We start from the raw sequence: 144,179 nt of genomic DNA on the forward strand, positions 1-144,179 counted from the left end.
ACCTGTAGCCCCAGATACTCAAGAGGCTGAGGCTAGAGGATTGCTTGAGCCTGGGAGTCTGAGGCTGTAGTGAGCTATGATCACACTACTGCACTCCAACCTGGGTGACAGAGACAGATTCTATCTCTAACAACAACAACAACAACAAAATGGTAACAAATTCATGAGTAAAATATGGAAAAAAAATAAGCCTGTGGAATTGGGTGAACTTCAAAATACCTGGCTAACCCTGAACCCAAATGTCTGCAATAGTCAGAGGTGCCCTTTGGTTCATGCATACGTTTATAATAAGACCTGAAAAAGGTTTTCTTAACTTGGAGCTTTCTGAAGACAACAAGAGGTTTTGTTGAGAATGACAACATCCCCACATCGGGAATGAGAAGTCCTGGGCAAGATTGTACGTGACAACTACAAATGGCAGTGCTCCTCACCGTGGAGCTGGAGAAGTTCTTTGGGAGGCAGAACTCTACAAAATGAGCTCTTTTCTGATGCAGGTAAGTTGGCCCTTCGCTCTTTGGTCCCTAGTGGGTCAAAACTGCATTGCACATTCCCCTCTGTGCTCATCCATTGACAGTCTCTACCAACATCTTCAGGGCCGAGGTCCCTTTTTCTAAGGGCAGAAAAGTCTCATTGTCTGTTGTGTGCCCTTGCAGAGATCCTTCAAGCACCAAATCATGATGCAACATACAATATAAGTATTTATAGCACTCTTTAAACTTTAAATGAGTACATTAGAAAAATATTATATGTAATATAATATCTACGACCCAGTTGGGTATTTTTACGAGGTTACCTTTTTGTCTCCGGCTGCTTTGTCTATCTGCTGCTGCTTCCTGCTGCAGGACAAGCCATACAACTCTACCCCATGCTACTTGTGAGAGGCGTACTTCTTGCCTGGGTCCAGGCTGGAAATAGATCTCCCATTAAACAGATTAATGTCCTTGCCATATTTCCTTCACAATGCTGCTAAGTCCCCTGTCTGGCCCCAACTGCTCAGGATATCACCCTTTTAGCCATTCATAGCCACTGTCACACGGGCTACATTGCATTTGCATATCACTTCATATGTGGCAAGTACTACAGAAGCAATTTTGCCTGCTCTCTAAGACACTTCCCTGTCTTAAGTCAGGAGATGCCCTTCAGTCCTTTTGTTTGGATTCTTGCGGACTTCATAAGCACACACTTTCCTAGGTGTGTGGTAGCCAGCCTCCAAGGTGGTCCTCAGTGACTCCTGCCTCCTGGTATTCGTGTCTTCGTGTAATGTTTTTCCACGCTGAATGGGGCTGACCTGTGTAACTGATAGGATATTGCAAAAACAACAGTGTGTGACTTTCGAGGCTCGGCCAAAAAAGACATGGTGGCTTTCACCTTGCCCTTATTGGCTCACTCACTTTGGGAGAGTTCGGGTGCCATGTTGTGAGGACACTAAGCAGCCCTATAGAGAAGGGCACCTGGAGAGGAACCGAGGTCTCCTGCCAACAGCCAGCAGTATCTTGCCAGTCTCATGCGAGCCATTTTGGAAGTGGGTCCCCTGTAGAGCCTCCAGATGATGGCAGCCCTGGCAGACCTCTTTACTGCAACTCACGAGAGCACCTGAGCCAGAACCACCCAGCCAAACAGCTCCCAATTTCCTGACCCACAGAAACTGTGAGACATAAAGAATGTTCACTGTTGTTTTAAGCCTATATGTATAGTTAGGCAGCAACAGATAACCAATACATTGGGAGAGTATTTAGTCTGCAGTGTTTACGGTCAAACTGAGGTAAATAACAAAATCATAGGGAAGCTCGTGATTTAAGAAAGGTAAGTCATGCTTACCAAGGCCTGTTCTGTAAATGCTCATCAAAATCAGTGAGAGTGCCCAGGGAGTGGGCAGTTGTCTCTGCAGGTGTTTCCCAGTCTGCCAGGCAGGAGACTCAGCACTGACTCACCTTCTGCCTATTAACCTTTGGCTCCAGGCCCGGAGACCCCAGGCCCTGGACTGAGACCACACTGTGGCTGGACTCACCAATGTTCAGGACGATAGCCCAGAGGCTCCTCGTCATCAGGGGAGAAATGTGCGGGAGATCCAGATGAGCACAAAAATAGAAAACCACTCCAAATATATGCCCTGACAACCCGCTTTAGGACGGCTTTGATATGGAAAACAAGAATCTTTCAAGGGACACTCTTCAATAAGTTTTCTCTGTGTTATCACCTGTAAAAGGGAGATCATAATATTTAGCTACTGTGAGTCATATCCAATGACAAAATAAAATCTTAAATGAGCACAGAGTTTTCCCAGATGGAATCTAACCAGGACCAACACCCTGCTTTCCAGTCTCTGTCTGTTCTGAGCACCAAAACTATGACTGCAGTGGTGAGGTAAGAGCCGGTGTGAAACGTTCCCATTATAGCTGCACTGGAGAGAGTCCTAATCTCCAGGATTTATGAAGACAGTGAACTTGCGTGGTTGAGAATTCCTGAATCCTCTTGATGGGGTAAGAATCTTAGGTAGTGTGCTACACAGTGGATTTACAAGTAATAATATTCCTCAGACAAATGCCCTACAATGAGGTTCCAAGATTACTTTCCAGCTCATTCTGTCCCCGAACACTTGTAAACCCTAAGTCAGGTGTGGCTCGTAGAAGGTTTTCTGCTGGGATTCCTTCTGATTTATTTTCTTCTAGATGCTTGGCAGCCATGAGATCACTCGTCTGCCCCTTCCTTTTAGCACTATTTGTGGATTGAATGTGCACCGTAGTCAGCACTCATTCTCCTAGAGCCAGACTCAGGAGTACCCCTACCTCCACCGTCCACTTTCCCTTCTTAAACTAAATAGTGGCTACACTGACAGAGCAGTCCCATGGCTTGGCAGCCCCAAGTGCGTCGTGCAGGGATGTGATCATCGACCTGCTGGAGAAGCCAATGAATTATTATCCTTGGTATCTGAAGAGTGGCACAAATGTTGTTTCTGATGCTCACATCCATTTCATGAGACAATGATATTTTGTTGTCAGTTTTAGGGTCATGCTAAAATAAAAACAGAATCCAAATTAGGAGACCCAGCCATGACACTGTCAAGAAGAATGAAATTAGAAATTGGAAGCACCAACTACTGTACGATGGGGGACTGTGGCAACTTTTCTTCCAAGATCAGGATTGTGCCCTCGGTCCTAGGTCTCAAGAACGAGGTGCCTTTTCCCTCACTCCTGCCCTTCCCCACCTCACCCACAGACCTTTTCCTCACTCCTCCCTCTCCCTAAACCATTACCCTCCAGCTCCACAGGAGAAATCTCACCGTCCGTTTCTGAATGCAAACTCACCAACCAACTTGATGTTTAAATTCAACAGTGTTGTTGAATTAGCATTAATTGGTGCTTTTTGGAAGGATATTTGACAACATCATACAAAATTTGAAATAAACATACCTTTCAATCTAGGAATTTCACTTCTAGAAATTTATCTTAGAAAAAACTTACAAGAGTATACAAAAAAGTGAATTGAAGCATTTGTTGTTATAGCAAAAAAAGAAAAATGACACCATCAACAACCTAAAATACCTATCAATAAAAAAGTAGGTAAAGTACAATGAATTTCCATGGAATCACTATGGGATGTATATGTAGAACACTCACATTTTGAAAGAAGTAAATACATTTTAAAATAGCATCTGTAAACATGTCTATAATATGGATGCATGGGCCCACCTGTAACGCACAGAAAAAAATCTAAGGTACAGACCACATTATTCCACTGGTTATCACTGAGGAGTAAGAAAGCTAGGAGGAGATAAGAGAGCTCATTTTTTTACATCACTTGCTGTTGTATTGGTTTATTTTTTACAGTAAGCACACATTCTTTTGGTAACAGGAAATTATTACGAGTGTTTCAAAATACAGTTGCTCTGGCTAAGTGTTGCTGTTGCCCAAGCCACAGGATCTGAGGAACAGAACCCAGGGCAGGAAGGAGGTGCAGGCCAGAGCAAGCTCCTCAGACTTCCTGGGTATAAAATGGGGATCATCGTGGTACCCACATCCTAGGGTTTCTGTGCAGATAAAATGAAGTCATGCCCACGAAGCCCCCAGAACAGTGCCTGACACGCAGTAAGCACATAATATAATAAGTAGTAGCTGTTATAGCTGGGGCTGTTGGTACCCAGAGACAGCCACGGCCATCATGAGCCTGCATTACAGTAGTCTGTTGTCAAGTCTTGGTCCTGTACTAAACATAAGAAGATCAAAGGTGAAACAAAGTTCATCTCAACATCCCCAGTGCCTGGGACACTGAAGGATACACTAACATTTGATGAACAAACCTATGGACTGTCAGGAAATATGTGATGGTAACTGAACTGGAATAAATTGGTCTCCACCAATAAGCAAACAGGCAGTTCCTATGACCTACCTGTGCCCAAGCAGAAAAGCAGAGAGCACAGTCCCACCCTCCTCACCCTCAAGGTGTAGAGATCAACACATCTGATAAAAAGCTAATGAGGAGTGAATGATACACAGAATTACTTAACCACTTCCTCCTCATGGCGCCTCAGCTTCTTATATACACCACTATCACAGCTCTTAGGACTCCCAGGGGCTTCTATCTCTTGAGATAGAAATAACATTAGACCCATAGTGAGTACTAGCTACAAAACAGGCCCTGTGCCAAGCTGTTCATACACATTAGTTCATTCAATGCTCATAGCAAACCTACCATCATTGTCCCTGCTTTGCAGCTGAAGAAACTGGAACACAGCAAGGTTCAGTAATTTACCTAAGATCACACAGTAAATGACAGGCCAGGATTTGAACTTGGAAGAGCATGGTTTCAGAGCCCAGGACCTCCAATATTACATATTATTGTAGCCATTTAGATAGCAAGTGCCTTGGGGGCTAGGTCATGTCTTAGTGACCTTTGTATCATCAGAACCTGGATCAGAACTTGGCATATAGTAGGTTCTGAATAAATATTTGTTGATGAAACAGGCTCAGACTATACTCACCTTTGGCTTAAAATTGAGTCAGTTTTCCCCACTGCCCTGTCCATCTACTGCCCAGAGCACCAGCCTTGGGTTCATGTGAGCAAGCCAGCCTCCCAGGCCCCAAAGCTGCCCTGGTACCCTCCAAAACAATTTGTTTCTCCAAAAACAATTTTCTCCAATTTTCTCCAGCAAGTTTCTCCAAAAACAATTCAGCTCAATAGCCAGCCAGCCCACGTTGGTGAGAGATTCTAGGCATAGCTGTCACTGATGAAAAGATTATATTTATGTCTTGAACAAAATCTATTCATTCATTCATTTAAGTACCCAGAGTCCTCCAGAGAGTGTCACAAATCCACCCAACGTGCCCTGGCTCTTGACTTTGTATCTGCATCTTTGGTTTAATCGATGGATGTGTAAAATCACGGGTGGTACACACAGCCAGACAAATCCCAGGTGGCCCATTCAAAGCACCAAGAGCAAAAGTTATTCCAGTTGAGATCAGTGGAACCTGGATTCACAAAATCCCCCTGGAGATCCTCTCTCTGGCCGATGATGATGATGATGATGATGATGATGATGATGATGATGATGCAGAAACATGGGGGCTTCCAAGGCTGTACCTCCTGGGCATCTTGGGGAAAGGAGCCCATCAGAACGTCTTCTAGGCAGCATAGCCACTGCCCCCAAGGCCAGCACAGTTCCCACATTCCACGTGCAGGCTTCCCTCCATACTCTGTCTGCTGCTCACTCACTTAGAAGGTTCTTTCTTCTCTCCTCTCTCTTTCCTGTGGTTGTTTTATGGTAGCACCTTTCCCAGACATCTATTCAGACCAGAAGTCTAAGGTCACCTCCCCTGAGAGGCCTTCCTTGATTTCCAGGAACCTTACTGTAGTTACTTCTCAGAGCACTGAATCTGTACCTCTATTCAAGTATTGATCAGTGTGTTCTGTAATTATTTACTTCCCGGCCTCTTCTCTCAGCTGTGAGTCCAGCACCAGATCCCTGGAGCCCAGCATTGAGCCTGGTACATGAGGGGCATTCAACAAATATGTGCTGAGTGAAGTAACATTCACAGCCTCCCTGAACTTCATTTACAGGGAGCTCCTTTATAAGCGCTTGCCACTCTCTTAAATAGCAGATGCTTATGTGTGTTGCCTCTTGGACTAGACCACAAGTTCCCTTGAGAAAATATTATGTCTTATTAAATTAAATCTGCTGCCCCTAGTACTGTTGGCACATAGTATGTGCTCAGTAAATAGGTAACTATCCAATTTATAGTCTTGAGAGTCTTTTTTTTTTTTTTTTAATAGAGTTTCGCTCTTATCTTCCAGGCTGGGATCTCGGCTCACTACAATCTCCGCCTCAAGGGTTCAAGTGATTCTCCTGCCTCAGCCTCCTGAGTAGCTGGGATTGCAAGTGTCTGCCACCATGCCCGGCTAATTTTTTGTATATTTAGTAGAGACAGGGTTTCGCCATGTTGGGCAGGCTGGTCTCGAACTCCTGACCTCAGGTGATCCACCTGTCTCAGCCTCCCAAGGGTGTCTTGAGAGTGTTTAAACCAAGATTTCAAATTATTTTAGCAAATAAGCTGAATTTATTAAATAATTTATTAGTTAAACATGTTTTAGGTGATAAGTTTGCCCCTTGAAGTGTTTAATTAATATCCTTTCTGTTAACTCCCTTTGTTTCTGCTCAAGGTGCACATCCCCGAGGATGGTAAAGTGTTTACTCTAAATTAAAATGAATGGAAATATATCTCCTTTGGAAAACTGGACCACGCTAATGGTAATTGGAATGGAATGCACCAACAGATAAAATTCCACCATAGGGAACACCAAAAGACCCCAGACTGTTAGAATATAATATTTTCTCAGAAATGGCTTCCAGGTCTTCAGAATCTGGAGGAAGAAAATGCCAGCTTTTAGCTTCTGTGTGGTAAACTAGCAGGGAAAGAGGAGGGTGGCATGCCCACATCATCCTGAACTCCTGCATCATACTATAGGTCAAGCACTGTGTAGAGACTGGGGGCAGAGGGTGGATGGGCTACTGAGGCTGCCCCCGAATGTCTTAGTTAGAGAGGGATGTGGGAAAATTAACAGGCAATTATGCCCACTGGCATGCTGGTAAACTGCCTCTCTGGGAAAAACCAGATCAACAAACAAAAACACCCTGATCTGTAGCATTTGCAGATTTTGGTGGTATAAATATTCCACCATTCTGATTTTGAGCTATCAAGGTGAGATCACTGAACTTGGAGCTGGAAAGAGATGCCCAGTATTGGCTCTCACATACCACTATAAGCCAGTCTGAGCTGATATCAGCTGGTATGGGTTTGAAGCAGGGATCTGTAGATGCCTCCAGAAGAAAGTAGCCCCCTAACCTGAGTCCTGAAGGTCAAACAGAAGACACCCAAGAAGATAAAAGGAAAGGAGGTGAGGGAGGACATTTCAGGAAAAGGGCACAGCACATGCAAAGACCCAGGTGCAGATGTCACGGAGAGCAGGGATGACTTATAACACTGTGAATTGTAAGTAGAGCCAGGATATGGGAGGAAAAGTGGGAAAGAAACCCTGAGCTGGGTCTGGGCCACATTATGAGGAGCACTGCTGATTCTCTGGATGGTAAAGAGTCACTAAAGATTTTAAGCAAAGGAGGGACCTTATTTTGGAAGGATCCCTCTGGCTCTTGAGTGGATGGGCAAGATTAGAGATAGGGGTGTTGACAGGGTTCATATTGGTATGGTGGTGCTATGACTAGAGCAATAGCAGTGACCGTGGATAATGGTAGATCCTTTTGAGAGTTAGTTAGGGGGAAAGTATTAACCAGAATGAGTGAATAAGTTGATGGGCGGGGGGAGAAGTGAGAGAGAAAGAGAGGACAAGAACTTGCCTGGGCTTTAGCTAGGGAAACCAGGATGATGGCAATGCCAATCAACAAACAAAAGAGAGAAGACAAGAGGAAAAGCAGCTTATAAGGTGAAGATGAGTTCTGCTCATCTTGGTACATATTAGGATTGTGGTGCTACCCAGATATCCAAGTGGAAATGTCCAGCAGGCATCCAGTTCTACAGATAGAGAATGTAAGAGAGATGCATCAGCTGGAGACATACAAAGGAAAATTAAGTCATAGAAGAAAACCAAAGTGCCCATGGCAAGTATGGAAGTGAGAAGAAAAGAGCCAAAGATAACCCTCTGCAGAGCAGCAACCCCCAAGGGATGGGAAGAAAATGTGTGTCAGTAAGGACGCTTTTGGTTGCAAGTAACACAATAGTCAACCCACACAATAAAATAAATTTATGAAATTGGAAAGTCTGGAGATAATCTCTGACTGGGCCAAGAATTGATCAAGGATGTAGCCATGTCTGCAGTAACTCATTTTTGCTCCATTTCTCTGCTTAGCTTTCCTGAGTGTAGTCTTCATCTTTTTCTCTATTTCTGTGAGACAAAGTCTCACTATGTTGCCCAGGCTGGTCTCAAACAAGTGGCCTCAAGCGATCCTCCCACTTCAGCCTCCCAAGTGTCTGGGATTACAAGCACACACCACCATGCCCATGTAGTCTTCATCTTAAACATGGCTCCCAGAGCTACATCCTTCCTCAAAAAAGGGAGGATCTCTGGCCCAGCACAAGTCCAGAGCTTCCTTTCATTTGAATGGACTTAATGGATGCCCACCTATGAAGCAGTTACCCTGGCCAGGGGCATGAAATGTGCTGATTGGCCTAACCCAGGCCACAGACTTCACCCTCAGAACATGGGGTGGTATCAGCTTCTCCTGAACCACAAGAATCCTTCTAGGAAATTAAAGCTGATGAGGGGAGAAAGGATAATTGATGCTTAGGAGTCCACCAACAAATGCCAATTGACAGTGGACACTCTTCCTGAGACAATGAGGCTGAGATGGATGACCAAAGACCTAGGAAGAAAACCAGCAGAGAACAATGATTCAGAAACAAGGGAGGAGTAAGATGGCTGATTAGAGATGCCTGATGCTTTTCCCACCCCTGAAACCCCCACAAGAAAAAACCAAGGCAATGAATAAAAGCTAAGATTTGACTGGAGTGTCAAAGGGAGAGTGCTGAAGTGCAGCAGGGAAGTAAAGAGACGCTGCGGTGATTGAAAGCCCAGGAGGGCAGCATGGAGGCACCCGGCCTCTGCAACTCCATCTTCACTGCACCTCTCACCCCAAGAGGGCAGCATGAAAGAACTTGGCCTCTGCAGCCCCATTTTCCCAACAGCACCTGGATCAGATCAGCCAGGAGACAGGAGGGACTTCCTTTGCAGGGAAAAGGTAAGTAGAAGGACCCCACCAGCCCCCGTTGCCACCACAAATACCCGCAGTCCTTACTATAGGAGAATCCCACAGTCCTTGCAAGCCCTGAGTACGGTTTGGACCATTGCCAAGAATTAATGCAGCTGCATTGCTCCAGATTAGGAGCACAAAGTGTGCACTCCCCACCTCACACTCACTCACTGTGAGCCAAGCTGCTGCAGCACAGCACTCTCTTAAGTCCACAACCACTCTGAAGTGTGCCCTCCCCTGGGGATAAGTAGCCACTGCACCTATCCAGCACTGGGGCTCCATCTTCATTCATAGAAGCCCACACAAGTGGCTGAATGCCACTACCTCAACTGCATGGTGCCTGAGCCCAGGATCGGCTATGACTCTGGTCTTGTTCAGCAGGGAAACCAAACCCCCACTGCCTGGACTTACAGCTGGAATAACAGTCTGGCACTCCTGGCCAGGGTGAACCCATCCTTGAGCCAGCCAAACCCTCCCCTGAGAGGAAGAGGTCCTTGAGCCACCAAGAAGCTAACATGCCACCAGGCTGGCAAAGCAGCTACACACCCATGCTCAGGGCCTGAGAAACAGCCCCATAGGCCACCCCCAGCAAACACACCCCAGGCTGGCATAGCAACTACACACCCACCCATGTCCCAGCCAGAGTAACAGTTCCATGTCCCCAATCTCAGCAAGCCAGACACCTAATTGACCTACCCACTGTGTGCATGCACACGCCCCCAATCTGAGCAACAGCCTGGTGATTCCACCCCCAGAAAAGCTGCACCATGATCACCATAAACTCTCAGCCTAGGCCCCTGAGATACTCACAAATGTCACTAGCATGGATCACAGCTTAAGAAGCCATATGGAGACTACACTACTGCATCCACCTAGAACCAAGGCCTATGAATAACCAACACACCCTACCATACTGATATCCCAAGGTCTATGAATAAATCTTTCCCTACCCTATAAAATTAGAAGAGGTGACTGTCCCACCAGATATGTAGAAATCATGTGGGAACATATCAAACAGGAAAAAGTAAGAAAATATGACACCTCCAAAAGAACACAATAATTCTCCAGTAACAGACCCCAATCATGAGGAAATATACAAATGCCAGAAAAGGAACTCAAAATAATAATCTTAAGGAAACTCAGTGAGATACAAGAGAGTACAGACAGATAAATCAACAAAATCAGGAAAACAACTTATGATTTGAATGAGAAATTCAACAAAGAGACAGATATCACTAAAAAAAAAACCCTGAAATCCTAGAGCTGAAGAATTTAATGAACAAGATGAAAAACACAATTGAGGGCTCCAACGACAGATTAGATCAAGCAAAAGAAAGAATTTCTGAACTTGGGCTGGGCGCAGTGGTTCACACCTGTAATCCCAGCACTTTGGGAGGCCAAGGCGGGCTGATCCCGAGGTCAGGAGATTGAGACCATCCTGGCCCACTCTACGCTCTTTAGTAGAGTGCAGTGAAACCCTGTCTCTACTAAAAAATACAAAAAATTAGCCGGGTGTGGTGGCGGGCGCCCATAGTCCCAGCTACTTGGGAGGCTGAGGCAGGAAAATGGCGTGAACCCAGGAGGCAGAGCTTGCAGTGAGCTGAGATCGCACCACTGCACTCCAACCTCAGCTACTCTGTCTCAAAAAAAAAAAAAAAGAATTTCTGAACTTGAAGACAGGTCTTTTAAAACAACACAGGCAGACATTCAGCAGGGACACTTAACACAGACCTGAGGGCTCAGGGGAAGTTTGCCAGAGAGAGTAACACATAACCTGACATTTGAAGGACAATCAGGAGTTGGGCAAGTGGAAGGCACATAGATGAGTGGGGTGCAAGTCATGGTACAGGCAGGGGAAAGAACATGCAAAACTCTGAGATGAAAGGAGCTTTGTATCCTCAAGGAGCTGTGTGAAGCTAGGTATGGCTGGGGCACATTGCTCTTATCCAATACCCTAGATGAAATGGGTCAGAGCCCTTGGCACACCTCCAGAGGCCTCACCCACCCAGTCCATGAATCATCTCTCCTCCAATATGGTCATAAATCGATTTGTGGTATCTCCATCTTGTTCCAGGGATTCCAAGGGAGGCCTGGTCTAACACCTTATTGAAGTGAGGTATGCAATACTTAAGTCCTTCATTTGACTGCAACCTCCCAAAGGACATAGGGTGTTACCTGTTTTGTTTACTGCCATATCTCTGGCACCTGGTACAGTGCCTGGCAGTAGTAGGCACTCAATAAGTAATTGTCGAAAAAATTTAAAAAGCAAGCAAGGAAAGAAGGATACAATTGACCTTCCTGCCTGATTCACCTCTGTAGCCATCCTATCAAAAATAACAACAAGTTGATGGGTGCAGCACACCAACAAGGCACAAGTATACATATGTAACAAACCTGCATGTTATGCACATGTACCCTACAACTTAAAGTATAATAATAATAAATAAATTTAAAAAAAAAAAAAAAAAAAAACAACAACAACAACAAATGCAGTAACCTGTGCACATGCCTGTGCCTGGTGGTCACATGATTCCTAAAAGCTCACAAGTTACCCTTGAAACCATTTATTGAGAATGAATATCAAATCTGTAGATGTCTCCTTCATTTTGTTGAACTTGTGGGTTTCATTTCCCTGTCTCCATTCATTCTGACACCTCGGAGAAGGCAGATTAATGGGGGTATGGGAGGCCAGAGATCTCATCTCTAAATTCTATCTGATTCCTACTCTTTCCACATGCTTTTTTTCTACCCTATAGGTATATTGTATCTTGAAATGGAACTGATCAGGATTTTCTACCTCCCATTTTAATAAGGCCGTAGTTTAATTAAAAGTAGAATAACATTTATGTACATAATCATCACACCTCAACAAGAGGCAACTAAGAGCCTCTTATGAATGCACATCCTGCCACCTTGGCATGGGTTTTATGAAACATACCTGAAGGGCCAGTGTGGGGCTCACACCTGGAATCCTAGCACTTTGGTAGTACAAGGTGGGAGGATTGCTTGAGGCAAGCAGTTTTGAGACCAGACTAGGCAACATAGAGAGACACTGTCAAAAAAAAAAAAAGAAAGAAAGAGAGAGAGAGAAAGAGAGAAAGAAAGAAAGGAAGGAAGAAAGAAAGAAAGGAAGGAAGAAAGAAAGAAAGAGAGAAAGAGAAAGAAAGAAAAGAAAGAAAGAACGAAAGAAAGAAAGAAAGAAAGAAAGAAAGAAAGAAAGAAAGAAAGAAAGAAAGAAAGAAAGAAAGAAAGAAAGAAAGAAAGAAAGAGAGAGAGAGAAAGAAAGAGAGAAGGAAGGGAAGGGAAGGGAGCTGAAGATCCACAAATTTTCTGTTTGAGTGATAGTGACAGGCTATTATCAATGAAAACATTTATTGAATTAAAGTGTGTGTCTGAGGCTTAAAAGAGGCCCTTTAGGTGTCAGGTTCTTCAAGATCATGTCCTTTGCAGGGACATGGATAGAGCTGGAGGCCATCAATCTTAACAAACTAACACAGGAACAGAAAACTAAATAGCATATGTTCTCACTTATAAGTGGGAGCTAAATAATGAGAACACATGGACACATAGAGGGGAGCAACAGACACTGAGCCTATCGGAGGGTGGAGGGTGGGAGGAAGGAGAGAATTTGAAAAAAATAACTAATGGATACTAGACTTAATACCTGGGTAATGAAATAATCTGTACAACAAACCCCCATGACACAAGTTTACCTATGTAACAGACCTGCACTTGTACCCCTGAACTTAAAATAAAAGTTAAACACACACACACATATATATGTATACATTTAACTTTTAAGTTCAGGGGTACAAGTATATATATAGAGACAGAGACAGTATATGTACATACACACACACACATAGAGAGAGAGAGAGTCTATACAGAGAAAAAAAAGAAAGAAAATTTAACAAATTCAACAAATTCAAAAAAAGTGTTATGTTCTCATATTTGGAACAAAATAGATCACAATCCTATGTACAGTGATAACAATTTATGTGCCCATAAACGTTTAGTGCTTTTCAGGTTCTTCAAACCGCACTGTCTTGCTTGACCCCTAGAACCACACAGCCAGGTATGTAAGGGGAGTCATCACCCTTCATTTGCCAGTGAGGAAAACAAAGGCTCTAGGAGGTAAGAAATGTGTCCAAGGTTAACAGGGGACCAAGTCTTAGTTCTTAATCCAGTGCCCTTACTAGAAGGTCAGAGAATCTAGAAGGTCAGAGAAAGGGCTCTTGAGTAAGACTACCTGGCTTCAAATTCAGTCTCTGTCACCGATTACCTGTGTGAATAATGGACCAGTTACTTAATGCCCCTGTCCCCAGTGAACATCTGGGGTTGTCCCCAGCTACCATTCCCTGGGCTTCCATTTGGGATCCTCATGGATTGTACTACTTACAATCATGGAGGAAGGCAAAGAGGAAGCAACGCGTGTCTTACATGGCAGCAGGAAAGAGCGAGAGAGGGGAGGTGCCACACTTTTAAGACCACCAGATCTTTTGAGAACAGCGTGGGAGAAACCACCACCATGATCCAATCACCAACTATCAGGTCTCTCCCTCAACACGTGAGATTTACAATTTGAGATGAGATTTGGGTGGGAACACAGAGCCAAACCATATCAAATACTGACTCTAACATCAGCTCCAGGGGGTAGCACAAGTGATCTAAACTAAGCCAATCAACTCATTCCATCACCCAGACCATGTCACTGATTCCACCATAACCATGTGACCTAAGCTAATCCAATCAGAAGGACTCAAAGAAAATGTTGGGACAGAGACATCTCTCTGGATGTGAACAGGGAAGCATGGTGTCCTTGGAGCTTCTGGCAGCCATCTTGGAACCATGAAAGGATGAAGTGGCACTTCTAGAAAGCAGAGACATAAAAAGAAACTATGACATCACTGTTGAATTTCTGACTCAAGCCCACCATTCACTTTGAATCTTTGAGTTACTTGAAATAATACATTCTTGTTTAAGCCAACTGGCGTTGTTTCCTGTTATCTACAACCAAAAACATTCTGATTCTCACAGACTCCTCAACCGTAGAATAGCAATAAATAGCAATATTCACCTTTATTAGTTTACTGTAAGACCCAAATAACACACGTGAATACTTGGCACAGTGCTGTACATGACATGGACACTTGGAAACATGTCATCTTTTTTCTCATTATAACATCTGGTTCTTTATGCCAAAAAAGTCAAGTCTTTCAAAGATAAATATCACATTTAGCCTGGAGGTACCAGATAAACTAAATTTACCCACACTTTTATGCATGGGCTCATTGAGGATGTGCTATTTTTAAATTGTATTATATTAGAAACTGCTGTAGCAGGAGGGCAGAGCTATTTTGTCATAATCATATTGCTCGTCATTTCCCGGGGTTTAGTGATTTTACTACCTTTTTCCCAGTATCCCCTGGGTTGGTGTCCTTAACCTATTATGTAATGATGTTTCAGGGTCTGGGAGATGAATTGCTCTGTACGTAAAATATGGCAGCAGATCTATACCCCTAAGCTCTGATAATTACTTTTTAATGCAACTACAATTCTTTCGAGGAGATGTTTTCGTGCTCTAAAATCTTCTTAAAAGCATCCCTTAGGCTGAAATTAAGTTGGAAGGAATGTCATGGAGGTCTGTGGCAAGGGGTGAGATGGGCTCAGGTTACCAACCCGCCTGACATGATTCATGAGCCTTGAGCGATGAGAAGCCCAGCCTCCCTCTCACCTCTGTGGCCATGCCTGTTCCTGCACACAGCTGCCAAGGCAAAGGGTGAGAATGCACTTCATCACCGAACATGACACCCACATAATGGTGACAAATGAGTCTTCGAGGAGGGGGAGAGTGAACAGGGTGGGGGCTTCAGGGGCTGGGACTGAGCTGGATGGGGGGCACCTACCAAGGCTACCCTTTGCACTGCATCAAAGAGTTTTTCTCTGTCAAAATAATTGTGGATTTCTGATATAGTTTTGCTGTGTCCCCACCCAAATCTCATCTTGAATTGTAACGCCCATAATTCCCACATCCCAGTGGGAGGTAATTATGTTATGGGGGTGGGTGTTTCCCGTCCTGTTCTCATGATAGTGAATAAGTCTTATGAGATCTCATGGTTTTAAAAACGGAAGTTTCCCACACAAGCTCTCTGTCTGCCTCCATCTATGTAAGATGTGACTTTCTCCTCCTCGCCTTCTGCCGTGATTGTGAGGCCTCCCCAGCCACGTGGAACTGTAAGTCCATTAAACCTCCTTATTTTGTAAATTGTCCAGTCTCAGGTATGTCTTTATTGCAGCGTGAAAATGAACTAATACTTCTTTTCTATAATATTAATAAATATTTCAGTTAAGGTATTTAGAATTCCTAACTACAATTCTTTTGAGATGTTTTCATGGTCTAAAATCTTCTTAAAAGCATCCCTTCAGCTGAAATTAAGTTGGAAGGAATGTCATGGAGGTCTGTGGCAAGGGGTAAGGTGGGCTCAGGTTACCAACCCGCCTGACATTTGTTACAGCCAATGGGTTCCTTAGGAAGAAATGTCAGAGTCCTTCTGGAAATCCTTTGGCTACTGGACTTGGCTATGGATTGCCAGAGTCTTCCACTCTTTTCTCACTGTGTGTGCAAAACTGTCTTCCATTTCATTTTGGTATTCTCAAAATTAAGATTGTTTGGTCTCTGCAAAAACAAACAGGCTATCTTGTCTAGAGGGGGCTCTACATACAGGTGCCATAGCTGAGACATCATCTGTCCTAATATTGTTATTAACCTCTATGAAATTAATGCATGAAGTGCTTAATTAGCTACACAGAGGAAAGCAAATGGGAACCGGCATAATACAAAGATCCCCAAAGGGGATGGGATACCACAAAATGCTAAGGTCTCTGAATTCCAAAGAAATTCAAAATCCCCAAATGTTCAGCAGATCTATGAAAACGTTTCCTTTCCCTCTGCCTGACGCTACCCTTAGAAAAACTTTAAAGAGTTTAAAAACTAAGACAAACTAGAGTTCTTTACTTTGATCATCGGACACACAGAGAAGGATGGGCAGCCCCTAACAGCTCTCTGTCAAGGTGCTCTCTGATGGTCAGGTGAGGGAGCCTAACTGGTGCATAGGCCAAGGGGGCATAGTCCCTTCTCATGGTGTGAGGTCTCCGTGGTCACAGACAGATTCCCAGGGGAACTGTATGGACAAAGAGAAGAGAGAGTTGGCACAAATGGCTTTAGAAAAAGAGCAAACAAGATTTGATAGCACTGCTTTCATATGAAAAGAATGAGAAATGGATTTTCAACATAACTCAGAAAAAACATCCTGTAAGAGCATATGCTCACGTGATTTGGGCATGTTGCTCTCTAATGACCTGTAAAAAAATGATAGAAAGAGTAGACTTTAGAATTCCCAGAGGATTAGATGGGCTGTGTGTCCATTACATCATATTCTAAAATTGACACATTGTCCTTCTTTGGTACGGAGAGGCTGATGTATTCTATCGGCAGCTGAAGATAGATCAATAAGTTTTAAATTCAAAAGGAATGAGTGGCAGGGTGTTGTTCTGACCAATGTTATACTCAAACCAAAAACCAAGGCTCTCAAAACCATGCATTTGAGGAATGATGGCAGGAAACAGAGAGTTATACCTACAGAATATATTTCATGGGGACATAGTAGCCACCTGTCTTAGTCTGTTCAGGCTGCTATAACAAAAATACCATAAATTTGGTGGTTTATAAATAACACACATTTATTTCTCACAGTTCTGGAGGATGGGAAGTCTAAGATTAACAAGCTAGCAGATTCCGTGTTATGTAAGGGCCTATTTCTTACCGATAGCACCTTCCCACTGTGTCCTTACATGGTAGAACGGGGTAAAAAAGCTCCCCTAGGTCTCGTTTATAAGGGCATTGCACCCATGCATGACCTAATCACCTCCCAAAGGCCCCTCCTCTTAATACAAGCACAATGGATATTAGGTTTCAGCATATAAATTTTAGGAGGACACAAACATTCATACCATAGCACTACCTTCAATATTTGAGAAACCATCTTACAGAGAAGAGATTTTCCTGACTCTTGTGTCATTTCAGAGGACAAAACAAGGACCAATGACTTTGGGGTAGAAACAGACAAATTGCAGCTCCATAAATGAAGAACTTTCTAAGACTTCAGGCTACCAAACTAAGCAATGAGCATCCGTGAAAACCGAGATAGCCATCTCTCAAGCAGAGGCGGGAGGTAGGTAACAATGGGATGAACACAGTGACCTGCCCTCAAGTGTTTACTTTTTTCCAAGCTCTTTGCTACCTGCTTGACAGGTGTAGACTCATTTCATCTTCTAAGTATGTACTGATATCATCACCAATTTCAGAAGAGGAAAACCAAGGCTAATGACTAATAACTAACAAAGCTAAGACTCAACCCTGCTAGTTCAACTCTGCAACTCACAAGTTTCACAACTGGATAACCCATCCACTTCTGTCACAGAAGGGATTCTTACAGACCCAGTTATCCCTGCTAAATTCCTTTGAACACTCAAAGTGAATATATAGTCATAATTTACTTAACCATGGAGATACATTCTGAGAAATACGTCACTGTGCAAACATCGTAGAGTGAACTTACACAAACATAGATGTGCTACTACACACCTAGGCTATATGGAATAGACTAGTGCTTAGTGCTTCTAGGTTACAAACCTGTAGAGCATGTTACTGTACTGAATACTGTGGGCAATTATAGCACAACAGTGAGTATTTGTGCATATAAGTATATCCAAACATAGAAAAGGTGCAGTAAAAATACCATATAAAAGATATTTAAAAGGTACACACGTATAGATCACTGACCAATATTGGAGCTTGCAGGACAGGAAGTTGCTCTGAGTGAGTGTCAGTGAGTGAGTGGAGAGTGAATGTGAAGGCCTAGGACCTTACGGTACACTACTGTAGACATTTAAACATCATACACTTAGGCTACACTAAATTTTTAAAAATGTATTCTTATTTTATTTCTTCAATAATAAATTAATCTTAGCTTATGTAACTTTTTTATGTTTTAATTCTATTTTAAGAACTTTGATACTTTTGTAATAACATAGCTTTAAACACAAACATATTGTACAGCTGTATAAAAATATTTCCTTTCTTTATATTATTACTCTATAAGCTTTTTTCTACTTTAATTTTTTTTCTTTTTTTCTTGTTTTTGTTTTTGTTTTGAGATAGGATCTCACTCTGTCACCCAGGCTGGAATTCAGTGGCACAATCACAGCTCACTGCAGCTTCAGCCTCACAGGCTCAGTTAATCCTCACTACCTCAGCCTCCCAAATAGCTGGAAATACAGGTGTACACCACCATGCCTTGCTAATTTTTTGTATTTTTGGTAGAGACAGAGTTTTATCATGTCGCCCAGGCTGGTCTTGAACTCCAGGACTCAAGCAATCTACCTGCCTTGGTCTCCAAAAGTGCTGGGATTACAGGTATGAGCCACCACATCTGGCTTTTGTTTTTTTGTTGTTGTTTTCTGTTTTTTTACTTTTTAAAATAATGTTATTAAAAGCTAAGACAGAGCAGCGTGCAGTGGCTCACACCTGTAATCCCAATTACTTGGGAGGCTGAGGTGGAAGGATTACTTGAGGCCATTTCAAGATCAGCCTGGGCAACAAAACCCCCATCTCTAAAAAAATTTTGTTTTAATTAGTTGGGCTTAGTGGCATAGGCCTCTAGTCCCAGCTACTCAGGAGGCTGAGGCAGGAGGATCCCTTGAACCCAGGAGTTCACGGCTATCGTGAGCTGTGATCATGCTGCTGCTCTCCAGCCTGGGTGACAGTGAGAAATGTCTCATTCTCTCTTTTCTGCCATCATGTAAGACATGCCTTTTGCCTTCCACCACAATTGTGAGGCCTCACCAGCCATGTGGAACTGTGAGTCCATTAAACTTCTTTTTCTTTATAAATTATCCATTCTTGCTTATATCTTTATCAGCAGTGTGAAAACAGACTAATACAGTAAAACTGGTAAGGTGGGTGCTGTTGTAAAGATACCCGAAAACGTGGAAGCGACTTTGGAACTGGGGAATAGGCAGAGGTTGGAATGGTTTGGAGGGCTCAGAAGAAGACGGGAAAATGTGGGAAGGTTTGGAACTTCCTAGAAACTTAAAAGGCTTTGACCAAAATGCTGATAATGATACTGACAATGAAATCCAGGCTGAGGTGGTCTCAGATGGAGATGAGGAACTTATGAACTGGAGTAAAGGTGACTGTTGCTATGTTTTAGTGAAGAGACTGGTGGCATTTTGCCCATGCCCTAGAGATTTGTGGAACTTTGAACTTGAGGGAGATGATTTAGAATATCTGGTGGAAGAAATTACTAAGAAGCAAAGCATTCAGGAAGTGACTTGGGTACTCTTAAAAGCTTTCAGTTTTAAAAGGAAAACAGAGCATAAAAGTTTGAAAAATTAACAGCCTGATGATGAAATGGAAAAGAAAAAACCATTTTCTGAGGAGAATTTCAAGCTGGCTGCAGAAATTTGCATAAGTAACTATTATCACCAAATGTTAATCACCAAAATACTGCAGAAAATGTGTCCAGGGCGTGTCAGAGACCTTTGTAGCAGTCCCTCCCATCACAGGCCTGGAGGCCTAGGAGGAAAATATGGCTTCATGGGCCAGGCCCACGGTCCCCCTGTTGTGTGTAGCCTAGGGACTTGGTGTCATCCATCCCAGCCACTCTAGCCATGGCTAAAAGGGGCCAAGATACAGCTCGGGCCATAGCCTCAGAGGGCGCAAGCCCCAAGCCTTGGCAGCTTCCACATGGTGTTGAGCCTGCAGGTGCACAGAGGTCAAGAATTGAGGTTAGGGAACCTCTGCCTAGATTTCAGAGGGTATATGGAAACAACGGATGTCCTGGAAGTCCAGGCCGAAGTTTGCAGCAGGGGTGGGGCTCTCATGGAGAACCTCTGCTAGGGCAGTGCAGAAGGGAAATGTGGCCTCTAACCAAGCCCCCACACAGAGTCCCTACTGGGGCACCACCTAGTGGAGCTGTGAGAAGAGGGTCACAGTCCTCCAGACCCCAAAATGGTAGATCCACCAAAAGCTTGTACTGTGCACCTTGAAAAGCTGCAGACACTCAATGGCAGCCTGTGAAAGCAGCCAGGAGAGAGGCTGTACCCTGCAAAGCCACAGAGACAGAGCTCTCCAAGACTGTGGGAGCCCATCTCTTGCATCAGCATGATATGGATATGAGACATGGAGTCAAAAGAGATCATTTTGGAGCTTTAAGATTTGACTGCCCTGCTGGATTTTGGACTTGCATGGGACCAGTAGCCCCTTTGTCTTGGCCAATTTATCCCATTTGGAAGAGCTGTATTTACCCAATGCCTGTACCCCCATTGTATCTAGAAAGTAACTAACTTGCTTTTGATTTTACAGGCTCATAGGCGGAAAGGACTTCCCTTGTCTTATGAGAATGAGACAAAGGACTTCCCTTGTCAAATGAGACTTTGAACTATAGACTTCTGAGTTAATGCTAAAATGAGTTAAGACTTTGGGGTACTGTTGGGAAGGCATGATTGGTTTTGAAATGTGAGGACATGTGATTTGGGAGGGGCCAGGGATGGAATGATATGGTTTGGCTGTGTCCCTACGCAACTCTCATCTGGAATTGCAGCTCCCGTAATTCCCATGTGTTGTGAGAGGGACCTGGTGGGAGATAATTGAATCATGGGAGCGGTTTCCCCCATACTGTTCTCATGATAGTAAACAAGTCTCATGATACCTGATGGTTTTATAAGGGGAAACTCCTTTCACTTGGATCTCATTCTCTCTTGTCTGCCACCATGGAAGATGAACCTTTTGCCTTCCGCCATGATTTTGAGGCCTCCCCAGCCACGTGGAACTGTGAGTCCACTAAAATTCTTTTTCTTTATAAATTGCCCAGTCTTGGGTATGTCTTTGTCAGTTGTGTGAAAACGGACTGATACACCATCTCTTAAAAAAAATAAAAACAAAAACTAAGACACTAACACACACATTAGCCTAGGCCAATACAGGGACAGGATCATCAACATCACTGTCTTCCACCCTCCACATCTTGTCCCACTGGAAGGTTTTCAGGTGCAATAACACACATGGAACTGTCGTCTCTACGATGACAATGCCTTTTTTTGAAATACCTTCTGAAAGACTTGCCTGAGGCAATTTTACAATTAACTCCTTTTTTTAATAAGTAGAAGGAATACACTCTAAAATAACAATAAAAAGTATAATATAGTAAATAAGTAAACCAGTAACAATGCCATTTATTATCATTATCAAGTACTATGTCCTATACGTAATTGTGTATGTTAGACTTTTATATAACTGGCAGTGCAGTAGGTTTGTTTATACCAGCATGACCATAAACACCTTAGTAATGCGTTGTGCTAGACATTTACAACAACTACAATGTCACTAGGTCATAGCTGAATTTTTCAGCTCCATTAAAATCATCTTATGAGAAGCTGGTCAGTCATTGATGCATGACTATAATTATGCTAAAATCCAGAGTCCTCTTGAGGGGGATTGTAAAATGTGAGATCCTTGTGGTCAGGACTGGCAGGGAAAACAAGGACCTTTAAGCCTTGTGAGAGGGGCTAATAAGGGTGCAGCTGAGAAAGGAAGGACATTCCAGGTAAGGGGACCAGGGAGAGCAAAGGGGTAGAGCCAGAACAAGGACCAGAGAGAAAATTGCGGTGGCTGGAAGACTGATTTTGAGTCTAAGCACAATGGGCCATAACTTTGGAATGGTTGGCCAGAGCCAGACTACAGAAAGCATAGAAAGCCAGGTTAAGATTTTAGATTTCAGCCAGGCGTGGTGGCTCACGCCTGTAATCCCAGCACTTTGGGAGGCCAAGGCGGGCGGATCACAAGGTCGGGAGATCGAGACCATCCTGGCTAACACAGTGAAACCCCATCTCTACTAATAAATAAAAAATTAGCTGGGAGTGGTGCCAGGTGCCTGCAGTCCCAGCTACTCAGGAAGCTGAGGTCGGAGAATGGCGTGAACCCAGGAGGAGGAGCTTGCAGCAGCGAGCCGAGATCATGACACTGCACTCCAGCCTGGGCAACAGAGCAAGACTCAGTCTCAAAAAAAAAAAAAAAGAAGAAGATTTTAGATTTCATTGGTACATACAAGGAAATCATTGAAAGTTTTAGGGCAGGAGAATGACACAATAAAAATACCATTCTAGAAAGATTAGCCTGGAAGCAGGGTAGAGGACAGATTACAACAAATAAATGCTGGAAGGGGGCAGGCCACTTAGGAAGAAATGGAAACAATCCACCAACAAGGTGTGAAGGCTTAACCGAGATAAGGGAGGAATCAACATTCAGTAACTCAGTGTCATTTCACAAGTTTATTTCAAGGTGGGGATTTGCCTTCCGGACTAAGGACAAGGCTGAAGATGCATAACCCCAGCAAATTTTTATTTACTGCAGTGTGCGTTGGGTTTTTCTTACTAGCAACCAAAAAAAAATTATTGAACTAAGAATTTTTTCATCTACCCCTTCCCCCTCCATCCCACTCCACACAAAAACAAATAGTTCTCCTAAATTGAATGGACCCCTATTCAAGCTGTATGCATTAAATTGGCTTGTAAGGGTAAATGTGGCCTCAGAGTGTCAACCCAGAGAGAGGGACCAATCCACAGGCCATGTGACTAAGGAGACCACCCCACCTACGTTACCCTGTGAAGTTCTCCAATCAGTGCCAGGATAAGGCCACCCCAATCTGAGAATAGCCATTTCTTGGTCACCTCTGAGAATTTGGGAGCTCAAAAAAGCAGAGACTTGACTCTGCAGTTCAGAGCTTCTCCAGGAACAAGCAAGCAGACAGAACAGAAGATTGTCATGACAGATGTGGTAATAAAGTTCCCACCAAGTGTAACTTCAAGCAAATTGAACTTCTTCAATCTATCACCAGACGTGGGAGGTTGAGACCCATTCTTCTGTGTCGAGTGTAGTCACTGGCGGGTTAATGGAAGCAACCTGTAACTTTCAGCTGGCAGCTGCATCTCCTAGTTTGTTCTCAAGCAACTGAGCTATGGCCACAGGGTCTGGGGAATTGAGTTAAAGTGACACCGTGTCTCACTTAGACATTGAGATGTATCTCCTGATGTGTGACGGACATGGGGGAGATGGGGACTCAGATCTATGCAGGGCAGGTATCAAGTTTGGACATCCTCATGATAAATGTTTTCCATCTTCAAGGGTGCCCTTCCTGCTCTGAATGCCTTACCCTTACAAATAAATGACTGAAAATTTATTTAATAACACACTTCGTGTTCCCTTCAGCCCATTCTCCTCCAAGGAAGCATGTTGGTAGCAAAGTAGATGATATTGTCTTTCCTTTCTCCCTGCCTGTCCTATGCCTTGGTAGTCCTAAGACTGTCATGTGACTGTTTCTAAGGCTGGGAACATGCATCTGATTGGTTATTAAATGACATGCACAGCATTAAGACACCCTGAGTCTCTCAACAGAACACCTCCTTTCTACAACTACCATGTGTATAGAGCCCCGCAATCCACTGAGTACTTTCACATGATTGTTTTTGATGACGACGATGATGATGGTGATGATAGCTAATATTTATGTAGCAGACACTCTGTTAGATGCTTTATATCCATCAGGGCATTTTAGCCTCACTGCAGTCTTATTAGGCAGGGATGTAATCATCCCAGTTTACAGATGACGAAATTGAGGCCCAGAGGAGAAGTTACTTGCCCTTGAGGTCATACAACTAGGAAATGGCAGTGACAGGCACTGCTCGAAGTTCCAATGACTCTAAGGCCCAATTCTTGAGCTATTCCTTATTTACAATGGATGCTTCAGTGGAAGGACGGCAGGGAGGCCCTGTCCTCTCTGATGATGGCTCTGGAACTTCTCTGACCTTTTCATCCTGCAACACTTGCCCCATGGGGGACCAGCAGGGGTAGGAGGAGAATGGGATGGAGGTCAAGGTGTAGTTGGGCAAAGGAGGGAGGAGCAGGGGACAGCAGCCACACTCCTATCCTGCTCCCCATCCCAGAGCACACCACAGCCCTGAGACAAAGGCCCTGTGAGCTTTTCTGTGTGAAGATGGCCAAGAGGAACAGCCTGAAGCTCCCTCTAAAGGGCAGAAAACTCCCACCCTGGGCCCCATCCAAGGTCACAAAGGACCCTCTCCTCTGTCATTCCCCAGCTGCTACACCTCAGTAATCAGTCTACACTGGTGGTTCTCAAATCAGTGTAATTTTTCTCCTTGGGAGGCATCTGACAATATCCAGGGACATTTTTTGATTGTCACATGGGGGAAGGGTACTACTGGCAACTAGTGGATAAAGGTCAAAGATACTACATACACCCTACTGTATGTAGAGCAGCCCTCCACAACAAAGAATTATCTGATTCAAACTGTCAATAGTGCCCAGGTCTGTCCACACGAAGGGTGATCATGTTGGACCCTCAACAACTTTCAGGGTGTCCACAGCACCTGCCAGATCAGGTGAAGGCCTTTCAGCAGGCTGCAAAATCAGAGGCAAAGATGTGGATTAGAGCCCATGCCCCTATCCCCAAAGGGATGTCAACACCAGGACGTGGGTGGAACCATGGTCCACGATCAGGTAGCAGAACAGGCAGCTCCATCCTACTTCCTTGCTAAGAGAAAGAACATCATGGCTCTCTTTGTAGACATCAGGCAGTATGTTCAGTGTATCCTTCATCTCTTTTAATTCTTACAGAGGATTATCTATGAGACCGATTCTCTTTTTATTGCCATTTCCAGATGATACAAACCAAGGCTTATAGATCTAAGTAACTAAATGAACTGGAGTAGTTGTCCCAGATCATGCAGCTGCACAAATGACGTCACAAGCATCTTGCATATTCCTCCACTCAGGGCTCTATCCTGCTCTCCTGCTCTCTATGAGAAGACGGCTGCCTGAACATCTTGCTCCCATTAAAAACAAATGAAAATGCTTTAACTTTCTCTTACTTGAAAAAAAAAAGCAACTTCCAGATCAACCATTGCTCTCACCCCACATTGGCTCAGTCAGTCCACTTCCTCTCCTATCTTCCTCACACATCCACATCCAGTCCCTTGGTAAATGCTGCCAACTCAACCTTTGCAGTAGATATGGAGTCTCACTTCTTACCACCACTCTGGCTTCCACTGTCCTCCTCCCAGCCATCACATCTGACCCTGGATCTTACCATAGCCTCTTCCCTGCTCTCCTGCTCCACCCTCTGCTCCACCCCATGCCCGATCTTTAATATTTTTCATAAGGCAATCAGGGTGAACTTTCTAAAACTATAATCTGATCTTGCCACACCTCAAAGCCCTCCAATGGACCCACAGAGGGCAAGTGGGGAACCTAAACATCCACCCTCATCAGGCTGCAACAAGCCACCCCAACCCCCACACTAGCCTTGCCAGGGAGGTGCCAAAGAAGGTTGAGTGGGAGCTTGAACTTTCATCCCACCCAGAGAAAGCAAAGTGCCCCACCACCACCAAGGTGTCAGTGGAGACCTCATGGGGAGCTCAGACTTTCACGCAATCCAGGTATAAAAAGGTGCTCCTTCTCCTCACTGGGGTGGTATCAGTGGAGAGAACAAGGCCACCCCTTCACCCAACACACATACACACACAGTGGCAGTGGAGACCATGTAGGGTGTAGAAAAGAGGCACTAATGCCCCTCCTAGCCATGGTGGTTTCTTTCATCCACTAGAGTAGTGTCAGAGAAAGCCTGCTAAAACACAAATTTTAAGTAAGACCCAGAGTCCCATAACATAATACTCAAAATTCCTAGGTTTTATTCAAAATTACTCCTCATACCAAGAACCAGGAAGTTCTCAAAATAAATGAAAAAAGACAATTAATAGATGTCAACACCAAAATGACACAGATGTTAGAATTATCTACTAAGAATTTTTAAGTAGTCATTATAAAAATATTTCAATAAGCAGCTAAGAACATGCAACAAATTTTTAAAAATTGAAAATAACAGCAAAGAAACAGAAAATACTACCAAAGCTATAAGGAAGCTATAAGGAAAAATCAAATGAAACTATTAGAACCAAAAAATACAATAACCAAAGTAAAACCTCAATGGATGGGCTCAGCAGCAGAATGGAGAACACAGAGAAAAGAATCCGTGAACTTGAAGACAAAACAATAGAAACTACTCAAATTGGTTAGAGAGAAAATAAACTAAAAGTAATGAACAGAACATCAGGAGCCTGGGAAATCCAGTAGGCCCTCTGTATCCGTGGGTTCCTCAACCATGGATTCAACCAAAAATAGATTGAAAATATCTGGGGAAAAAAAATAAAAAATAATGATACAATAATAAAAAAAAACAATGCAGTATAATGCTATTAATATTGTATTAGGTATTATATTGTACGACATTTTACATTGTATTAGGTATTATAAGTAATCTAGGGATGATTCAAAGTATATAGGAGATGCACCTAGGTTAGATGCAAATACTATGCAATTTTATTTAAGAGACTTGAACATTTGTGGATCTGGGTATTCGAGAGGGGTCCTGGAACAAATCTCCTGTGGATATCAAGAGATGACTACCGCATAACAAAAGATAAAATATTTGTGTCAGTAGAGTCCCAGGAGAGGAGAAAGTGGATAGAGCTGAAAAGGTACTTGAAGAAATAATGGCTAAAAACTAACAAAATTTGGCACGAGACATAAAGCTACAAATTCAGAAAGCTGAGCAAATCCAAACAGGATAAATCCAAAGAAATTCACTTCAACATACATTACGGTCAAACTTCTAAAAATTAAAGACAAAGAAAAAAACATTGAAAGCAGCCAGAACAAAAAGCAACTTGTTGTTTATAAGGGAAAAACCATCCAAATTACTATAGATTTCTCATCAGAAACTATAAAAGCCAGAAGAAATTGGCACATTTTTCAATACTGAAAGAAAAGACCTATCAATGCAGAATTTTATATCTGGTAAAAAAGAAATATTATTCATGAATGGAGAGGAAGTCAAGACATTCCCAGATTAAAAAAAAAAAAAAAAACCTAAGATGATTTCTCACCAGCAGACCTGTCCTAAGAGAATAATTAAATGAAATTCTCTAAACAGAAAGAAAATGATTAAAGAAGAAATCTTGCAACCTCAGGAGGGAAGAATGAGCACAGAAAATGCAAAAATACAGGCAAATACAATAATGTTTCCTTTTTCTCTTGAGCTTTCTATATTAGTTTGGCAGTTGAAGCAAAAATTATAAAATTGTCTAATGTGGTTCTCAATGTAGGTAGAGAAAATATTTAAGACAATAATATGATAAATCAGGAATGACAAAAGGGTATAAAAGTTGATAAGGTCTCTACACTTCACTTGAACTGGTAAATGTGGACACTAGTCAATTTAGATAAGTTATGTACATGTACTGCAAGTTCTAAAGCAACCACTAAAAAAAAGTTATACAAAGAGATATACTCAAAAACATTAAAATAGCATTCTAAAAAATGTCCAAGCAACTCACAGAAAGGCAGAAAATAGAAAAATGAAAAAGGAGAAGAAACATAAAACAAAAAAGTGGCAAACTTAAGCTTATCATAGCAATAGTCACATTAAATGTAAATGATCTAAACACACCAATTAAAAAACAGAGATTGGCAGAGTTGACTTCACAAAAATGACCTAACTATATGCTGTCTATAAGAAACTCCCTTCAAATATAGTGATAAGTTGAAAGTATTTATGGGTTCCACATTTGTGGAGTCAACTATTAAGTTCGTGCAAAAGTAATTGTGGTTTTTGTCATGACTTTCAATGGCAAAAACTGCAATTACTTTTGCATCAAAATAATGACTGTGAATTGAAAATATTTGAAAGAAAAACTGCACCTATACTGAACATGTATGGGTTTTTTTCTTGTCATTATTCCCTACGTAATACAGTATAACAACTCTTTACATCGCATTTACATTGTATTAGGTATTTTATGTAATCAAGAGATAATTTAAAGTATACAGGAGGATGTGTGTAGGTTATGTGCAAATACTACACCATTGTATATAAGGGACTTAAGCATCAGCAGATTTTGGCATTCACAGAAAGTCCTAGAACCAGTTCCCCACAGATACCAAGAAATGACCATACCATCCAGACATTAATCGAAAGAAAGCAACAGGAGTAGCTATATTAACATCAGAAAAAAAGTTGACTTCAAAGTAAAGAAAATTGCCAGTGACAGAGAGGAATATAAAAGGGTCAATTTACCATGAAAACATAACAGTCTTTAAAAAAAAAATCAGTCTTACTATACGACCCATCAATCGCATCCTAGGCACTTATCTCAGAGAAATGAAGGTTTATGTCCTCACAAAGACCTGTATGTGATTGTTTATTGCAGCTTTCGGTAATAGCCAAAAACTACAACCAAAGCGTCACTCAATAGGTAAGTGGTCAAACAAACTGTGCTACATTCATACTATGGAATACTACTCAGAAAAGAAAAAAGAGAAGAAGGAGGAATGGAACTACTGATTCATGCAACAACATGGACAGACCTCAAGGGTATTATGTTAAGTGAAAAAAGCCAGTCTCATAGGTCACATAATGCATAATTCCATCTATAGAGCATTCTCAAAACAAAATGAAAGAGATCGGTTGCCAAAAGTTAGAGACGGTGGGAGGTTATGGGACAATGGATATAACTATGAAATGGGAGATAGCTGTGGTAATGGAATAGTTCTGTATCTTGATTGCAGTAGTGGATACCAAAGCCTACACATAAAATAAACTGTACACACACATTGTGTTAATGTCAATTTTCTCATTTTTTATATTGTACTGTAATTACATAAAATATAACCACGGGGATAAACTGGATAAGGGTGTGTGGAACCACCCACCCCCAACTCCTATATCATCTTTGCAATAATGAGTTTAAAAACAATTTACTTCTTCTGTGAAGTGACCCTCACCCTCTTAAAGGGGCTGCCCCTTGATCCACAGCCCTGTCCCCATATCTGTTCTCCCACCAGCCTCTGGGCAGGGGCTAGGACTTCTTTTCCTTTTTTGTTTATCTTCAAAACAGTACCTGGGTTACAGTAGCTTCTCAGTAAATATTTGTTGAATGACTAAGTAAGTGTGTGACTTGCAACCCTGGTTCTATCACGGAACAACCTGGGCCACATGGGAGAAGAATGTCACAGCCTAAGACAAGAAAAAGTAGTGTAAATTTTAAGTCACCCCAGACAAGCTGGCTTCTTTCTGATGTGACTAGATCCACTCTGGCTGCTTAGAAATAGTCTTTTGCCAGACAACTGCATCTCCAGGAATCTAGTTGTTGTGTGCCACTAATTATAAAAATAATACATGTGAGAATTGCCAGGATGCTAAAACTATTAAGTTTAATGGGAAACAGGATATTTACAAGATTCAGATGATTTATTAATTACAAAAAAGAAAACAGTAATTTAACAGTGGCAGACACTACCTTTCTTACTTAATGTTAATCCAAATTAACATCACTTCTAATGAGACAAAATGGCATCATGTGCCTCCCATCTAATGCACCGAGAACAACAATCTATGGCTTCCTGCCCAAACACATAACCCGAATCTAACGATGAAACATCAGACACACACAGATTGAGGGATATTCTACAAAACAAAACTAGTCTTTATTCTTCAAAAATATCAAACTATGGCCAGGAGCAGTAAGGCGGGAGGATAGTTTGAGACCAGGAGTTCAAGACCAGCCTGGACAATACAGCATAATCTCTATGAAATAATCTCTATGAAAATTTAAAAATTAGCCTGGTGTGGTGTTGCATGCCTGTAGTTCTAGCTACCCAGGAGGCTGAGGTGAAGGGATCACTTGAGCCCAGGAGTTTGAGGCTGCAGTGAGCTATGATCACACCACTGCACTCCATCCTGGGCAAGAGAGCAGGAATCTATCTTAAGAAAGTATGTATCAAGGTCATAAAATGCAAAGAAAGGCTAAAGAATCATTCCAGATTAAAGAAGATTAAAAAATAGAATGCTTGGTATAATTTGAATACAGACTGTGGGTTGGATAATTGCATGTGTGTATACATGCAGGTATCACTGTTACATTTCCCAGGGTTGACACCCTTACTAACGTGTGCAGCAGAATGTCCCTGTGTTCAGGGGATACACACCAAAGTATTTACATGTGAAAGAGGAATGGTGAAACAAAGCAATGTGGCAAAATGGTACCAATTGGTGAATCTAGGTGACTGGTACACGGAGTTCTTTTCGGTAAATTTTAAATTATTTCAAAATAAAAAGGCTTTTAAAAATCGTACATGTAAAAAAAAATTATACATGTATACATTTGTATGCTGGGAGGAAAGGCGGCTTTAGGCCGACTCTGAGTTGTAGCATCCTATAGCAAATCAAAAAGAAAAAAGAAAGAAAAGAAACTGTCCCTGAATGTCCTCAAGTTCTCTAAACGCCTGCGCGGCTCTTTGCACCCCTCAGCATTCTGTCTGCTCAAATGTTCCACTGGGGCTGGAGGAAGAGACCCCTCCTGTCCTTGCAGCTGCAGCTCACTCAGCCTAAGTTAAAATGGTGGGAGGAGGCCAGGGGAATGCAGGAGGCCTGGGAAGCACCTGAGACAGTAAGATAAGCAGCCCCTGCCTGAACCATGGCAATTTGATCAAAATGGTCTCTGAGATGCTCTCTCTCACCTCTTCTCACAAAGGCACGATAGCCCTATTTGGCTCAAGCCAACTCATAGATTTTACTCATTATTTTTCCTGTTGAACTCTTGGTCCACAGTGAAGATCATTTGCAAATAAAGCCCAGGGTTTCTAAAGGGTTTATGAGACAATCAGCCAGGCAGGAATGTAGTCTCCAGTGTCAAATCAGTCTCTGACTATCCATTATTATTCTTTTTTTTAATATCGCTCGTTTTTTTCTCTGTTAAAGTTGTTTCTATTCATCTCACTTTACCACTGCCCAGACCAATCTTCCTAAATTAGCAGAGGCTTGCAGCACCCTGCATGGGGAAGGAAAGTGGGGTGGTGGGGAGGGGAGCAGAATAGACAGACAGACTGTCTGCAGCAAAACTATTTAATTCGAGCGGGTTGCCCCCTCTGAAAAATGATGTCCACATCAGATAAGGAGACGGGCAGTTTAAATTGTTCTATCAGAACCGAGTTGCCTGTTTTTGAAGCTCATTCTAGACAATTGAAAACTGTTCTCTTCTCCTTTTTCTATAACGCAATTGCCCAACTTGAAGGCTGTTTGTGATTGAAGTAGGGGCCACAATAATTTATACAGTAAAAGCCTCTATCTAGATCAAATTGTATATTTTCTACGTAACTATGCTGGGTAAATAGTCCCTCTGTTTTACCTTTAATGCAGTATCTTTATGCATTCTGTCAAACTAACACTCCTTTGGGAATATTTTACATGCTAGTACACAGGCAACTTGCTACTTACTACATTTAATGTGGTTTGGCTTTTCGCAGATGAGAATATTAAGTGTTATATCTGCCTTCCTTAGAAGTAGTTTGCCCTGTGAATGTGCATTTGTTGCCCTAATGGGTCTTTTCCTGTTTTAATTAATATGACAACATAGTAGTGTCATCAACCAATATTTATGGAGCAACCCTCTAAGGCTTGTGGCCTGTGCTGGGGGCTTTAATTAAAAGGTCCTATCTTATTCTGGGGATCTATGCAACAGAGATATTCACACAGCTGTGCAAGGGCAGCTATACAAGGAGCTGGCTGTAGCATCATTTGCTATGGCACAACAATGGGATTGACTAAATAGATTATTATACAGCCATTAAAGAACTGGATCAATGAGTATTAATTAAAATGGAAAGATACCCATGATATATTGGGGAATCAAAAAAAGAGAACTGAAAAATCTTACTGATAGAATGATCCAATTTTCAAGGAGAAAAAAAATCTCAGGCCAGCCACAGTGGCTCGTGCCTGTGATCCCACCACTTTGGGCAGCCAAAGCAGGAAGATCACGTGAGCCCAGGACTTTGAGACCAGCCAGAACAACATAATGAGACCCCATCTCTACAAAAACATTTAAAAAACAAAAATTAGCCAGGCATGGTGGCTCACACCTATGAGGCGGGAGGATTGCTTAAGCACAGGAGATCAAGCCTACAGTGAGCTATGTTCATGCCACTGGACTCCAGCCTGAGCAACACAACAAGACCCTGTCTCAAAAAAAAAAAAAATCTCAATATATGCATTGTGTGGGTATGAGTGTTTGTGTTCACAATTAGCTGTGCATGGAGCTTCTATTTACATTTCTAAAATCTAGAATAATATATACCAAACTTTTGTCAATAGTAACCTTTAGGGAGTAATACTAAAGTAGAGGGCAAGGAGATATTTATACTCTATTTCAAACATCTGTATATTATTTGAACTTTCTACAAAGAACATAGGCCTTTTGTATATATGAAAAATAAAATATTTCTTAAGAGATAGTGTTCATTCCACTTATACACTGTTGGTGGGAGTGTAAATTAGTTCAACCATTGTGAAAGACAGTATGGTGATTCCTCAAAGACCTAAAGACAGAAATACCATTTGACCCAGCAATAGCATTACCAGATATATACCCAAAGGAATATAAATTGTTCTACTATAAAGACACATGCATGTGCATGTTCATTGCAGCCTTAGTCACAGTAGCAAAGACATGGAATCAACCTAAATGCCCATCACTGATAGTCTGGATAAAGAAAATGTGGTACATATACACCATGGAATACTATGCAGCCATAGAAAGGAATGAGATCATGTCCCTTGCAGGGACATGGATGGAGCTGCAGGTCATTATCCCTAGCAAACTAATGGGAACAGAAAATCAAATACCACATGTTCCCACTTATAAGTGGCAGATAAATGATGAGAACACATGGACACATAGAGGGGAACAACGCACACCAGGGCCTACCAGAGGGTGGAGGGTGGGAGGAGGGACACGATCAGGAAAAATAACTAATGGGTGCTGGGCTTAATACTTGGGTGATGAAATAATCTGTGCAGTAAACCCCACATTTACCTGTGTAACAAACCTGCACATGTACCCCTGAACTTAAAAGTTATAAAAAAGAGAGTGTTCATTTAATAATCATATAGGCTATCTTTATAATCACAGGAACAAGCAAAAGAGAGACCAAAATAACTAAATAAATAATCTTCACAAATGAACAAAAACTCTTTAAATTAACTGTTTTCCTTTGTTCAGGGGGCACACTGGGAGACCCCGTGACCATTCAGGATGGGGCAATCATCACTTCATGAACAATTAAAACAGTGGAACACTAACACCTCCATGTGCCTAGGGGGCGCTGTGATATCCAGTTAGTCAATGGTGGTGAAGATAAAGAGCTCTATCTCCAGGGCTTCATGAGAGGCTCAGAGGATCCTGGGCAGTTGGAAGAGAAATCTGGAGAAAAAAATAATAATGACGCAGCCCTCTTAAAAGACATAGGACTTGAAGCGCTTGGTTACACCAGGATTTTATATACCAGATGTAGACTCCAGGATCTAGTGTTTTCTGAACACACTGTTCTGTTGAGACCATAAAAATAACCAGATTTCTGGGAATCAATAACAATGGTGTGGAGTAGGGAGGGGGGGGGACAAAAGGCCTGACGCCCCCACCTCAGGCATGCCCAGGAATATCATACACAGGTGTGTGGCTGGATGTATGCAAGCCATGATGGAAACAGGGGAGATCACAAATGCATCCAAAATCAATCACCTGCCTGGGAAGAGCAGTGGGAACATAAGTTTCTCGTAATTTTTTAAAAACACAACGTTAAAGACAAACATGTTTGAAATCCATAAAATAATTAGGGGTAAAAAGTAAATCAGTGGCATCTCAAATGCAAATTTAACTTAGGAACTACCTTAGTACCTGACCATTAGAGAAGATTCACCTGTCCCGGGCATCCTGAGCCCAGTAGCCAAGGTTGCAAGAGGGACAGCATTTTCTGTTTGGCTCCACTGCTCAGTCAACTTGAAAATGCAAGCAGTCATACTCTCATGTATAACATTTTAAAAAATCATTGTATGTGGAATTGATCAAGCAAGTTTTATACTCAAAAACAATCATTTTTGAGCATGTACTGTGTGCTGAATACTGTGCATGGTGCTTTCACAGTTATCACTTCACTAAGTCCTCACAACCCACCAATGCTTTAATGTGTATTAAGGATGATGATTACGGAGGGTGATGTTGAGTTAAAATAAAGTAAATCCTGCAAGCAAGCAAGAACCCTTTGGGTTACCCAAATTCCAAACTTCACTACCAGGTATTTCAGATTATCTTAAATGCAGAACAATGTGAACACCCAAACATCTGTCAATCTGTATATACATTTCCTTTTTTTCCTTCCTTTGGTCCAATGCAGTGCTCTTAATTTTTTTTTCTTTTCTTTTTTTTTTTTTTAAAGTTCTCACTCCCATTGCCCAATCTGGAGTGCAGTGGTGCTATCTCGGCTCACTGCAGCCTCAACAGCCTGGGCTCAAGTGATCCTTCCACCTCAGCCCCTCAAGTAGCTGGGAGTACAGACATGTGCCACCCTGCAAATTTTTGTATTTGTTTTTGTTTTTTCTTTTTTTTTTTTTGAGATGGAGTCTCACTCTGTTGCCAGGCTAGAGTGCAGTGGCACCATGTCGGCTCACTGCAACCTCCGCCTCCTGGGTTCAAGCAATTCTCCTGCCTCTGCCTCCCAAGTAGCTGGGGTAGCTGGGACTGCAGGGGAACGCAGCCATGTCTGGCTAATTTTTTTTTTTTTTTTTTAGTAGAGATGGGGTTTAACCACGTTGCCCAGGTTGGTCTTGAACTCCTGGGCCCAAGCAATCCACCTGCCCCAGCCTCCTGAAGTGTTAGGATTACAAGTGTGAGCCACCAAACCAGGCCACAGTGTTCTTAATCTTTAATGAGCATAAGAATAACTGTACTGGCCCGGCACAGTGGTTCACGCCTGTAATCCAGGCACTTTGGGAGGCCAAGTGGGTGGATCACGAGGTCAAAAGTTCAAGACCAGCGTGGCCAGCATGGTGAAACCCTGTCTCTACTAAAAACATAAAAATTAGCCAGGCATGGTGGCAGATGCTGGTAGTCCAAGCTCCTCGGGAGGCTGTGGCAGGAGAATTGCTTGAACCCAGCAGGCGGAGATTGCAGTGAGCTGAGATCGCACCACTGTACTCCAGCCTGGGCAACAGAGTGAGACTCCATCTCGGAAAAAAAAAAGAAGAAGAAGAAGAAGAACTGTACTGTACAGAGTTATTGTAGAGGACATTTGTGGGGTTTTGGGTAAGGCCAGACAGGACAATCTGTATAGCATACAACCCGCACCAGCCTTGTTGGAAAGCAGTATACCCTTCCTAACCATAAACAAGTAGAGAACTTGAGCCTCCCTCTCACCATCTCCCAATAGCCTACTCAACCAATCAGATACTTCCATCCAGGACTTTGAATCTGGAGCAAATGAGAAAATAAACAAGAGAAAGTTAGAATCCAAATGCAGTGGTAGCAGTGGTAATATCTAGCAGAAACAGCAGTGTCCTGGCAAGACTATTACAACTAAAACACCATAGCTATATACTCAATTCATTAGGCTAGTATAACTTCATCATGAAAATCTGATAAATACAGTACAATAAAAGAAAATCATATCCCAATCTCTCATTCACATGGATATAAAAATCCTAAACAAATATTAACACACCAAATCCAGCAATATAGATCAAGTTGGGTTTAGAGCAGGAATTCAAGGTTGGTTTAACATTAGAAAAATCCATGTATTTTACCACATTCACAGATTAAAGAAGAAAAATTAAATGACTTTTTTTCATAGTAGAGAAGAAGCATTTGATAATATTCATCATCCTTTATGATGGGGGGAGGAAAAAGTTGTAATAAACCAGAAATAGAAGAAAGTTTCCCTAAACTGATAAAGCATATACACTCTCACCAAACATTATGCTTAATGGTAAAATTATGAGAGTTTTATTTTTAAGATTGCAAACAAGACAATGATGCCCACTATCACTACTTCTATTGAATATTTTACTAGAGGTCCTAACCAGTGCAATAAGGCAAATAAATAGTGTAAGGATTGGAAAGGAAGACATGAAACTGTCATTATTTGTGGATGATACTATTGTTTATATTTTAAAATCTTTGTAGGTTCTGGATATTAGCCCTTTGTCAGATGAGTAGATTGCAAAAATTTTCTCCCATTCTGTAGGTTGCCTGTTCACTCTGATGGTAGTTTCTTTTGCTGTGCAGAAGCTCTTTAGTTTAATGAGATCCCATTTGTCAATTTTGGCTTTTGCTGCCGTTGCTTTTGGTGTTTTAGACATGAAGTCTTTGCCCATGCCTATGTCCTGAATGGTACTACCTAGGTTTTCCTCTAGGATTTTTATGGTATTAGGTCTAACATTTAAGTCTCTAATCCATCTTGAATTAATTTTCGTATAAGGAGTAAGGAAAGGATCCAGTTTCAGCTTTCTACTTATGGCTAGCCAATTTTCCCAGCACCATTTATTAAATAGGGAATCCTTTCCCCATTTCTTGTTTCTCTCAGGTTTGTCAAAGATCAGATGGCTGTAGATGTGTGGTATTATTTCTGAGGGCTCTGTTCTGTTCCATTGGTCTATATCTCTGTTTTGGTACCAGTACCATGCTGTTTTGGTTACTGTAGCCTTGTAGTATAGTTTGAAGTCAGGTAGCGTGATGCCTCCAGCTTTGTTCTTTTGACTTAGGATTGTCTTGGACATGCGGGCTCTTTTTTGGTTTCATATGAACTTTAAAGCAGTTTTTTCCAATTCTGTGAAGAAACTCATTGGTAGCTTGATGGGGATGGCATTGAATCTATAAATTACCTTGGGCAGTATGGCCATTTTCACGATATTGATTCTTCCTATCCATGAGCATGGTATGTTCTTCCATTTGTTTGTGTCCTCTTTTATTTCACTGAGCAGTGGTTTGTAGTTCTCCTTGAAGAGGTCCTTTACATCCCTTGTAAGTTGGATTCCTAGGTATTTTATTCTCTTTGAAGCAATTGTGAACTCAAACAAATTTACAAGAAAAAAACAAACAACCCCATCAAAGTGGGCAAAGGATATGAACAGACATTTCTCAAAAGAAGACATTCATACAGCCAACAGACACATGAAAAAATGCTCATCATCACTGGCCATCAGAGAAATGCAAATCAAAACCACAATGAGATACCATCTCACACCAGTTAGAATGGCGATCATTAAAAAGTCAGGAAACAACAGGTGCTGGAGAGGATGTGGAGAAATAGGAACACTTGTACACTGTTGGTGGGATTGTAAACTAGTTCAACCATTATGGAAAACAGTATGGCGATTCCTCAAGGATCTAGAACTAGATGTACCATATGACCCAGCCATCCCATTACTGGGTATATACCCAAAGGATTATAAATTATGCTGCTATAAAGACACATGCACACGTATGTTTATTGCGGCACTATTCACAATAGCAAAGACTTGGAATCAACCCAAATGTCCATCAGTGACAGATTGGATTAAGAAAATGTGGCACATATACACCATGGAATACTATGCAGCCATCAAAAAGGATGAGTTTGTGTCCTTTGTAGGGACATGGATGCAGCTGGAAACCATCATTCTTAGCAAACTATCACAAGAACAGAAAACCAAACACCGCATGTTCTCACTCATAGGTGGGAACTGAACAATGAGATCACTTGGACTCAGGAAGGGGAACATCACACACCGGGGCCTATCATGGGGAGGGGGGAGGGGGGAGGGATTGCATTGGGAGTTATACCTGATGTAAATGATGAGTTGATGGGTGCAGCACACCAACATGGCACAAGTATACATATGTAACAAACCTGCACGTTATGCACATGTACCCTACAACTTAAAGTATTATAATAATAAATAAATTTAAAAAAAAATCTTTTAAAATCCTTAGTTTATTACAATTAATAATGGAATTTGGCAAGCCTACTACATTTTTTAAAAATCAATATATAAAAAATAATTGTATTTCTATATACAAAAATAATTTTTTTTAATGATACAGTTTTCAATTGCATCAAAAGTAGCAAGTACTTCTTCACAACCTCCATGGATAAAACCAAATAATTATGAAACTATTAAAGAAGACCTAAGTATACTATGCATTTACCTGGGTGACAAAATAATCTGTACACCAAATTTTCATAACACGCAATTTACCTGTGTAACAAACCTGCACATATACCTTTGAACCTAAAATAAAGGTTAAAAAGAGACCTAAGTAAATGGAAATACACATCATGTTCATGGATTGGAGGACTCAATTATTGCAAAGATATTAATTTTCTCCCTAAAGTGATCTATAGATTCAAAGCAATACCATTAGCAAAATCCCAACAGATATTTTGTATAAGTTGAAAGGCAAGTCTAAATTTTATATGAAGAAGCAAAAGGCCAAGAATAGTTAAGAAACTCTTGAAAAGAACAAGATAGAGTACTCTTCTGCTAGCTGTTAAGATCAGAAAACAAAACTGTTATTAAACTTAGCACAGTATACTGGCCAAAAGAGAGACAAATAGACAAGTGGAACAGAATATGAAACAAAGAAACAAATCCCAGCATATATGGACACTTGATTTATTGTAAAGCTAGCACTGCCAATCTGCAGGGAAGGATAATAAATAGAGCTGAGAAAATTTAATATCCATATGAAAAAAATTAAAGTGGACCTCTACCTCACACCGTGCTCAAAAGTCAACTCCAGGCAGATTATAGACTTAAATGTAAAAGGCAAAATAGTACAGAAGACTGTCTTTGTGAGAAAGAATTATAAAACATTAACTATAAAGGAAAAGATTGGTAACATTCATTACATTCAAATTAAAAGCTTCGGTTTATCAAAACATACTAGTAAGAGAAAGGAAATGGAAGCTACAGAACAGAAATTATTTCCAACACATAAAACCAACAAAGGGCTCACGTCCAGAATACATCAAGAAGCCTTGGAAATCAGTATGAGAAACTCAGACAATTCAGTGTTTTTTTAAAGACTTGAATAGATATTTTACAAAGTGGAAACCTAAATGCCAGTAAATATATATTAATAAAAAGGTAATCAACCTCTTTTGTAATCAAGAAATTCAAATGAAAGTCATCAACAAGCTACCCTACAAATCTACCGCACAGGCTAAAACTGCTAAAAGTGTCCTTTTATTTGATTATAAGGGAGGGGCCAGAGAGCCACCCTGGCTCCATTCAGTTCTGACAGTGACTGTCTCGATGTAACTGAGAAAAGTATTGTTTTAGATATAAGAAATTTACTAGTATTATGAGTGATCCTCCAACTTTTTTGGTAGGCATTCAGATTAAAGCTGATTCCCTGCTGTGTATCACAAAGTCTCAGGATTGGAAGTAGCATGCATGAAAGTTTCTTGTTTTTCCCCTCTAATTCTTCTAAACAATTCCACCCCACCACTCCGGCCCCCTCAAAGCTCTCCTTGCCTTCTAGACTTGAGCTTTCTCCCAGGCTACTGCAAAATTGCATCTTTCATATGTTGACTGTGAAGGCCATTTGTTGCAAGCACTAAACTAGTTGGTGGTTTAGGCCAATATACATTGTATCCTAAAGCACATTTTCCAGCTTCAAAATTGTCAAGTAACGCGTCCTGCCAAAGCCAACTGTGTACCACACCACAGCACTCCACAGACAGGCAGATAGACACCGTTAACCCTGAATTAATTGGCAGCTGCTCTTTGGCTGCCTAGAGGGAGGAGATCATCAGAACAATTTTCTGGAAGCCAACCTGTGCCTTGGTGGGAGTCTAGGGCAGTGGAAATCATTATAGATTTATCATACCTGGACCTGGAAACAATTTTGATCATAAATCCATGTTTCATCTTTCAGAAAAATAAAGTCCAAAAAGTTACAGTTCAAGGTCTAACAACTCAAAATGGATCAAGTTGCAGAACTCTAACCTCCCAGACCCCATTTCTGAACTTCATCCCACTTCCCTTCAGTCTACTTGTCTAACTGGACTGTTCCCGTGTATAAACCTTGGGCAACCAACCTGACCAAAAGGATGTCAGACCTTATCTAGTTCATCAAATAATTCAAATGTCGTGTCAAATGCCATTGTAGATTTCCCTGCTCTGAAAACAGTTTTCATCTGCTGCTCGTGAGAGAGCTTTCATGCATCCCCATGTTGTCCTGTCATAGATCTTACAAAAGACTAGCATCTCTGTCCATCCGAGCCTCCACACAGTCACCGATGTCTTTGTCTTATTCCTTGCACTTGCTCCTGGGACCGCATACCAAGAACACAGCATGGACACAAGGGAATAAGACGCAGCTGGCCTCCCTTCCTCACACCAGAGGCTTCCTTTTTCTTCCTCTGAGCACTTGAGTTTCCGATAAAGTGCCCATCTCCCATGACCAAGAAGAGGTCAAATTAAGAATGGTGCTCTCTTTAGCAACTACAAAAGGTTCTCATTTTCTCATCAAGTAAAGTTCCCTAATGGCTGGTATATGAGCCCAATTTCTAACCAGTCCTGAATTGAACCATTTCCCTCTCAGTGGCATAGGCTCCCTGTGGGGCAGATTGTCACAGGCACTGCAGGTGCCAGAAGAAATTGGCAGGAACCATCTCTCTCTTTTAGACTTCTTGCCTTTGGTGTTTTAATTCGGTTCCAAACCTAAACCTTACAGGGGGACTGAGAAATCACAAGAGTCCTTAAACCCCGTGAATCATAAGCTGCAGCCCATATTTATTTAAAGAAAATCAGTTCCTCCTTTCTAAGCTGACCTAGAGAAGACAGAGGGTAAATTAGATGAGGAGGGAGAGGAGCCTCATGCCGAATAAATGATTTAAATAATCACGGTTCGGGGACTCTGGAGCCTGTATATTGATGGCTTTTAAAAGACCCTGGAAATCTACCCCACCCAAGCAACAGTCCTTTTACTGAGATATTTTCTATCTCTGGACCACAAAGTTTCCCAAGTGAGGTTTCTGGGCTCCCTACCTTGGCCCTGTGCATGCCACGCCCAACTGTGCCTTCTCCTGCCCAGTCTAAGCCAGCAGCCTGTGAAAAACAACCCAAGGGCTTCCCATTCTTCATGCAGCAGCTCAGAGGCAACCAAGAAGCAGCTGGAACATTCATGAAGCCTTAATATGATTTTAATTTAGGATATTAAGACAGCTGCAGTGATCTCACACTCCTAGCTTTTAAACTCAAGTCTAATGACTCTTTTGCTGCAGCCAATGCTGTCACAACTCTCCTGGCATCTCCTGACAATTTAAACTGCTGGGCCTGGTGAGTGCCCAGTGCTGTGGGTCAACACCACCTTCCCTTACTCATTCTGTCAATATTTGAAGATCTTAACTCATGGTCAGTGGATGAAACAGACCATTCATGCAAGTGATTTCATTTCCTCTTCATGTTAAAAATGAGAAACACAGCCTAGACAACATAAAGAAAACCTGTCTCTAGGAGAAATAGAAAAACTAGCCAGGCGTGGTGGTGCATGTGTGTAGTCTCAGCTACTCGGGAGGCTGAGGAAGGAGGATCAATTGAGCCTGAGAGGTGGAGGCTGCAGTGAGCTATGATCCTGCCACTACACTCCAGCCTAGGTTACAGAGCAAGAATCTGTCTCAAAAAAAAAAAAAAAAAAGGATAGAGAGAGAGGGAGAGAAACCCAAAGCCCAGAGGGGCTAAGCGACTTGTCCGAGGTCACACAGCAGTAATGATACCTGATTCCAAGATTGGCTTTGGTCCCTGGATGCCAAGCTACCTCCTTCCTTGGGCCCTGCTGATCTGCCACTCACTGGGCTTGCAGTTTGCGGTGTCCTTCCGTAATGGGAGTGAGTGTTCTCCCAGGTCACCCCCTCTGTCCCTCAGGACCCCCCTGTGGCCCCTGCACATGTCTGCCTCACAGGGGGACAGAGGAGCCATCTGAGTTTCTCCAGTGCACACTGGTGGCCACTGGTTCAGCAGCCTCTCATCTGACTCTGATCCACTCAGCCACCTTCTGTTGCCCATGTTGCCCAGATCACATAACATCTAGGTCTCTCAGACTGGCACACAGGCTCTCCAAGATCCTGCTCCAGCCTCCGCAGTCCCCGCAACTTCCTCCCCATCCTTATGGTCCAGGAGCTTGGACCTGTGCACCAGCCCCTGCACACCGTGACCCAACACCTTGGCTTGTGCTCCTCCTTCTGCCAGGAACATCCCTTCCCTCCTCACTTCCATTCTCACTCACATTCATCTCCCTTCTCCTGACTAGTCCTCAACTACTCGAATGACCCCTCCTCCAGGAAGCCACCTCTGATTCCATCCTCAGGCCCCTGTCTAGCCTCCATGGTACCTTGCTTCTCATGCCCTACCAAAGTCTTACAGCCCTGTCATATAGCAATCTAGCTGTGTGTCTGTCTCCCTCAGCAGCGTCCAGAGTGCAGGGACCATGTCTTACCACACCTGTGGTCCCCAACACAGCCCTCAGCTGACATAGACTGGGCCATGCCTGCCCTGGGACTGCCCAGCTTCCCAGTCTGGCAAGGGCACTGGCCCAAAAAAGGCTGCAGGCATCAGCCCCACCGAGGCTTTGTGGTTCTGCTCTGTGCCGCAGACAAAGGCCATGCTCACAAAGGGAACAGTGTGGTCACCTCTCCCAGAGCCGAGAACAAAGGGATGGCACGTGGGCATCGCCTTTGGTGGTGATGGCCACTCTGAGCCAGGCTACGCACACATCACTGGTTGCCATGGCACATTTTAATTAAGCATAAGGATTTCGTGGCTTGATAACAGAAAATGCATCTTCCTTTTGTCTCTGGTCTCTTTGGGAACAGACACGGGGGTGTGGAGCTTGGAGCTGATTCTTAGCAAAGGAGAGGGGTGAGCAGACCCCTGGAGCGACACCCCTGGTTCGGGGGAGACTGCCCCTCTGACATGCTCCTGTGCTCTTGCTTTGGGACCAGTCTCCACTGTCAGGAGGGGTGTCCCCCAAACTGCTGCCCACGATGGGCTAAGGGGCAGGACAGTGCTGGGCAGGCTGCTCTACTCTCACCCCCTTTGTCCGTTGTCTCTGCCTTCATCAGGATTCAAAACCAGGCCACAGCAGGGCACAGAAACAGAACAGCAATATGAGCAAATCCTGGCCACACACAGTGGCACATGCTTGTAATCCCAGCATGCTCGGAGGCTGAGGCGGGAGGATGGCTTAAGGCCAGCAGTTCAAGACCAGCGCTGGCAACATAATGAGACCCAGTCTCTACAAAAAACATAAAAATTTTAAAAAAGTAGGCAGGTGTGGTGGTGCATGCTGGTAGCCCCAGCTACTCAGAAGGCTGAGGTGAAAGGATCACCTACCTGAGCCCAGGAGGTTGAGGCTTCAGCAAGATACGATCGTGCCATTGCACGCCAGCCCGAGCAACAGAGTGAGACTCTATTTCAAAAAAAAAAAAAAAAACAAACAAAGGAAAATAAATGAAAAACCAAAGGGGCTCTGCCAACAGCAAGCATGTGGCTAGTGTGCAGCTGGCCCACATGTATGTGCACACGTGCCCAAGCGCTGCCATTCCTCAGCCTCCTCCTACCCCCCACACCTGAGCTGCTTTTAGCCTGAGCCAGCATGCACTTAGTATAAGAGCCCGCACAATGAGGCCTCCCATCAGCACAGTTACACCTCATTTGCATCTTTGAATTGAGCAGAGGGAGCTGAGTAGGGACTAGCAGACCCATTCTGCAGATGTGGAATCTTTGGTTCATAAGGTTAGGGACTCACCCAACCAGGAGTTGAACCAGAATTTGAATCCAGATTTGTCTCACTCCAAAGATCATGGTGTTCCCTCTCTCCCAGGGTGTCTGTTTGACATTCCTTGGACACCTACTGTGTTCTGAGCACTCACTCAGACATGTATTGAGCATCTACTCTACACTGAGCCCTTTGGAATCTCTGGAGAGACAGGGGTGAGGACACCATCCAGGCTCATGGTACAGGCCAGAGCTGCCCGATAGAAATGGAATGCCAGCCATATACATCACTCACAAATTTTCTGGAAGCCCCATTAACGAAAGAAAAGAAACAGGTAAAATTAATTTTAATAAAAAATGTCTTTCACACACTATCCAAAATATCATTTCAACATGTTAATGAGGTAATTTACATTCTTTTTCATATTAAGTCTTAGGAATCTGGGGGTATATTTTACGTTTACAATACACCTCAATTCAGACATCTCACCCTGTTTTATCCTGTCACATTAGTTAGAGTTCTCAAGAAAAACAGAACCAAGGATACATAGATATATAACAGAGGATTTATTATGAGACTTGGCTCACGTGATTATGAAAGCAGTCCCCAAAATATGCTGTCTGCAAGCTGGAGAACCTGTGAAGCCGGTGTTGTGATTCAGTCTGGGTCTGAAGGCCTGAGACCAGTGACAGAGAGTCTGCTGGGGACAAGCCTTAGAGTGTGAAGGCCTGAAAACATGGAACTCTGATATCTGAGGGCAGGAGAAGATGGATTTCCCAGCTCAAATAGAGAGAGCATATTCCCCTGTCCTCTACCTTTTTGTTCTAGTCTGGCCCTAAATGGATTGGCTGCTGCCTACCCACTTTGGTGAGGGCAGATCTTCTTTACTCAGCTCACTGATTCAATTGCTAATCTCTTCCGGAAACACCCTCACAGATGCACCTGGCCAGCTGAGCATCCCTTAGCAATCAAGTTGACATATAAAATTAACCATCACACCTGTCTTATCCCTGCGCTCCTAACTGCTATGGCACTTCCCATCCTTCCCACAAAGGATCTCCTTTTATTCTTACAGTGAGGCAATTGAGCAGGCACGATTGCCCCTTACTGGTGAGGACACTGAGGCCCGGTGTGGTTGCCAGCATTTCAAATGGCCCCCAATGGTTCTTGCCTCTGGATAGTTGCATCCTTGTATAGTCGCCTCTGTATCAAATAAGGCTGTCCTCTGTAAGCAATAGTACATTGTGGAAATGGTGGAGTGTGACGTCTCAGGCTGGGTCAGAAAAGTCATTGCTTTCACCTTGTTCTCTCTTGGGTCACTCACTCTCCAGGAAGCCAGCTGCCATGTTGTCAGGACACTCAAGCAGCTCTATGAAGAGGTCCCCCTGATAAGGAACTCAAGCCTCCTGCCCACAGCCAGCACTAACTTGCCAGGCACGCGGATAAGCTCCCTTGGAAGTGTATCCTCCAGCCCCATTCACACCTCGAGATGACTGGAGCCCCTGCTGAGAACTTGACTGTAGCTTTATGAGAGACCCTGAGTCAGAACCACCCAGCTATTCTGAAGTCATGGGCAAACCCAACTCCATACTGGAAAATCCCAGTTTTTATCTGGGCCTGGTCCCAAGGACCCTAGTCAAGCTGCCCTCACATACCCCACGAGCCTTCCCCGCTCCTCTGTCTCTAGCTGACACCTCTTCCCTCGGGCCCTTGGCACTAAATTGCTTCATGACACATTCATTTTCTTCAGTGTCCTCAAGGAATCCTGATTTGGCTTATCTCAAACCACAGGCAAACTGGAGAGGCAGAGGACACCACTGAATGGGAGGAAAATAGTGCATCTCACCGTCCAGGCCTCCAACTTACCGAAGAGTAACTCTTCACTCCAGCAAACTCCTGGTCTTTCCTTTCAGCTCTCTCCTGCTGATGTCTTTTCCTATACTGCTGCCAGAAAAGTTAAGGCTTCCTATTACACCCACTCCTGTGGCCCACCTTGTATTGTGATATGGCAGGTGTAAGGAATAGCCCCATTACGGCCCCACGGAGGTTCCAGGGACACGGGGTAGATGTGGATGACATGGGGAGGCAACTGTGAAGACAAACGCCCAACCCCATCCACTCCACTTCGAGTTTCCTCTGCTTTCAGGGGCTCGTGGCCTGTAACCTTGCAGGCTCCATGGTAGCTCCCATTCCCCTGCCTTCAGTGTCTCCCAGGAGAACGAGTTAGAATGTTGGATGGTTTTAAGCAGCCTTCCCCTTGGACTTCTCAGTGCACTGCTTGTATTCTTAGCCCAGCTGCAACTATGTGTCTCGTTTGTGGGGTTATTTACTTGTCTACCTTCCCCATATCCCAAAAGGTCCATGAGGGCTGAATTTGCTCATCACAGCATTCAAAGCTCCCCAAACGGTCCCTGGTACATAACAGCTGCTCAATAAACATTTCTTAAATAAATGAATGAATTATAAACTCCGAGACTAAATTTCCTCTGGCTCCACACCCTTATATGAGTTCTCACGTCTAATGCCTCTCTGTCAGCCTCCATCTCCTCGTTTTTTAAGGGAATTATTACTTTCTTCTTGGCCTGCTGAACAGGGCCACTGTGAGACTCACACAAGCTCATGGAGGCCCTGCAGTGTGGTGCTTAAGGACATGGACTTTGATCTCTGAAGTATCGGAGTTTGAATCCCTGTTCAGCCCCTACCCGCTGTGCAGTGGTTATTCTGCTGGTGTTGCTAATAATTGCACACTTCACTGTCAGTATTTGTGCCTGAACACATGAGATACTCCAACTTTCCCTTATTAGTTAATGTGAATCCTAACATCTTCATAAGTTCTTTGTGTCAACATAACTTTGTCACACAGTAACTTCACATTCCACGTAGCTCTAACATTTAAAACTTGTTTTCCACTTTACACAGAGTATTTTCACATTTGTCTCCCTTTCCCAAGCTAGGAAACTGAGGCCCACAGAGGTAAACTGACTCGCCCAAGATCACTCAACTAGGAAATGTCATAGCCACAACCCAAGTGCCAGTCACACCGCAAAGGGGAACTGGTAATCCCCACCATAGGATGGGTGGTGAGGGGTGTGTCAAATGCAAAGCATAGTACCTGGGACATAGTAAGGGCTCAATAAAGAGCAACTGACTGCCCAAGTCAGCGACACAGCCCAGAAAGGCAAGAGGGTGGTTCCATGCCCACCACACCTCCCAAGGCACTGGTCCTGGGAGTGTCCAGGAAACCTGACACATACACACTCTCTCTCTCTCTCTCTCTCTCCATTTACCTTTTTTTTTGAGATGGAGTCTCGCTGTGTCGCTCAGGCTGGGGTGCAGTGTCGTGAACTCAGCTCACTGCAACTTAAGCAATTACCCTGCCTCAGCCTCTCAAGTAGCTGGGATTACAGGCACCTGCCACCACGCCCAGCTAATTTTTGTAATTTTAGTAGAGAGGGGGTTTCACCATGTTGGCCAGGCTATTCTCAAACTGCTGACCTCAGGTGATCCGCCTACCTCAGCCTCCCAAAGTGCTGGGATTACAGGTGTGAGCCACCACACCTGGCCTATTTACCTTCTTTTAAGGGCCTGCCCCCCATCCCCACTTGTTGACCGTATGTTGACCCTAAGTAAGTATGCTGCGGGCCCATCTCCCAGTAGACTGTGACTGCCCTGCCCTGCCCTGCTGCCTTGTGGGACCATGCTCCTGCAGGCCTCAGCCTCCACCAAGAAGAGGGGCCAGCTCCACTGATGAAGACGAGCTCCACCCCAGTGCCTTGGTCATGAAGGACAGGCTGGGATCTCTAGCAGATCCAGAGAGGTTCTCAGACTGGAGAATCCAGGATCCTCATCCTCTGTCTAGGCTGGATAACCTCTATCGAGGGTCCCTGCTGCAGAAAGAGATCCTGGCAAGACAGCGGGCACTTTGTGTCTTTTAGAATCCCAGGACACCATCTGCATACAGCAGCCCCTGCCTGGCACCCAGAGGAGCCCCATACGAAGGGTGGGAGTGTCAGATGGCTCAATGTCGTCATGAAGCTCATGGATGACTAAAGCGACTAGGGTGTTATAACTCCAAAACAACCAGGTCCTCAGCATAGAGACTGCTTGGTACATTCATCTTTCCTCCACGGTGACAGTCCCAGCCACACACCCTGACCACACCTCTGTCCAGGAGAATAACGGTTCATTACTTGTTGCAGCAGGTCATATGGAGACAAACTCTTACTCCACATTATGTAGTCAGAATTAGCCAAGAGTGGCAGCAGAAGGTGGCCGCCATCTTTACTCATATAATGTCCTCTGTTTCCCTGTAGCTCTTGTTGCTGGAAGAGCAGAGAAGAACATGGGCTTTCAGCAGCTTCAACCAGAGATTGTCCCAGCTGTTTCCTAAAGAGCAAGGGTACCCTCAGCGTCTCTGAGCAAAAGTAAATAACTGTGGCTCCCTGGGCCCTCTCCTTTCCTGCACCTGCTCTTCCTGGTTTAGAGTCTGCTTCAAGCAAAGATGCCTGTAAAGAAGGAGGCAATTCTTTACCCAGTGATTAAAAGTGCTGTCTAAAATAACAAGTGTCAGTGAAGACATGGGCAAACTGGAATCCTCAAACATTGCTGGTGGGAATGTGAAATGGTGAAGTTCGTGTGAACAGTTCGGTAGCTCCTCACAAAGTTAAACATACAATTACCAATGACCCAGCAATTACACGTCTAGGTAGTTTTTACCCAAAAGAACTGGAAGCAGTTCACTCAAACAGATATTTGTACACCAATGTTCATAGCAGCACTCATCACAATAGCCAAAAGGTAGAAACAGCCTAAGTGTCCATCAATAACTAAATGGATAAACAAAATGGATAACAAAAATCTATGTGGTGGAATATTATTTGGGCTTAGAAAGAAATGAAATTCTGATATCTGCTGCAACATGGATAAATGTTGAAAACATACTAAATGAAAGAATCCAGATCTAAAGGCCAAAATATTGTACAAGTCCACCTACGTGAGGCATCCAGAAGAGGCAAATTCATAAAGATGGAAAGTAAAATAAAGGCTGGGGGGAGAAGAGAATGTGGAGTTACTGCTTAATGGGTACAGAGTTTCTGTATGGGATGAAGGAAAGTTCTGGAAACAGATGGTGGTGATGGTTGCATGACATTGCGAATGTACTTCATGCACTGAATTGTACACTCGGAAATGGTTAAGAGGGTTAAAAAAAGAAAAAGGAAAAAATGAGAAGAAAGAAGAAAAAAAGAAAAAGAGGTGTTCTCTACATGCAGACACCCCTTTCCTCTCAAGGTTTGGTTTCCCTGTTTATTCGACAGGTGTTCACTGGGAACCAGCCAGGGCAGGCCCCGTGCTGAGCTAGGCCTGGGATGAGGGGGAGGAAAAGTGCTCTCCCTCCATGAGTGGCTCACCCTTATGTGGATCCTGAGTACAGACATTTAACCACAGTCCCAGTGCAGGAGGATCACTGAGATGAGGTCTGAGGCGTGAAAATCAAGGTTCCGGGGAAAAGCAGCAGCCTGCAGCGTGGTACCCCAACTCCCACCTGAACTCCCTCTCCAGGTGTTGGAGGTTGGAGGTGGTAGGGTGCAAGTCTCCCCAGATACTCAGGGAGGAGAAACAGAGTGAGAAAATGGGGGAGGTAGGTGAGCAAGAGGGGCTAGGCAGGCCAAGAGTGACAAGACCAATTCTACCTTCTCACCTCAACCTTAACCCTTCATCCACCCTGTCAAAAATAACAGAGTTAGCTGGGTGTGGTGGCTCATGCCTGTAATCCCAACACTGTGAGGCCGAGACACAGGGATTGCTCAGGCATTCAAGACCAGCCTGGGCAACATGGCAAAACCCCGTCTCCACAAAAAAAACACAAAAATTAGCCAGATGTTACAGGGCACCACTGTAATCCCAATTACTTGGGAGGCTGAGATGGGAGGATTGCTTGAGTCCGGGAAGCAGAGGCTGCAATGAGGCATGACTACACCACTGCCCTCCACCCTGAGGGATACAGCAAGACCCTGTCTCAAAAATATAAATAAATGACAGAGCTCTGTGAGCAGCATAAATTTTATTAAAGAGTAACAATCACAAGAAGAAAACAAAGCAAAGCTAACTGTTACTGAGTGCTTCTGATAGGCTGATCTCTGTGAGTTCTACTTGCATTTTCTTATCTAATACCCGCCACAGCCCAGGGAGATAACTGCAATTATTACATCATTTTACAAAAGAAAAAACAGCTCTGAGATGAAAATGTGTCCAAGGTCTCACAGCTGGAAAAATGTTTGCCAGTTGGAAACTTTGTGCAGAAAATTTTTTCTTTCATTTTCTTCTCAAAACAAATAGGGAACATGCCTGGGGGGTGAAAACACGTAGGTAATGGTGGTGCTTTCTCAAACCCTACACCTTCCCATGCGATGGCTTCAGGGCTAACCACCCAGACCCCCAGCCAAGAACGTGGAGCACATTTATTGCCTTGGATTATACGTGGACTTAGGTCTTTTTTCGATGCGTCTGCCCTGGGATGCGGGTCAAGGAGGCTGAGAAAGAGCTCTGGACACTCAGTCTCCTGTGGTCGTCCTTCTGCAGCTCTCACTGGAGGACAACACTCTGAAACAAATCCCTGGCGTTGGCCCTGGGGTTCAGAATGTAAAAGGCATTTTGGGCATGCATTCAGTTATCGCCCTGAGAGAGTAAAACATCTCCTCCCCATTTCCCAGATGAAGAGCTGAGGCTCAGAGAAGCGAAATAACTTCTTAGAGTCCCAGAGGGAATAGAGAAGTGGCTACATAATTTGCAGGGCCAGGGAACTTGAAAATGTAGGGTCCTTGTTCAAAAGTTACTAAGGATTGGTGACACTAGAGCACTGAACCAAATGTAGAGCCCTTCTCAGCCCGGAAACACGGTGCAGGCCCAGGAAGTCAGCCCTGGAGTTAGGAACTGAGACCTGAATTCTTAGGGGGTTTAGAGCATGTGCCAGCACCTCACAGCTGCCTCTTCCTAAATACAGCCACCTCCTGGCCACTGGCCTGCAGCCCTCAGAGTGGGGAGGGGGTCTCCAAAGCAAGAGAGCAGACTGAAGCGCCTCCACAGAGCCTGACCACAGGCTCCAGCGGGGCCCCCATGTTGCTGATCACATTAGCTGAATTCAATTGTGATGCCCTCTAATTACAATCCTTTTCTAGGAACAAGAGGGCCAAACTGAATTAGGAGAGGGAAACAGTCCATACTTTCATTCAGAAAAAAAAAAAAAAAAAATTGGAATAAATGCCAAATTAGATTTTACTCCTTGGGTCCTAGATTTAGAAGCCAGAGGACAGAGTTGATTCTTACCTCTGACACTTCAACTTACATGGGACCAGCAACGATGACATCTCTCTCAGCCTTGGTTTCCGTATCTATGAAATGGGAATAAAGTATTTTTGGAGCTTTTATGAAGATTAAGTTAGACAATGCACTGGTACTTAATCTTCTGGGGGAGGCTCTCAAGAAAACACCTCCTCCATTTAATTTCAGGGAGTTTCATGGTGCCCTGAAGTATAAGCACAGTATCCCTGGACATGCCTGGAAGTCAAGTTAAGAAACACTCAAATAAGAAATTAAAATATTTTTGGTAATTTTGTGGGATTTCAAACCACTGTACTATGAATACATTGAATTAGAAAGGCTTTGTTGAAATATTCACAGACTTAACAAACAAGCCAGAGGACCTGTGCATTATTTCATTCTGCTCTAGCATGAATATTTCATAAATTACATGCAATTATTAACAACATCAACACTAGCAAATTAATTACTGTCAATTCATATTAATAAAATTGCATTTTGTAATAAATAAAGTTAGTTTACTGCGCCCCATCAGTCTCAGAGGTATTCACATTTGTCAATTGTCCTCTACTTCAGGCTAAAACAAAAGTAATCAAATAACTAATTATTGTACAAAATGTATCACCGCTTACACGTCAATGAAAACTCACAGTTATTTATAACCCTCACAACTGAATATTCAAATCACTGTTTATTCTTATGCTAAGAGGAATTTTCCAGCCCTCTCCTTTTTACCGACTCCCCCGGTCTCTGCCCTCCGCCACCTGAGGAATAGCATGTGGCCCCTGAGCCATGGTGAAGGTGTCTCAGCAACAGGAGAGTGGAGGGGCTCACAGCAGCAAACAGGAACTCAAGCAGAAACTCCAGAGAGGTTTGCAGAATCTGCTGTGGGCCTTCCCATCGCCAGTGGCCAGCTGCTCCATTTCTTGAATTCCATGCCACATAGGCTCCCCGCCTTCCGTTTTTCATTCTTACAAATAAACAATGTCTTCTCCTTCAATAAAGGCTCCAGAATTGTAGCCTGGGATTACAACACGCATTCTGCCTCCCTGGGGTAGAGTTCATTTCAAAACCTGGGGTAGTCGACTCACCAAACTGAAGTCAAAATAACTGCAATGAAAATTATCTAGAAAGCCCGTTGCATGCAGAGCTAAATCACACATTCTTGATTTCCTTTGATGCTCACTCGTAACAATTTAGTGTGTTCCATTTAGAGGTGGAGAAACTTGGGTTCCACAAGATCAGGTGACTTGTCCAGGAACTTTCCGGAAGGAAGAAGACAGCTAAGACTAGAACCTGCTCTGTCAATCTCGCCTCCTGTGAGGTGTCCACTGAGCATCCCTGAGGCTCTGGAAAGGTAGCAATACACAAATGGAGGTTTGCATCTGCCCAGACAGTTGTTGGCCTCCTCACTGCACATGCTCAGGCCTGACCGGGCAGACAGAAGACCTGGGACTCAGCTAGTCCCATATGGGCCAGAGGTGCCCTATACCCTCAGCATTTAACTCCCATTTTTAAAAATACGTCAACACCCATTTTGCCCAGAGGGGGAAACTCTCTTCTAAGATTTGAATTGATGTTTATAAAGCTGGAAGCATGTCAACTATTCACAAAGTGAGCCCTATCAGCAGAGTTTTTGCCTCAATGCAGGATTCTTGGAAGGTGACTTGGAGCCTGTATTCATTTCCTAGCGCTGCCATAACAAATCGTCCCCAACTTGAGGGGTTCAAACAATAGGAATGTATTCTCTTGCAGTTCTAGAGGTCAGAAGTCTGCCCCTTCCAGAGCCTCTAGAGAAGGATCCGTCCTTGACTATTTCAGCTTCTGGTAGCTGCTCCTTGGCTTGTGGCAGCATCACTCCAATCTCTGCCTCCACAGGCAAATGACCAACTTCCATCTATGTCTGCTTCTGTGTACAAAGTTCCCCTCTTCTTATAAGGATACCCAGTTACATTGAATTTATGGTTCACCTTATTCCAGCATGACCTCATCTTAACTTGATTATATCTGCAAAAACCCTATTTCCAAATAAGGTTACATTCATGGATTCCAGGTGGACAGGAATTTTGGGAGTGGACACTATTCAACCCAGTACAGAGTGCACTTCTTGATTCAACAGGGCAGTATTTGGACCCACTAAACACAGACACTGCCCATGCCAGGAGTATGCCCCTTGTGGGTTCCCAGGCTGGGCATCAGAGTCATCCTAAAAGCATGTAGCTAACACATTCCCGGACTCCATCTTGGCAGTTCTGATGCAGAAGATCGAGGGGGAGCCCAGGAATCTTTGTTTAAGGGCTGTCCACATGATTCTCATGGGTAGCAGCCAGGTTTGAGAATCTCTCATGTAGAAAGGCTAATAATCATCGTTGTAATGATAACAAGAGCGGCCAACATCAGTGGGCCACACGTGGAGCTAAGTGCCTCACATGCCCGCTCACTCTGTCCTCACTCACCATCTGTCAGTGAGATTGTAGCATCAGTTATGCTCAGTTGACAGAAGAGAAAATGGGGGAGAGAGCAGGGAGACTCTGTGACATGCCCAAGGCCACATGCTGCTAAGAGGGAAGTCTGGGCTAGAAGCTTGTGCTGACCACTTCGCCACTCACCCAGCCACGGGTCAAGCAGTGAGTGCAGATTCCATCCCAGGGACTCGCTGTGCCAACAGACTTCATCCACAGCACAGCTCATGCTCCACTGGGGCCTGAGGAGAGGGCTGGGATTCCAAAAGTGATTTCCCTCAATTCAGTCTCTGTTCACATAGCTCCTCCATGGGAGATGCTGTACTAGGACCAACGTGGAAAAGAGGAGAACAGGAGTGACTGAGAGAGGGCCCTGTGCATTATATGTGGCCACAGCAAAGCATGGGCCTGCGGGCCTGTGGGGGATACAGAGGGCCCTTCCCACTAGGACAGTCACCAAAGCTGTGTCTGAGATGAGCCCAACAGGCCAACAGGACTGGCACATCATGGATGCTCTCCATAAGTATTTGATGAATAAATGAATGGAGATGAATAAATGAATGGAGATGAATAAATGAATGGAGATGAATGAATGAATGGCAGGGGAAGTAAGAAAGGGAAAATATGCTGGGCAGAGAAACCTGTATAAACAGAGGCACAAGGACAGGAAAGCCTGGGATGAGTTAGGGACCAGTGGCTGGGATGTGGCACACATACCTCTAGGCAAGCAGTAGAAGGTGAGGTAGTAATCCCAGCAACAGCAATAATAATACTAGCAGTTCACATTACTCAGCAGTTAAGTCCCAAGCTCTGTGCCTTACGTGTATCTTATTTTACTTGATGAGGTATTATTGGGATGCTCGTTTTTAAGATGAGAAAACAGGCTCAGAAAAGATAAGCAACTTGCCCAAGATCACAGAATCTGTGAATGGCAGATCTAAGACTCAGACCTGAATCCATCTGACTCTGGGCCCACTTCTGGTTCACGCTGAGATTCAGAGTTTACACTGTGATGTGGTCAGCATGGAGCTCCTACAGGGTGCTGAGCTGAGAAGGCACGTGCCTGGGGGTAGGCCTACAGAGGACCCATCAGGAAGCGGGCATGAGCCTCCTCGGTGATCCCAAGTGAAAAAGTGAAGTGACCAACATAACTATCCTATAACAGAATTATTCCAAACAGCAGTTTCTTAAAATAAAAACTCCAGATGGGAGGTTTTTATTGCAGGCTAATTATACAAGTGAGAAAGACTTGTCATTTTGGTAAACATCCCCCATTCCCCAAACATGAAGAAATCAGCTCACATCAGTCTCTTACCATTTGTCTGAAAAGGACAGTATTATTTTCAGAACACTGCTGTTGATTTCAAATGTGCAAACAAACAAAAAAATTCTCCGGCTACCCTCAAGAAAAGGAAAATATTAGACTACCCATGACTCAAGGGAAACTGAGGGCTGCAGGGAAGGACCCCAGTTCATTCACACCTGAAACACTGGCCCTGTGTGGACAGGGCATCCTGGTTCACTCACACCTGAAACACTGGCCCTGTGTGGACAGGGCATCCCGGTTCACTCACACCTGAAACTGATCCTGGGTGGACAGGGCACTGGGTGGCATCTCCCTCTGCAGTGAAGGACCCCAGTTCACTCACACCTGAAACACAGACCCTGTGTGGACAGGGGACTGGGTGGCATCTCCCTCTGCAGCGAATGACCCTGGTTTACTCACACCTGAAACACTGATCCTATGTGGACAGGGCACTGGTGGCATCGCCCAACTTTCCAGGCCTAGAAGTTTAGTAGAACCCAAACAGGAACCATAAGACCATCAGCAAGACAGGAGATGGGGGCACCTGGACCCCTGGAAACCAGCATCTTTACAAGGGATGATAGAGCAGGTGGTGGGGAGCACAAAATGACAACAACAATCCAACCTCAAACTTTAAATCTGGGCTACTTTGCTATAACCCCAACACATGGTTCTTTTGCTAAGTGATAGGAAGACCTTTTAAGTTTCTGAAGACTAGAGATCCTCTGCTGTGACTCATGCATTTAAACAGGAGGGAGCTGAAGCTCAAAAAGGATGTCTCGCCCAAAGCACACAGCCAGTTGGGAGTAAATGGAGTCTACCCTACAACTCCAGCCCCCTGGCTCCCCGGCTAAAGCTCTCTTTTCCTCTTTCAATCTCATTAGGCTGCTTCTTCCAAAGAAATGTTTCTTCTGCACAAACAAAAATAAAAAATGGTAGAAGTGTGCATTTGCACAAACACACACACAAACATATAATTCTTAAAACTGGTAAAAATAACTAAATCCAGAAAACCAAAGTTAGGCATGACATTGTCCTTAATTAGATGATGCTCTCCCCATATTTTTTTCTCTTCTCTTTAAATTTGCTTTTTTAACAACAGAGTTAAGTAGAGTGACCATATTAACGGAGTTTCTTGCCTTTTAATAGTTGGTGTCACCACCTTCATGTGATTCAAATTTAGTTGCTTTGCACCTAATTAAAGCATTGCACAAAAATAGGTAATTTGACATCCAAAGGAGGAGAGAGAGGAGACCAGAGAAAAGAGGGAACATATTACTTAACTTTATGATGATAATTACCTGAACACAAAGATGCTTATAAGAACATTCTACACTGGATATAATCCAGAAAAATTAAACCTATGTTGCTGCTTCAATACATCTGAATACTAGGAATTGGCAGAAAAAAAACATCTGTTCTATGAATAATAGCCTCTACAGTCCCAGAGGACAGCAGTACATGAATTGAGAAAAAAAAAAAAAAGAAAGAAAGAGAAAAAGAAAAAGAAAGAAAGAAAAAGAAAAAATGGAGTCTTGAGCCTTTTCCAAAATGGTGCTAATGCACCACTGAAACTTAATTTTATAATTTACTGGCAGTCAAGATGGCAGGAAATAAAATAATTTGCTATATTCTGCACAACAAACCCTGCTTTTCCTGGGAAGGGGTAATTATCCCCATGGAAAAAAAAAAAAAAGAAAAAAATACGCCATCTCATATTAAGCTAAAGTCTCATCAAGAAGAGAAAAAGTGCCTCATTACACGTAATTACCAGGGAATTAGAAACATCATTTAACTAAATGAGCGAATAATGCTCAGGATATTGAAGAAACTTGCCTGCACTTCTGCAAAGCACTCTAAGTCCCATTACAAAAATTGCCCCTCTTTAATGGAATAATTTTAGGCCTTGTCTGCCTTGCTTTAAAAATAAAGAGCCTCCGAGAGGCAGAAAGAGGCTGAAACTGCCATAAACAACTGTTGAAAGGGACCGAAGGGAAGGCGCTGTCTCTCTTGGAGACCAAGACCCAGAATGACTCATAATCTACCATAATCAGGAAAATTAAACCTGAGGACTTGAAAAAAGGATTACCCCCTTTTTAATTGTACTTCCTCAAGACTGCGATGTGCTTGTGAGTATGTATTAGGGATAACAGATGAAAGATTTTCAAGTTCGGGTACAGCTTCCCTGCTCCGATACAAAAGCAGTTACAGTCATTCAGTGTTATCTTAAAAAAATAAAATTATAACATACCTGGAGATTGATGTTTATTATGTCTTAATGCTATGATTTTCTAGCCATTCAAAATCTTCCAGGCTTGAGTTGGGATCCCCTCCCCCTTTACCCTTTGCTTTTAATATTTGTCAAGATTTAGCATGGAAGCAATGAATTTAATATAACCATCTCACCTTCCAGCAATGCTAATCTTTCTTCACCCAGAAACCAGAAAAGGCAAGTATATTGATACTGGTCACTCCATCTTAATTTCTTGACTTTTAGATCAAGTAAAATTCAGAAAGGAATTGGTATTGGTCAGATTCTTAGCAGATGGCCAAAGAAGGCTCTCAAGAGGCCACTTTAAAGAAGAAATGAGTCAGGGAAGGGACTGCAGTATCATCCTGAGATATCCTGCCCTGAGACCCAACAAAGAGCCACCAATCCCCACTGCTGCATGAGGACCAGGGCCTTCCCTGGAACAGGTGCAGCCAGAGCAACAACAAGTGCCATTCCCTCAGCCATGGACTTCACGCCACCATCAACAGCAACACCCCTTTTCAGCAATGAGGAAGCTAAAACCAGCCAAGGCCTCAGAGCTCCCTGTTCGAGTCCCTTGTTGCCGAGTCCAGATTCATATATGTCAATCACAGTCACCTCTCAGCAGGGCAGGAATGACATTCCTACTTACCACACCTCATCTGAATTCTCCATCCCCTCACAGAGGTTCCGTAGTCTAAATGCATTCCTTCCTGGTCCAGTACATGTAACTATGATAGTAAGAAGAGATGACAAAGTGCCAGCACCATAGTTGTGCTCATCACAAACATCTGCCCTTGGGATGGTTGGAGATGGTGGGCAGAGAAGGCAGGAGAGCTAGGACAGGAGATAGCTGAGCTTGATCTATTCCTCTGGTCCCCCTGGGCCCTTCGACATGTCCCTCAGAACCACTTTCAAGTTCTAGGGCCCTATACCCAAGAAATAAAAAGAAATAATGAAAGGCAATTATGAGAGCAGCTTCACATAGATAAAGCCCTGGAAAAAGAAACCACATTTAAGATTGATAATGGGCAAAGTGCCCTGGGCATTTTAGGTCCCCTCATTTAACTCCGAGATGGAACTTGGCACTAATGAAGTGCTTGGGTGATAGGAAACAAAGAGGAAGCCAACGTCCCATCCCAGGTAAATGGATAAAAAAAGAACACAGTATTATATCATTTCATGATGAGTCAGGTTAACTGACTTGCCTGCCAAGATCACACAAGGAATAAGGGAAACCCAGAATCAAAACACAGATCCACCTGCTTCCAAAACTATTTCCCTGGGCCACACAATGCTGTCCTCTCCAATGAGTATAAACAAGGAGCGTTAGTAATAGCACTCACCATACCATAGCATCCCAATGTATTTCAAAGAGCTTTCGCACATGTTCTCGCCAATGAGGTAGATAAGGATGACACAATCTCCATTTCATACCAAAACTTGAAATGATCAGGGCAAAGTCATCCTGCCACAGACTGCCAAGACCAGTGATACTTTCTCCTGACCTGATGATCATACTGGTAGTGAGAGTAGAACAAATTCTGAAAGAAGATCCATCTGGACTAAGATTTGCAAACACAACCGATGTTTATTGTCTCAATGTAAGCAATACCAGTTGCTTACCAATAAAAGAAGTTTTTACTTTCTAATTGTTTCTTTTATTTTTATTTTCTAATTGTTTCCCATCAGACCATCTATCTTGTGACATTAGTAAAGCAAAAATTTTTAATCATGAGTTAGCCAGTCAAGTTGACACAATAAGCTCACATTGATCCCTCTCTGCTCCAAACACCACAGCAATGACAGCTAAATCATAAGAGAAAACAAAAGACACAGTCAGATGCCAAAGTAAAAAATAAACATTTCTGTGGACTTAAAGAGCTGATCTCTGGGGCCGGAAGCAGGAAGCGGTGGCAGGGAGTTTACCACCACAGCTGCAGTTGCAGCTACTCCAGATGTGGGAGGATTGCCTGAGTCCAGGAGGTCGAGGCTGCAGTGAGCTATGATCACACCATTCCATTTCAGCCTGGACAACAGAGCAAGACCCTGTCTCAAAAAATAAAGCGTGGAAATCAAAATTGTAAGTCAGCTCTCAAAATCAAAATTGAAATATATATTTACCCTAGACGAAATTAAAATTTTATAGCTCCATGTACCAAAGCCTTCATTTATGTTTAAAATATTCAAGGAGGTAAATGAATGTACAACTTCATTGAAAACAATTCAAAAGGCCGGGCATGGTGACTCACGCCTGTAATCCGAGTACTCTGGGATGCCGAGGTGGGCGGATCACCTGATGTTGGGAGTTCGAGACCAGCCTGACCAACATGGAGAAACCCAATCTCTACTAAAAATACATAATTAGCCGGGCATGGTGACGCATGCCTGTAATCCCAGGAGGCTGAGGCAGGAGAATCACTTGAACCCAGGAGGTAGAGGTTGTGGTGAGCTGAGATCACACCATTGAACTCCAGCCTGGGCAACTGGGCAGGCGGGGCAGCCAAGAGCGAAACTCCATCTCAAACAAACAAACAAACAAAAAATTCAAGAAATTATGTATCAAAAATAAGCAAATGTAAAACAAGAGGTGGATATGAAATCAAATAGAAATCCAAGAATTTTTTTGAAAACTTACTAGGTGAAATAAATTCTGGATTAGACACAAAGAGAGAATTAGTAAATTGCAGAGAGTTCTGAGGACCTCACCCAGAACATAGCATGGAGAGAAAACAAAACTAAAATATGGAAGAGCAATTAAGAGACATGGAGGAAGAACTATAAGGTTCCAACATTCACCAAGCAGGAATTCCAGAACAAGAGAATGTAGGGACTGGTGGGGAAAGACTATTCAGAAATATAAATGCTGAAAATCTTTAAGAACTGAAGATGTATATTATATTTTCAGTACTAAGCAAAAATATATGAAAATAAATCCACAACTAGACATATCACAATGAAATTGCAGAATACAAAGAATAAAAAGACAATTTTAGCTTCCAGAGTGCTATCGCTACTTTTATGTGCCAACTTTGCTGGGCCAGGATACCTAGACATTTAGAAATTATTCTAGATGTTTCTGTGAGGGTGTTTTTAGATGATATTTACATTTAAATCAACTTTGAGCAAAGCAAATTGCTCTCCATAATATGGGTGGGGGCTCATCCAATCTGCTGAAGACCCGAACAGAACAAAGGGCTGACCTTCCCCAAGCAAGAGAGAATTCTGCCAGTAGGACTGCCTTCAGACTTCATTTGCAACATTGGCTATTCCTTGTTTACCACCAGACTACATTTGGATTTGAACTGCAACTCGTTCCTGATTCTCCAGTCTCCTCTATCAAATTTTAGACTTGCCAAGCCTCTGTGTTGCATGAGCTAATTCTTTACAATAAATATCTTTATACATATATGTGTATGTATGTGTATATACACCTGTGTATGTGTATGTACAACTGCATATATGTATGTATGTATACATACACACACACACATTATTTTATTGATTCTCTTTCTCGAGCAAACCCTAACTAACACACAGAGGGAAAGAAAGATAGCTTCTAAAGGAACAATAGTTAGGCTCACAGCAGACTTCTCAACAGGAAGTACAGATGTACAAAAAGTATGCAGAGAGAAAATTAACTGTCAGCCTAGAACTTCATATCCAGCTAAACTATCTTTTGAGAGTGAGGACAAAATAAAGACATTATCTGGAATACAAAAACATACTCAGATTCTCATTACAAAACAAACAAAACAAAAAATTACTAAAGGATATATTTCAGCAAGAAAAAAAGTAGTTCAAGGGAAAAAGAAACTATTGGCAGAGATATATACACACACACATATACACATAGTATATTAATATAAGTAATTAACTGCTGAACTATAAAAATAACTAACTTTGATATTTTAAAATTGAAGAAAAATAAAACTATAAATAGCAATTATAAGATTGTTAAAAGGAGTGTTCTGTGAGTAGGTAACATGTGAGAAATGACTGTTACTATTGGAAAGAAGCTAGAATTATTGAATAACTATAGAGTTTGGTGGAAAATAGACAGTTAATTATGAGGGATAATACTTTAAAGGTAACTATCAATCTATAGCTTTCAAGCCAGAAGTGAGGTGGGGAAGAGGGGAGAAATATGAAAAACTATCAATCCAACAAAAGGCAGAGGAGGAAGAAAGAGAAAACAAAAGCATTGTAAGTAAAAATACCTAAATAAGGCAGCAGAACTGAAGAAATAAACTCATATACATTACTAATCACAAAGAAATCTAAATGGATTAAATCCACCTATTTAAAGACCAAAATTATTATACTGCATTTGCATTTTTATCTAGGTATATGATGCTTAAAATAGACACACCTGGCCAAGCATGGTGGCTCACACCCGTAATCCCAGCATTTTGGGAGGCCAAGGCAGGCAGATCACTTGAGGTCAGGAGTTCGAGACCAGCCTGGCCAACATTTTGAAACCCCATCTCTACTAAAAATACAAAAACTAGCCAGATGTGGTGGCAGCACCTGTAATCCCAGCTACTAGGGAGGCTGAGGCAGGAGAATTGCTTGAATGCGGGAGGAGGAGGTTGCAGTGAGCCAAGATCATGCCACTGCACTTCAGACTGGGCAACAGAGTGAGATTCCATCTCAAAAAAAAAAAAAAATAGACACACCTAAAACCCACAAGAAAGACTGAAAATAATAAAATATAAATATATATCACATGCAAATATTAACCAAAATAAAACTCACAGAATATTGCATCAGATAATATGCAAAGCAAAATGTATTAATAGGGATGAAGAGGCATACTTTGTAATAATAAAGGAAAAAATTCACCTAGAGGATATAATAATTATTAATAATTATAAACTTGTATGTGACTAATAACACAGCCTCAAAATAATATAATTCATTACACACATTAAAAATATTAAAGCAAAACAAGTACAAATTACATAAAGCAAGAACAGAATTTAAAGCAGAAACTGACCAATCAACATAATGAGAGATCTTAACATATCAGAAAATTGATAGATAATGTAGGTCAAAATTTAATAAGAACATAAGATAACTGAATAACACAATTAACAATCTAATGAATATAAAAAGCCAACATTGTACCTGACAAATAAAGTTATTTGCAGATGTATTATAAGCCATTTATAAAGATTAATTGTGTTACAATGGAAAACTTAAATCACAAAAATTGATATCATTCAGATGACTCTGACTACACTGCCATTAAGTTATAAATGAGCAATAAAAATAGCCCACATGTTTGTAAACTTAAAAATATATATCTCAGTAATTTATGGCAAAAGAGGAAATCTCAGTGGAAATTATAAATATGTAGAACCAAACAATTATGAAATATCTCACATCAAAACTTTTGAGATGGGCCAGGCATGGTAGCTCACACTTGTAATCTCAGCACTTTGGGAGAGCTAATGGGGAAGGATTGTTTGGGTCCAGGAGTTTGAGACCAGCCTCAGCAACATAGTGAGACCTTGTCTGTACAGATTAAAAAAAAATTTTTTTTTAATTAGTCGGCATGGTGATGTGCACCTGTAATCCCAGCTACTTAGGAGGCTGAGGTGGGAAGATCACTTGAGCCCAAGAGGTGGAGGCTACAGTGAGCAATGATCACACCACTGGACTCTCACTTGGGTGACAGAGCAAGACCCTGTTGCTTAAAAGAAAAAAAAAAAAAAGTGTGAGATATAGTAAAGGACGTATTTAAAAGTAAATGTGTAACTTTATATAAATTTATTTTTAAATGAGAAAGATTGAGAATTAGTGAGTATTGCATTCAGCTTAAGAAGTCAGTAAGAAAATAAAAGAATAAACCTAAAGAAGGTGGAAGAATTGAGGCCGGATGTGGTGTTACATGCCTGTAATCCCAGAACTTTGGGAGGCCAAGGTGGGTGGAAAACCTGAGGTCAGGAGTTCGAGGCCGTCCTGGCCAACGTGGCGAAACCCTGTCTCTACTAAAAATGCAGAAATCAGATGGGTGTGGTGGCGGGCTCCTGTAATTCCAGCTACTCAGGACGCTGAGGTAGGAGAATTGCTTGAACCCAGGAGACGGAGGTTGCAATGAGACGAGATGGCGCCACTGCTCGCCAGCCTGGGCAACAGAGCGAGACTCCATCTCAACAACAACAACAAAAAAAGAAGGTGAAATAATCGGAAAGACAAGCAAGAATCCAGCAAGAATTGGAAAGGACATTCTTTTTTGCCTCTGCTACATTTCTGCAAAGCCATATTTTGCTTGCTATGGGGTAAGACTAGGTGGATTCAGGTGGAAATGAAATCAGTCAAACCTTGGTCATGAGGCTGTACCTCCAGGGCATAATAATGCAAACCCAACAGGCCCCTTTTTTTTTTTTTTTTTTAAAGGCAGTCAGTGTTTATTCAGACTGTGTGCTGAACACTTTGTTAAGATGTGTGGGTTAAAATGTACATAAAATGTATTACTTTAACCATTTTTAAGTGTATATTTCAGTGGCATTAAGTACATTCACATAGTTGTGCAACCATCATCACCATCCACTCCACAACTTTTTCATCTTCCCAAACTGAAATTCTGTACTCATTAAGCAATAATTCCCCAAATCCACCCTTTTCCCAGCCTTTGGCAACCACCGTTTTACTCTCTGTCTGTATGAATTTGATTACTCTAGACACTTCACGTAAGCGGAATCATATAGTATTTGTCTTTTCACATCTAGCTTATTTCACTTAGCATACTGTTCTGAGGGGGTTCATCCATGTTGTAGCATATGTCAGGAGTTCCCTTCTTTAAAGGCTAATATTCCATTGTGTGTATACACCACATTTTCTTTCTTCATTCATCCATCGATGGGCACTTGAGTTGTTTCTATCTTTTGGCTATTGTGAATAATGCTGTATGAACATGAGTGAATAATGCCGTATGAACAAGTATCTCTTCAAGTCCCTGCTCGCAATTCCTTTAGGTATATACCCAGAGGCAGAATTGCTGGATCATACAGTAATTCTGTTTAATTTTTTGAGAAACCACTATACTGCTTTACGTAGAGACTGCACCATTTTACATTCCTACTAGCAGTGCACAGGAGTTCCAGTCTCTCCACATCCTCGCCTCCACTTGCTATTTTCTGGAATTTTCATAATGGCTATCCTAATGGGTGTGAGGTGGCATCTCATTGCAGTAGCAGGGACTTTATTAATACTAGACAGCACTGTAGGCACCCTCAGAGGTGGGCTTCCACTCCCACATTAGCAGTTCAGAGTTTATAACTCAATTTATGTTTTGAAAGAGACTGGAGAATAAAATGGAAATTAGGAAGATGAAGTTACATAATGCACTGCCTGAAATAAAAAGTTCTCTCCCATTAGGAAGAGTATTAGATTTAATGAATGCCCTAAGAATCTAATGTTACAGAATAACATGACATTTCTATACCCCAAAAGAAAAAAAATAGAAATTTTTATTTATTTTTTGGCTTCTTTGACCAAAGACCATCTTCAAAAGGAATATATATATATACACACCTATAAAATATATATACTGCTTTTGAAGATAGATACATACAAAACATATATATTCCTTTTGAAGATATATATATGCCATATATATTTGAAAACAAATAATGGCTAGTATTATACATAAATTAATATATATTTACATATATTTAATGTATTTATATATAATACTAGCCATAATATTTTTAAAATATATCAATAATTAGCCTGTATTGAGTTATCACTATATGCCAGGCACTGGATTAAATATGTTACATTTTCATTTAATCCTCCTAACAACATTTTGGGTTTTCTTTAACAAATGAGGCAGCTGGAGCCTAGGACTTAGAAAATTTGCCCAGGATAACATAGCTAATCACTGGCAAAGCTAAGATTCGAGCCATGGGCTGCCTGATTTGGAATTTTCCATTCTACAAGTCATACGACTTCAAGATGTTTTTTGCGCTGCTTCGATTTTCTTTCTAGTAAAACCTCAGTGCAAGCTCCACTTTGCTCACTAAGACAGCACCCACATGCTTCAGAAAACGGGAGCTTCCCTGAAGAGGGTCTTCATAAGCCATGCTGCAGTTCTCACATGAACTTGTTGCTTCCCAGTTATTGACAAAATTCTTCTCCCAGTGGCAACCATGCAGAGCACACACTCAACTGGTCCTCTTTGAACTGTGGCACACATTAAATGCTGAAGGCGCAAGATTGGATTGCCTTACAAACTCACCAGAAAATTGGGTAGGGTTTGTACCTCCAAAAATAAAGCTCCAAAACTTAAATGGAATAGCATATATCTGGTGACAAATAGCCAATTAATTTTTTATTATTTTTATACTTTAAGTTCTGGGATACATGTGCAAAACGTGCAGATTTGTTACATAGGTATACATGTGCCATGGTGGTTTGCTGCACCCATCAACCCATCATCTACATTAGGTATTTCTCCTAATGTTATCCCTCCCCTAACCCCCCACCCCTCAACAAGCTCTGGTGTGTGATGTTCCCCTCCCTGTGTCCATGTGTTCTCATTGTTCAACTCCCACTTATGAGTGAGAAAATGTGGTGTTTGGTTTTCTGTTCCTGTGTTAGTTTGCTGAGAATGATGGTTTCCAGCTTCATCCATGTCCCTGCAAAGGACATGAATTCATCCTTTTTTATGGCTTCATAATATTCCATGGTATATATGTGCCACATTTTCTTTATCTAGTCTATCATTGATGGGCATCTGGGTTGATTTCAAGTCTTTGATATTGCAAACAGTACCACAATAAACATACATGTGCATGTGTCTTTATGTAGTAGAATGATATATAATCCTTTGGGTATATACCCAGTAACGGGATTGCTGGGTCAAATGGCATTTCTGGTTCTAGATCCTTGAGGAATTGCTATACTATCTTCCACAATGGTTGGACAAATTTACACTCCCACCAACAGTGTAAAAGCGTTCCTATTTCTCCACATCCTCTCCAGCAGCTGTTGTTTCCTGACTTTTTAATGATCGCCATTCTAACTGGCATGAGATGGTATCTCATTGCGGTTTTGATTTGCATTTCTCTAATGACCAGTGATGATGAGCTTTTTTTCACACGTTTGTTGGCCACATAAATGTCTTCTTTTGAGAAGTGTCTGTTCATATCCTTCACCTACTTTTTGATGGGATTGTTTTTTCTTGTAAATTTAAGTTCTTTGTAGAGTTCGGATATTAGCCCTTTGTCAGATGGATAGATGGCAAAAATTTTCTCCCATTCTGTAGGTTGCCTGTTCACTGATGATAGTTTCTTTTGCTGTGCAGAGCTCTTCAGTTTAATTAGATCACATTTGTCAATTTTTAGCCAATTGATCTTTAATTACAATGCAGAAGAGAAAAAAGCCCTACAAATGATCGTGTAGAATTGTATCCCAGTTCTACAGGATCTGCATACCCAACCAAAAGTATGTTTCCCAACAAAGGGTATGTTTCTGCATACCCAACAAAGTTAGGTATGCAGGATGTATACTAGAAAATATAGCCTAGATGCCATTACAAAACATATATCTAGACCAAGTCTCAGTGAAGGCAAGACCTCCATTTCTCAGGGGCCTCATGGTCTCTGCTCCTCAATGCACACCTCTGCTCCCTTCTCAACTTTCTCACCTGCTTGCATATGGACCAGAAGTGGCTTCCCCAGCCCCCATATCCACAGATTTCTCCACCTAGCTGCAAAGACCACCACCAATGGGTTCAGTCTCTTTAGTGTCCTAGGAATGAATTCCCGTTGATCCAGCTCATCTTTCTTGAGAAAGACAACAAAAGTCCAAGGTCACTATCTTCAGGCCAACCAGGAAATCAAATGACCTTGAGTCAAGTATCCATCTGGTGTCCACTTAAATATATTAGGGAGGTGTTGGGGGTGGAGAGGGGTCATGTACATAGTTCTGTGGCTTTGGGTACCATCCCCAAAAAGGGGCTTAGTCCAGGACTGAAAGAGCCCCAGTGCAGAGATTATGGTGGCAAAGCGATAGCTTGGGAAACTTTTTCCTTAACAATGATTTTCACAATGATCATGCAAAGTATTTACATTTTATATGTATCTACATAATGTTCATCCACTAAAACTCCAATATCTCTAGGCTTAAGAGAGAAAATGCCTGCTTACATAAAGGGGAAGAAGCAAATACAAAAATGTATGACAACTCAAAGGAAATGACATATGAGGGAACTGGAAATGACTTTGGGTGACTTTGGAACTTATTCTAATGTGTTTGCTTATTCACATGCCTTTCAAGGTCAGGAAAAGAGGGCTTCTTTCTAAGTGGCACTAATTAATGCCTCCTTCCTCTAAGCCTCAGGCCACTTGGTTGATTTATATGCCTGTCCCATCCCAGTAAACTAGACATTTCTTGAAGGCAAAGGTCACATGTGATTCATCTTTGAATAATAACAATAACAGCAATTAACATTGTGCATGGGGTTAATCACTTTATATCTGCTATCTCACCTAATGCATATAACAACCCTATGCAATAGGCACTGTTATTATCACGACTTAAAGAGTAAGAACGCAAGGCTCAGAAGTTAAATAATGATCCCAAATCCCATAGCTAGGGAGTTACAGCACCTGCATTCAAGCCTGATAGGTCTACTATAGAGCCCAGCTTCCTAAACTCAATGCTATGTCCAAGACTAGGTCAGAAATGTTAGGTTCAAGAGATGAATGAATGGGTGAATGGGTGAATGGATGATGAATGGATGGATGGATGGATGGATGGATGGATGGATGGATGGATGGACAAATGAATGAATCTTTTAGGAAAACAAAACATGATCCACAAAGTGGATACTGTGGTGGTTGGTGAGCTAAGCATATTAAGGCATGTTCCTGAGTGAGGTCAAGGGCTTGGATTTTCTGTATTCCTGGTCTAGCTAAAACCTGCACCTCTAATAATAAATCCCCACCACAAGTCCTAAAAGCATAAGGGTCATATGAGAGGGAAAGAGAGACGAAGGGATGAAGGACAGATAGATGTGCGGTGAGTATTGATTCTGTTCTAGGTTTCACAAATCTGAATTTGTCTGATCAGTACAAATCCACCTTCAGAAATGGTGGAGGGTCAGAAGGATCATCTTCATATGAAAAAGACTCTCATTATGTTCTAGAGACCACAGGAGCTGAAAGGTTTTAGCACCTTCATCCACCTCTAAACATTTGCCCTTCACAACAACTTTAAAAGCAAAAGGCTTTAAAAGAACGAAAGCCCTTTTGAACAGACTTCGTTCACACTTGCCTGTAACTCTCTTACTCCTTGTATCCAGTCAGGGTTCAGACAGGGAAGCAGAGTTCCAGGAGCTCATGGAACAGGGCTTTATTATAGGAATCTGACCTTGTAGTTGTGGGAGGAGCTGTGGGGGAGGCATGAAGGTCTGGATGGGGTGCTGGAGGTTCGGCAAGCACAAGCAGTCAGAGAGGCCAGGCACATTCAGCCACCACAGAACTGCAAAAAGAATCTGAGGAAAGGCTGTGTAGCTAATGTCCTGTGGGTCTGCAGTCAAGCATCTGGTGGCAGGCCCTTGGGCAAAGCCAAAGAGTAAAGAGAAGTTAAACTCTCTCAGGCACCTCTGCAACCATCCATCACTGCACCTGACAGCCAAGAAACCCCAAAGATAAATGGCCACCATGTTTCTTCAGGCTTCCCGGTCTGTGTGTGTTCCCCTTTTGGCCAGCTCTAACTCGGAAGCATAAAGGGAAGGGGACGCTGGGAAATGTAGTTCTCAGCTTAACCAAGTTGACCCAGCACAGTCCACCAGCCTCCTTTAATTAAATATAGAATACTTAAAGTGATTATTCACATCTTTGGGGAGACTGCACATTTTAATCATAATTACATGATAAATATTTCATGGTATATATCTTTGTCATATAATTAGGAGTAAAATATGTAATCTCAAAAAGATACTAAATAATTCAAATGGCTGAGGATGTGATTAAAATCATGACTGAGATATGGTCAGAAGGTAACTCAAGGTCTTCAAGCATGATCTCCCAAGCCACATGTCTCCTAACAACTAGCCCAAAGCCATTATCACTACCCTACATTCTCTTATGAAGTCTTATTTCAGAATGGAAATTTCAAGAACAAACTCACAATATTTTCCCATCTTCCTCCCTCCAAAATTACTAGACTTGAAAAATCTATACAGTATCCCAATAACCACCTGATTAATATGCAATTTTAACACCTGGTGGTGTCCCCAAGTACCTATTATCTTCTGAAACTCCGTGTTCAGATAAACCTGAGCGAGGCCTACAAGTGAGGATAAGCGCATGTCCTAAGCTGCTGCCTGGAAGATTCCCTCCACAATACGTGTTTCAAGGTTTCACTGCACTGTAAGTAAAATGGGCCATGTCACCATGCCTTCAAAAGACACAATTCCTTCATGGCATATGCATGCTAGATCAGATCCAACTCTTGGGCTTATGGGCATGCCAACAGGCTCATTTATCCATTGCCACCCACCACCACCTGGACCAAATGGCATAATGAAGTAGCAAACAACTATTTCAAAACCCCACCAGCCACATTTTCCTAAGTCAAACTGTGCACAAATGCCTTTTACTGTTTATTGATTGAAGGAAAGAAGGAAGGGAGACACGAAGAAAGAAGTGAGAGAGAAACAGAGCAAAAAGAGAAGACACCATATGCCCTGAATTACAGACCTTCATGATTACCTGTAAGCAGTGGTCAAGAGAAGACCTTCAATGGCATGCCACTGTAACATTCAGCCTGGCACAGGCTTCTAATCCCTGAAGGTTATGAGGCTCTTGTGAAAGACTCCTATTTTTTCCAGCAAGCAGTTGGCAGTGATGTATGACTCCATTAGAACAGCCATGACTCCATGTTTTCTCAGAGGCCCTCAGCATCCAGTTAAGAGGCTGAGCTTTAAGAAGCTTTTTAGATATCAATTCCTGGATGTCCAAAGGGTTGAAAGAACCACATTCAGCAGGTTTCAAAATAGCTCAGAGGAGGCCTGTTTCAAACTGATTTCTTCAGTTTCCAATTCCTGATCTTTATCTCTATTTCTGGAGAGCTAATAAAAATAAAGATTAATCCTTGTCTCACAAAAGCAATGACAATTCCACCCACAAATCTTATCGGCTCATACTCTGGCGCAGCTGTCAATCTGCCCAGCAAGTCCTCTTCCTTCTCTTACCAGGCTCTCCTGAGTTGTCCAAAAGCAGGACAAGCATATCTGTCCTCGTAATTCCAAATCAATAACTAGATGCTTATAGCAACAGGTATTAAAAACAACTTCCCTTAATCTTATTTTTTCTTCTCATCCATTTTACTAAGCTCTAATCAGGGAGAAGCCAGTTTAGATTAAAAAGATGAATTTGATCAGGAATGTTGGCCAAAGAAATCTAAACACGGCCCAAAAGAGAAACCTTTTTCCTGAGTTCTATTTATTTTGGAGTCAAAAGTGAATAAGAAAACCTTTGCTAAAGTTTTGACTAGTGGCCAAATAAAATTTTGTCTTGACTCAATTAAAAGTTCAAATTTAAATTTTGCATTACTCCAATTATTTCCCAGTTCATCCACATAGGCTAGTTTCCCTGCATGTTTCCATAGGGTTATTCTGAATGGGAGGTCTTGGGTAAATCAAACTGATTTATTGTTTTCAGCCAAAAAGTGTTTTCTTAGAAATATTAAATGTATCCAACCTCAGTAATGCAGACAGCTAGTCAAGTGCTTCCATGCAGAGGTCTTGTTCAATATGCAGGTCAAATATCACAACTATTATTAACAATGTGTTAAAATCTATAAAGAATTCACAATTTAGGAGTTAGGATATCCTCTGTAATCTCATTTGATTTTTTTCCTATCATGTCAATTTATCATATTCTGTGTCAGTGGAGTCCAAATAAACGCAATTGATCTAACTTTTAAATAGCTTTAGAGTTGAGTCAAAAGCAAAACCCTGGGCCGGGCGCCGTAGCTCATGCCTGTAATCCCAGCACATTGGGAGGCTGAGGTAGGTGGATCACGAGATCAGAAGATCGAGACCAGCCTGGCTAACACGGTGAAACCCTGTCTCTACTTAAAATGCAAAAAGTTAGCCGGGCGTGATGGCAGGCGCTTATAGTCCCAGCTACTCAGGAGGCTGAGGTAGGAGAATAGCAAGAACCTGGGAGGCGGAGCTTGCAGTGAGCCGAGATCCTGCCACTGCACTCCAGCCTGGGCGACAGAGCAAGACTCTGTCTCAAAAATAAATAAATAAATAAATAAACAAACAAACAAAGTAAAACCCTGGGTAATGGTTGGCAACACAAGTACAGGATGTTTGGAGATAGCATGTCCTATTGCAAAGTTAAGCAATGCAAAGGTGAATTCTACATTCTAACAGTACACAATTAACAATATATATTCTACTAGTATAACTAAAGGGACCAGAAAGCCAAGCTACCAAGTAACAAGCTCTCAACAAACAATGCCCATTCTAGACGTCTACTAGCAACTGAGGTCAATGTTCACCTGATGAACACGAGCAACAAAAGGTATTGTGTTGAGAAGCTTATTGGTATACTTGTCCTCTGTTTCCATGATCACCTTTATGCTAGAGTCACATATGGAAAGCTGTGTTTCTCCACATCACCAGCAATTTTGATGAACTAACTGTGAACCCAGCAAGAGAGTTGCTTCTATATCCAAAGCTTGATGAAGGCATACATTGCTACTATTCCGTGCAAGGGTATTTCTTTACCTGGAGAATGCTAATAACTGAATGCCATGTTAGCCTGTGAAATGATGAAGGAACTGAGGGATTTTTTGTCAGACAATTCAGTAAGAATGTTAGGTCTTAGCAGCTGAGGAGGGTAATATAACACAGAAGACAAATTGTCTGGGCTCTTTAAGAATACATGGCTGGTGCTAAGAAAATCTTCAAGAGCCAAGTATTTTGAGAATTATAAAGTGATGTTATAACAAGGTCAGGAGTCTAGGTACATAGGTTTTAAATTACTGCAATAGCCTATAACAGAGTCCTATAAAGGGGATGAAAGGTACTTCGTTACAACATTGGAAAAGCAAACTTAGGTGCTTCTGAGACCAGTAGGTATAATTTGTATGGCTTCTTCAGGTTTGTGTTAACTGCACAGAGTTGGCTAATATGGTCAGAGGTGAAAGAATATTTCTTGCGAAATTAGTTAATCAAGTAAACCATTGGAAATGAACCTTCAATTACTGAAATGTGACACCTGCTAAAATAAAGCTCAGTAAAACATTTCATTTTCCTTTTTTCTACTCAAGTCAGGTGATTTGGAAAGTTATACCAGTGGTGTATTTAAGGAAAGCAAAACAACAAAATAAAACCAATTGCTTTTCATTTAAAATAAGTCTGAAGACCATTTGCCAAATCATGAGTTATATTAAATGGGCTGGCCAACTCACGTCATGTTCTCCCAATTACAGCCCTCTATAAATCACAGTACAGTCTAGTTTTTACCTTCCAATTTTTTTTCATCAGGACACAAAATGATTCCCAACTAAGTGCCCTACAACCACCCCAGGACAAGTTCCGTGGGCATCCTTCGAAAATGAAAGCACCGTTACAACACACCACTGATCAAGGGGAAAGTGCCTTTGTACTCAATGGTCCAATTGGTATTTGCAGCCACTGGCACAGCAGCTTTCTTTCATTTCTCTTAGTGCTAGTTCCAAAGGCAACATACGGGTGCCATTCTGAAAGGAAACTGCTGTAACTAGTCTTAATAGCATAAATCAGTACTTTCCCAAGTGAAAGATGGGCTACCCAGAGACATTTCAAAGACTGAGGTGGGGAAGTCAAAGGAGAGAAGAACCATGAAACTAGCGCTGTGTTTGCTCCCCAGATGTCAACACAGATGTTGTTTTTAATCCACCTCATCTATTGAATACTAACACGCTCACATAGTTTCCTGAGGAAAAGAGCAACTTCTGTGGGATTCTGCAGTTTTCACCAAGTCAGAGACAAATGCCATTCCACCACAAAAATGGCGGCTGACCTCAAATGAGGGCGCGCTCAGCTCCGCCACTCCCCTGCCCAACCTCGCTGCTGCTAAGTTGTTTCCTGGTCAGTGATGGACTGTAGCTTTGTCCCTTTCCCTTTCCTATATCTTATTAACCACACTGGATGTTAAATGGGGGTGGGCTTATTCTGGGATAGAAACGGTTACCAGTTACCATTTCTACAAACTTGCAAAAACGCAAAGCCCGTATTTTATATGGCTACTGCATAAGCAAAAAAAAAGCAATAAATGGGTACAACACTGAAGAAAAGTGGAAAATGGAAATGGGGCAAGGGAGGGGTACAAATGAGGCTTCAAGCATTTGAAAAACTTTATTTTAAAATGAAGAGATCAAATACGGAAAAACATTAAACATTGTAAAATCTGGACAGTGGGTTTACGGGTATGATCCCGAGTTTTTCTGAATGTTTAAAATAGTTCACCAACATTTTAACAGAAAAAAATACTGGCATATTTAAGAACTAGAAATCCGGCCGGGCGCGGTGGCTCAAGCCTGTAATCCCAGCACTTTGGGAGGCCGAGGCGGGCAGATCACAAGGTCAGGAGATCGAGACCACAGTGAAACCCCGTCTCTACTAAAAATACAAAAAATTAGCCGGGCGCGGTGGTGGGCGCCTGTAGTCCCAGCTACTCAGGAGGCTGAGGCAGGAGAATGGCGGGAACCCGGGAGGCGGAGCTTGCAGTGAGCCGAGATCGCGCCACTGCACTCCAGCCTGGGCAACAGCGTGAGACTCCGTCTCAAAAAAAAAAAAAAAAAAAAAGAACTAGAAATCCCATAGATATCTGAGAACTACATTAACTTATGAAAAAGAAAAAAGAATCTAAAACGTCAGCTAATAATTATATCTGAGAGGGAAGTGTTAAATATTTTTCATCCAAAGAGAGCAGATATTTTCTACTCACTGTGTCAGGCACACTCTGATAAATATTTAACATACTTGTTCATAACTCCACGATCTAGGTATTCTCTTCATTTTACAGATGAGGAAACAACGACTCAGAAATTTTTTTTTTTTAGATTAAGACAAGGTTGACATCTGAGGAGCAAACACAGTGTTAGTTTCATGATTCTTCTCTCCTTTGACTTCCCCACCTCAGTCTTTGAAATATCTCTGGGTAGCCCATCTTTCACTTGGAAAAGCACTGATTTATGCTATTAAGACTAATTACAGCAGTTTCCTTTCAGCAGACAAGGTCTTGCTGTGTTACCTAGGCTGGAGTGCAGTAGTGCAACTTCAGCTCACTGCAACCTCAACTTCCCAGGCTCAGGTTATCCTCCTGCCTCAGCCTCCAGAGTAGCTATGAACTACAGGCATGCACTACCACATCCAGCTAATTTTTGTATCTTTTCTAGAGATGGGTTTCGCCATGTTGCCCAGGCTCACAAATTAACATAGCTAGTGGCCCCCTAAATAGGCAGTAAAGTCAGGATTCAAAGCCAGGTTCAAAGGCTGGACTCTAAGATTCACGCTGTCACATCACACTGCCTGACCTGTTAAACTAGCAGATTCAATTCTGGATGAGTGACAGGCCCTTCAAGTGAGTGGGCTCAAAGATTTGACAAGATGCTAGGCTCCCTTATTTTTAAAGTATAACCAGAAGGCTCTCGAACAGGGAATTTCTACCCACACTGCTTTTCCTAGTGCTCAGACTGTCACAGTGCCTGCATTAGCCACTTTGCTGATCTTAGACTTCAAGCAGTCACCAAACTTAACTAAGTCCCTTACTACCAGGGCAGTGGCTGTGAGGACCAAAGGTTGGCCAAGTTCTTGAAAACAAAATGTGGGCACGCTGTGGTATCACAGCGGCTGTCAGTGTTTTGAACCCCAGAACTTAGCAGGGGCTGGCACATCGCAGGCACCAAATAGTTGTTCAAATAATCAAATACTAACTAGGTGGCCCTTAAAACTAAGGTAAAAAATAAATCATGGGCAAAATTTCATATTAAGTGCATGAAGCAAGATATTTATGTAACATGATCCAAATTTTGTAAACATTATATATACTAACTGGCCCCCACTTGCTCAGGAACATCTTAGCCATAGGCACCTAAGTAGGCACCTGCAGCCCCTCACTCTGCAACAGCCAACAGAGGGAAAGTCCGTGCAAGGCTCACTCACAACTATCACCAGCCACAGGGAGCACCTGCCCACATGATACCTGGGGGTACAAATTTGAAGTTGCCATTTTCCCTCCATGTCACAGAATTCCTAATGGCCAGAATCCTGTTAGTCATAGCCACAGGCTCTTTTGTATACAGGCTTCAGATGCTCTAGGGCAGGGGTGTCCAATCTTTTGGCTTTCCTGGTCCACACTGGAAGAATTGTCTTGGGCTACACATAAAATACACTAACAATAGCTGATGAGCTGAAAAAACAACAAAAAAGTCACAGGCGGGTGTAGTTGCTCGTGCCTGTAATCCCAGCACTTTAGGAGACCAAGGAGGGCAGATCACCTGAGGTCAGGAGTTCGAGACCAACCTGGTCAACATGGTGAAACCCTGTCTCTACTAAAAAAAAAATATAAAAATCAGCTGGGCATGATGGTGGGTGCCTGTAATCCCAGCAACTTGGGTGGCTGAGGCAGGAGAATCGCTTGAACCCGAGAGGCGGAGCTTGCAGTGAGCGGAGATCATGCCACTTGCACTCCAGCCTGGGCGACAGAACAAGACTGTTTCAAAAAAAAAAAAAAAATCGCAAAAAATCTCGTATTTTACAAAAGTTTATGGATTTGTTTTGGGTCACCTTCAAAGTCATCCTGGGCAGCATGTGGCCTATGGACAACAAATTGGACAAGCTTGCTCTAGGGGATGACTTCTAAGTATAGCTACAGGCATCCCCCTCAAAGTGGACACCATGCAGGCTATGTGGCTTGTACAAGTCACACCATCCCAAATAACATCTTTAAATTTGTCTACCCAGGCATTTCACATGATGTGGCTAACAAAAACTTTTACTGTTAGAGAAATATACAGAAAATCCTGAAGGATGGATATATACCAAAAATGTTAAAAGTAGCTACCTCCTCTGAGATGAGTAAGTTCTGGAGCCCTGACATACAGTGTGGTGGCTATCATTAGTAATAATGTATCGTATACTTGAAATTTGCTGAGATTATATCATAAGTATTCTCACCACATAAAAATATTACATAAATTTGTAAATGTAACTTGTCAACTTGTAAATTTGTTTAACTCAATTTAACAAAGTGATGGAGATGTTTATTAGCCTGGTTGTGGTAATCATCATTTCACAATGTATACATGTATCAAAACACACATTGTATACCTTAAATATATACAATTTTCATCAAATACCTCTCTGAAGCTGGAAAGGAATTTTTAAGTTATAGGATTGTGACAGTACGTTTCATTTTTTGCATGTTATCTGAATTTCTCCACAGTAAATATATCACTTCTAAGAGACTTACTAAATGCTTAATGAACAAAGTCAAAGGTCACCTGTCTAATGCACTGGACAAGATGTCTATACTCCAAAATTATATTTCAAATTATTTTAAAAGGAGTCTATATAATTTAGCAATATCAAAGTGGTCCAACAGGCATGTACCAGAGCATACAAAAAGATGTGGTCCTGCTCTTGCTGTAAGCAGGAAAGCAAGATGTATGCATACAAAAATGTTTAAATGCCAGGCAATATGAGTAACTACTGCTAAAGGTATACAAGCGGGAGGTGTTTCATACATGTTTTGAGAAAGGGCATACTTATTTGTGAGCTGCAACAAGGAAGAAGGGCTTCATGGAAAAGGGGGTTTTGAACAGGACTTTGCAGGATTCAAATCAAATCCTGAAAGAGCAATTCAGAAAGAGAATGCCCCTGGGCAAACTGAGATTTGGGAATCAACACAAGCGTCAGGGAGGCCGAGACGGGTGGATCACGAGGTCAGGAGATCAAGACCATCCTGGCTAACACGGTGAAACCCCGCCTCTACTAAAAAATACAAAAAAACTAGCCGGGCGAGGTGGCGGGCGCCTGTAGTCCCAGCTACTCAGGAGGCTGAGGCAGGAGAATGGTGTGGACCCGGGAGGCGGAGCTTGCAGTGAGCTGAGATCCGGCCACTGCACTCCAGCCTGGGCTACAGAGCGAGACTCCGTCTTAAAAAAAAAAAAAAAAAAAAAAAAGAAAGTAACCTGGCTCTCAGCTAACAGAAGAACCCCCGTGTTTTCTGCGGGAGTGGTAAAAGGTAAAATGATTGTGGGAACAAGACCAGAAAAAGTAGAACCAACCGGCTCAAACGAATTTGGGGAAAACTGAGTTAAACAAATTTATAAGGATTCGTTGTAGTGATCTAAGCTCTCAGTAGGCTAATGTGCGTTGAGTCGCCACTGAGGGAAGGAAGCTAGAGTTATTAGGGTATAGAAAATACCTTTGGTAAAGCAGGAGTTTAACAGATAATGGAGGAAAAACAATGAAGGGTCTGAATGCCAACGCTAAACTGGGCATTCTGGCCTTGGTCCTTCTAACAAGGCCTGGATTTCCCACAGAACAAAGGCTAACCTGCTAATATACCTTTAAGTTTTTACACAACAGAACTCAGAACCAGATACTGCTATCACTTTAACATTCCCATCCCACACGCTTATTTATATTCCCAACAAGGGTTAGTTAGTCCCATCTTCTGAGAGCACCTTACAGTCCGCGGCCCCTTCCTGATGATCTGGAAGCCTGGGAAGCAGCACACCTCCTTATGAAATCGCTGAAGGGCGACTATGAGCAACAGGAAGCAGTGGAGGATTCCAAGTATGACATAAGAATACAGTTTTTAAAAATCTTCTAGAAAATTTTTAGAAATCTGATCGAGCAGTTTTTCCAAATTGCAGGTGACAGGCATTTGTTGTAAAACCAATTCAAGGTACCATAACCAGGATTTCTTAAAAAACAAAGATGTACACATGCACCAGATACATCACATGCAGGAAGGGCAAGTCGTGTTTCAGGACCCTTCTGTCTGTCATGCATACTATACTGACCTCTGTGTTCTGAACTGTAGTTCAAAATGTATTTCTTACTTGGGTCACAACTACAATGTTCAAAAGTCACTGCTCTATTAGATGGAGGGCTTAAGGCAGAAACTGGAGGCTGCCACATTCACCCAGAAGGCCATGGGATGGTAGCAGTAGGAAGAAAAGATAAACAGAAGAGACACTTAAAGAATGTGGGTAAGAGAAACCAATGAGACCAAGGTAACTACATCTGGGTAATTTGGGGAGAAGGTAGCTATGACCATAAACAAGCAAACCGTGAAGAGCTGGTTAAGGGGTATGTAGAGATGGAGGGAGGTACATTTGATATCCAGAGACAAGAGGACATCCACATGGAACCATAAAATAAGCCCTCCCTCAGCACCTCAAAAACAAGTCCACATTACTTTAATTTGGTTACCTATAACAATACTATATTATTTCTTTCACTTATACAATGTTTTAAACTTACGGTCTGTCCTCAACCAAGTGGTCAGGGACTTTTAGAAGCACATAATCACACGAAAGAACTAATATCATTAGTTAGTCCCTGGCTATTACATTATTTACCATCCCAAGGGCTTCACTGTGATTTGGTATTTGATGGCTAAGTACAGAAGGGTCTGTCATTTGGCTGTGTGTGGACTATGACTACATCAACACAGGGATGTACAAGCTACCTGAGCACCACTGCACCGGCACTAGTAGGAGAGCACTGAGCCAAAAGGTCCCCAGCGGCTGCCACATAGTCTCTGCCCATCCTGAGTGAAGCTGTACACTTGGCTCAAAGGCCCTGCTGATCCACCGAGAGGGCACAAGGGGGCATGAGGGAAATGGCTGAACTCCAACAAATCACTTTATGCAGGACTGAATCCCCAACACACATCAGAGGAGACAATTAAACGAGGCAGAGTGGACTTAAAGGTAAAATGTCATCCCCCAACATGCCTGTGATGACGAGTTTTGCTTTACACAAGCCTTTTTCAGTAAATTATATTAATTACCAACATTCAAAAACATCCAACATTCAAGGGTTCTGAATCTCGTTTATTAGATAGCACAGAAATAACAGGTCTAGATTATATTACAAAAAGAGCTCAAACTGTTCAGATACAGCAACTGGGCTTGCTAGGAGACAGAAGGGGGAATTCTTCATACTACTGTACAGGGACACAAAGACTCCTCATCCTAAACAAAGTATTAAGGTACATAGACAAGTTTCTTGTAAAACAGAAAACAGAGAAATCCACAATAACTCTAACACATCCCTTAAGGAATAAGCATGTATTTGTAGGAAGCAAACAAAGCTTTCCATAGAGAAACCACTTTCACAGGATGATTAGGTGGACCTGCAATGAAGAAAATACATTTCAACAGATGGGTTCAGACTTACACCAAGTTTTCACTGAAATACTTTAAAAAAAAGACCCTTCTCTGTATCAAAAGAATTTTTAAAAAATACATCACGGATAAAATAAATGTCAGAAAAGGTCCAAGTCCTATTCAGAGACATACATTTGCAAATTAATATAAATTTTAAAGTTTGACAACAAAAATATCATTTGGAACTACCTAGAATAGGCCAAGCTAAGTTCGTGTTCTGCTTTAGTGCATTACATTGAAATGAATCTCATTCTCACTATAATTTTTTTCTTTTTAACCTTAATCACGAGCGGCTGGTCAACTGAAATGGACATGAGAACTATATAAATGTCAGAGAAATATGTAAACCTCATTAATGTTTCCAAAAATTCATTTAGGGATAGAAACAGGTCCAAATAGATGCCTGTCTAAATGCACTGCAATTACGTTACAATTATTTTTCCAAATACACAGATATGCTCTGTCTTTTCTCAGCTCATTACTGACTCAAACAATTTGCCCTTCTGGGATCAATTGTTTGCTAATAAATAATTGTTTACAGTCACAAAATGATATTAGGAGGTTTTCTTATTAGTTTTCCTTCTGCACCCTAATAAGATTGAAAACTAGCTGATTCCCAAGAGTCTAACCTTAACCTCGCTTTGTTTAACAGCCCAGGAAATGATGAACCATCTGCTTCAGAAAATAATGGACGGCCAAGAGGAAATATTGTTTAATTGTAGATTAACCTCCTCATGAAGCAGTCTGAAGCAGCTTTAGAATTAGCAACTATAACCAGCAAAAGAAACAAATGGCTCATGAGCGTTTTCCTCTACCATTTAAGGTCCAGAAAGAATGCAAAGGGATTTTGATTACATTTATTTACAAACATTTATTTCCACAGTGGAAACAAAAAATCATCAAGGTCAAAACTGATTCTCAAAACTGCAGTCACTGCCCTCCAATTTTGTTTGCCCAAATACCTTTAATGCAGCAAACCATCAAACCATCTCATGCACTTAAGAAAGTGTTTATTTAAAAAAAAAAAATTCAAAAACCTCTTTTCCATTATTTTCAGGTTGTTATAATATTAAAATTAGCATTTTCCCTGGTTTCTTTAATAGTAATAAATCCACCATTGGGGAGTACGAATTGTTTTATTATCATCAACATGGCACTTAAGTAAATGAAATCTTGTCAAGTACATGGTGACCTACAAGTTCAAAAGAAAAAAAGAACAGCATGAGATCAAAATGGCCAGCCAGGACAGGAGATACAAAAGTGACAGATTAAATGCAAACACAGCCCTTTATCCAACAGGCTTCACATGCTAAGACTTTTCTAAAGTCAAACCTATAAAAGCATATCTGATATGGAATATTTAATACTCTGCCCCCTCTCAGAGGCTCAACCAATCAGCAAAGGTACCACACCCAATTTAACTCAGCAAAGTATAAGAATCCTGAAAACATTCAGTTATTCCACAAATATGTATCAAGAACTTCCTTTAAGGGCCTGGGGAGAGGGGACAGGGAACTGGGCAAACACACTTGGGGTAGATATTTTATAGTTTAACACATGCCGAAGTATCAGATTTCCCTTAAGCCTGGTGGAGGTAATTAAATAAAAAGCTTTGCCCTGTTGGTATCAAAAAATGTAAATGTCTCTTCTCAGTCAACAGTTACAACCAAGAACCAAAGACGTCTACGAAAATTTCAAAACTAAGGAAATTTGCAATTCCAGGCAAGGCCATATTACTCTGGGTTTCCAATAAGACCTGAAGGTCACTTACTTTGTGTTAATATTAAAGAAACAACCTCTGTGGAGAGGAAAGATTTTTGGCAGTTCAAATTCTTAAACATCTTAAATAGAATTTACTAAAATAAATTATTCTTGAATTCCTCAACTTAATTTTGAAGCAATGAGCTGGTAATAACTCCAGAGATTCAAATAATAGAGCCTATTCAAGAAGAATGAGAGTTTGACATTCTTCTGTACAAAACAACTAGACACAATTTTATCCATCAGACGTCTATCAACCTACGGATATTGAAAGCTTGGGAGAACATGATAACATCAACTCCAACCCTACAGTCAGCTGTAATATCGAGCAGGCATCAACAATGCTATTCATGAATTTAGAAAAATTAATAAATCCTGGGTTGAATGCAAGAAAAGGCTCAAATACAGGTGAAGCATACTCACTTGGGTTTTGTTTCTGCATCTGTCACTTGGCGAATGAAGATACCATCTTCAGGATGTTCCGTGTCATCCATTTCATACATATATGATGATGCTATTGCAAGTGTAGTCCCATCATTACTGAAGGCAAGTGATGCGATGCTCGTGGGGTACCGATGGAATTGGCACAGTCGCTTTTTGTTAAATGGATCCCAAATATTTACAAAGCCATCAGAACCACCTGGAAGTAATTTCAAAATAGTTAAAATGGTTCTTAACACCAGACACAGAAATAACCATTATCTTAACAGTTAATTTTTAAGGTCATGAAAATTACATTTCCATAAAGCATTGTATAGATTTTTTCTCACTAAATACCATAAAAAGCAAGCACCAAATAATATAATAATTAAATATAGGTCAGCATGCCATACTTTACCTGTGGCAAATGTATTGTGGATATTGTGAAAAGAAATGGCATTGACTGGGTAAATCTGCTCAATATTATTTTCTTTTAGTCTGTGACATTTGAAGGCATACTTCTTCTTCTGTACCTCAGGGCTTGGGTCCAAATACTCAACTGCCACTCGGCCTTCAATAGAGCTTAATACATAACCCTGCCAAGACAGAACCAGAGGGAAAAAATGGTAAATTCCAGCTTCCAAAAACAAGGTGCTAATTCCCAAATTCAACCCACACTAAAGAGTGATTATTTCAGAAATGAGAAGTACAGCAGGCTTTAATGAAGCGTTTAGGCTGTACTAACATAGTTACGATGACTTTAAAAAGAAAATAAGACTGGCATCACTTGCTTTCCTCATAGGTACCAGGGCCTTGCACATTACAATAAAAAATGTCTAGTTATTTCATCAAACCTAAACAAAATTTAAAGTGTTTTAGTGTCGCTTATTTGTTGTCCTGTTGTCCTGCCCAGCAGACTCAAATTTGTTCCCTCAGTTAAAATATATTCTTCTATGTTCTGTGCCTCTTCATCACGAACAACTGTTAAGAATTGTGTTTCCTTCATTGGAAATAATCCAAATAAACTGGAACACCAGTCTTCCATCTCAGTCATGCTACTTCTTACATTTAGTACAGTAAGTCAGGTTTGCACAAGGACTTTCAGGGACATTCAAAAGTGGTTTACAATTTCAAACGTTTTCTCATCTTTCCTTGAAATGACAATATCTTAAAAAATAAGAGAGAACACACCAAATACAAAATCTATGATTTTTTAATCCTTCAAGGTATGAAAAAGATTTATTCCTGAAAACTGTTTATGAAGAAATAGGTCAGTCAGTAAAATCCGACTTTTTAACTGCCATTACAAAGTAGAAATAATCTTATAGAAAATATTAGATATAATGGCATTAAAATAATGTTCACAATGTAAGCATATTTTAATCACATATTTAAATCTCTAAAGTTTCACATAACTGCAATTCTTTATCTTCAATGGAAACTTCCAATTTCCTCATAAAAGGAACTGTGATCACCATTTGAGGTACTGGCCTTTGCAGGTTAAAAAGCCAAGAGAATAACATACCTGCTTCAAGTTCTACAACCACCAAAGGACAGCCATAAGATACCAAAGACACCTTCTATTTTTAATGACTTTTCCTCTTGCAAAATTTCTATTGCAACTGACCACACCACCATCTCCTCTTAAAACTTTAAGGACCTGAGGGAGGAGGGAGATCACTAACAAACAGGCTAATCTTATTTAGCGATGGAAGGGCACCCTGTACATCCATCATAAGAGGGGCCCTGCCTCTGTAACCTCAGTTGAGTTTAAGAAAAAAAAAAAAACAAAGTTCTATTATCAAACTGGGGAAAGAACTCTATAAGCATTAGGGTTACAAAAAGGCAAAAAGAAAACAGCAAATTCCATAAGCTTAAAATCCAGATACAAATTTCAATTCAGCATTTTGTAAACTGAAATATCTGCAAAGCCCTCTTTGATTCTGTATACCTATGAAGCATCCTGGACCAGGATCAACAAAAGATCAGAAGACCTCCTCTATTCAAACCACTTCCTGAGCACATTACTTGGTCTCTCTGAACATCAAGGTCGTCTCTAAAATGGGGGTTAACGCACTTCCTTTTAACACATGGCTGTCAAAAATATCAAGGAATACACCTAACAGCAAATTCTAAATCACTACTGAAAAAAAAAAAAAAAGAAGGCTTTAGGGGATAGTGGCCAAATCATTATAATATAAGATCATATTATTTTCAAATTCCAGAAAGAAGAGGGAGTATAGTTCAGTACCTGCTTGTTTGGAAACGCTCGGATGCAGCGAGTCTGGTATTTCAGGCTGGACTCCCTGCGCTGCTGCACATAACCCATGTTCCGTAAGTCCCACACCAACACTCTGCGGCCTGCTGTTCCCACAATCAGCCGGTCTCCAGAGACTGAGAGGGTATATACCTTTTAAGAAAGACCAAAACTTGCTAAAAATCACCTACTTGCCTAAAAATGGCATTTTGCCCCAAAATAAAGTCCATCTGATCATAAAACCATAAAAAATTAGCTGACTGAATTCCCCAATCACAAGTAACAATTTTAGATACTGCAATTATTTAAACCAAGTTTGCACAAAATAGCACACCCATGATGCTCTTCATACTTCACCAAGCATCATATAATGTACATTCTAAGTAATTCTGTAAAGGAGCTTTTGAAGTCTTAATTCTCTCCATTACTAAAACAAATTAAACTATTTTTCCCAGCCTTCATGTTTCATTTAGAGACAACATAAAAGTGTAAAAAAAATTCAAGGAGGAGATAATAAAGCCATAAAATAATTCAAGGTAGGGTTTAATGGGTTTCTGGCTTTTCATAAAACAATCATTTTCAAAATTATTTTTCTATAATCACCTTTTAGAATATTTCATTTTGCAACTCTAAAAATCTTGATTTTTTTTTTCCCCCAGTTGTTACATGGAATAAATAGGCCTTTCCAGGAAGAGTGAGGGAGCCACCACTAATTAGATGTTTAGTAGCCTTTGGTGGCATATAAACTCAAAATTAAAAGACAAGACAGTGGTCTGACACACATACAACAAAGTAATTCTTGTGCCCTGACGTAATACTACACATTCAAGACAGAAGTTCAACATTAGGGAAAATTTTTAAAAGTAGTGTATCCCCTCTTTTTCCCCTCATAATGCCTTTCTTCAATATTAAACTTTCCACAAAAATTCCTTTATAATAAATCATAGAATTTCCTACAAGCGAACATTTAGTGGTTTATTTGTAAATATAATGTTACTTGGAAACAAAACAGAGGTAGCCAACTCATTAAAAAGGTGGCAAAAAAAAATATTCTCCTGATCATATTCAGTCACTTTTTAAAAATCTAGACTTGCGATTCACAACTGTGCTCTATTATTTTCAATTAATAAGGAACTCTAATCTGACTTAGCATTTTCAAACCTGAAGAACGCCATAAAAAAATGTAGAGGCCCCATGGCAAGGTAAGATGTCTATGCAACATTCAATACTTAAGCCATATGTTGTTAATAATCACTAGTATGTTAACCACATACCATCAGCTGAAGAAGAATCAAGTTACCAGCTGTAACAACGCCATGCCCCACCCCTCTCTAGAATCTGGCCCTAAAATTCAACAATTAATGTGACCAAGGGAAAAATAAGGAATTAAAATTAAGATTCAAAACAACAGATTTAATATAAGCAGATTTAAATGTGAGAAATGTTGTTAAGATTTATCATAGCTTACTCAGAAAACAAAATGTTTGCAATGAAATGAAAATTAATCTAAGATGTATAAAGTACCAAACTTCAAAAATAGAGAATCCAGAAAGAGATCGATTTATAATGGTATAATCATACTGGGAATTTTATCTTAAATCTTTACTATATAGGTGACACACAAGCTTCTAATAGTGCTTTCTATCCCCACTGATCATAAATCAAGTGAAACCACTGTCATGCTACTGACTAGGTATATACATTTATCAAAGAAAGTATTAAAAAAAGTGACATAATGAACCTTGCTGAACCAATAAGCAGCTTGATTCAGTGTGGCTGTCCATTATATGATATTCTGTCAGCAATTTATCACAGTTCTTAACATGTTACATACAACCATAAATCAAAACTAGAAACAATGCAATTATTTTATTCTGAACAAAGGTCTTGCCAGGAGTAGATTCGACTGTGATGTGACAAAAATAATGGCTTTTTGGATGCACTATTGTATATAATGATGGCTAACAGGAATTGAATAGTATATTTACGCTGAGGAAATAGACTCAAGTGAGGGATGCCTTTAAACTGCTAAAACAATCAATCTTTAAAATTAACTACCACCTGATAAAGTCTGATGAGGATACAGAAGGAATGCTCAATTACACTTTCATCATACAGATCAAAAGGTTAGAATAATACACAAAGTTTCGGTTTTAAAAAGCTTTGTTCGCTAAGAGCCTTGAAACTACATCTATCAGTATTAAAAAATAAATATATAAACAGTAGAAGCCAGGGAACATAAAACACCTTTCTCACTGAACTTGAAATGATAACCCATTTTGCCCTCTCAACAGTCAACTCAAAAGAAACCTCAGATAACAAATGAAAATAAGTGATGCTCCATCCAATTTTCTGGTTTGGGATGGAGTGTCAATTTAAGACAATCGAACAGTCTGCTAAATGACTTCTCTGAAAAGGCAGTGAGTTGCTTCTCAATTCTGCGATTTAAAGCATTAACAATACATGGAAGCAAATATAACAACTGACAAATAAAAGTTGGCCCCAAATCCCAAAGTTAATTTTCTTTTGCATTAAAGCATTTCTATGTAGCTGGATTTATAAAATCGACTGTCAACTTTTTCCCCCCCATGTTGACTTTTCACCTTTAAATTCAACCAACATAGTCAGCAATCACGCATCAAGACAAAAATCACCCCAAAACCATCAACTCCTGCAATGAATATAAAGAGCCTACCTTTTCAGGCTGAGAGAAGGTCCCGGCATTACAAGGAGTTCTGGGATCCCACAATTTAACTGTCTGATCCCAACTTCCAGTGACCATCACATTCACTTCTGGACAGTATTCAACACATCTGATAGGGGCATCATGGGTCCCAACAAGATTTTCTATAGGAAAAAAAAAGTGGGGGGGAATCCCCAACATCTACCTTACTACCTTTACTAAAGATTCCTAAAATAAACAATTAAAAGAAACATTCATTCAACTGTAATCAATTTGCCTCATCCAACCCCATGGAAATGACTACAGACAGAAAAATCTCTCCATGACTACAAAGTTATCCACTCCTCTCTGTTCACCTTACAGTGCACACTTCACATGACTCACTAGTATGGCACATACCAAAGGCTGTCTTGAATTTCAGATTACATTAAAGCAGTGGCATGTCTGTTATCTTCCTCATTTGATTCTAGATTTCCTATCAAGAACTGCGTTTAACTCTGTGATCTCTGCCGGTATCTAGTGCAAGCTCTGGTACAGGCTAGGTGCTCAAGAAACATCTGTTGAATGAACAAATGAATGGAGAACTCTGGTCTTCTGGATCAACAACATTTATGTTGAACATTAAGCCAATGCTGCTAAGAAACTTATTTACATGGCTAAAGGGTTATGAGAACTGGGAGTGAAGTCCTCTCATTATTCTACTTGGTTCCACTGTGGTTCAAATTTTCAATAGACATTTTCCTTCTTTTCAATTTGAACCTTCCCACCATATCTCATTTATTCCTTCAACATCTACTACATACCAGAATCTGTGCCAACTGCTAAGGATATAGGAAGGAACAATATATGGTCCTGACCTTCAAACAGTAAGGTTAGTCTCAGCACTCTGGGAGGCCAAGGTGGGCGGATCACAAGATCAAGAGTTCAAGACTATCCTGGTCAACATAGTGAAACCCCGCCTCTACTAAAAAATACAAAAAATAGCCGAGCATGGTGGCACGCACCTATAGTCCCAGCTACTCGGGCGGCTGAGGCAGGAGAATTGCCTGAATGCGGGAGGCAGAGGCTGTGGTGAGCCAAGATCACACTACAGCACTCCAGCCTGGGCAACAGAGCGAGACTCCATCTCAAAAAAAAAAAAAAAAAAAAAAGAAAGAAAGAAAGGATTTCATGAAGTTTGGCAGTGACTTTCACAGAATAAACAGCTAATTCTCTATGTAACACTGAAAATCGAGAAGTTTGCTTTTCAGTGTTTCTCCCTACCCCCCAAGTTTCTGAACAAATAGAACCTAGATCTCCAAGCTTACTTATTACACAGGGTAAGCTACTGGCAAACAAAACCAAATACCTGCAGTATAAGTTACAGATGAAAGTAACTTTCATGCAAAAGCCTCTTCTAATTGGGTGCTTAGTTTTTTTGACAAAATGTGGCCATCCTCCAACCATTCTCCCGTTGCTCAACTCATCTTCTATCTAGTCGTATCTCCGTACCAACCTATCTCCTTAGGATATCTGTGTCTGATGAATATACATGCAAACAAATGCTCAGCTAGACAGCTCTATGCATGTGGGTTCCATTCCAATCTCTACACTGTCCCAATGTCACCAAAAAAATTTGAGTAAGTCATTTCATATCTGGACCTGTAAGAAATTACTTAACTGAAAGGAAATGTATCTAGTTACTCACTCAAAAACTGCAACTGAAACATATTTTGCTAAATAACTATAACAAACACAATTAATATAGACATGATTGCCTATTTTTTGTGAGGTTTTAAATCTACCTTTAGCTTCTGAAAACTAAATTAGTTTCTGAAAACTGAACTCTCAAAACATCAGCATTGTAGTGGAAAATCCTAATGAAACGTTGGCCAGTCTGGGATCCAGCCCACTTCTAAGAACAAAATAAAGGCCAAATACTTAAGTGTCAATGTATGTAAACACTGACAATGGTGACCACAACTGGCTTTCCTGCAAAAAAATATATGCATAATGTTCTGTAATCAGTAACTCAATGGTTATCATTTAAACAAAAAAATCCTAAATTCAAGCTACCTGTACTTAAGCAACTTGGTAACTAAGCAATTTAGGAACTACTCTTCCTACACAAACATTTATACTTTAGGACACCAGTCAAGAAAACAAACTGGTAAAGATATTGTCACATTACCTTGATCAGTGTTCAAATCATGCATTTTCAATTGATGATCTAGTCCTCCACTCCAGGCATGCGTTGGATCCTATAAAACAGTTTTGAACCATTTAAAAACTAGAACTTTTGAAAGGGTTTCAACGTTCTTATTTCTACAAGCAAGTGTTCAGTTTATGCTGAGGATATGCACTGGGCTCAACTATTCATGGTAAACAAACCAAAAAACAGCACAAAAAAGCAAGTGGTCACTAAACTCCTGTGTCAGGAAATTAAAGGAGGGCTGCTTTATTCTAGCCAACACGCTAGCTGAGGGTAAACATACATTTCCCCTAAACGGTTTCGTTCAGTACGGCAGCCAAAACAGTATTGTTGCAAATATAATGATCATTTATGTTCAGAAAGTTTACAGAGTTACTCCACAAGCCTTTAATGGAAAGGGGAAACGGAGTTTCCAATGTCTGCATATCCCCAAACCTAAAACGGTACCGGTTCAAGGCAGGTGCTCCTGAAAAGCTAAAGAACTGTCTAAACAACCCCACCGACAGACGCCTCTACCCAGCCCTGGAAAAGAAACGCTCCTAACGTGGAGAATCGTAACACAGGAAGAGGGCCGGAGCGGGGCGGGAGGGCACCTACGTAGAAGGCGCAGTCCAGGACCGCGCCGGTGTGCTGGTACTTGAGCCGCATGGAGTTGGCCGGCACATCGTAGAGGCGCACGGACGTGTCCCAGGAGGAGACAAGCAGGAACTGGGAGGTGTTGGGGCTGAACTTCACCGAGGAGATGCCATCCTCGGGTGGCTGGTTTAGCTTGAACTCGTTAGAACCGGTCATCTGCAGAACAGGGGCCCAGTCAGAGTCCCCAAGGGTCCCGCGGGCTGGGGCTGCGCACGGATAGCCTGGCGGTGGGGAACCCTAGAGGGAGGGGCCGAGACGACGACCGCGAGGAGTCTCTGCGCCTGCGCCGAGCACTAGCCCGCCAAGGTCGGAACTCGTCCCCTCATCCGGCCCTCGCCGCGCCCAAACCGGCCCGGCAGGCACCGCAGTCCCCCTAAACCCAGCCCGGCCTGCAGCGATGCCCGGACCCCAGACCGTTCCCTTTCCCTTCTCCCTGGTCCCGTCGGCCCGGACACTCCTAAAAATATAAGGGAAAACAATAGAAATGAAACGGGATCCCCTGCGAACGGAACGGCCCTGCCAGTTGCAGACCCGGGAAGTCCCTGGAGAGTCCGCTCCCGCACACGGTCGCCTCGCCTCCCTACCTTGGGCTCCCCTCAGAAACAACGTTTCCACTACTCGCCGCTCGCTACCACCGCCGCCGCCACCTCCTTGCTTCCCTCAGAGCACTCGCAGGCTAGGCGAAGGAGGCGCAGAGGAAGCTCCAGCGTAGACCTGCCATTGGCTGATTTCAAACGCCAACGACTCAGTCTAGGCGGCCGATTGGTCCGCTCAGCTGCCCAGCATCGGTCAACCCAGTCATCCTGTTCCGGCTCAAAGGGAAACCGCTGCTTTTCCGATCACGTGGGCTCATTTTACCACTTCGCTGAGGCAACGGCGTTCGAGGTGGACGCGTGGAAACTACAACTCCCAAGGACCATCGCGCCAAGGCTCTGTTCACGCCCTCTCCTGCCCGCGTACGGCATTCTGGGAAATGTAGTTTTCGTGGGGGGGGGGCTGACGCTCTGCCGCCCTCTGCATAGAAAGCGGGAAAGATCTTTACAGCTCTGTCTGTGGCGCCCTCCCCTTTAAGTTAGTCTCTGAAACACAAGAATCCCATTTTGGTCAATAATTCCATAGTGCTAAAGTTTTCTCCCTATCCCTGGATGTGCACACGCCCGTGAAGCTAACGAAAAGTTGATGTAGAGAAGAAAATATTTGCTCTACTCAATTAACTGCATTATTTTGCCTTGATTTTTTTTTCTCATTTCTTTGGAGTTTCCACCTATAAACCAGCGTCTCTCATTTCCCATTGTTTCAAGTTCTACTGAAGAAACCCGTTCATATTTATATTATGCTTTATCTCTCCACCCCATCTTTCCACAAACATTTATTGAGCCTCCGCTGGTGCCAGGCCTGGTGAGAGGCTCTGGAAAGATGCATGTAAACAGACCAGCCTTTGCCCTGGAGGAACCCCCCTTCAGAAGGGTGAACAGCCTGGGAGACGGTACTCTGCAATGTGTTAAAGCTCCCACAGCTTCTTTTAGAGCTGCTTATTGAAGGATCCTAAAACAACAGCTACAAGCCTATCCCCTTCCACTCTGTCCTGCCACTCCCCAAAGTTGCAGGCTCAGTGTGCTCCATTTACTGTTTTCTAGAATCCTCTAGAAATGAGAATCAAGAAGGTTGCTTGAGTAATGAGAAATTATTTTATCTCCATGAAAGAAAAGCAGTACTTAATCAGTAGAATGAAGTGACTGAGTGATTCTTGAATGTCAAAGGTTCACTGAAAAATTTCGATTTAATCGATGCTTTAACTGCTTTTTCACTGCCTTTTGTAAAAGAAAAATATATATTGTTTTATTTGATTTTGTACGAAGTGAGAGAAAATTGTTGGGGTTAAAGTGATTATCTTTTAAGAGACATAAATGAGAAAGTGTTGATGATCTTTATGCATTCACACACCCTGAACTGGATGCACATCTTTGTATGATTCCTGACACAATAAACACACAACAGCAACCTTTCTGCCTACTGCATTGATGATATTACTGCTGAAAGACTCTTGCCCTCCTTCCTTGCCAGTCTGGTACTTGGTTCTCTATCTCTTCTCTTTCCACAAGTTAATGGCTGAATTCAAAATTTTAAAATGCAGTTCCTTACTTCCATTCTAACTTTAGCTAAATAATTTTACCTCCTGACTTATCTGGTTCCTTCTCCCAGTTGTTTATTTAATTATATTATTGTTCCAAGATTCTGAGCATGAATTACCCACTAATAAAATCTAAGTGTATTTCATTATCCAGTGTGTGTATGATTCAGGTCCCTCTGGGCATGCAGTTGCAGCCCAGCTCGATTTGAGTTTTAAGAAACGTCAATCTTTTAAATCCAGTTTAGAGGCTGAAAGGAGGCTGATGATTTTGCTGATTATTCAAATGAATTGATAGTCTTGAGACAGGAAATCTGGCAACAATGGAGTCCTGAACAACATTTAAATCCAAATGCAAAGAGTGTGTGTGTGTGTGTGTGTGTGTGTGTGTAAAACTTAGTTATCTGTAAGAGAGGAATTTCTAAAAACTAATTATACTGTTGGATTACGGTTGACAGCTAGTTTCTGGATTAGTAAAAAGAATGAAATAAACACATCATGATAAACTGGAAAAGGATCATTCCCTAAAATTTTAAGGGCACAGATCACTGTCACTAAGTGACTGCAATGGTTATAAGAAACCATTTCCTATAAGGGAAATCTACAGAGGATACAGTGACCCAACTGTTAAAACCATGATCTCTTGTAAAAACTGTAATCTGTTGAAATGCAAACAAAAATGATATGGATGGAATATTCCTATAGAAGCAGTTCTTTATACGCAGTTTGTTTTTTTCGTGGAATATTCAAAGAACATTAGAAAAAATTTTAAAAGTCATCTGGAGCAAAAGAATTTCACTGAAATGAAGTATATGTATACGATAAATCACAAGAAAACGGATCCACTGTCTCGTTTATCTGACTGCCCAATAGCATAGTTTCCCAGCATGTACTAGGGCCCAGTAAATATTTACTGATGTAAACTCAGTTGAAATAAATGTAATTGAACTAACCTAGTATCAGCAGATGTGTTCTTGGGTAACATCCTTCTGACATCACCTTGGAATAGATGGTGATTTTTATGAAATCTAATGTAAGGAGAAAAAATATGATCTCAAAATGGACAACATCAGATAGAATATTTTTGGCCAGTTTACAAAAAACACTGCGAGTTACATAGACGTTTACAGATATCCCGTATATATTCACAAAATGTAGATAATTTCGATGCCTTGCAGCTCAGAGTCAACTTTCACACGCAAATGTTTTCCTTCTAGCGGATGAGACAGGGCCTCAGCGCTGCGGACTCCAGGTTCCTTTGCATCCGCTCTGCGGGGCCAGAGGCCAGAGGCAGGTGGACGGAGGAGCTCGCCCCGGGTGGTGCTGAACCACCGGCTTCCTCCAAGCTCAGGCTTCCTTTTCCGACGTTTTGCCAAGAACAGGTGGCTGCAATCTAACGGGAGCGAGAATCTGCAATTTGCATGACACTCCCGCGGCTATTCTCTCGGTGCAGCGCCCTCCCAGCCCCTGCGCGGCCGCAGGTGTCAGGGCGAGGAAGTCCGTGGGCGGCCCCGCCGCGCGTCAGGGTTCCATTCAGAGCAAGCGGCCGCGTGCTAGCCGGTGATCCAGCCACACGCTGAACCAATGCAAACTATTAACAACAAAAGAGTGTAGGGAAGCGCCTTTGCCTCCCTCGCCTTTTTTGCCTGGTACTGGTTCTCGGATCTCTCCTGAGCCGAAGTACTGCCTCACCGCTCCCAGTTTCCTCTCTGCGTGGCACACATAACTCCGCCACCGGCGGGGTAGCTGGGCGCAGCGACAAGCTCGTAGCACCAAACTCGCGGCGAGCTAAGTGGAGGCTTTACCAGGTACAAGCAGCGCCATCGCCTGCTTTATACCCCTGGAGAGGAAGTGCGCGGCACAGGGGACGTCGTAGCGTGACCTGCTGTGGCCAAGCTCAAGGCGAGCCCAGTGCTGGGAATACGCGGCTGGGCACCCGGCTCGCTCGTTCCCGGAAGGCAATCGCTTAAGTGGCGAGGCCTGCCTCCCTGTCTTTGTCTTTCTCCGCGCGGGCTCAGGAGCTGGATTCCAGCCGGAGTGCACCCCAGCCGGCGCGTCGATTCTGGGCGAAGGAGGGAGAGTGGGCGGGCAGCTCCAGCCACGTGCAGTCTGGGCGGCGCCAAGGTCCCGATCTTTAACCCCTGACCCCAGTCCCACCCTCCACGTGGCGCGAGCCAGACTTCTGCAGAGAGACACATGCAAGTCTTTCCACCGAAAAACCTGAAAACCTTCCGTGCGTTATCATGCCGGGCAATTAATCCCACCAAAGTTAGCAAAGATGTTTAAAATGTTTTATTTTTTTCTCTTTAAAAATATTTACAGATCTGAACTCTCCTCTTTTCGTCCCTACCCATCCTCGGGATGAGGGAAACGAAAAGAAGCAATTAGGTAATTGTCCAAAGCCTCTGAGGACCTGGCTTGGCCGAGCGTGTATGCATGTACATATATACAGGTGTATATATGGGGGAGGAGTGTACCTGGTTTTGTAGGTGTTTTCCTGATTTTTTTTTTTCCTACCAACCAGAGGCTGTCTGGCCAAAACTCCCTTTCCCAACACCACCCGAGAACATCCCACTCCGAATGGTTTTCAAAGCGTAATGGTTGGGTCTAGGTAGAAAGCAGGCTCTCTGACTTAGGGAATGCCGATAAATACCCGAAACAATCAAAACAAAAAGTAGGGCAGAGGCCATAAATAAGAGCTAATGAATACACATAGTGTATTTCTTCATATTTCTGGAAATATGCCGCCTTGCTCCGGAGCCCTGCTTACAGTGCAGTCCGCGCCCGGCTCTGCGGGCAGCTGGAGGCGGCCCGGGGCGCAGGCTGGCGGCGCGGGGAGGCGGGCGGGTCAGTAGTCGAGCTTGTTGTAGAGGTTGTAGAGAGGTAAGGCCGAGAGGTTGCTGCCCGGGTAGTAGAGCGGCGCGGGAAAGGCGAGCGAGCGTGGCACCGGCACGCGCAGCAGCGAGCTGTCCCGGAACACCAGCGGCATGCCCACCAGAGTCTGCGCCGACGCGTGCGCCATGTTGGCCGCCTCCAGCTCGGCCGAGAGCTGCCGCTTCCACTTGTTGCGGCGGTTCTGGAACCAAGTCTTGACCTGGGTCTCCGTAAGCTGCAGGCTAGAGGCGAGGCAGGCGCGCTCCGAGCTGCTCAGGTAGCGCTTCATGTCGAAGGTGGACTCGAGCTGGTACACCTGGCTGCGCGAAAAGACTGTGCGCGTCTTCTTCTTGGCCGCGCCAGCCTGCCGCTCGACGCCGCCGTCCTGCGGCCGCTCGGACCCCGGTGAGGGCGAGCCTGCGGGCAGGAGCCTCTCTTTCTCTTCTTTAAAGTCCGAGTGCGAAGGAGAGAGGAAAGACGTGCGCTCCGAGCCGCCCGGGCCCGAGCCTCCGCTGCCCTTGGGTGTACCTGAGAAGCGAGAGCAGACAAGAAGGCCATGGAGTTGGTTGGGGAGCCTCGGAGACCGCCAGCTCTCTCTGGGACCATGCAGTTGGCAAGCGCCTGCCGCCTTGGTCCCACCTTACCAATCCCCTCCTCTTATCCCTCACTGGCTCCCCAAACCCAGCACCCTGTCCCTTAAAAGCGACAAGAGAAAGACCCAGCTACTTGGAGTATGGGGTCTCTGTGCTCCCACCTTTATGAACGGGCCAGGGGCAACAGGGAGAGGAGGTCTGGAGTGGAGGGGGAAACATTAACACGGTTTTAAAAGGCGAATTTGCCTTGTAGTAACTGAGCTGGAAGAGTTCCTCGAGCTTTATAGGGTGGCATCATTTCACAGGCCATTTGTTTGGAAATCACGCTAAGGACTAACGCAGGGCTCCCCTTCGTCAAATGTTGTAAAGAGGAACCGTCTCTGAAACGCACCATTGTCAATCATCTTGGAGTGCTAATCATTCCAAGGAGGAGAGAGAGAGAGAAAGGCAGAGATACGGAGCGAGTGAGGAAGAAGACGCAGAAAGAGATTACGGTAGAGACAGACTGCCCAGACCTGACTTGCAGATCTCCACCTCGTGTCCGGAAAGAAAGCACCAGATGTGCAAAGTGATTGAGGACAGCCGGGTGTACGGCCGGCCGCGTGTCCCTCTCGCGGTGGTCCACTCTCTTTAACAACTCAACCTTCCCCAAGAAGCCCAAGCCCACACTGGTTTGTGTTCGCCTCCTCCCGAGGGCCCACCGGGCAGAGGAGGCACCACAGTGCGCGCCCCTCTCCTCGAGGTCCCGAACCCCAGGCTGCCGCAGCTCTGGCCAGAGGGGGCCCGGCGCGGGAGTCTTGGCGGGGCGCTCAGCCTCCCTCCCCTCGCGCTTGCTGGCTGCCACACTGGCGACGTACGATCCTTACCCAGGCAAGGAAAAGGGATGGGGGGATGGTGCTTGGGGCCCTGCTCCTTAGGGCCGTGCGGGTCTGGGCAGAAGCAGGCGGGCGCCTTCCAGCCGTCGTCCGGCTCCTCCTCCTCCGAGGACACGGATAGGCTGCGCTTCCTTGCTGGCCAGCCGACGGGCTCCCGCGGTGCCTCCGAGGGGCCCCCGCCCAGGATGGACTGGATGGTGAAGCTGGAGACGCCACTGGCCGCCGGGCAACCCTTGCCCGCATCTTCTTTGCTGCCCATCCTGGGTTCATAAGAAATTGGAGGAAACCAAGAACTCCCTTTAGAGACGATCTGGGTGATCTGGGTGGAAGGTGGTGCAGCAGGCAGGCTGCGGGGAGGGGCGGGGAGGGAATCTAGGGGGAGGGGGCGCCGAGGCTGGTGAGGCGTCCCTTCCGCGCGAGGGACGCGAGGGCACCGGACGGCTGCGCGGGGGTTCCTGCCCGCCCGGCTCTGGGTGCGCCCGCCCAGCCCCGGTGCAAATGCCCCTTCCTCGCCCGCCAGCTCGCCGGGTCTCCGGCGGCGCGGAGGCGGCGCGGCCTCATTTGCATAGAGGTTACCCGAACGCGGCCAATCGCAGCGCCGCCGAGAGGCCCCGGAAAATTTCAAAACGCTCCGGCCAGGCATACAGCGCCGGTGCGCCCCCAGAGCGTGCCGAGGGCCGGGCGGGCATCAGCGGCATCTAACCAGGGGCAGCCAGGGCTGAAAGCAGCGTAGATTCTAGCCCAAGTTCCTGACGGCTGCGGCGACTCCGACCCCTTGAACCCCTTGAACCCCTTGGACCCCTCTCTCCAGAGGCAGGGGCGGTGCGGAACTCGGAGCTTGAGTGGCTCGACGCCTCCCAGGGGCTTGTACAGGCTGCTCCACGATCCTCCCCCAGCCCTCCACCCCTTCTAGCCCCAGTGGGCGGGCCGAGCCGGCACTCCCGGGACCTTGGCGCCCTGCGCGGGGGTGAGGTGGGTTAGGAGCAAGTGTCTGCAGGAGTACGCTCATTCTCTCCAGCATGGCCAGTAGCCCTTGGGGCAGACAGTCCCCTTCCCCGTCTGTAGACCTCATCCCTGTCACAGGTCCTACGGAACTACAGGATCTTTTGTGGGAGGGAAGAAGTCCTAAGACCTCTAGTTGAGATCTGGGTTCAAATCCCGACATAACTATTTACACACTGCGTGAACTTGCACAACTCTGATACCGATTAAAGGCTCTCTGCCCTCGTAGTCGAAAATAACTTCTCGGATTGCCTCAGGTAGGGATGGAAAGCCTCGAAGCACTAGCAGCGCATAGTAGGTACTCCATAAACCTGGTGGGGTAGCCCACCGCCCGTGTTTTAAGCGAATCCGTGTTTTTGTTTTTGTTTTGTAAATATTGAAGGTTTCAGAACTGCTGCAGAGATAGATGCTTTGCTCCCAGGAAGAAGAGAAGGAGCTGGTGACAGGACTCAGTGTTAGAATTGGGCAGAGTCGACTCAAATCTCGGCTGGGTGATCTTGGGGAAGATATTTGGAAACTCTGAGCCTCGGTTTCTTTATTCCTAAAATTGGAGGAAGCAGTGCCTCCCTCGCAGAGGCTGTTGTGAGGTCAAACTACCCAGCACCGAGCCTGGCACACCGTGGGGCGCAGTAAATAGTGATTCTCTTTATGTTCTCATAGCCCCCTTCTGTGCCCTGGCTCTCGCCCCTTTAATTCCTAGACCAGCTGTTACCTGAGCTAGAATTAGCCCAGCCAAGCAAAGCGGTTTGGGGCCACAGTCGTCTGCACAAGCTTCCTGGAAACTGAAGTGAGGCAAGGCCTGAAGTGCTCAGGCAACCCCACCCCCTCAAGCTGTGGCCTCCAGACCTCTTGGCCAAGAGATTCCGGGAACCCTGTCTTTAGGGGGCCCCCCAAGTGCAGCCAAGGGTGAATGGAGACTCTGGAATCAGTCCCCACAAATGTCCAGAAGCTGCACCATGACGGTGCAGTCCCTTCCTCGCCCGCGCCGCGCCCGGGTTATTAAGTAAAGCGCTTATAATATCATTAGCCGCGGTGAGTTACCGACTGCGGCCCTGCCCGTGGCAGAACTCTCCCTACTTAACTCCTCGAAGGGCTCGTTAATGGGCTAATTGATTAGGAGTCGGCCGTGCAGCCGGGGCAGGGGCAGGCGAGGGGGCGGGGGCCAGGGGTTGCGCGCCGCGGCCCAGGAGGCCAGCGAGGGGCAGGTGCCGGCCTCCGTCACCGCATTAACCTCTTCAGGGCTCGGCGGCAGGGTCGAGACACATTACAAATGGTCAGCTTTAATCATGGTGTCAGCTCATTAACCCGGAAGGACCTGGCGCTGAAATACAATTTGTGCGTTCTCCTCTGCGCCGCGGCGGCGCAGGCTCCCGGGCCATGTCGCAGCGGGTCGCGCGTGCTCCCGCGCTGTTGTGGGGTACATGGGAGGTTCAGGGAAAGAATTGTCCGATTCTCACTAACCATCAGCTTCTCGCAGACATCCTAAGCTGGGCGCTACCTCCGGAGCCAGGGTCAAGGCAGCCCTGAGGAGAACTGGCCGGCCAACTCGGGGAGCAGTACCAGTCACCCCGCTGGGGAAGAAAGCTGGGGACAAGTAAGGGGAGTTGGTCGAACCTTCCTGAACTGTAAATACTTCGTGCAGGGAACATGCTGGGAATTCCCCATCATTCTTCACTTTAATCCTGATGGCAAACAAGTGACACAGATCTATTCACTCAGTGTACAGGCCGGGAAACTGAGGTTCAAGAAAACAAGAGACTAGCCCAGGCAGAGAAAGCAAGATTTGTGCTCAAGGTTGTTCCACTGCCAATACATCGCACTTGGGAGGAGGGAGACAGGAGCAGACACTGGCATTGAGCTTGGAGGATGGCTGCAAGGGAGGCTGTGAGGATCCCGCTGACTCGGGACGGCGGGGGCGGGTATATGGGTGAGGCAAGAGCCCAAGGAGTGATCTCTGTCAGGGCAGAGGACCTCGAGGTGGGCCTCAGAAAAGCAGCTCCCAGGCCCTGAAACAGTGAGAGACTGAGGAGTCCACCCTTGCAAGGAGCCTGGCTTGCTGACTCTAAACAAGGAAGTTATGAAGCCTTGTGTCCCTATCTCTCCTCCCCCTAGGGATAGTTTGGGGCGTCAAAAAGATCCGTCTTGCCTTGTATTTCCTCTGCCCCGTCCCTCTAATCACTTCGAGGGTCTAATCTTTACCGAGGCACTTCCTGTGCACACCCGGCAAAGGACGCATTAATTGGCATGAAGGCACTTGCATAAATGCCTATGGACGCTCACACATTCATTCAGCAAACGTTCACTGAGCTCCTACTAGTGTGTGCACGTCACACCCACACTGCACTTAACCAGGGAAGAGATGGTGGTGGTCACAGGGCTGGGGCAAGGAAGGCTGTGGTGGAGACCCAGCTCTGCAGCCTGACTGACTGCAGCTTCCCTGAGCTCCTCTCGGTTGATCGCCCGAGGGACCTCCCGCCCCTCCAGCACCTACAGCCGTCACACCGCAAGGACCGGAGGGTCAAGAAACAACCTTGCTTGCCACCCCTTTCTAGCATACGGGGATCTTCACCGGGAGCACGGAGGCCCAGACGCCCCCTCCTGGGCCCAGTGTAGCTGCAAACACTCAGTTCCTGGAACCACCACCCACAGACACCTCATGTCTCTCCCCTAACGAGTGGCAATCCTTCCACTCAGTACCATCCCACACCCCGCCCACCCCCCTAGCCTTGGGATAGCTCCGCCCAGTCCTACTCATTTTAATACCCACACCTTGGAGGATGGCCCCTCTGCATCTCTGGGATTGACCCCGTGTCTCGGTCTTCTAGGAATTAGGCATAACCAGGTTCCAAGGAATGATAAACTTTCCGAGACTGAAAGAACGCTTAAAGTTTAGGTCCCGAGATTATGCCACTGCTCAATATTAAAGCGGCCCAGAGCAAACTTGCCGAGGAGCCTAATAAAAATTGATCCTCTCTGCTCTGCGGCAGTTGGGAAATAGGCTGGCTGAGCCGGGTAATAGTAGAAGAAGGCTCCCTCCGAAATGACAGATGAAGTCATAAACAAGTTTGATCTTGGAATCAAGCTTCGATAAATATTAAACACAGTCTGCCCCCCCCCCACGCGAGTGGATTATGATATATGGCGCGTCCAAACTTTAAAATAAGGAAATACCAGAGAAAATGATCTCAATAAATTTTCTAAGTATAAACGTTGATTATGTTTCGATTTTCATTCAAGGGCCTCTGCTGTTCGTTCTTTGGTGCAAATGACATCTCACAATAGGCTTTTGGGGAAAAGGGCTCCCTATTTGAAAAAGAGAGCCCCAGAGGTGTACAATTTATGTAATCTGCGGCTGGAAAATGAATTGTGTAATTTATTGGAAAACAGAAAGTCATGAAGATTGGATCAGCATAGCCGAGTCCCGACACTCCCCCGCACCCCCACATCCATCAAGTTCCAATTAACAGCCTAACCAGAGAGCTTTAATGGGTTTCCAATCTAGTGGCCTGATAGACTCATCAATTCCTCTGGGAGAAATTAAGAAAATCGACCGCCCCTTGGCGACGCAGTGTCATTCCTTTCTGCAACTATATGTCAAATTAAAAACACAATTAAAATTTAAACTGTTTCAATCAAAGGGTGCCCTGCAACCTATGTTTCACTTAATAGAACTTTGATGAAAATCTGATGCGTGCACTCCATCACCAAGGGGGGCGAGGGCGGTGAAGGAGCCCATGAAAGAAGGGGATTCTTTATATTTCTTTAAGACATTAGCGCTTGGGTGAGGCACACCAGGTGACTCCACCTCACCGCTCCTGCCTCAGCGATAGGCGCAACGCTATCTCTCGCTGGCTCTATACCTCTCCCAGGCCTAAACCCAAAGGGATCCTTTTGGAACCCGGCAACTCAGACTTTGGGAAGTTTCCCCCGGAGATGCATCGCCGGGAGCAGCAGCCAAGGAAGAGATTTGGGCGAGTACAACTCGTGCGCACCTCCAGGGGACTCTCGGAGGAGGCGCGCTACAGTCTCCAGCTATCCCTTCCCTCGGGTCTCCGGAACCACCCCATCGCTCGAGTGATACCCTTAGGGGTCCTGGAGAAGGAAGGGTGGGGAGGAATCCCAGGCGCATACACGGGCCCCAGTGAGGACGAGGGTTGTGTTTCTATCTAGGACCGGATTATTCACCTCAGCCTACGCTCCCCACCTCGTGCACCTTCAGGGTATTCCGCGGGAGAGACACACCTGGGACAAGTGCAGCCCAAATCTCAACCCCAGACCCGGATCGGAGGCACCCGGCAGGGCTCAAAAGTACATCCTGCCTAGTTGTCTTCGTGGCTCTTTCCTTTCTTCCGCCATCCTTCTCCCACCCCCCAGCCCCCACCTGTTTTCAGGTCAAAAGGTCAACACCATCCACCCTGCACACCGGCCGTGCACACTTCCAGAGTCCTAGGCCCAGAGGCAAGGGATCACTCACATCTCAAAGTCCGGGTTAGGGGGTGGGGGTCAGCGAGAGGGCGGGGAGCCAAGGGTGGGAGCCCTGCGGATGGCTCCTGCGGGGCCACATGTACATGCGGGGCCGGGTGTTGTCCTCTGGGTGTGCCTGGCTGCGCTTTGGACCCCAAGCAGGGGTTTCTATGAGGCTCCTGGTTCTTACACCCTGACCCATGGCGCGCACCAGGGTAGACAGGTCTTCTTAACCGCTTTGCGGAGTCTACATTTGGACCGCTAAGCGGAAGATGCCCCCTGGCTGGGTCACTGAGCCACTGGAAGTGGACGACCCGAATAAACTGGGCAAAATGGAATCGTGGAGGGCAGGGTAGCGCCCAGCAGAAGCTCAAGCCCCACGGGGACTCTCAAGGGGAGTCCAGGTGCCCTGCGGGCGCAAGGGGGTGAAAGCAGCAGCGCGTGGCCCTTGCCCAGGCGGCTGGACAACGCGAGGCCTCTTCAAAGCGCTTGCAGGAAGCAGCCGGCAGCACCGCCCTCCCGCCCGCAAGCCTCCGACGCTGGTCCCCATCTCGCAGGCCCAAGTCCTAGCTGATCCAGCGTTCTGCCACAGAAGGGAAAGCAGATCCCACTGATCTTTTCCCCTGCTCCCTTTCTCCCAGCTCTACCTCCAGCCTCTCACACAAGCAGAGCGCACGCACTGGGGTTCTCACCGCGTGGCCTCTGGCTCTGCGACGCCGGGAGCCTGTTGAGGGGGCGTCGCAGCTCAGAATGAGCACCCAGTGGTGGGGGGGCAGTTTATATCTGTCTTGCTGTTGTTTGATATACACACACCTACTCTATTTACTACCAAATAAAAGAAATACATCTGTGTTGCCAACAGAAACAGTTCGCATGCTGGCTCTGTGGTCTCCCAGGGTCCAGAGGCCTCGGGGGTGCTCAGAGCCGCAGAGCCTGGCACTGTAAGGAGGCGGACACTGAGTAGGATCCCAGCCTACAAGAGCATGGGGGTCTGCGGTGGGATGGTGGCAGACTCTGCTAGTTTATCCCAGATGGCTTGTGAGGAGGGATTTCAAGTCATCCCAGTCCAAAGGATGTTCATTCAGGCTTCCTGCAGCAGAGGTGGGAGCGCCACCTCACTCTGCCCAATCCTTTCCCAGGATTCTTCCCAGCTTGCCTAAGCCTAAGGCCACCGGAGAAAAGGGTCACTTCGAACAAGGTGTGTGTGATTACGTCTGTGCCCCAGCAGTGGTGGTGATGCCAAACACATTTGCATGCTAGGAACCCATGGAACTGGTGTTAGGAGGTCTACAGTGTGTGGATGTGCATGGTGAGTGTTTATATCAAATGTGAGTGTATCCTGTGTGTTGTTTCCATGTGTGTCTCTTTGGGTGGTGCAGAAAGGATTTAGCCTGGAAGCTGAAGTCATTTGCATTGACTTGAAGATTAATTGGGGTGCAGATGGGGAGGAAGAATCTAAAGCTAGGGTTGGCAGAGAGAAGCTGGGCTCCACAGTCTGAAGGAGGGGTGAAAAGACAAAATTGAGAGTGCCAGTTCAGTGTCCTAGGAGAGAGGACGTGGGATGCCCTGTCTTCCCCCTAGGGAATGTCCAGGAGGAATTTTGTGTAGGCACCTTCACTTTTCCCAAAAAAGGCCCCTTTTGGTGAGTGGTGCCAGCAGCTCCCAGCAATCTTGGCAGAGGCAGCAGGGAGGGGGGCATTCTGGGTGGGGGAAAAAGATGGCCAGCTCTGGAAATGTGACAGCCCCACTAAGTGCCTTCTTGGCTTCTCCTGGCTTGAAAACCACAGAAAAACTTGCAGTTGAGCTTAGGATGCTTTGTGTAGGGTGACTTCTGTGCTCCACAGCCCCACACTCTGGCTCAACCCCCTCTCTTGCTTTGGGATAAATACGGTGACCCCTGACAGGAGGGAAGGGGACATTTCCCACCTGGACCAGCCTCTAGGCTCACACAGCCACCAGTCCCCAGGCCAAGTTGGCACCACCTCCCTCCCCCAGGGCACACATCACTGTTTGGGGGAGGAATGCTCAGGGGTCCAGGGCAGTGGGGCTCCCCAACAGGAGGAAAAGGGAGGCTGTAGGAGCAGGACAAAGGATAAACTGTGCTTGTGGAGAACCAGTTATTTCCCGACTTTGTAAAGACCTGGTCAGTCAAGAACCGTTTTCTAGAATCCAAACACAAATAAAGAAGCATTTTCTTTGCCTTTGATAACATCGTGTTCTGGCTGTAAAAATCTAAGAACGTGTTTGCTATTGCAACATTATTTTTAATGAACTGTTATTGGCCTGTCCTGCGGTTGGTATTGCCAACAGTAAAAGGCATCACCATGTTTGTAGGTAACACAAGGAACAACATATTTTGACCCGAATTTCTGTTTATTTTTCATTTATGACACATGGCCTCATTTTTATTCCAAACCAGTGGGAAATAAAGAGAGATCTATCTTCACTGGGGTCCAGGCTAAAATTTTGCCATAAATACGCATGTCGGTTTATTTGGAGGGCAGTTTTCCATTAACAGAAAACTATACTGGACGTTTCAGCCACAGTAGAATCAATTGTGTCGATTGAATTTGAAGAACCTAGCAACGCACTGCGAGAGGAAAGGCAGGCGTGCAGGCGCTCCCCAGCGGTCGCGCCCTATGGTTGCTCTCTGGAATCTTTTCAGCCTCTGGGTTCCTCATCTTCCCCTTTCGGCTTCCCAGCTTCAAAGGTGCCCCGCCAGGAGTTATGCGTGCAGACCCTCAGCTTAAAGGCAGGCGGCCACACCCGACCAGCGAGTGTCGCCCAGGCACCTGCTTCTGTCGGGCGGACCCACCCTTCCAGGCGATTCCGGCGCGCGGTGCCTCCGCAAGCTGCTCACCAAGAGCGCGACGGCCTGGAGCCCAGTAGCACGCGGGCGTGGTGAGCGCTACGCTTCCCGGCGTCAGCCAGGACAGGGTCGGGGATCTAGAGATGCCGCCCAGAAGGTGTCGGGCGCCGGAGGAAAGACAAGAGCAGAGCCTGGCACGGAAGAGACAAGGTCTTCTCTGTTGCAGCTGCCGCAGCTAGGTAGCCTCTGTGCCCTCACACTTGGCACATCAAGACCGCGCCCATGCTCTAGCCGCCCCGGGAATCTCAGCTCCGCAAGCCCTGCAGAAGTTCCCCTCTGCTGGAAGTGGGAGCAAGTCCCAAGAGCTGGCTGTCCCTGGAGTTGTCCTCTTGTGGCCCAGCCTCTCCTAGCCTGACTTGGCAATCGGCCTTCGGCTGCTGCTAAACTCTGAACTCACTTCCTTCTTCCCTCCAACCAGAGCCCACCAAAGTTAACCAGCTGACGAAAGCCCAGGGATGCCCTATTCAAAAGCTCTCGGCCCCCGAAGGAACCAAGGTTTAAGAACAGAACGCGAGGCTGCAGTCCAGTGTTCGGAAACACCAGCTGTCTCTGGTATCTCGCCTCAGGCGCTGTCGCTTTGCTCAATTTCCCAAACTAGATGAGCCTAGGTCCACTCCCCTTCCACCTAGCATTCTTCCCTGCTCGCTGGGCGTTTCAAACCGCGGAAGGTACAGGGGAGAGAGTGCCCCTGGTCGCGAACAAAGCCGCCTCTGTCTCCACTGCCTCCCGGATTACAGGGATGTGCGTCCAGGTTGCACTCAGGGAGCTCAGAGGCAGTCAGCGAGCAAGGCAGAAAAGAGTTTTGGAGACACTAGCTCTCAGGAAAATCGTCCAAACGTACACACTCTGGCAACACGAAAAGCTTTTCTTTTTAATTAATTCAATGTCACGACAACATTAGTGTAACAATATTTTGTGGATTTTTTTTCTCTTTTTCTTAAAAAGGGACTCAACCCAGGCAGAGGTGAGGGAGATGAGGGGAAACAAACTATCGCAGAACAACAGGTGTAGCCGACAGAAAGAAAACAGATTGGGTGACAGAGCCAGGAGTCCTGCGGAGTAGAGGGTGAACTTTACAAGAAATCTGTACACTTATCAAATAAGTTAAAATTCTTCTAAATTGATTGTCCTTCACTTAAAGCGCTCCAGTATGCCTAACTTACTCCTTTGAGCATCACTACCTAAGCTTGTTTCTTCCTTCCCCCCTTTCCCCTGCCTAATTTTTTTCTTTCTAAATGAATGACCATGATTATACAGTGAAAAGGTCTGTTTCCCTCGGTGGAGGAGGAAACAGCTTTCTCAGGAAATTTTGTACAATATTGCACAGGTCAACGTACAACAGTTACTGCAGAACATGAAAAGTAAGAGGAGAGGATAAAATATACCATATTAAAAATACTGAAATTACTCTCTCAAAACAGGGAACAAAGTAATAATAGTAATACTAATAATAATTTACAAATGAAATTCTCAAAATAAAGGCTACTAATAAATAAGACCACTTAGACCAGGCCAGATATACAGCTGTTTCAATAGTCAGAGTTCTGATTTTTGGCTGTCTTTTCCCTTTAAACACTTAGAGAATTCTTCCATCAAAGAGTAAGACCGATGAAGAGGCTAATTGCGACAGACGTCTCCAGAAGAGAAAAGCGGCCTGAGTCAGGATTCTTATGAGAGGCTGCTCATATTCTGAAAATTAAGGTGGATAACTGATTTAGGGGTTGGGAGGAAGAAACACACCCAGAAATCCAGAAATAAAAGTACTACCATATGAATTCTCTCCTTCTCTGGATTCTGAAAACAGTTCTATAGAAAATGAATAAACTCGGCCGGGCGCGGTGGCTCACGACTGTAATCCCAGCACTTTGGGAGGCCGAGGCGGGCGCATCACGAGGTCAGGAGCTCAAGACCAGCCTGGCCAACGTGGTGAAACCCCGTCTCTACTAAAAATACAAAAATTAGCCGGACGTGGTGGCACACACCCGCAATCCCAGCTACCCGGGAGGCTGAGACAGGAGAATCACTTGAACCCGGGAGGTGGAGGTTGAAGTGAGCGGATATCGCGCCACTGCACTCCAGCCTGGGAGACAGACCAAGATTCCGTCTCGAAACAAACAAACAAAAAAGAATAAACTAGAGGGATTCAGGTTTTGCGCTCATTTTCCTTCTACAAAAATAAAACCAAAAAGCCACAGCGCAACGGAAATTTGGAGGGGAGGGCTGTACATTTTACAAAAACTATCGGCTGAAATATTTGACCCGGAAATTTTGTCTTGTTCCTGCTTTCTCTTAATATAAGCCAAAAACCAAAAGTAAGAGGGGAAGCGCCTCCAATCCATTAGGGGTGAATTGCACGAAAATGCATTGCAAATACTTACAAAACGCTACCAACTGGGGGAGGGGAAGCCGAGGCTGCGCGCAGAAGCCCCAGTTCCTGAAGGCCGCTGGACGTCTCGGCGCCCTTGGCCCGGCCCAGTCTCCTCCGGGGTCCGGACGAGGAGGCCGGGGGCTCCCTCCCCCACCCCTCTGGGGCCTCAGACTGGCCGTAGCAGCGGCACGGAAGAGACCACCGGGTGCGAGTAGTAGACGGGGTGTGGGAAGGTGAGCAGCGGCTGGCTGACCGGCACCGGGGCCCCCGCGGCTGCAGCCGCCGCTCCCTCGGCCGCTGAGTTCTCGTGGTAGAGGATGGGCACCCGCACGATGCGCTGCGCCGCGGCGTGGCTCAGGTTGGCCGCCTCCAGCTCCGCCGCCAGCTGCCGCTTCCACTTGTTGCGGCGGTTCTGGAACCAGATCTTGACCTGCGTCTCGGTAAGGTGCAGAGACGCGGCCAGGCCGGCTCGCTCTGAGCTGCTCAGGTAGCGCTTCATGTCGAAGGTGGACTCGAGCTGGAAGACCTGGCTGCGCGAGAAGACAGTGCGCGTCTTCTTCTTGCGGCACGCCGGCTTCTTCTCCGGACTCTCGGCGCCCTTCTTCCAGTCCTCTGCGCCCGGAGTCGCCGCCACCGCCCCTACGCCCACCCCGGCCGTGCCTGGCGCCGCTTCGCCTTCCTTCTTGCTTTCCTCGGAGTCGCTCTCCTCCAGAATGATCTCGTCCGGGCTCTTGGAGTCCAGCTCCTTGTGGTCGGGGTCGGCCTTGAGCAGTGGCTCCGGAGAGTCGCGGTCGGTGCCCGAGGCGGGGGAGGAGTCTCGCAGGAGGGCCTTCTCCGAGGCTGGGGAGACAGACAGACGGACGCACACACATGCACACCGACACAGCCTTGAGCGAGGCCCGGCGCCTGGGGACGGCAGGCTCAACCCGCGCCGGCCTCCAGGTCCCGGGCCATGAGGCCTCACCATTCCCGCGGGCCACCTCCTTCCCGGCTGGGCCAGAGAAGGGACGCCAGGTCCTGGGATCCCCCTCCTCCCGAGGAAAGGCGAGCAGATGGTGGCAGTGCGGCCACCTCCTTCCTTTCCCTCAGCTTCCCCGCCAGGGGCCGGCAGAACGGTTCCCTTTCGGCTTAGGCGCATTGGAATCACCCCCTCCTTCCGGGCAGTGTCCCGAGCCCCGGCCGTCCGAAGCCTCCCTATTCACGCCCGAGGCCACTTTTCCCGGGAAGCGCCGTGCCCCGGGCTCCAATTCCACTTCTTTTCTCACCAAGTGGGATTGGATTCACGGGCAGCGCAACCCAGCGCGTGGGCAAGAGATGCAGGCCAGGGGCCGAAAAAACTGACCAAACAGGATTTGCGGGTGCTGGGGTCCCAGAGCTGCGGAGGGAAGCAGCGCGGGGCTGGGACAGGACGGGCGCGCAGGGGGACAACGAAAGTTCAAAGAGTGGTCGGTACCTTCAGGTCTCGAGAGGTGGCCGCCGGCGGGGGTCAGGGTGTAGGGGTACCACCAGGCTGGGGAGCGCTCCAGGTAGTGCGCGGGCAGGGCAAACCTCTGCGCCGGGATCTCAAAGCGGGGGAAAGCCAGGTCGCCCACCTGCGAGAGCGCGAAGCCCGTGGCGCCCTCCAGGGCCCCCTTGGCCGCCGCGGCGGCGGCAGCGGCGGCGGCGGCGGCAGCCGAGGCCGGCGCGAAGAGTGTCCGTGGGGGCGGCTGCGGCTTAGGGGGCGGCCGGTGGTGGTCTCCGTTGAGCAGGTTCTTGATGGAGAACGGGGACTCCTTGGGAGCGGGTGGTGGGGGCGGCGGCGGCGGGGGCTGTGCGCTGGCGGTGCCGGGAGCGTCCGGCCCGGGTTCCGGCATGGTCCCCTCTCCTCCGGGTCCCCGGGAAGGAGGGAGCGGGACAGGCGGGCGGCGGGGCGAGCAGGCAAGAGGCCGGAAATCAGACCATAAACGGAACTCAACTACGGGGCGCAAAGTCGGGGGCCGCCCCCGGCGCAAATCCAACGGCAGGAGGGCGGGGTGAGGACCCAGTCAGGAGGGCTCGCATGGGGGAGGGGTGTGGAGGGGCGGGGAGCGGCCCTGCCGCGGCACGGAGGGATCGTGGCGGCTCGGCTGCGGCTGCGGCTCCCGCGGAGGAGGCAGCAAGAGCAGTCCCCGGCTCGAGGCTGCGTCAATCCGGCGCCGGATGCTAATGATGAAATCAAAATGTCATCCAAGTTAAATGCGGGGAGTATACGGCGATTGGGCGCGTACAATGGCAAATGGGATTAGGCAGGCGAAGGCTCAGCCGAGCCCCGGCCCCGCAGCCGCCTCCGCCACCGCCCCCTCCTCGCCTTCCCTCGGATTTTGGCGCTTTGGCTTCGGGCTATAAGAGCCCGCCTGTTATTGGCTTTATATAGTCCAATTAGGCAGCAAATGAGGACAAGCCTATTAGCACAAAAGGATATTGGCTCCCGCTAAAGAGGCACTCGGAGCGCTCCTGCGAGCGCAGGAGGCGAGCGAGGGACGCGGAGCAGGCGGCGCCCCTGGCCGAAGCGCACTGACAGCCGCGAGCCCGGAGACCGCGCCTGCCGCTCCCCCCTGCGGCGCAGGGACCCGCTTCCCGCCGCCAGGCCTGCGGGAGGGGGGAGGGGCGGACCAGGCCCTCTCGGGTCACCTCCGGGTTATCTGTGCTCGCAGCTGCCGCTCCCCCGCCCCCTGGGGCTGGACAGGGGCCCGCCGCCCCCACGCGGCTGGAGAGCCACGCAGCGCCGGCCCAAGAGGCAGGACGTGACCTCGGCCCGCGGAGAACTCATCACTTTCCAACCCTTTGAGGTCCAGCGACCTCAGTATTTTTCCTAAAGCCTGCTAGGAAGGGCGAGGCCAAGAAGAGAGGGATTTGGGTTCCCCACCCATCGTCCAGCCGATAGTAAGGGAATCCGCGTGTAAGTCCTCGCACTGCGTCTTCGGACTCAGAAATCCGCGTGGCCTTGGCCTTTAGCCCTGGAAAATGGAAGAGTGAGCCTTCCCCCGGGACCAGGAGTGGGTGTGCCTGTGTGCGTATGAGCGCTGACCCGGCCAAAACCCGCGCGTCACTCGGTGGGGCTGCTGGGGCAACAGCTTCTCGGAACCGACGGCTGCTCACGGAAGGTCACTCCTCTGCTCTGGCCGCCGGTGCCCAAGGCTCGCGGCTCAACTAAGAGTCTGTGACCCCGAAGACAGCACTTTCTCCCAGGAAGTCTCTCCGGCCGGCCGGCGTTTGGAGCTGCCTAACTAACGCTTTAATAGGGGCAAGGTGAACCAAAGGCGCAGCGGCGTAACTTCCTCCGCCGCGGTAAGCAGAGGCATCCGCTGCGCGGCTCGACAGCAGCCAAGTCCTTAGAGAACCACACTGGACCTTTGCAGAACGGCTTAGTGAAAGGACACTCCACTCCATTGGCTTTAGAAACAGCTCCCCGGTTCGCACGAGAAGCCCATGGGGCAGCCATTTAAGACTCTAGATTTAAGCATCAAGTAAATCAGAATTGTTTGTGGGGTCCCCTCCCGAGAGACAGTTTTCTTATCAGAGAAAGGTGACAAACTGGCCTCACCCTCTTCCACCCCGGTGAAGCTCCCGCACACGAGGGCTTTTTGGGATCCCTTTACCTCCCCACCACTTTCTTTTTCGTTAGATTGAGCCTCGCCTAATTCAAGGCCGCCCTGCATTGGCAGACTCGGGGTACCCACTTGAGACGTAGATTTTGTTTTCCGGTCCTGTGGCGTCAGACCCTCTCCCACCAAATCTCGACGGGCATATGTAATGTTTCTTTCTGCATTCATCTACAGCAGCAAACCCCATTTTTGCTTTGGAAATCTAGAAACGTAAATAGCGCTTCCATAAACAATTACTGTTATTACTCCCTTGAGTTTACACAGGGCTTTACTGGAATGCAAAACGCTACACCATCCAAAATCTGGGTTGGAAAGGATCACTGCCCTGAGACCCCAGCAGGGTGGGCCTCATACTTGGATTTTATAAGTGGAAACCCGCGCCCAGAGAGGAGGAAACTGGGCCTAGCTCGCCCAACCGCTGCTGGATACCCAGACGTCATTTTCCCCCAACTGCAGAAGTAGCTCGATGCACGAGGTCTATGAGGGTTGGGTGGGCACCGTCTGCACACAGCCTGCCACGCGGCCGAGTGTGCGTGGAGAGACCCCTGCGTGTGTGCCCGTGTGTTTTGGGAGCTCCACCATTCAGGGCAGACGCATGAAAACTTGGCTAGAGTTCTGACGCACGAAAGTCGCCTTTAAACTGGGACAGGTGGAAAAGCTTGTCATCTCCCCTGAAAAAGAAGCGCCCCGGCAGACGTCGCCGAAAATGCTGAGGATTCTGTCTGGGGAGGGGGACTCGTGGCTGATCACAACTCCAGGGCTAGACCCAGATGGGGAGTCTAGCCCAGTGTGGCAGGAGAAGAGTCCGGGACAGCAGCCCACGTCCCTGCTGTGCGGCTACCCGTTGCCGGCTTTCTGGTTGTCGCCCCAAGTTCTCCGGTTGACTCCCCTCCCAGGGGCGCGCAGGGGCGCTGTTGTGTGCTTGTGTTTGGCCAGGGAGAGGAGCTTCCCCAGTGTCAGCACTCTCAGCCCATCCTCTCAGTTTTAGGGATTGCTGGGCTGAACAGCGGGATACATACATTGAGTAGATCTTTCCCTTCCCCTTCGAGAAAGCTGGTGGGAGTCGGGTCTGGGCGCCGGCTCAGCCCTTCACTCGCCCTCTGGCGAGGGGTGTTGCCAGCGTTCCTGCGCTCACGACTCCATTCAAAGTCAGGCAGACAGCGCCCTCTGTGGGACAGCCTCTGAACCAAGCCTGCGGGTTCCTCTGGAGAACCACTGTCCCGGCTCAAGACGTTTAAAAACCATTGAGGTCTTGCCCTTCGCCGCCGCAGTTAGAGAACAAAAGCATTTTTTTCTCTGGATCCCGGGAGAAGAAGTGGGTGAAATCGCCTCCAGATCTCTGCTGATCTTTACCTGGCCACGACAGGAAGTGGTCTCGCCTGCCTGTCATCCGCCTTCCCGCTTTTCCTGCCTCTATTTTAGGGCCCATTCTGTGGTCCCAGTTTCGTTCTATCCGTTAGGCGCCAGTCCTAACCTCAAGCTAGGTGTTCTTCAGGAAGGACGCGGGGAGGGGACGGGCTTGCCTCATTCGTCTTCCCGGGACTCAGTGCCGTCGGCCAACCAGCGGACGAAACGCCTGTGCTCAGGAAGCGCTTATGTTAATGCCTGAATACCTGAGTGAGACGAATGAATGAATGGATGAATGAATGAATGGATTCACAGCTCCCTTACAGAGAATTGGCCCATTTGATTAGGGACCTTCAAATAACCTGATCATACCCCAAAGCTGTTTTTAAAGAGTTTAATGAAAATCTGAGATCTTTTGATGCTGCATTTTACAAAACCTAAAGGAGCCCAAGGAATAAGACCTTTGAGGGACCTTTCCCAGGCTAATCTCAGGCAGATGGGCTGTGAGAGCGGGTCTCTACACCACACCACCCACCCCTGGGACAAGGAGCCAAGAGGGCAGAAGGGGCCTGGAGAATGCCCGTGATTAACACCCAACTTTTACACAAAAGCATGAGGCCTGATACAGGAGTGCTTGGCATGGCATTCTCACCTGCCCCAGGCCCACCACACACACAAAGCACATACACGTGTGTGCACACACACAAGTCAGTAAGCAAGGCGCTTCCCAAAGGAGGGGAGCATTTCCATATTTTCCAGTACTTCACCTAAGAGAAGGCTGCTTCCTTCCCTCCATAGCCATACTGCAGTCCTTCTCCTTGGAGCATCTTCCTGGCACAGCCCACCTCCTTATCCGTGGAGGGGGTGGTGACTGCTTAGGCTTCTAGCCAAAGCTGCAAAGTTCCCAGGCTGGAGGTCCCCACAATTAACGTAGTTTGCCCTGGCCCTGATGGCCTCATTTTACCGCCCACCTCTTCCAACGTGCAGGTCTTTGCTTTGAAGGCAGAATGGACAAAAGCCTGGAATTGTGATCCTGGGGCAACTGTGCTACCTACACATGCTACACAAGCTCTTTACTGGAACTTTCCTCGAAAGTTCTCTCCCATCTTTCTCGATGCCACCAGAAATGCTGTCAATGACATCTCCCTCTGGCTAAAGACTGACCCTTAGATAATACACAGCCCTGGGAGATAGGTCATAGCCAAGCTGTGCCTGATCACATATGTTTCCTGCATCACATACAATGTCCTTAGAGTGACTGAATATCTAACCCTTTCATGACAGTGAAGGTAACAGTTATATAGAGGTAATATCAGCTCACGGTCATTGAATCCTTATTAGAAGCCAGGCATTATAACTTGGTGAGGTAGGTACTATTATGATTTCTGACTGATAGATGAGGAAACTGAGGTCCCGAGTATGACAAGGAAGAGCTGGAGAGAGTACTAAAACATTTAGCCTCATAGGGTTGTTACAAGGACAGGGCTGGCATACAGTAAGTGCTATGTAAGTCCTAGCTATTGTGCTGTTAGTCCTCATTCATTCATTCTTCAAGATGAACCCACAGGTCAAAGTCTGTTCTTGCAGTGTTGCCTTGAGAAAGCTAACGCAGTTCTACAATGGAGAGATGCCCCAAGAGTTGCTTCCTTACTTCAAGGAGGCCTTACTCTTCTATCCAGAAATGAGCCAGCTGTCCTATGTCCCCCTTTCTCTTCCTGGTTCCCTTGTCTTCTTTGAAAGTTCTTCTTACAGGGAGGCACAGTGGCTCACATCTGTAATCTCAGCACTTTGGGAAGCTGAGGTTGGAGGGCCTCACTGGAGGGTAAGAGTTTGAGACCAACCTGAACAACACAGTGAGACCCTGTCTCTACAAAAAATTTTTTTAAAAGTCTTTCTCCCCAAACCAAGAATCTTTCAAGTGCAATTATTTGCAGGTTGCTCTCTATCCTCAGAGTTCTCATTAGGGGAGAAGAAGTATAACTTGCTATGCAATAAAATCCACAATTTTGAGGATACAACTTCATAAACTTTGACAAGTGTATACTCCTGAGTAATTATCAACTGTACTCCCCACCCTGAAAGTTTTCTCCTGGTCCTTTGCAGTCAGTTCCCCCAAACCCCACCCTGAGAGACCGCTGTTGATTTTTATAATTAAAGATGAGTTATTCTGGTTCTAGAAGTTCATCTACATAACCATGTCCAGTATGTACTCTTTCTGAGTCTGCTTCTTTGAGTCAATGAATCTGTGCGATTCATCTGTTTTGTTGTGCAGGGTATTTTTAGCAGAAGAGTGGCACATCTGGTTTACATTTAAGTCAACTTTAGATTCATCAAGTTCCAATGGGATTCTCAACCTAAAGAAATTCCACATCCCATGAATGGAGAAAGAAAATGTGGCCTATCCATACAATGGAAAATTATTCATCAATACAAAGGAATGCAGCACTGATAGATGCTACAATGTGGATGAGCCTTTGAAAGATACCAATTGTAAAAGACCACATATTGTTTAACTCCATTTAAATGAAATGTCCAGAAGAGGCTACTTCATAGAGACAGAAAGGAAATAAGTGATTAGCAGATGCTAGGGGGATAAGGGGAATGAGGAGTGACTGCAAATGGGTATGGGGTTTCTTTTTGGGGGTGATGAAAATGTTTTAAAATTGGTTGTGATGGTGGTTGCCCAACTCCATGACTGTACTAAAACTTTCAGTGAGTAGATTGTATAATATATTAGTGCTATTTCAGTAAAGCGGCTTTGAAAATATTCACCTCCCAGCCACCACGCATAGGTACAAGCTTTCTAATAACTCTTGTCTTGAGAGCCCCGTGGAGCTGGTCCAGTGACCCAGCTGGGGCTCCCCCAACCTTCCCTACATAGTTCCTCTTTCTGCTGGTGGCTGGGCAGGGGGTGAGGGATGCAAGGATCATTGACTCAGCCTCCTGTATATGAGAAACTCTCTCCCAACAGAATAGGAGAAGCCTAGCCCATGTAGCCCTCAGTGAGGTCATGCAAGCCACATCAGAGCTGAGCCCCTCGATAGCGAAGCCTGTCCCCATGGCTCACATTGGGCTGTTATCCAGGATGTCTCTCTTCTAGCTCTGATGTTCTTTGATTCTGTGCTTCTTCCCTCAGTGACTAAGGAATGACCCATTCTCCCCGAGCCATCACTTCTGCCACACAAATGTAGCACAATCAGAACAATCAAAGGTCATGTCATATAAGCCAAGATGACTCCTAAAGACAGCCAGGCGAGGAGTGGCTGAAGCTTCCTCCCAACAATGCCCGAGCAGCCGTGAAGAGTCATCTCATTTATTCACTTAGTTAGCAGTACGCCTGGGCAGGCATTGTGCCAGGCTCTGGGGATATAAGACTAAATCAGTCACAACTTCTGTAATGGGGGTACAAAACTAAATCAGTCACAACTTCTGTTCTTGGGGCGCTCATAGCTTAGAAATGAAAAGTGAAAAGGGAGCAAATAACGGCAATGCAATGTGAGAGGCAAAGTGCCTTTAGCACATTTAGGCACAAAATGATCTGGGATCACAGAGAAGGAAACAACTAATTCAGTCTAGTGGTTCAGTGTAATCAGTGGAGGCTTCCTGGAGGAGGTTATCAACCAGGATCTTGATAAGTGTGTTATCAGGTAGAGAAGGGAGAAGGACAAAGAGGTAGAGGAAATGTCAGAGCATAGCCATAGACTTTGTGGTAGGGAGGGTGGGTGCACAGAGAACTGGAGTATGGGGAACAGAGCTGGGCCAAAGAGACTGCTTCCCTTGAATTCCTGCATCAGAGATTGTGGGCCCTTGAATTCTTGCATCAAAATAAATAGGTCTTTCCACAAAGCCCATCGTATCACATTGTGGTGGCAGTAAGGAGAGCATGGGCTCAGGAATCTGCAATTTTGCTAGATGTAGTAGGCTGATTTCTAGCACCACCCCTGTAACACTTTCCTAGGGTTGCCTTAACTAAGTGCCACAATCTGGAAGACTTAAAAGAATGGAAATCTATTGTTTCACAATTCTGGAGGCCAAATGTCCAAAATCAAGGAGTCAGTAAGGCCATGCTCTCTCTGAGTTTCCAAAGAAGAATTTGTTCTAGGGAAGGATACCTGTCTCCCAGCTTCTGGTAGGACAAGGTGCAAATAAGGTCAGTTCACAGATACTGGGGAGTGAGGACTTCAGCATGTCTTTTTGGAGGACACGATTCAACTCACCTGCCCACAGTGATCTCCTCCTCTGAGCATTCATGTGCTTGTGTAATTCTTTCCCCTTGATTATAGGCTGGACCTAGTAACTTGATTGCAACCAACAGAATACAATAAAGGTGATGGAATGTCACCTGTATGACTGGGTTACAAGATTGTAACTTCTGTGCATTAGCTGACTCTCTCTATTCCCTTCTCAGTTTGTATGTTTTCATGAACCAAGGGTGGCCTCATACCAACAGCCAGTGATAAACTGAATTCCTAAGTTCAACAGCCTGTGAGAAACTCAATGTTGCCAATAACCACTTTGTGAGTTTGAAAGTGGATCCTTCTCCAATCAAGCCTTCAGATGAGAGCACAGTCCCTGGGACAACACTTTGATTGGAACCTTGCAATAGACCATGAAGCTGAGGGTCCTGTCCCACAGAAACTGTGAGATAAAAAATGTGTATGTCTTAAGCCACTAAGTTTTGTAGTAATTTGTTAAACAGTAGACAATAATTAATAAGCACAGTTCTCTAGGTATTTCTTACACCTATTAGGGTTTGAAGACCTAAGCAATGGGGAGCCATGGAAGGATTTGCCCCAAGAAGCAAGAGGACCTGATCAGATTATGTTCTAGGAAGACCATTTAAACAGAGTGAAGGATTTGTAAGAGCAAGGAGGACCAGGAGGCTAGGAGGCTTGTTAGGAGGTGGTTAATGAGGACCTGAACTACCAGCAATTTTTAACAAATTGAATACTCCCATAAAACCAGCACCCAGATTAAGAAACCAAACATGCCAGAATCCCAGAAGGCCTCGTTGTGTTCCCATCCAATCATCCTAGCCCCCATCTCCAACAAGAATAATCACAATTCATGGATTAGTTTTGCCTGCATTTGAACTTTATTTTTTAAGATTTTATTATTATTATTATTATTTAGATAGAGTCTTGTTCTGTCACCTAGGCTGGAGTGCAGTGGCACAATCTCAGCTCACTGCAACGTCTGCCTCCCAGGTTCAAGCGATTCTTGTGCCTCAGTGTCCTGAGTAGTTGGGATTACAGGCATGCACCACCACTCCCAGCTGAATTTTTTTTTTTTTGTATTTTTAATAGAGACAGGGTTTCACTATGTTTTCTAAGCTGGTCTCGAACTTCTGGTCTCAAGTGATCCACCTACCTTGGCCTCCCAAGTGCTGGGATTATAGGTGTGAACCATCATGCCTGGTCCATTTGAACTTTATATAAATAGAATCATATGTAGTTTTCTATCTTTTGTGTCTGGCTTCTTTTGTTCAAGATTGTGTTAGTGAGATGTAGTCATTTTGTTTCACGCAATTTAAGTTTTTTGGTTTTTTCATAGCTGTTTCGTATTGCATGGGGTAAATACAACAAAATGTATTTATTCATTTTGCTGTTGATAGACCTATTGGCGGTTTCCAGTTTGGGGCAGTTATACATACAACTGATAGATATATATTTTCTAACGAACATATGGGTGCATTTCTGTTCAGCATCTCCAGGAGTAGAATTGTGGACCATAGGATATATTTCTGTTCCCTTCCACACACAAGGAAAAACCAGGTGACAGAGATTCATATGACAACAGGAAGCAAGGACTTGGGTAGGGTGAAAGCTGAGCATCCCACAGGGGATCCTGGTGCACCCAGAACTGCTCAGGTCATCCCTGCTGTGCCTCACATAAGTGCCAGGCATATACTTTGAAAAGCACTTTCTCACTCAGTCTCCCACATCTTCCTCCCGACTCTGTGGTCAGGGGTCTCTATTATTCCCTTTCAGAAAACAAAGCAAAAACAAATACTAAGCCCCAGGGAGGCTAAACAACTTGCCATCCTCTCCTTCGTCCAGTTTGGCAAGACTTTACCCTCCCTGACAACTTGGCTCAAATCCATTGATTAGAAATTGGTACCAGGCCCTTAGCTGTGGAGAGGCTGCCAGATTGTGCTGAGGTCTTCACACAGGGTTCAGTTTTTCTGAGATGTCGTAAAAGAAAATTCTCTCTTCCTGGTGTGGGTTCTAATGGACTTGCCAGGGAACAGGAATTGGGCTGGAAAGTGGGAAGCAGTTACCTAATAAATGCTTTAGAATCAGACAGAGCTTGCTTTAGATTCCATCTCCGTCACTTACAGGTTATGTGAATTTTAGCAAGCTGTTTACCTCTCTCAAGTCTCAGGCCCCTTGTCTAAATGACAGACCACTTGTCAGGGGAGTTGTGAGGCTGAGGTGAGGTCGTGTGTGCAGAATGCCAAGCATGGAATCTATCACCTAATAAATGCTCAGTAAACGGCAACTAACCAAACATTAAGGCTGGACAGACAGCAGGAGGGCAGTGACAGTATGTCTCAGTCAGCGTAGGCTGCTATAACAAAAATACCAGAGACTGAGTGACTTAAACAGCAAACATTGATTTCTCCGAGTTCTGGAGACTGGAAGTCTGAGATCAGGGTGCCTGCACAGTTGGTTTCTTGGTGAGGGCTTTCTTCCTGCTTTGCAGATGGCCACCTTCTTGTTGTAACTTGACATGGTGAAGAGAGAAATATAATCACTCAGTGTCTCTTCTTAGAGGGACACTAATCTCATTCATGAGGGCTCCACTCTCATGACCAAGTCACCTCCCAAAGGCCCCACCTCCTCATACCATCATATTGGGGATTAGATTTCAACATATGAATTTTGGGAGAGGGGACACAAATATTCAGTCCCTAACACAGGGGAAGTGCTTGAAGGCTGAATATGGGTTAGTCCTGCTCATCACTGGCCACCTGTGTGGCTTGGCTGACTCCTTTGCCTCTGAAGAGCTCAATTTTCCTTGTTTCCTCATCCATAAAGTGAAAAGCTGCAGAGATAGATCCAGCCTGAAAGTGCTATGATTCTGTAGTGTGCTTTTCTCATTTCCTGTAGAAACTCCAGTAGATTGGACAGAATTGAAAGAGGACAGCATTCTCATACTCACAGTTCATAACTGACCTTTGATAAGGCTGGTCTTCTCAGGAACGGCAGCAAGGAGGATGTCACTTCAACATAAGAGTTTGCCCCAATTTTCTCCCTAAATGGGAGGCCCAAGAGCAACTCTAGCCCTGCACATCTATCCCTGAAAGACATAAGTGTTTTCTAAAACTATGAAAGGATTGTCATGATCAATCAGATAAATTGATTATCTTTAAATGTGCAGGATGCTGTGATCTGTGTGGTTTGCATGCTGATCCCACCAGGGGTGTGCGTTGTTTTTCTGGAATATGGGGTGACTAGAGTACTAAAAATATAATTTAATTTGGTAAACATGTACAGGCGCCCACCATGCATTAAAACCCTGCAAGGGGGCAAGAATTCAATTGAATTGAATAGTCTCTGCTCTCTGGGACTTTACTGTCTAGAGCAGGATTCAGACAAGGGCCACAGAAAGCTAAAATGTCAAGTCAGAACAGGATAAGTGCTATCACAGAGATACGGTGTAGGTCTCTAAGATGGAGCTTTCAATAAGCACAGATGGGAGAAAGAGGAGAGGGTATTCCAGGCAGCAGGCAGAGGGGGCAGCATGTTTGGAGACACAGAGACTTGCAAATGCACAATGGGGTTGGCCCTCTCCTGTACTTGGAGCACAGTCTGTGTGAGAGAAGGTGCAGTGAGAATGGAAGTTGTCTCCAAGTCATGAGAATCCTAATAGAAAGCTAGGCAGCTGGGATATTTTTGTGGCAATGGGGAGCCAGAGAAGATGTGGAAGTAAGGGGCTGCGGGATCAAAGCTGTAGTTCATGAAGATAAATCTGCCATGGAGTGAGGCTGGAGGGGAGCAGGGAGAGTCTGGTGACTGGGACACCAGGCAGGAGGTTATGGCTACAGTTCAGAGCAGAGTGCATGAGGATATGAGCCAGGAAAATGGCCCTGAGAATGGAAGAGGAAACTGGATCAGAGGGTAGACACTGAGAAGGCAGAGTCATAGGACTTGTGACTAATTAGCCATGGGAGTCAGGGAGAAGGAGCAGTTGAAGGTGCTTGAGATGAGAACATTCAGGAGGAGGGTCGTAAATTACCAATTTGGATTTGAATGGACATTTCTCCAAAGAAAGATGTGCAAATGCCAACGCATGTATGAAAAGAAGCTCAATGTCACTCATTATCAGGAAAATGCACATGAAAACCACAACGAGATATCCCCTCACACCTGTTAGAATGTCTATTCTCAAGGAAAACAAAGACAAGTGCTGGCGAGGATGTGGAGAAATCAGAGCCCTATGCACTGTTGGTGGGAATGCAAAAATAGTGCAGCCATTATAGAAAAACAATATGGAAGCTCCTCAAAAGATTAAAAGTAGAACTACATATGACTCAACAATGCCACTTCTGGGTATTTATCCAAAATAATTGAAATTAGGATTTTGAAGAGATATTAGGACTTTCGTGTTCATTGCAGCACTATTCTCAATAGCCAAGATATGTTAACAATCTAAATATCCATTAATAGATGAATGGATAAACAAAACATGGTAGATACTGCAATGGAGTATTACTCAGCCTTAAAAAGGAAGGAAATTCTGACACATGCTACAACATGGATGAACCTGGAGGACATTACGCTGAGTGAAACAAGCCAGTCACAGAAGGCCAATACAGCATGAATGGCTCTCAATTTGTTGAGATACCTCCTTTCCTGGGAATTGATCTTCCTTCTCTCTCCCTCTCTCATCCCCAGTAACACATGACAGTGCCCACTGGTTGCAAATGTTTGGACACCTTTTACTCACCGTATGCATAATGAAGCAGAAAAGGTAGGTCTGGAGAAAGAGAAGCAAGAAAATGTCCAGTTTAGGGGGGCTGCCCCTGATGACTTTCTTGAACTTGGTTCTACTCACCTACTCAAACTTCCATTTTCTAGTTAGGGTAGTTTAAGAACTTAATCTCACCTATCTGTCAATTTGGGAAGAGTTGTACTGATCCTTACTAAAGTGTACATGACTAACAACCCCCTTAGGATATTGGTAGCATGTGTGTTTTATAGCAGAGCCTGTTGTGGTGCTAAATATTTCATGTACATTATCTGATTTTAAGGCCATGCTCTTAGAACTTAACAAGTTTGTCCAACCTGTGGCCCAGGGTGGCTTTGAATGCTGCTCAACACAAATGCATAAACTTTCTTAAAACATTATGAGATTTTTTTTTTAGCTCACCAGCTATTGCTAGTGTTAGTGTATTTTATGTGTGGCCCAAGACAATACTTTTTCTTCTAGTGTGGCCCAGAGGAGCCAAAAGATTGGACACACTTGCGCTATACCATATTCCTGGTAGACAATGCCCATAGGTGTGAAGCCAAAAGCGTGGGATATTTCACTTCAGCAGTTAACTGAGTTTGCAGGGTCACAAAAAATCTAGGAAGATAGAGCTGGCCAAGGGCTCCCTGGTCCATCAAACCCCCACCACTGCCTCCTTGGCTGACCCAGCCAAGAAGCCTGAGGTGGTGCAGACGCTTCATGCCTGTTCTCTCTCTCACCAAATGTTGGTCATGACATTAGGACAAAGCTTCTACTCCCTTATGTTGCACAGATGATTTTTTGTTGTTGTTATTGTTTTTTGTTTTTGTATTTGTTTTTGTTTTAGAGATGGGGTCTTGCTCTGTCACCCAGGCTGGAGTGCAGTGGTGCAGTCATAGCTCACTGCAGCTTCAAACTGGGCTCAAGTAATCCTCCCACCTCAGCCTCTAGAGTAGCTGAAACTACAGGCTGCACCTGGCTAATTTTTAAAAATTTTTTGTGGAGACACGGGTCTGGCTATGTTGCCCAGGCTAGTGTTGAACACCTGGACTCCAGTGATCCTCCCACCTCAGCCTCCTGATTATTCACAAATGTTTTTAATCCACAAAGAGAGCAGGCCAACTTGGCCACTCTGGGGGCTGTGTGTGTATATATGTGTGCAAGTGGGGGAGTGTGGAGGAGAGGTGTCCATGGGTCATGGAATCTCTGGAGGCAGGAGAGGCTGCAGGACTTAAGTGGGGAAGGCATGTGACTTCATTTCTCTGAAGAACTATGAGGTGTGCACCGAGGCAGTGGCAATATGCCCGAGACCTCGACACTCTCCCCTTTCTTCTCTAGGGATTAAGGTGAGACAAGGGGCTAGGTGGGCCTGCTTTGTCCTGGAGTGATCCCAGGCCCTCTGTAAGTCACCAGTGCTTCCACAACCCTCTCTTGGTCCTCAGCATATCTCTGCTGTGTGGGCTGTGCTATGCATGAGGGAGGGATGTCAATGGTACGCTCTGCAGCCAAATTGCCTGGGCTTGAATCCTGTCCCTGCCATTCACCAGCTGTTTTTGTCAGTTTGGGCTGCTGTAACTAAGTACCATAGACCCTGTGGTTTGTTTCTTTCTTTCTTACAGTTCTGGAGCCTGGAAGTCTGAGATCAGGGTGCCAGGTGTCTGGTGAGGTCCCTCTTCTTGGCTTACAGATGGCCATCCTCTCGTGGTGTCCTCACGTGGTGGGAAGAGGGCTGGCTAGCTCTCTGAGGTTCCTTTTGTAAAAGCACTGATCCCATTCATGAGGGTTCCATCTTCATGACCTAATCACCTCCCAAAGGCACCACCTCTGAATACCATCACATTGAAGGTTAGGATTTCAACACATGAATTTGGGGAGGGACACAAAACACTCAGTCTAACTTACACCGGCTGTGTGAATATGAACAAAGGGCTTAACTGCTCTGCTCCTCACCTCCTCATCTGTCAAATGGGGATAATGGAAGTAGCTTCCTCTTGGAGTTGCTGAGAGGATTAAGTGAGACAAAGTGTGGAAAGTGCCTTCATGCCAGCTTCCTGGCACACACTCCTTAAGTGCCCCCTGTCAGGAAGGATGGTTCCGAGGCACAGAGAAGGTAAGAGCCTTGCCAGCATCACTCAGCTAGAGAGTAGCTGTCCTCAGTTGGGTTCCCCCAAAGCAGACCCTGAGGGAAGGATTGGTTTATTAAGGAAATGCCCCCAGGAAGACTGGGAAGGGGCAGGGATCACGGGGCAGGGAGGGAAGGGAAGCCAACCTGTCCAACCCCTGGCCACAGCTTTGCCATTGTGGGGATTCATCCTGATCCTCCCGGGAACTCTGATGGGTGAGTCATGCCTCAGGGTTGTCCCTGTCAGAGGTACAGGCGCTGGACCTTTCATATTCCTGCTCTCAGGCGGTCTGTGGTCAAGGCTGCCCTGGAGGATATGAGCTCCCAGGCTCCTCTGGCTCGCTGGTCACTGGGGCAAAGTGGCTTCAGCTGTCCTCCAAAACAGTCACAGCTGCTTGCCATGGGAAGCCGAAGTGCCTGAAGCAAGCAGTACCAGGGTGCAGAGGTGGGATGGAGTGAGCAGGATTCAGGGCATCTGGGTAGGCACAGGCCTGTCCTATTCAGTGTGCAAGCAGGGCCCCACCTACCGTTTCTGGATTTCAGTTCTCTTCACACCTGGCCCCTTCCTCCTTTAAATGGCCTAATCCGGCAAGACAGGCATGCCCCCAAACAGACACAGTCCTGACGTGTCAGCCCTTTCGGGGCTAGCAGCAGGTTTTTCTCCTTTTGATGGCAATATTGAAAGAAGGGAGGCCACCCCCACTCTGAGGACAAAAGAAGGCCCTCTCCTCAATCTGCGTCTTGTCTTTGGAAATTTGTGGCGACCATTTCAGTTTAAACATATGACAATTAAATCGTTAAGGGTTCCGATGCCGAATTAATTACCCAGTAGAAAAGGGATCAATTGTGTAAATATATCATTTATGTAATGAGTCCTGGCTGTGATTTAGATGTCCAGATTGGTTTTTCTTCCAGCTTCTGTCCTGAAAACAAGTCTAGCCTTTGAGCCAGGGCCAAACAAACAGCCTCTATTAGGTCTGAATCCAGGGCATTAAGTGGCCCAAATAGACAGGTGGGGGCAGGTGAGACAGGGGGCTGAGATTGTGGGAAAATTGGAGCAATTTGCCAAAATGAGCCAAGTTCCTCCTATTATTCTTCCTGTCTCTGCAGAAAATTACTCTTCAGAAACAGGGAGTGGAAGTTAAACATCCCCTTAAATGACACTTCAGGCACGGCCCATTTCACCCCCGCCTCCAGCCTCCTCCACTCCCCTCCACCAGACACTGTAGTCGAATCATGACAGCCTTTCCTGAAAAAGGAGCCACCGTTAGGTTCCAGGAGGCAGCCCCGGTCCCCAAACATTTAGCATTCTTGGGATCATGGTTCCGGCCGTCCAGCTTGGGGCCTGCCTGCCAGCTTGGGCAAGTGGCCGACTTGCTGCAGTGCTGCTCCCAGTCCAGGCACTGGATGGCAGCTCTGGTGGTGAAGCAGTCACTGACTCTCGAATGTCCTAATCCATTCAACACTCCGTATGGGGCGTGCTTCCCGTGTTCCTGCATAGGTCCCTCCCCTGGCTCCCCAGGCTCTGGGCTCCACCTCTCCCGCTACCCTCACCGCACTGGGTTTATCCATTTCTCATGGCACCAAACGCACAGCCAGTGTCCCCAGGACCCTCACAGAGCCCCCCACACAGAGAACCCTCAACCCTGTTTGTGGAATGCATCAGGGAACTTGGAATGGAGAGAAGGGCTTCTATGCTCCACATTCCCAGCCAGGTGCTGGGACTCCCAGGGAGCCTCACTTCTCTGAGATGCACCCCATCCCCTGCATTCTTGGCCTTTCTTGGGATGAATCTGAGGCAGAAAGTGAGTTCACCTGAGCTCTAGCCCTGGCTTGCACCCTGGTGGGGTGGCGGTAGGGTCGTGCAAGGCTTTTGCCTCCCAAGACTCATCTCAAAAACAAGATGATGATTAGAAGATCCAAGATGATTAGAAGATCCTGCCAGCCCAGCTCCTCCTTGGTGGGCTGTATTCAAGATTCCTGTCCTGTGGGTGGGGAGAAAGGTGAAAAGCTCATGCTCTATTTTAGGGGGTGAAACCTGGAACATAAGTGGGCTGAGGAAGCCTTTGCCTTGAAGAAAGTGAGATTGGGTGGGGGAAGTAATTATGCATCAAATGCCATGTATTTGTCAGAAATTCATTGTTTAATTGATGTTTTATTGCTCCAACTGACACATGTGATCGAAATGAAATTGCATCTATAGAGAAGGGAGTGAAATTTATTTCTGCTTGTATCTTAATGGGGGAATTAAAGCATCAGTTAAACAATGAAGATGACATATATATGATGTATGACCTGAAGAAGGAATATTACTCCCTAAAATGTTATTTTTCAATTTACAGTAATGGAGCACCTGGCAATAAGGGGGAGAGACACAGTTCACACATTTTCCATTATTTAAAAATGGCAAAAAATATCATTATTAAATAATACAAGAAAACTTCACTTTTAATAGTATAGTATAAGCATTGTACCCCTAAGTGCTCTGGCAAGCTACCCAGCTAATGAATAACAGCTACAGGGCAGAAGAGTGAGAAGAATTCTGGGAGAAAAGGTATGTCTTTTCCTGATCTTTAAAATTCAATGAAAAAGGACTCAGGAAGCCAAAAAAGAAGCTGCTAACTGAGCCCGGCTCTGTGCTTGATCTGACTTCCTTGAACTCTAAACCCTGCAATAATCATGCTTTACAAAGAGGGAAACTGAGGCTCAGAGACCTTGCCTGAGGTCACACAGCAAACATGGAGTTGACCCCAGGTCAGCCTGACTACAAGGGCCATCTCTTTCCTTTCTGACAGCAGATATTTAACAGAGAGGGAGGAAAATAAGAGACAATATTCACCCAAAGCAGGGATGATTTCTTGAATGCAGAGACTAAGGTGAGATGGGAAGAAGTTTACATAAGAGCAAAGGCCATTGGAAGGCAGTGGAGAGGGAAGGCATGAGAACCACAGGGAAACACACAGAAAATTCCAAAAAGGGAAGGTCATTGTAGACATAGAGCTGACTTCCCTGTCTTTCGCAAAGATTCACTTCAGTTCAGAAGTTAGTTTATGAAGAAGAAACCATGGTCAGTTAAGCCTGTACCTACTTTGTGAAAGAAATAGATTCTGTAAATCAAGAGTCTGCATAGCAAGCCCAGAAGTTCTGCATTTATTTCTATTATCAAATTGGAAGTTTAGAATTTTTCAAAAAAATTATGGTCTTAATATGCAACCAAAATATGCCTATAAATACAGAAAAATGATTGGAAACATTTCTTGCCACAAATAAGACAAAGAGTCAATATCCTTAATATACAAAAAGTAAGGCCAGGTGCAGTGGCTCACACCTATAATCCCAGCACTTTGGGAGGCCAAGGCGGGTGAATCACCTGAGGTCAGGAGTTTGAGACCAGCCTGGCCAACATGGTGAAACCCCATCTCTACTAAAAATATTAAAAAATTAGCTGGCGTGGTGGCACATGTCTGTAACCTCAGCTACTCGGGAGGCTGAGGCAGGAGAATTGCTTGATCCGGGGAGGTGGAGGTTGCAGTGAGCCAAGATCACGCCATTGCACTCCAGCCTAGGCAACAAGAGTGAAACTCCGTCTAATATATATATATATATCGCATTTATAAGGCTAGGCATGGTGGCTCACATCTGTAATCCCAATACTTTGGGAGGCCAAGGTGGGAGGACTGCTTGAGGCCAGGAGTTTGAGACCAGCCTGGACAACATAGCAAGCCCCCATATTAGCCGAGTGGGTGCACACCTGTAGTCCTAGCTACTTAGAAGACTGAGGTGGGAGGATCGCTCGAGCCCAAGAGTTTGAGGCTGCAGTAAGCAATGAATGCCCCATTGTACTCCAGCCTGGGTGACAGAGTGAGACTCTGTCTCCAAAATAAATACATAAATAAGGATTTATGAACCATTACAAAAATATTTAACAGGTGTAGAAGTCTAGGCAAAGAATAGAAGGAGCAAGTCACAGAAATAATGAGCAGATCATAATCTTTATGAATTTAATAAATGTATATTAAAACATCAGTGAAATACCTGCCTGTTATTAAATTAGCAAAGCCAAGAAAAGAAGCTAATGCTTAATGCTGGTGAGGATGAAAAGCAAATATATTTACACCTCACCATTGGGAATAAATCAGTGTAAGTTTTCCAGAAAATAATTTGGCAATACGGATCAAGAGCTCTTAAATCCAAATATTTTGAGCCGGGATTTCCCTTTAGAATACAGTATATCATAAAAAAAAAAAAAAAAAAAAAAAGCTGGATACTTAACACACACTCATACCTACCAATACACAGACATACATTCTACTATTACTTGTAATACAATAAAATGTAAATAAGCAAATGGTTAAATAAACTGTGGTATAGCCAAACAGTGGAATAGAACGTTATGTAAGCCATCAGAACTGATTTTTGAAGTCTGCTTAATGACAAGGAAAAGTTCTCACACAGTTAAAAAGAAAAATACTGTGTCAATGTGTGTTTGACAGAGACAGGGAAGGGTGTGTGTGTGTGTGTGTGTGTGTGTGTGTGTTGGGGGAGGGGACAGGGAACCTGAAAAATATAATAAAACTTTCAGGATTTTTTTTTTGTAATGGGATAATGGGTAATTTTATTTTAGTGTTAGTACTTTGTATAATTTTCCAATTCTCTGCAATAAGCAAGTATTTTTGTAATCAGAAAAAAATGTTCTGTTTTTTAAAAAGCAAAGTACATTTGAAATAAAACATTTAAAGGAAAGTATTTGAGGATAAAATATGGAAGCTATTTGTAATAAAATCACAAAATGAACACAGAAGATCTAGTGTGGGCTTCTGCTGAGCATCAATTTCCTTTGAAATCTAAGGACAAAATGATGGTAGTTTGTTTGAACAAATAATAGTAGATTGGAAAGTCACTTAGTGGTGAAGCTGATGGTTAAGAATTTTTTTTTTTTTTTTTTTTTTGAGATGGAGTTTCGCTCTTCTTGCCTGGGCTGGAGTGCAAAAGCGTGATCTCGGCTCACTGCAACCTCCGCCTCCCAGGTTCAAGTGATTCTCCTGCCTCAGCCTCCCAAGTAGCTGGGATTATAGGCATGCACCACCACGCCAGGCTAATTTTGTATTTTTAGTAGAGACAGGGTTTCACCATGTTAGCCAGGCTGGTCTCGAATTCCTGACCTTAGGTGATCCGCCCACCTTGGACTCCCAAAGTGCTGGGATTACAGGCGTGAGCCACCACGCCTGGCCTAAGAATAAATTAAACTGGTTGTGCGAGGACAAGATCAGCCAGCTCAGTCAAAGTGCGGGGGCGTGTATTCCCGAAGACTCCATCTGAGGACCACACTCACCAGTGTGCGTTCATATGGGTACAGTGTATTTATTATTACGGTGGTTCCTAGTTAGGTGCACAGTGGGATTTAGAATGTAGCTCTTTTTAATTTTATTTAAAAATAGGGTCTCACTCTGTCACCCAGGCTGGCGTGCAGTGGTGCAATCACAGCTCACTGCAGTCTCTACCTCCCTGGCTCAAGCAATCCTCCCACCTCAGCCTCCCAAGTAGTTGGGACTATAGGCAAAGCCACCACACCCAGCTAATTTTTGTATTTTCTGTAGAGACCAGGTCTCACCATATTGCCCAGACTGGTCTTGAACTTCTGGGTTCAAGTAATCCTCCCGCCTTGGCCTCCCAAAGTGCTGGGATAACACTGTGCCCAGTGCTCTTTTTCAAGCTGGCAACCTAGTAGTCTCTTATTTAGTAAGTTGATGTGGGTGGAAGCTTTGGCTTTGATAGAAAGAGGAGTAGGAATTTTTTGTTTTATTTTGTTTTTGTTCAACTAGAAGGAGAGATGAGAGGAGAAGAGACACGGAATGGCATGGTGTTTGCCCCACTCTTCCAAACCCCATGGACTGACTTGGAGCCTGATACGGAGAGAGACTGAGTCCAGAATGAGGAGCTGTTAACATACAGAACTTGAGTGACTTTGAGCACAGGTAGCATGGCTGTAGGACTCAGGTGTACTGGTGAAGGAGACCAGTCTTGCACCTCTTTACAGAGTTGACTCAAGCACCCCTGGCTTAGACCCTAGAATACTCATGGTGGGCCCCGCAGCAGTGGCAGTGGGATTAGGCAGCAATAAATTATTTGGAAAGACATGAGGCCATTCAAGAAGAGAGAGGACAGCTGGAGAACTGGCTCGGAAAAAAGCAGGAAACAAGACTGTCCAGACAGCAGCAGGCACAGAGTCCCAAGAGACAGGCTTGCCAGTTAGAACATGGCTGCTGTGGGAGCCACCAACACAGGCCCTCACCAGCATGGCCACCAGCCTCTGCAGCCTCTGCTGGGAACAACACCAACTGGCCTGCATCCCTGCACCTCTCTCCCAAGGTGCAAAGGCTCTGCTGGGAGCATCTAATAGATCAAGCCTATGTGATATGCCTCATCCCAGCCACCAACAATGGGAAGATAACAGATTCGCCCCACTTCAGCTTCCTCTGCCTCCACCTCCAAGATCCACGCGATGGTGTAATTCCCCTGTATCTCATGTCAGGTGGCCTAAACATGGTAAATGTCCCCTCGAAACACCTGGGTGTTGTGGAGAAAGTTAAGTGAGAACATGCATATGAAGTGCTTGGCACACAGTGTGGGCTGGCACACAAGGCAGGCTGGCACATGGGGGGCTGGCACACAGTGCGGGCTGGCACACGGGGGTGGGCACACAGGGTGGGCTCATTAATGTCTGCTGTGATCATTGTTACAACATGTATTATTATTTTAATACTTATTGCAGATGAGACCCAGATTTGACCAATTGGATGATCTTACCAGGATCTCTGACTCCTGGGAGAGTGATTAAGTTTGGTGCAAAAGCAGTGGAAGAAGGTGCTATTTTAGTGGAATTCTAAAGCGACAGCTTTTGCATAGAAAACATTCCATTACGGATGAGGAATAATCAACAAGATCTAATCAATACATATCTAATCAATAACCAGCCTGCTAACTATGTGCACTGTGCTCCACAGAACGGGTAAGTGAAATCGTTTGGATCCTCAGATTAACCGGGAAGAAGAGATCTTTGGGACAGAGGCTGTTGGATGCCTCCCCCAGCACCCTCTTTCCTCTTCCCTGTAACAGACTCCAATTTTTTGGAGGGCACATTGCTGCCTGGAATAAAGAACTATATATCCCAGCCTTCCTTGCAGCTAGGATTGTCAAGCTATTTGATTTTAGCCAACCAGGTACAAGTGGAGGTGTCGAAAATGCCTCTGGGAAGTCTGCTATAGGATTTCTGTTCTGTGCAGCCAAAATTCATGCTACCCAGCACAGCCTTAGTATCTTCATCTCTATTTAATGCAAGGTGAAGCTGGAGCTCAGAGGGATGAAGCAGCCAGTCCAAGAAATTGCTAGGCTGATGCAGTCAGGTCCTCTAACCTTGAGAATCATGCTACTTTTCAACATAACCGCCCCATCCTGTCTTTTAAAAAATCAACATTATTGAGTATAATTTGCATGCCATAAAATGTACCAATTTTAAGTACATAGTGCAATGTTTTGTCAAATGCATATACCCTTGTAACCACCACCACAATCAAGATAAAGAGCATTTCCTGGTCCCTGGAAAGTTCCTGCTTCATTGCTATCTCTCTCTCTCCCCTGGCCTCGGGCAACCACTGACTCGTTTTCTGTCACTATAGATTAGTTTTGCCCGTTCTAGAATTTCATCTAAATGGACTCATTTGATATCTGCTCTGTTGTGTCTGGCTTCTTTAGCTCAGCAGAATGTTTTTGGAGCGATCTAAGTTGTTGCTGGTATTAGTGGTTCACTCTTTTTTTTTTTTTTTGCAGTCTAGTATGCCTTTGTATGGATGTGCCACTATTTGTTCACCTGCTCATCTGTTGATGCACACTTGGTTTGTTCTCTGTTTAGGATGACTGTTAACATTTTTGTGCAAGTCTTTGTGTAGACATATGCTTTCATTTCTCTTGACTAATACGTAGGAGTGAAATTGCTGGGTCATACAGTAGGGTTGTATCAGTCCATTCTCACACTGCTATGAAGAAATACCCAAGACTGGGTAATTTATAAAGGAAAGAGGTTTAGTTGACTCACAGTTCTGTGGAGCTGGGGAGGCCTCAGAAAACTTAGAATCATGGTGGAAGGGGAAGCAAACCCGGGGAAGGTTTTATAAGGGGAAGCCCCCATGTTCAATTACCTCCCACTGGGTCCCTCCCACCACATGTGGAGATTACGGGAACTACAATTCAGACGAGAATTGGGTGGGGACACAGCCAAACTATGTCAAGGGTTGCGTTTAAATTTATAAGGAACTGTTGAACAGTTTTTGAAAGTATTTCACAGTATTTTGTCTTTAAAAACACTGAATTCTAGAATCTGAGTTTTAAACAAAGAAATTTGGAAGTGTCTGGTTTATTTAGGTGAGGTTCACCCTAGGCCCTCCTGGGGGACCTGCCTTTGGGGCGTATACTCCCTTAGATCCCAAAGATCAGATCCAAAATCATTGTTCAGTCTCTAAGTACTTTCATGAGGTTGAACATATTACTTAACCTCAATGAGAACACTTAACTTCAATGAGAACTAGCTCCTTCTATAACATGGAGGATAACAATACAATACCTACCTCACCTGGCTGTTGTTAGGATTAAGTGAGATACCATTTGCAGAAATGGATGGCATATCATCATTGCTTGCTACCTGGATATTAGCTTTATGATGAGGGGATTTTGCTAGAGAATAAGGCATCTTTTGTGCTCTACAGTTGAAGGGCTATCTATCATCAGGTTTTATAAGTCGTAGAAATAAGTCCTTTCAAATGGATTTGCTTCAACAGTTCATATTAGAATTGTTGACACTTCTTGGAGTCCTCATAGTCTAGAAGGCTATGTGTAACTCAGCAGGTGGGAAGGCTGTTGACAACATTAATTGTTTCATAAATAGTGTCAAGATGAGATTTTCCCCCCCTCTGGCTTAAGCCAAGTTACTGAAAAACCAATACTGTGCCATATGTTTATACTTTCCTTGGCACATAAACCAGATATTTTACAGACAGGGATGGGTAATAAAAGGCAAGTACTCACTCAAGTCACATGTTTTGATTCTCCGTCAAAGAAAAACAGCCATAACCATCCCAATTCCACTGAAATTGTATCAGAATTAGTTGTAAATCTCAAACATAGGAGATAGAACCTTAAGTAGAAATGGCTACAGAACTAAGAAAAGCCCCCTTTCTAGCTGGCTGACACATCAAGGAAAACTCTGAATATGTGCCCCATTTTCTCACTGGTTGTTCGTATAGCAAATAAGTTAGGTGGGTACATCTGGCATTAGGTAGGCTCACCAAAGGATTGTCGTCATTACTAATGGCAAATCTGGTGACCCATTAGAATTCTTAAAAGTTGAATTGTTACAAGTAGACGGCTCCCAAGGAGGCCCGGCCTCCTGATGACCTGCGGTTATTTTCCATCACAGAGGAATTGCATCTTGTATAAGGTCAACGTAAGTACATGCTGCAAGAGACAGACAGTGAGGGAAATTGGTTCTGTCTGAGTGTATGCCCTGGGGTGAGAGTGGGACCCAGGACCTGACCCTGTTCTTTCCTCCAAAGCCTTGTTTCTGGGGCCCTCTCTGAGTGTGAGAATCACACTGAAGTTGAATGTGACTTTGGGATTTCAAGTTTTGTCTTCTTCCTACCACCCAGCCCCTAAATGTCAGCTATTTCATGATGGTGCTCTGCTCCCCTGCCCAAGAAGATCCTCTACACCTGAGGTGGGCCTGCTGGGAGACAACATGTCAGTGTCCCACGTGGCAAATAAACATGGCAGGGATCTGCACTTGAGGTTGATTTAAAGAACTTTCCAGAGTGATTTTGTCACTTTGCACCACATTCATTCCTGGTGGTTACCACTCTCTTCTTCCCTCACTAATTTGCAGCTCCAGCTCAAATCTGGCCTTGGTTGGAGCCTCCCCCAATGGCCATAGACCCCCTTTTTGCCCCCATCTCCTCTAGTGGCAGCTAGGGCCCTCCTCTGTGTTTGGGTGGTTATGTTTCTAGAACGTGGGTATTGGGCCTGGAATGACCCTAGCAAATGATCACTCAGCTGCTTCCCTTAGCAATGAGACTTCTCTTCACAAACAGATACACAGAACCACAGCCCGTGAAACAGACGAGAGAGCTGCCCCAGGGAAGCTGGGCTGGGGGTGAAGTTTCTAAAAAACTCACCATTTTGGTGATGAGAAAACATGCTGGTAGCTTCACATTTCTGACACCTGTAAGCAGAACATGATACAATTGCAAGCATTTATTTTTTTTCTGGAAGAAATTACCAGAAACTGTTGACAGTGATTCCCTCTGTGGGATGGGGTGGAGAAGTGAGTGGCTTTTCAAAAAAAAATCCTGGTGGGGCCTTGGCTCACGCCTGTAATCCCAACACTTTGGGAGGCCAGGACAGGCAGATCACCTGAGGTCAGGAGTTTGAGATCAGCCTGGCCAACATGGTGAAACCCCGTCTCTACTAAAAATACAAAAATTAGTCAGGTGTGGTGGTGGGAATCTGTAATTGCAACTACTCAGGAGACTGAGGCAGGATAATTACTTGAACCTGGGAGGCGGAGGTTGCAATGAGCTAAGATGGAGCCACTGCATTCCAGTCTGGGTGACAGAGCAAGACTCCGTCTCAATAAATAAATTAATAATTTTTAAAAATATCCTTTTATGTAAGAGGCAGTAGGGCATAGTTGTTCCACTAGAGACTGGGTTCGAATCACAGCACTGCCCCTTCTGACCTGGGTGATCTTGGCCATGTTCATTTTCCCTGTGCATCTGTGTTCTTATCCATAAATCAGGGGTAATAACTGTGTCTGTCTTACACGATTTTTGTATACTTAAAACCATAGTGGGTGCTGTATAAATATTAGTTACTTCTCTTTCTCTTCTTGAACTTTCTAAGTGTACCTCTTTCATTTATTTGCAAAAGGTCAATATGTATTATCTTTGTGTATTAGTCCATTTTCACACTGCTATAAAGATACTACCTGAGACTGGGTAATTTATAAAGGAAAGAGGTTAATTGACTCACAGTTCCACATAACTGGGGAGGCCTCAGGAAACTTACAATCATGGCAGAACGGGAAGCAGGCGCTTCTTACATGGTGGGAAGGAAGAGAGAAGAAAGCAAAGGGGGGAAGAGCCCCTTATAAAACCATCAGATCTCGTGAGAACTCACTATTATGAGAACAGCATGAGGGAAACTGCCCCCATGATCCAGTCACCTTCCTCCCTTGACACATGGTGGTTACAATTCGAGATGAGATTTGGGTGGGGACACAGAGCCAAACCAAATCACTGTGCAATAAGATTATCTAATTTTCTTCCTTATGACGTTCTCTATTTATAAAATCCAAATAAGCATTTAAAAAACAAAAGAGGCCAGGCACAGTGGCTCGCATCTGTAATCCCAGCACTTTGGGAGGTCAAGCAGAAGGACTGAGGCCAGGAGTTCAAGACCACCCTGACCAATATAGTGAGACCCTATGTCTAAAAAGTATTAAAGTAAAACAATTTTTTAAATTAAAAAACAAAATATAATTTCCCCAATGTTTGTATGAGACACCCAAATGAGTGGGTGAACTGGGGAAGGGGGAAGGTCAAACACCCTGTTTTCTGGGGTCACATAGACAGAAACCAAACAGAAGGCTGATGACTACCCAGGCTGGGTCGTGTGTCTTGGTGCCCCATTTTGGCTGGGTCTCTGCTGGTCTCATTGGCTGCTCAGGAGATGGGCTGGCTGTGTGAAGTATCTCTGGGGATCATTAGTCTAGAAAGGATTCATTCTGGAAGAAACTAGGCCCTCTGCCACCCTGGCTCTGACAAGACTGCTGAAACTTTTTTTTTTTACTTACATTTTAATTAGGACAGTCACCCTTTGGTGAAAATGGCAAAATTCTTGTACTTAAGAATCAATAAAATGTGCACAGTCTAAAATGAGATTAATAATGGCCAACCTGTCTATTTTGGGCATAATTATTTATTCATCAAAGAAAACCAGCTGCTTAAAACCATAGTCCATCATGAACGCATAAGACACTTCCACTTCAGTTCTGTTGTTAAAATTCCCCTCTATTGCTCCGTCTGGTGTTAAATATAAAAAGCAGGAAGGTTCATTCTCTACCTGCATACATTTTAAATAAGAATTTCAACATTATCTTGTCCATTTAAAATAATTGTATGAAAATGTGAAGAAATATGATCTTGTAAAAGCTGCAGTCTGACGCACCCAGGGAGTGAGCAAGAAAGAGCAAAGCCGCTATTATTTAAAATTCATGGAGACCGTGGTAAGATTGATCGCAAGAAGCTCCTTTCCAGGACAGTCCTGGAGCCTTGAGGTGAGAGGCTGACACAGGACTGGGGGATCAACCAGGGACCCAGACCCAGGACAGACCAGAGGAGCGGCCACCCACTGCTTTGGCCTAGACAGAGACAGGACAGAGAGCCGCTGGCCACTCGGGATTTTTAGACTGCATTGGTTCCCATCAGGCCTGCTCTGGGACAAGAGGAAGGGACCAACGTCTCCATGTGGGGTTTGGGCCAGTCTGAGCCTCCAAGTTGCGTCCTGTAGACAGGGGCACAGTGGAGGCTGGGGTTGTGGAACAGAGAGCTCAGGACTGACTGAGAAGAGGAGAGAGAGGACGTAATTTCTCTCTGCTTTGGACTTTAGCTGGAGTTTGAATAATTACCATCCCATTGCTGTGATCCTCAGCTCCCAGAGGGCAACAGTAACTGGGCATCACAAAACATTTCCCCTCCCCTGTGTCTACACATCCTCACTGGTCCCTGCAATAGAGGGGTCCTGGACTGAGCCTACAGAATTGGGTTCAATTCTGCTGTTTTCTTTCTGTGTGACTGTATCAGTTTCCTATTACTATTCTAAACAAAGTACCACGAATTCAGGGGCTTAAAACAACACAATTGCATTATCTTGTAGTTTAGCAGGTTAGAAGTCCAAAGTGGGTCTCACTGGGATAAGATCAAGGTGTTGGCAGGGCTGAGCTTCTGGAAACTCTAGGGGACACTCCGTGTCTTTGCCTTTTCCAACTACAGGAGGCTGCTCACACTCCTTGCCTCATAGTGCCCATCCTGCATCTTCAAAGCCAGCAAGAAGGGTCGAGTCTTTTTCACATCAATCACAAACTCTGCTGCCTCTCTCTTTCTCCTATAGAAACTCTTGTCATCACAAGGGTTATCCAGGACAATCTCCCTATCTTAACATCCTTAACTTAGTCACATGCGCAAAGTCCCTTTTGCCATGGAAGGTAACATATTCACCACTTCAGGGGATTAGTGAGTGAACATTTTCGGAAGCCATTATTCTGCTTATACAGTTACCTTGGACAAGTCAGTTGGCCTTTGTGGGCCTCAGTTTCTCTAGCCTTAAAGTGGAGCAGTACCCACTACCTCATGGTGTTTTTATGAGGATCTAAGGAGGTGGAGCAATAAATGCACTTTGTAATCTGTTAATTTCCTTAGCAAGAAAAGATATTTTTGGTGCATTTGAAATTAAAAAGTCTTTTCTGGAAGGTTCTGGATTCTGCCAAGGATTCTGCTTCACTGAATATAACATTTTTCCCCTCCTCAAACAAGTTTGTGTTCACAGACAGCTCTGTTCCTGCTTCATCTAGAATCTCAGACTGGAGGTAAACAGTGAATTCTAGGGAGCTCTATGTGTGCACTTGAAGTCAGGATATTTTCACACATACCCTTTGTCAGTCCCGACAGAGTGCAGGAGAGGGCTGGTCTCATATGTGTAGAGAGCGAGAATGGGTGAAACCAGGCTCCATGGCAGTGGTTGGTGAAGTGAGCACAAGCCCCTGCCAATGACAAGAAGAGGCCTGTGGTGCAGTAGAAAGAGCCCTAGACTGGGGAGTCCAAGTGCTGGCTCCCCTGTTATGTGGTTGACCTTGGGCAGTTCATTCCTGGGCATTGTCTCTACTTCCCCATTGGTAACAGGTGGGAGGCAGAGGTCCCCACCCCTGGCCCCTTGTTAGCACCTTTAAGATTCTGTGTGGCCAATGAAGTCCCAGTGGGAACTCAGATTTAACAGCGCCTGGCTGATTTGGGTGCAGCTTGTGGCTCAATAATCCCCAAAGCCCCTCATTACTGAAGGGCCAGGAATCTGGATCTAGAACTAGACTCCGGCGCATTGACTGATTCAGGATTTCTCAAGGCATGCCCATGGATCATCTGTCTTAGAGCCACATTACAGTCACCCTGGGAGATGGGTAGGAATTTATGAAAATACAGATGCCCAGGCCCCAACTCCATCTACAGGCTGGAGTCCAGGAATCTGCATTTGAGTAAGTAACAAGCTTCCTGGTGATTCTGATGTGCTCCCAAATTTGAGAACCAAAACTCTGACCACAAGGTCAGCCTCGTGAAAGTGGGGCTCACTGCAATTCCATTTGAACCCTCCTGGCTTCTTCCCAGGTCTCCAAGAGCCTCAGTCCCCTTGCTTCCTGGCACTCTTTCTCAGGACACAAATCAAGCACTGGCTTTCATAAGGCTGCCCAGCCTGTGTCTCCAATGCCCCGTGCGCTCGGGTCCTACCAGGGAAGAAATCCCTGTAGAGGAAAAGAGCTCTTGGAATAAGGAGTTGCCATATGGGAGCAGGAATGAGAAGGGGCTGAGAAGGGGCTGAGAAGGCCAGGTCAGCCCCACCTCCTTATTTCCTGCCTGCAGGTGAGTCACCACCTGTCTCTGACATGCCCGCAGCTGCCCGGAGCTCCCCGGCCCCTCCCCATCTTTCCCTTTAAACTCTGTCATTTGTACAGCCTATTAACCTTTAACTTTATGACTACCCAAAGATGAAATACTGGCAGCATTTAAGGCTGAGAATACTCCAGACCTACCTTCTTAGTTTGCAACAAGGGTGAAGCACTTTCTCTTAAATCAGTCATTTTTAATATCAGTCACAGAGACGCTACCCAAGGAGAGTATTTTTGGCTCCACATAGCGAGCTGATTCATAATAAATGTGGCAGCACTCGTTTCTACCTCCACACCTCCCCTAGGAACAGGACTTCTTTCCTTTAGTTCCTGGGATAAAACCCTCTAGGTATTAATAATGCCACCACTTATGGAATATCTACCATGGGCTAGGTCAGTTGCAAGATGTCAAATTCGCATCAAGACCCTGCTGAAATATGCATATTTACCTTCACTTTCAGATGAGGCTCAGAGAGTTTAAGTAGCCTGACTAAGGCCACCCAGCTACTGAATGCCCAAATTGGGATTGAATCCTAGGTCTGTTGGACTCCAAATTCTGTGCAGATAAGCCCAAATTATCTAAGAACTTTTAGTGACAGTTGCTGTTTCAAGTTGCTATGAGAGGCCAGGCACGGTGGCTGACAACTTTAATCCCAATACTTTGTGAGGCGGAGGTGGGTGGATCACTTGAGGTCAGGAGTTTGAGACCAGCCTGGCCAACATGGTGAAACCCCAACTCTACTAAAAATACAAAAAAAAAAAATTAGTCAGACATGGTGGTTCATGCCTGTAGTCCAGCTACTCCAGAGGTTGAGGCAGGAGAATTGCTTGAACCTGGGAGATGGAGGTTGCCATAGTCAAGATCATGCCACTGCACTCCAGCCTGGGTGACAGAGTGAGACTCAAAAATAAAAAATAATAATAATAATAACAAAAATAAGAGAGAAACCAAATTGCTATGAGAATGTCCCAGGAGTGCACTAGCCTTAGTGAGAAGATGGCCCCCAAGGGGCTGGTGGAAAGTCCTTTGACCCAAATGAGGTTGAGATCCAGCTGTGCCACTTGCTTGAGGATGACCAATCATCCCAGCTTGCCCGGGACTGTGTGGTTTCAGCACTGAAATTCCCAGGCAAACAGAGACATTTGGTCACCCTGCTTACCAAACACATACTACCCCTGAGCCTTGGGCTCCCAACTGTGCAGTGGAGACAGTGCTGCCTGCCTCACAGCAGGGCGTGGGGCTCCTCCCATACAGTAGTTTCTGGTGGTCTGGTGCTAACAGCATGGGGTGTCACCGGGACGCCACGGAGACTGGTTACCAGAGAAGTTAGGGAGCCAAAGGCAGGTGCGAGGCTGGATGGGGCACTCAGAGTGAAGGCCTGAGCACCTGGGAACCAAGAAAGACCTGATCTGAAGGGCACACACTTGACCTTGTCCCCTTGCCCTGCTTTACATTCCTCCCTAGCACTGACCACCCCTGTCACATTGATTTACATATCCTGCCTGTTGTAGTGCGCCAACTGGCATGTAAGCTCTGGGAGGGGAGCAGAGGGAATTTTGTCTGCTTCATTGCTATGTTCCTGGCACCTAGCACAGCACCTGGAACTTGCATAAGCTCCCAATACCTTTTTTGTTAAATGAATGAATGGATGCATGAATGAATTAATGGCTGAAAGAACATATGAACAAACTAGGGGGTTTTCTGTTGCTCTTGAAGAGCAGCACCAGATGGCCAGCAGACTCAAGACTGAGTTGCCGAGGGCTGCTAAGGGTCATCCTATCCCAGATGACGACAAGCTCACTGTGATCTGCAGCCATTACCTTGCTGCTTCCGGAACCCACTCTCCACCAATGCCACCTGCTGGCCTGGATTCTTTGTGGCGTTTCTCTCCCACAGAATGAAAATCTCTGAAGCTGAATCTGGGCTATGGCCTCCTCTTGGAACTAAGCAAACCTCCACCCAGCGCTGGCACTGGGTGCATGACCGATCAGGTGGTTCTGTTTGAAGCTATGCTCTGGGGTACCTGGAATGACATCGGGAAGTCTGCACCTGGGTAATATAGCCTGTGACAGAACTCTGTCACCTCTGGCCCCCACGCACTATGCTGACTGTGACTCCACCACCTGGCTGCCGCATCATGACTCTAACAGTGCAGGCAGTGGGCGGCAGCAGAGGCTCACAGAACTCACAGCAAATTTGGGACCCTGGCAGGGGCCTAATTCATGCATTAGTCCTCGCTGTGATGTCCCTAACTTTTTAACATTTATGTAAAAGTTTCTCTCTTGTTTTAGTCCCATTTTATGGTTAGCATAAGGCCAGTCTGAAAGATAATATACTGTGACTGTTATATTATTTATTTTCAAGCCAACTTATTGATTATTGCGTGCTGAAAATGACAAATGGTGCCTGTGCGCGGCACGGTCAGCAGGTTCTATTAAAGAAATGATAGTATTGCTCATGGATTGTTAAAAGGTTCAGTTTAGGTTCTTTATAGGTTTATATCCATCACTATTTAATGACCAAATGATGAAAAATATGAGCAGTGGGGACAATTTTTTTTCTTCTGGAGTTTTATGTTTAAGCAGTTAGCAAAATAAGATACTCCATTTTGGTGGGGGCACGGGGCAGTGGCAAGGGGAGTGCAGTAAGATTTTATTTCTCCAGATTTAATAAACTGTAATAATTAATGCTATAGCTATTTAACCTAGAGGAAGATGCTGAGAAAGCACCGTGCTGCCAGGCTGAGAGATAAGCCACGATAATCTGGCATCCAGGGGTCTTGCTGGTGAGGGTCCCGGTGGTTTCAACACCAGATTGTAGCCATCTGCTTCTTGTGGCTTTGGGGGTGGAGGTCTGGGGGTCATGCCAAGGCTAGGAGGAAAATGACAGGCATCATTGGAAACGGTTTTCCTTGTTGGATAGAAAGGGCCTGGTCAAAACTTCCTGGCCTGGTGGGAAGTAGAGAGGGACAGCAGGCTCTGCACATAAGATTGACTGTTTCGAGTCTGCAAAGCCACAGGCCCTCAAAGCAACCCAAGGGAGGAAGACTGGTCCCCAGGCACTTTCCACGGGGCTCAGGGAGGCTGTTGGAGATGAGCAGGCATCCCAGAGCCCCAAGGCTCAGCCTTGGCACTCAATATGCTGAACCAAGAAAAGCCAGAAAAGCCTCAGACTGTATGATGGTGATCTGGGGATGCCCACCAGCCTGCCATTGTCCCAGACCATCTGGTTGAACTCCTCAAGGTGCTGCAGTAAGAGAGGGCTGGAGCAGGCTGGGCTGAGATGACCTGTAGGAGAGTGAGTGGAGAGAGCTCTTTCTCCCTTGAGGGGCTTTCACAGAACTACTCCCAGAAGGGCCTGGAGACCTACTCTCAGGACGTGCCTCAGTGGTCAAGTCTTTCCAGAGAAGTATCTGTATGGCGGGCCCTCCCAGCAGTGGTTCCCAATAATGCTTTTAGAACAGCAGCTCTGCCTGGGACACGCTTGCAGTGGCCCTTTCTGAGGTGTTCAGGGGGCCAAGCCTTGGGCCCTCTCTCCCCCAGTGTTACTGAGCTTGCTCAAAAAGATGGGTGCTAAGTAGGAGGGGAGTGTCAGGCCAGGACACAGAGGGAGGCAATGGGATCTGAAGATACTTCCACATCTGGCAGAAGCTGGTCACCAAAACCTGCTTCCTCTTTTCCTGGACACTAGCCAAATACATTTCCCAGCCTTCCTTGCTTTTATCAGGGTTAGGTCACCACTTGGTATCTGTTGATCCCAGGCCTGACTCGTAAAGATCTCCCGCATCCAGTCCTCTGTGATCTCACCCTTTCCATTGGCAATTTTCATGCCCAGGATGACCTCAGAAGTCACACGGTAAGGTTGTGAGGGTCTCTGCCCTCTGTCCCAGTGATGGTGGGGAACAACGCCCTGACCTCCCTCCCTTCACCACTACCCCACCATCCACCCGAACTGCTCTGTACTATTTGCATGAATGTGAAATCAGCTTGTTTGTTGGAGCCATGACTCATTTTTGGGTCTGTTAGTTTATCTCAACTAATACCCAGAAGTATGTGGTCCAGTTCTGTGGGATAACGCCTGTATTCATTGCAATTCTTTCAGAAATTCAACTCAAACCAGCTCGGGAATAATAGGAATTTGCTGCCCAGGTAACAGGTAGGATTCTGATGGGTTGGTCTCAGCCAGAGGTGGATCCAGGAAGAAGGTCTCCCCTACCCACTGCCCATTCAGGCTCGTGCTCTGGGGTCGGCTTTTCTCTCTAAGTTGGCAAGAGCCAATCCCCACCCACTCCCAGCGCCAGCTGGAAACTAATGACCTGTGATTGGCCCAGCTCGTAGCCACTTCCTGACCCAATCATAGTGGCCAAGCAAATGCAGCCCGCTGATTGGCCAGTCACTCTCCTCGGGCTGTGGGGAGAGAGAAGGGGTCTGAGCAGCCAAAATCAACAGCCGCCACACAGCAGTTGTCTCTTAACTGATTTATTCTAAACTTTTCAAGTTTTGTTGAGGTAGGAAGTATTTTGCTAACATAGATCATTTGGCTTTTCCCCCTGGCAGTGGAGTAAACTATCACATGAGAAGGAGGCCAGTCGTGAAGCCTTTTTTTTTTTTTTTTTTTTTTTTTTTGAGACGGAGTTTCGCTCTTGTTGCCCAGGCTGGAGTGCAGTGGCTCGATCTCGGCTCACTGCAACCTCCGCCTCCCGGGTTCAAGTGATTCTCCTGTCTCAGCCTCCTGAGTAGCTGGGATTACAGGCGCATGCCACCACACCTGGCTAATTTTTGTATTTTCAGTGGATACGGGGTTTCACCATGTTGGCCAGGCTGGTCTCGAACTCCTGACCTCAAGTGATCCACCCGCCTCAGCCTCCCAAAGTTTTGGGATTACAGGCGTGAGCCACTGCGCCCAGCCTTGTCGTGAGGCTTTTAGCTGTACAACCTGGGACAAGGCCTTCATCCTCTCTGATCTGCTCAGGCCTCGGCTGTTTGTTCAGTGGGGCTGTGCACATCATCCAGGGAAGTATCAGGGCCATGTCAGAAAGCATGTATGGGAGGGCGTGGCATGCTGTGAAGAGATGCACAGGGGAACGGATCATTTCCGGGCACCACCCCCGCAAGGTTCACCACCAGGGCCTGCCTTGCCACATCCCTCTCTCTGAGAAAGGCTGCCATGCCCCTGTCCCAGGGCCCCTGACATGTGACAATGGGTCACATGCCTTGCTCCCCCAGAGTGGCAATGATTTTAGCATCCTTCACCCACACAGCCTTGCTGAGCCCATGGAGATGCATGAAGATGTGAGGGACTCCAAGGTGAAGGGCTCAGGGCAACAGAGATGTTGGCTGTTTTAGCTCCACCCCGGGACTCCCGCACTTACACTCTGCGCAGGCCACTTTTGCCCCCATAGCTCTGTGCCCGGTAGTCAGTTGTTCATGCTCTTTGAGCCTCAGTTTCCTGAACAGCAGAATGGGCATAGTAATTCCCGCCTCACAGGGTCGGAATTATTGTGAAAATTAAGTGAAATGTTAGATATGAAAGCACCTATCGCATTGCCTAGCACGTAGTGGGTGCCAAATAAATATATGTTTCCTTTTGTCAAAAGCGTAAATAATTGTAAACAGAACAGGCAGGCTTACTTGTTTGCATTTTGATTACACTTATTCCAAAATTGCTTTCTCAGTGGAGTGTGAAGAGTCGATATTAGTAATTCATACGCTGGTATGAAACTCTGCCCTCTTCTCTATTGTCACCTTAAAAAATGCCAACATTACAGAGAGACCCTGAGCCCTTTTCCCTGTTGTGTTCATTTCCTCAGGCTGCCATAGCAAATTACCATAAACGGGGCGACTGAAACAACAGAAATGTATTCTATTCCAGTTGAGGAGGCCAGAATTCTGAAATCACAGTGTCAGCAGGGTTGGTCCCTTCTGGAGGCTCCAAGAGGCAGTCTATGCCGTACCCCTCTCCTGGTTTCTGGGGATTGCTGGCAATCCTCGGCGTCCCTGGGCTTGCAGCTGCATCCCTCCAGTCTGACTGCATAGTCCCACAGCCTTCTTTCCTCCATGTACCTGTGTATCTTCTCCCCTGCATACAAGAACACCAGTGATTAGATTGAGGGCCTGCCCTACTCCAGTATAACTTCACCTTAACCAGTTACATCTGCAGAGACCTGATGTTTAAAAAAAGCCCAATTCTGGGGTTCTGGTGGCCATGAATTTTGGAGGGACGCTACCCAACCCACTATCCCTGTCACTGGTGGGAGACAAAGGGATCACAAAGTAGGGCACAGAAAGACAGAAGTGGAGGGTCCTGGGGATTGCAGGCAAGTTTTGCTGCCTTCACAGGTTTTTTCCACGTCCATTTAAAAACTGACTGCCCCAGGAGACATTCTTGACCTCTGAAAAAGAATGTGTTCCGCCTTAAGAATACACCCAGTGTTTCCCTCCTAGGTGT

The 144,179-nt window shown here is 44.8% G+C and overlaps 3 protein-coding genes across 6 annotated transcripts; all 3 read right to left on the reverse strand.

Annotated features, from left to right (window-relative positions):
- Nucleotides 1–51,395: 51,395 nt before the first annotated feature.
- Nucleotides 51,396–90,594, reverse strand: LOC105470018 (BUB3 mitotic checkpoint protein). Of its 3 annotated transcripts, none has more exons than XM_071068973.1 (8): nucleotides 90,338–90,594; nucleotides 89,715–89,909; nucleotides 89,097–89,166; nucleotides 86,939–87,090; nucleotides 84,238–84,396; nucleotides 82,405–82,582; nucleotides 81,990–82,206; nucleotides 51,396–51,429 (listed from the first exon to the last, which is right to left on the reverse strand). In XM_071068973.1, the coding sequence occupies exons 2-8, from the start codon at nucleotides 89,907–89,909 to the stop codon at nucleotides 51,411–51,413; spliced, it is 990 nt and encodes a 329-aa protein (XP_070925074.1). In that variant the 5' UTR covers nucleotides 90,338–90,594; the 3' UTR covers nucleotides 51,396–51,410. The 3 variants fall into 3 exon arrangements, with proteins under 3 accessions (XP_070925074.1, XP_011720033.1, XP_011720024.1); XM_011721731.3 differs by lacking the exon at nucleotides 51,396–51,429 and adding an exon at nucleotides 79,449–79,771 and having other exon boundaries at nucleotides 90,338–90,593; XM_011721722.3 differs by lacking the exon at nucleotides 51,396–51,429 and adding an exon at nucleotides 79,449–80,997 and having other exon boundaries at nucleotides 90,338–90,591.
- Nucleotides 90,595–94,186: 3,592 nt separating this feature from the next.
- LOC105470006 (H6 family homeobox 2) lies at nucleotides 94,187–102,422 on the reverse strand. Of its 2 annotated transcripts, none has more exons than XM_011721704.2 (3): nucleotides 102,370–102,422; nucleotides 96,215–96,483; nucleotides 94,187–95,283 (listed from the first exon to the last, which is right to left on the reverse strand). In XM_011721704.2, the coding sequence occupies exons 2-3, from the start codon at nucleotides 96,480–96,482 to the stop codon at nucleotides 94,730–94,732; spliced, it is 822 nt and encodes a 273-aa protein (XP_011720006.1). In that variant the 5' UTR covers nucleotide 96,483; nucleotides 102,370–102,422; the 3' UTR covers nucleotides 94,187–94,729. The 2 variants fall into 2 exon arrangements, with proteins under 2 accessions (XP_011720006.1, XP_011720003.1); XM_011721701.2 differs by having other exon boundaries at nucleotides 102,382–102,421.
- Nucleotides 102,423–106,678: 4,256 nt separating this feature from the next.
- On the reverse strand, nucleotides 106,679–108,779 carry LOC105470000 (H6 family homeobox 3). Its single transcript, XM_011721692.2, has 2 exons — nucleotides 108,380–108,779; nucleotides 106,679–107,766 (listed from the first exon to the last, which is right to left on the reverse strand). The coding sequence occupies exons 1-2, from the start codon at nucleotides 108,777–108,779 to the stop codon at nucleotides 107,093–107,095; spliced, it is 1,074 nt and encodes a 357-aa protein (XP_011719994.1). The 3' UTR covers nucleotides 106,679–107,092.
- Between the last annotated feature and the right edge of the window lie 35,400 nt (nucleotides 108,780–144,179).

Source organism: Macaca nemestrina, chromosome 9 (genome assembly GCF_043159975.1).
Source record: "Macaca nemestrina isolate mMacNem1 chromosome 9, mMacNem.hap1, whole genome shotgun sequence".
Lineage (NCBI taxonomy): Eukaryota > Metazoa > Chordata > Mammalia > Primates > Cercopithecidae > Macaca > Macaca nemestrina.

Excerpts from the sequence above, each read along its gene's own strand:
- LOC105470000 (XM_011721692.2), bottom strand. The coding sequence starts at position 108,779 with ATGCCGGAACCCGGGCCGGACGCTCCCGGCACCGCCAGCGCACAGCCC. Across the intron at positions 107,767-108,379 it reads CCACCTCTCGAGACCTGAAG|CCTCGGAGAAGGCCCTCCTG; the intron begins GTACCGACCACT and ends CTGTCTCCCCAG.
- LOC105470006 (XM_011721704.2), bottom strand. The coding sequence starts at position 96,482 with ATGGGCAGCAAAGAAGATGCGGGCAAGGGTTGCCCGGCGGCCAGTGGC. Across the intron at positions 95,284-96,214 it reads CATCCCTTTTCCTTGCCTGG|GTACACCCAAGGGCAGCGGA; the intron begins GTAAGGATCGTA and ends CTCGCTTCTCAG.
- LOC105470018 (XM_071068973.1), bottom strand. The coding sequence starts at position 89,909 with ATGACCGGTTCTAACGAGTTCAAGCTAAACCAGCCACCCGAGGATGGC. Across the intron at positions 89,167-89,714 it reads TCCTGGACTGCGCCTTCTAC|GATCCAACGCATGCCTGGAG; the intron begins GTAGGTGCCCTC and ends ACTGTTTTATAG. Across the intron at positions 87,091-89,096 it reads TGATTTGAACACTGATCAAG|AAAATCTTGTTGGGACCCAT; the intron begins GTAATGTGACAA and ends TTTTTCCTATAG.